At 38.4% G+C, this 144,179-nt stretch overlaps 5 protein-coding genes across 9 annotated transcripts; all 5 read right to left on the minus strand.

The window, feature by feature from the left end:
* Positions 1-31,063: 31,063 nt before the first annotated feature.
* Positions 31,064-41,341, minus strand: ppp1r3cb (protein phosphatase 1, regulatory subunit 3Cb). Of its 2 annotated transcripts, none has more exons than XM_022668845.2 (2): positions 41,263-41,341; positions 31,064-32,065 (listed from the first exon to the last, which is right to left on the minus strand). In XM_022668845.2, the coding sequence occupies exon 2, from the start codon at positions 32,035-32,037 to the stop codon at positions 31,126-31,128; it is 912 nt and encodes a 303-aa protein (XP_022524566.2). In that variant the 5' UTR covers positions 32,038-32,065; positions 41,263-41,341; the 3' UTR covers positions 31,064-31,125. The 2 variants fall into 2 exon arrangements, with proteins under 2 accessions (XP_022524566.2, XP_007251204.3); XM_007251142.4 differs by lacking the exon at positions 41,263-41,341 and adding an exon at positions 33,923-34,147.
* Positions 41,342-45,657: 4,316 nt separating this feature from the next.
* On the minus strand, positions 45,658-75,980 carry mpp3b (MAGUK p55 scaffold protein 3b). Of its 3 annotated transcripts, XM_022668847.2 has the most exons (20): positions 75,822-75,980; positions 68,088-68,209; positions 67,808-67,926; positions 64,356-64,433; positions 63,271-63,351; positions 61,517-61,654; positions 61,091-61,172; positions 59,793-59,878; positions 58,615-58,689; positions 58,234-58,430; positions 56,751-56,815; positions 56,195-56,215; positions 54,943-54,984; positions 53,240-53,305; positions 51,924-52,085; positions 51,132-51,212; positions 50,847-50,940; positions 50,561-50,669; positions 48,981-49,109; positions 45,658-48,231 (listed from the first exon to the last, which is right to left on the minus strand). In XM_022668847.2, exons 2-20 carry the CDS (start codon positions 68,122-68,124, stop codon positions 48,052-48,054), a joined length of 1,842 nt encoding a protein of 613 aa, XP_022524568.1. In that variant the 5' UTR covers positions 68,125-68,209; positions 75,822-75,980; the 3' UTR covers positions 45,658-48,051. The 3 variants fall into 3 exon arrangements, with proteins under 3 accessions (XP_022524568.1, XP_022524569.1, XP_022524570.1); XM_022668848.2 differs by lacking the exon at positions 53,240-53,305 and having other exon boundaries at positions 75,822-75,979; XM_022668849.2 differs by lacking the exons at positions 53,240-53,305; positions 54,943-54,984 and having other exon boundaries at positions 75,822-75,979.
* Positions 75,981-90,243: 14,263 nt separating this feature from the next.
* Positions 90,244-100,847, minus strand: LOC103038367 (mucin-13). 2 transcript variants are annotated; one of them, XM_049465017.1, is made up of 14 exons: positions 100,695-100,847; positions 97,999-98,067; positions 97,324-97,863; positions 95,598-95,630; positions 94,750-94,869; positions 94,553-94,659; positions 94,366-94,436; positions 93,690-93,811; positions 93,472-93,600; positions 93,315-93,360; positions 93,161-93,198; positions 92,792-92,879; positions 92,490-92,682; positions 90,244-92,248 (listed from the first exon to the last, which is right to left on the minus strand). In XM_049465017.1, exons 1-14 carry the CDS (start codon positions 100,762-100,764, stop codon positions 91,796-91,798), a joined length of 2,079 nt encoding a protein of 692 aa, XP_049320974.1. In that variant the 5' UTR covers positions 100,765-100,847; the 3' UTR covers positions 90,244-91,795. The 2 variants fall into 2 exon arrangements, with proteins under 2 accessions (XP_049320974.1, XP_007251369.3); XM_007251307.4 differs by having other exon boundaries at positions 97,324-98,067.
* Positions 100,848-105,303: 4,456 nt separating this feature from the next.
* LOC125781348 (serine/threonine-protein kinase WNK2-like) lies at positions 105,304-107,337 on the minus strand. Its single transcript, XM_049465188.1, has one exon. It carries the CDS (start codon positions 107,242-107,244, stop codon positions 105,364-105,366), a length of 1,881 nt encoding a protein of 626 aa, XP_049321145.1. The 5' UTR covers positions 107,245-107,337; the 3' UTR covers positions 105,304-105,363.
* Positions 107,338-121,512: 14,175 nt separating this feature from the next.
* Positions 121,513-135,071, minus strand: LOC111192416 (uncharacterized). The gene is made up of 20 exons (XM_049465057.1): positions 135,003-135,071; positions 134,307-134,430; positions 134,067-134,216; positions 133,491-133,640; positions 133,251-133,400; positions 132,795-133,064; positions 131,787-131,936; positions 131,091-131,240; positions 130,851-131,000; positions 127,968-130,616; positions 127,729-127,848; positions 127,445-127,551; positions 127,215-127,285; positions 125,279-125,403; positions 125,046-125,174; positions 124,883-124,928; positions 123,469-123,506; positions 123,234-123,324; positions 122,929-123,121; positions 121,513-122,786 (listed from the first exon to the last, which is right to left on the minus strand). Exons 1-20 carry the CDS (start codon positions 135,069-135,071, stop codon positions 122,661-122,663), a joined length of 5,058 nt encoding a protein of 1,685 aa, XP_049321014.1. The 3' UTR covers positions 121,513-122,660.
* Positions 135,072-144,179: the final 9,108 nt, after the last annotated feature.

A 144,179-nucleotide genomic window follows, 5' to 3' on the forward strand; every position in this document is an offset into this window, starting at 1 on the left:
CCTGTGGGCTTTATGAAGCCATAAACATGAACAGCAGTGATTGAATTTTGCTAATCCATATGTCAGTGGAAAAGGTCTGGGATTGAGAGCCACTGACTCCCAGCGGCGATCTTCCCCCTATAGACTACGTAACATGAGAGCATGGGGTTATGTAATCACATGGTATATCACAATACATATTGCATATGGAATATTTCTAACGGTTGGTCGTGTTTGTGTTTTTACTAGTGCTGTCAGGAGATTAAAAACTTTCTTATTAATGACATGCTCTGTGATTAATTAATCTACATTAATTGCATTATGGTGCATTAATCATCAAATTATTTTAAACTGTACAATTCAGTTGTATTTCAGCTAAGAAGCAAATGCATGAATGTATAACTGGATTCTATACATGGGTAAAGGTGAGAGGATCAATACAAATCCAAAAAGTGCAAAGCAAAAAAAATCACAGAATGAGTAAGGCAAAACAAGGTCAAACACTATAAAGGCAACCAAGAAATACAAACACCCAGTATGCTCTGAACACAAGGTAAATACTTCACAATAAGAGGTTAAAACAAGCAAGTATACAGTACATACACAGGTAAAACAGGTGTGACTGATTAGTACTCAGGTGAAGACAAACAATAACCTGCGTCATAAATAGCTGCTGTAAATATCAACATGGAGTTGAAGTATAAAGCATGTTCAGAGACTTAAAAGTGCATAGACTTATATTTTGGTGCACCTTTTATTCACATAAGACATGCCAGAAGAAGATCCCCAGGAGATACAGGAAGTATGTCTTAAAAAGAAACTACACGCTAAGACATTTTATATCTGAAATATTTTGCTCTGTAATAATTAAATAGCCTTGATTAAAAATAAGGTGCAAATATTAACATAGTTTTAATATTTTACCAAATTTTGCTCAACTTTGTAAAACTTAGTCCAAATAAAAGAAAAACACTGGATGTTCTTTATTGTTTTATCATCATTTTAATATGATTAATCAGCAATATTTTAACATGTTATTTGTTCTGTGATTAATTAACTGTAAAGTAACATTATAGCAGAGCACTGGTTTTCACTGCTCTCAGGACTGAAGCAACCAAACTTCTTAGATATGAACTTTATCAGTGGCTGTTTCACACACTGTTATTTTGTCTGTTCTCAAAACAGTTATAAAATTAGACAAGCTTAGCAGCTTGTTTTTAAAATTCTAAATCATAAATACAATAACATTTTGTAGCAGCCCAATGTGTGCATTTGTTCCGTTTGCTTACCCATAAGCCTTTGCAGCACCCTGTAATGGCTGCAAACTGTTTATGCAGCTGTAATTAACCTTTGTTTGTGCTTATTTTGTACATAACTGAGCTGTTTAGCTTACTGTTTTCATAACCAGCATGTTTGGGTTGACTGTTTACTTTTCCTTCTATGGAGAATAGAGCCAACCACCCCCTCTTCCCACACACACAAGAGCACAAACACACACACGCACACACAATTGGTAGTTGCACCTTCTTCTTTGCAAATGTCACAATATATAAATTATTTACAGCTATAGTTACATAGTGTTGAGTTTCCAGTGTTAGATGATCTGCCATCCAGCTGGACTATGTTGTTATAGTTAGTCAAATTTAGGCAGGTTGGAAAACAAAATAAAGCTCACCAGAAAAGGGTCTTAAAACTTAAAATGAGTGTATTTTAACAATGCTGTGGGTTGTTGTTGATGATCTTTGAACATATTTAGATTATCATGAAAAGCAAATGTTGATGTAAAAGTAGTTATGAGATAGTTGTGAGGTAGAATGAGATAGTTGTGAGGTAGAATGTGATAGTTGTGAGGTAGAATGTGATAGTTGTGAGGTAGAATGTGGACGTAGCATGGATTGGTTAATTCTATAGTATAAAAGCACGCTGCATATCTTGTTGGTCAAGAGGTATTTTGTTACAATAACAATTTAAGATAAAATAACAGTACGTGTATATGGTACTTTCGACATTTTAGTGTTTAGATTTTTTATTATAAATCTTTCACTTCCTTCCACGGTCAGTAAACACTATGTAATCTTGAGCAGTAGTTAGTGAGATAATAAGTGACCTACTTCCAACAGTTTTTTTTCCTGTTATGGGAATTTCACACAATACATACTGTAGTGTTTTCTGAGAGTTTTAGTATATATACTAAAACAACAGAACCCTAGAAGATGCATACTATCAAAGTGCAAAAACCATGAATCTTGGAAAGTGCTGTCTTATCCTAATCTCAATCAAAAAGATGTATTATCTATTGATTATAGATTTCTCAGAAAAGAATACAAATATATTATTACCTTCTTTATATACAAACTAGGGGTGGGCAATATGGCCCTAAAATAATTTCACGATATTTTTTGTTATTTTTGCGATAGCGAAGAAAGAAAGAAAGAAAGAAAGAAAAAAGAAAAAACTTTAAGAATACACTACTGCAGCATTATTGCATACACTGTGATAAGGCACACTTCTAACTGAACATAATATTATCAGATTTGTAACAGAACTCACTCATCCAGAATGTCATGATACTAATAATGCATATTAGTATCATGTATCCATATATCCAGGATTAAAGTAAAATAAATGATACTTGACAGATATAATCTGTCTCTTGAATATATATATAATGAGAAATGAGAACAGTGTGATTTTTTTCTTTTGCATAAAACAGCTAAATAAATAGTACACTGGTGTGATAATTAGGGGTGGGTGATATGTATGGAGTGAATTTTGTGCCAAAAGTTTTACGTAAAAAAATAAAATCCACAATCAAAATTTTAAGAATCAAAAGTAAAACATGTATGTTGCAAATTCAAAAGAGAAAAAATATATATCAAATATATATATTTAAATATACTTGGTTATTTTATTATTCTTTGCACTTATTTGAAAATTATTTTAGTTTGGATTTTGCCAGTCTTTGCTTTCATTTTTGGATTTTTTTGGATTTTCTGTGGATTTTTGTGGATTTTGCTGCTAAAGACTTTTGCTTCTGGAATCTCTCCTTTGCTTCTGCTTCATTTTTTTGGTTCTGATTTTTGGCACACTTTTCACGGGTGGGCGGGGCTTAGAAGAAGGCGTTCCCCTTTAATCTCTATTGGTCACCTACCCTGAACCCTCGTCTGAGACAGACCACGCCCACCCCGCCAGCTTCAAGCGCTCTTCCAAACATGGCGGAGCGAACGGGGTTCAGCTCACAGCAGCACCAGCAGGTACTTTTCCAATTAAATTTCATACAGACGTTATGTTTAATGTTATATTTCTTTTTTAAGTAAGTGTTTAACTCTATTAAGATGCTCATGTTAGCGGGGTGTGCTAAATATCCATGCTTAAATTATACTAGTTAGTTAGTGAACACTAACCTACCTAGTCAGTGAGTTAGCTAGTTTACCTAGGTCATCTGGTCAGTGAGTTAGTGGGTTAGCTAAGCTAGTTAGGTTACCTAGTCAGTGAGTTAGCTAGTTAACCTTAACCAGCACTTACTTGGCTTTACCCTGGGGCATAATAACTAGCTTAGCTAACCCACTAACTCACTGACCAGATGACCTAGGTTAAGTAGCTAGCTAACTCACTGACCAGATGACCTAGGTTAAGTAGCTAGCTAACTCGCTGACCAGAAAACCTAGGTTAACTAGCTAACTCACTGACTAGGTAACCTAACTAGCTTAGCTAACCCACTAACTCACTGACCAGATGACCTAGGTAAACTAGCTAACTCACTGACTAGGTAGGTTAGTGTTCACTAACTAACTAGTATAATTTAAGCATGGATATTTAGCACACCCCGCTAACATGAGCATCTTAATAGAGTTAAACACTTACTTAAAAAAGAAATATAACATTAAACATAACGTCTGTATGAAATTTAATTGGAAAAGTACCTGCTGGTGCTGCTGTGAGCTGATCCCCGTTCGCTCCGCCATGTTTGGAAGAGCGCTTGAAGCTGGCGGGGTGGGCGTGGTCTGTCTCAGACGAGGGTTCAGGGTAGGTGAGATTAAAGGGTAACGCCTTCTTCTAAACCCCGCCCACCCGTGAAAAGTGTGCCAAAAATCAGAACCAAAAAAATGAAGCAGAAGCAAAGGAGAGATTCCAGAAGCAAAAGTCTTTAGCAGCAAAATCCACAAAAATCCACAGAAAATAAAAAAAAATCCAAAAATGAAAGCAAAGACTGGCAAAATCCAAACTAAAATAATTTTCAAATAAGTGCAAAGAATAATAAAATAACCAAGTATATTTAAATATATATATTTGATATATATTTTTTCTCTTTTGAATTTGCAACATACATGTTTTACTTTTGATTCTTAAAATTTTGATTGTGGATTTTATTTTTTTACGTAAAACTTTTGGCACAAAATTCACTCCATATGATATGGCACAATATTTCAGGGTATAATATTGTTCACGATATTGAACAATGTTGGCACTTTTTTTGCATATGATGCAATATGGCACACCACTAATAACAACCACAGTAATAAGCATCACCATTGGACTCTGGATCAGTGGAAAGGTATTCTGTGGAGTGAGGAATCATGCCCTATCCAGCAGTCTGGTGGACGAGTCTGGATTTGGCAAACACCGGGAGAACATTACCTGTAAAGTTTGGTAGAGGAGGGATCATGCTATGGGCTTTTTTCTAGGGGCAGGTCTCTTAGTTTCAGTAATGGGATATTTTAATGCTTTAGCAGAGCATACTTATGCCCCAGTGCACAAAAAAGTGCTTAAAAAGTTCAATAAAGGCATGGTTGGGTGAATCTGGTGTGGAATAATTTAACCAGCCTGCATAGAGCCCTATCCTTAACACCAATAAACATGAACTGTTTGGGATAGACAGTTACACAGTGCTTGTGAGTCAGGACCTTTTAACCAGTATTAGTGTCTGACCTCATAAATGCTCTTTTGGACTTTGAACAGACACACTCCAAAATCCTGCAGAAAGCTACAGCTGCCTTGGTCACACATTTTGTTAAGACAAACTCTCACTTTATAGAAACATTCATAATCATTTCCACTTATTATCTTTTCTACTTATTAGCAATTGACGGCCAGAGGAATGATACAAATAAAATAAGTATCATAATGGTAAAAATAACTCATCAGATATAAACAGGTAAAACCTTTTTAACCAATCAGGTTGTGTGATGTTTCATCCCAGAGTTTAGAACGTCATATGTTCATATCTCCTGTAGGCTTTATGGAGCTGCAGAAGTAAACAACACTGGATTGACTTTCTCTAATCCATATGACCGTGGAAAAGGCCTGGGATTGTGACGCACTCGGACCACGTGTCTGAGCCTGTGCTGGATCACCAGGCCTATAGCAGCCCTGCTAATGACAGTGATATCCGGCGTTACAAGAGCAGGACTCATGCAGGCTGTGTTAATCCCACTCGGTGTCCCACTTTACCCCCCCAAACCACTCCACCCCACCTGGTGCTCTCACTGCTATCAGAATACAATCCTTCTGTAAACAACAGGCCTGAGGACACTGACCAGCTGTCTTACCACACTAGAACTGCTACACTTATCTTGGTAGGTTTGAATTTATGTTCATTCACAGCAACCTGTGCCAGCAGCAGAACCAGTGTGTAGTTTAAATCAATTTTCTATTAAACATAGAAGGATTACACAGATGTGAATGGCCCACAGCAATAAGAATATCATTTAAGTCTATGTTAAATCTGTTAAGCTGGGTTGAAAGTTATTGTTTTTAAGATATATCACATATATTAGACCCTTTAATTTTACATTAGCGAATTTTCACATTATTATACATTTGGGTCCATTGTGTTTTTGGACACTAAAACAGAAAGTTGACCACCACACTTTCAAGGAAAAGTTTAGATGGGATTAAGGTTTAGACTGTCAGCTTTAATGACTGCATGATCTGGGACTAATGAACATTGCCAATCGCTGAATGCCCCTTTAAGAATGCTACTTTTCCAGCCTCTTACTGCAACAGCATTTGTAGCATTAAACTCAACACACGAACACACCAAAAAAAAAAGAACAGAAAAAGTATAAAACGGTCACTGTGGTGGAAACCTCAACAGTATGTCTTCAGTAGCTTAAGTTTAAATACAAATTTGTGATATATTCCTTTGTAGGAATAACTTTCAAGAAACACAGTTTGAGCTGAAGAATCATGCTGCACCATAAGAGCATCCATTAAGTTTGTACTTTGATGAACAAAATGTAACTTTACAGTACCTTTTTTCCTGACAGTGAATATAAAGAGAAAGTACAGATCCATAATATTAAGAACTCATCCTTCTACTTCTATCAGTAATCACATAATCAATATACAAACCCCAGTGGCTCTGCCATGTAAACATGCTATAACACACCCACCACCATGTTTGACAGATAGTATGGTATGAGTGGAATGGTATGATTTATTTTCACATCCTTCTGGTACAAAGTAATCTTGTTTAAATTTGTCAAAAGATATAATTTCCAACCTATGGCAACATTTTTAGATTTTCTTCTTAAGTTTAATCTCATCATTTAGTGCCACGCAAAGTAAATCCACTGTATTTACATTCACAAAAGGGGTCTGTAGAATTGATACACAGACTATGATACAACTACCTCCTTTAGTGTTACAGGCTTGATGAGTTCCAAGCATTTTGCCGATTTAATTAGTGCATTCCTTCATTTAAAGAATGTACATAATTGTTTATTTGGCCATGCTTTGTCCCACATACTGAGCATTCCCACAATTACAAAATCAGTAACTGGAATCTACTAGAGACTCCTTGTCTCCTTAATGTGTCATACAACAAAGAGGAACCAGGCCTCAGTTAACACTTCTTAATAATCCATTGTGCAATTACTTTTGAGTCTGTGTGATTGTGTTAATAAAACATCCATGTATCTATCTTCTATTTCACCTCTTCTTGTTTTAGGTTGTTATGGGTCTAAAGCCTACCAGAATCACTGGGAGTAGAGTAGAGTCTGACACAAGTCACAAATTTGATGATTTTATTCCAGCGATGCGTGCAATGTCTGAATTATATACTTATGACAAATACACATGACAAAAATGTATCACCTAATATTTAAAATAATACAGCAGATTTTGTTAATATTCTTATTATTAGCAGCAGTAATATTATTATTATGTATTGGCATGTCAATTCTTTTGTATTTACATTTTCTTTACTCTTTTTAAAAAACTCAGTAGCGTTGGGTCTGGTGTTTTATAATTTTCTTTGATGGTGTCCTTTTATTAACAGAATGTAACTTTATGTTTAATAGAGATTTTTGGTAGTAGTTAATATAAATGTTAGATAACCCAAAACCTCCCAGTCTGTTAGCAGGACAAGACATTACCCAAAAACAGTATATTGTTATTGTTGCTTTGCTATTGTTGTTCTAAATTCAGCACCCCGCCAGGAAAAGCACCTCCTCTCGGAAGCACACCTCCACGTCTTCTTGGCTTTAACTTTACTTAGAAAATGGAAATAGCCAAGACACTTTTCTAAGCTACACTGTCACCTGCAGCCTCTACCGAGAGGGAGTGCTCTTCCTGACGGGGGTGCTGAATTCGGCACCATAGAAGCGAAGAGAATAGTGTGTGAGGATAGTGCCAGTACAACTGCCAGTATGTGTGTGTGCCAGTGTGTGTGTGAACAACAGATGATGAGAAATGGCTGACACTGTTCAAACACACTTCAGCAGTCAGCACCGTGGGAAGAGTGACATGCCTGCTCATGTTCATCACCTCAGCATTTCCCCTGCCATTAACACTTCAGACAAATTAGTGCTGAGATCAGTGCCTCTCCCTATTCAAGTCACAAAGCATTCCACTGCAATTGCTTACATTATTTACCAATTAGTCAATACGCTGTGAACCTGAGAACTCTGTGCCAAAAAAATTATCATTAATACATGCATAGCTGAACACCTATCCGGCTCACGCTAGAGTTTGATGACATTCTACTCAAACATCCATGTAAGTGTATGACCCTGAAAGCCTTAAGGCCTGATCACTTGACTGTTTGTTTGCCTGGTTTTCCTTATCTGATCGTTTTGATCCTGGAATCACATTTGGCAGTTGGCTTGTGTTGCTCTGAGATTCAGTGGATCATAAGCACAAATGTCCTTAGATGTTTTAGATAACTATGTTATTTCTCTGTAAAAGCCTTTAATCTCATAATTCATGGAAGAACTCATGATGATTGAAAAAGAAAAGCCTTTTCTGCAGCACACTGTAAATAAAAAGCAAGCAGGAGCATCTTTTGTTGAAGTAACTCAAAGTCATTAAAGACTTTCTACAAAATTGTGGAGCATTGCTGTAAGGATTTGATGTCATTCAGTAGCGAGAACATTAGTAAGGTCAAGATGTCAGATAACCACCACCCCACTTCACCCCAAGCTACTGGACTGAGCACTATTCATCATCATTTAAAAGAACACAGTTCCACTGCTTCTGGCTTTATACCCATATAGGCGAATTATAAAATGACAACCAGTACAGGAGTCCAGTTAAGTGCTTTAGTAAATTGAAGTCCTACAATTCTTACAGTGTCTACTTGCTTACTGTTATGTCTGCAGTACGTAAAAGATAAATCCATTACACAAGATAATATAGCACATACAACACAATAACCTTTAAAGCCAGAGGTCATAAACAATATATTATACAGAAAAACCAACAGCTAGTCAATCCCTGTACCTGTTACACTAAAGGCATAAATCTTAAATCTAAATCTGTCAGTAGTTTTCTTGCTCTACAAATTAAATTAATATTTTACAAAACATAAACTGAATTTTAACTTTAAGGTTATACATCAGTGTAGTGATTCGGTTCATAAACATTTGATAGACCCTTAAAAAGTCTTACATTCATTTACACCTTTGGGAAAAAGGGACCTCTTAAAAATGATGAGTTTCTTTGATTTTACCAAATTAAAAACATTTGAAATATAATCAAGAGAAAGATGGATTATCACAAGCCATCAAACCAAGCTGAACTGCTTAGATTTTGGCATAAAGTTATCCAAAAGCAGTGTGTAAGACTGGTGGAGGAGAACATGACAAGATGCATGAAACCTGTGATTAAAAACCAGGGTTATTCCACCAAATATATTTCTGAACTCTGAAGAATAACACATATATGATTCCTCACTACTAAAGCTGTAGGTGGAGAAATGACCTGTCCCAAACAGCGTGTTCTTGTAGAACTCTCGCCCAATAGCCCTGCGTGTTGTTGATGTCACCAGAGTGTAGACATTTTAAAAGAACAGCAGCGTGCTGGAATGCATTCATTAGAAGTGATCTTCACAAACACTTGGACATCTAGTGTACATTAATAAAAGTAGACAGTAGATTATTGTAAGTATATTATATGACTTTGCTATTTTTTCTAGATAATTTGTTTATAAGAAAAATTAGGACACAGCCTAAGGTCTTTTTGTGCTTTTCGCGATATATATTTTAGTATTATTAAGTAGTAATACACCCCAAACACTTCTATTTTAGAAACATTATACTAATAGTGAGCATGACCTACCTTTGCTCTCAGAACAGCTTCTTTGTGGCACACATTCCACAATATACTGGAAACACACCTTTGAGATTCTGGTCCAGATTTTTCAGGAGCACACTGATGCTGAGAATCTGAACAAGGGCAAAATTTAAAGATGACATGGTTATGACAATAGAGGAACATGACCAAAAGCATGTTCTACTATGACTTATGTACAAATAAAAGTACAAAAATACTGTTACTGTAATATAGGATAACTTTATGGTAACTTTACATGAGACAAAGGATTAACTGACATTTACCAAAACCTTTTAAGGGCTTTTCTTACATTTGTTAAATATCCTAAAACATCTACATCAGATTCATTAGGTGTTTTTTAAACTCTAAATTATTCATAGTTCTTGCCTTACAATGAACTGTCTTTGGGAATTCTCAAAAGCCCAAATAAGAAAAGAGTTATGAATGTCAGAATCTTGCGTAAAAATGTGTAAAAAGAAGACATTTACTCTGAAAAACAGTTGGTGAATAAGGCCCAATTTTCTTAACATTAATTGTTAATGTTCTATTTTTGTTCTATAATTAAAAGTTGGATCACTTATAATTTACATTGTTCATGCAATGTAAAGAAAACATGCTGATTTTAGTAGAGTATTATACAATAATATTATTATGCTATAACTTTCTAAGATAAGTATCATTTGTAAGCTGTCCTAGCACTCAAGATACTTGTTTGGCATGACTGAATTGCTCTATTCACTGGTCGCCTCGCCTCATTATTATTTTTATCATAGGGTGCTTATGTGAATTATGTTTGACATTTAAAGGCAGTTGCCACTATGCTCATGACCTCTCCTATGAGCCAGGGAATGAACATGCCTGTGAGGAGGTTAAATCTGCTGAGGAACGGCATGGCAAAGCACAGTCTAGCCAGAGAGTTGCTGATGCAAGGCTGAAGATGCTGAATAAACTGGCCGACAGTGTGAAGGTCATTGTATTGACCAGTGAGGCTATAATGGACTTCACTGTAATTCGCCAGGTCAGAGCAGACAACAGTATGTGCTAATGCAGGCTGTGTGACCCTAATTATAGCAGCGGCTGAGAAGTGTTGAAAAGTGCTGAGTAAAGATTGCCCTCATAGAAGCCAAGTGTGTTATCCACTTCTGAGAAGGTTCACATATCCAACATAACTTTTTATTTTTGAAGAAATGTCAACCTTCTTGTGTTGTGCCAGTTCATATTTCAAATTAACTGGTTCAAATTTCAGTTTATACTAATTTAAAAATGGACTAGTTCATGTTCATGTTAAAAATATTGAAGTTCACAGTTGCCAATATGGACATTCATTTGTTTTTATTTTGTTCTGTATCTCCTTTGAAGGCACATGCCTGTATGGCTGCAAACCAGTCACCAAGCTGATGAACCAATGCCTTTCAACTTTACTCAAAAGCTGAAGATCTCCCACAATGTAGTCTAGTACAAGTTTTTTCACTTGACCTTAGTCAAGTGACTTAGTCAAGTGACTTAGTTTTCACCACATTTGGATAACACCCATATAAACTGGACCTCTGCATTTAACCCATTCATGCAATAAAAACACAAATACACACAAGTGGTATGTGTAACGTTAAGCGTTATGGGTCTTGCTTAAAGTCACTAGTTATGTCCCAAAAGTTAGTGTTGTAGCAGTTCAAAGTTAAGTTCATACTCATTTTAAATAAACCAGTTTAAGATTTAGCTCATACTCATTTAAAATAAACCAGTTTAGAGTTTAGCTCATACTCATTTGAAATAAACCAGTTGAAAAAGGAGTTAAATTTAGTTCATACTAGTTTAAATGAATTAATTGTTTAGTTTAGAGTTCAGTTTATTCTAGTTTAAAATTACCTAGTACAGAGTTCACTTAATACTAGTTTAAATTAAATAGTTCCGACTTCACTTAATACTAGTTTAAGTTAACTAGTTCCGAATTCAGTTAATGCTAGTTTAAAATAACCAGTTCAGAGATCAGGTCATACCCATTTGAATGAACCAGTTTAAAGTTTAGTTCATACTTGTTTAAATGAGCCAGTTCAGAGTTCAGTTCATACTCATTTGAATTAACCAGTTCAGAGTTCATTTCATACTCATTTGAAACGAACCTAGTTTAAATGAACTAGTTTACGTTCATTAAAAAAATGTTCATCTAATTCACTTGTACCTGCTTTCTTGTGGGCACATATCTGGATGGCTGCAAACCAGTCAACAAGCTGCTTTCAGGCTTAAGGTCCCCCACAATGTAGTCTTCTCGTCTACGTGTTGTTGGGGAAACAGCGGCAGCAGGTCCATTTAAAAAACTGTGAGCTACTTTCGAGTGAATACGAGGCTGAAGTTGGTTTGATATTCGCAGCTCCAGATTCGTTTGGCTCGATATTCGCAGCCTCGTATTCCCCGGCTGAAGTTGGTTTGATATTCGCAGCTGCCGCTTCACTGAAGCACCGTGAACTAAAGGGAGCGTTCACAAACACCCGCTGTTTATATTAAACACCTCACAGATCAACACTGAAGGAGATAGAATGAAGAAAAGCAGTACATCTGTTTATTAACAATGTAAATATACAATATATTATTAAATATAATTTTGTATATTGTAAAATATTTATTTTAATTACTGAATTTATAATTATATATTACAATAAATAATTAAATATATATTTAATAAAATTATATTTTAAAAGCCATTGCGCTCAAATAATATGAGGCAGATGTTCAAGTGTGATTTTGAAGAACTTTTTCATGTTGGGCCAGAACAAATACACATGATCTGAAGAGTACTAGTCTTCTACTTTAAGAAAAACCTGGAATTAGCCTGGCCCGAGCTGATTTTATACTTTAAAATGAACTGGCAAACTTTGAAAGACTTTTTCATCTTGGGCCAGAACACATACACATCAGATGAAGAGAACTACTCTCCCACTTTGAGGAAAACCTGGAATTAGCCTGGCCCGAGCTGATTTTATACTTTAAAATGAACTGGCAACATAGCATACCAATCCATAATGCACAATTTTTTTATGTAAAGCTGATGTTCCAGTGTGATTTTGAAGGACTTTTTCATCTTGGGCCAGACCAAATACACATGATCTGAAGAGTACTAGTCTTCTACTTTAAGAAAAACCTGGAATTAGCCTGGCCCAAGCTGATTTTATACTTTAAAATGAACTGGCAACATAGCATACCAATCCATAATGCACAATTTATTTTATGTAAAGCTGATGTTCTAGTGTGATTTTGAAGGACTTTTTCATCTTGGGCCAGACCAAATACACATGATCTGAAGAGTACTAGTCTTCTACTTTAAGGAAAACCTGGAATTAGCCTGGCCCAAGCTGATTTTATACTTTAAAATGAACTGGCAACATGGCATACCGATCCATAAGGCACAAAAAAGTTTAATTTAAAGCTGATGTTCTAGTGTGATTTTAAAGGACTTTTTAATCTTGGGCAAGAACAAATACACATGATCTGAAAAGTACTAGTCTTCTACTTTAAGGAAAACCTGGAATTAGCCTGGCCCGAGCTGATTTTATACTTTAAAATGAACTGGCAACATAGCATACCGATCCATAATGCACAATTTTTTTTATGTAAAGCTGATGTTCCAGTGTGATTTTGAAGGACTTTTTCATATTGGGCCAGAACAAATACACATGATCTAAAGAGTACTAGCCTTCTACTTTAGGGAAAACCTGGAATTAGCCTGGCCCAAGCTGATTTTATACTTTAAAATTAACTGGCAACATGGCCTACCGATCCATAATGCACAAAAAAATGAATATAAAGCTGATGTTCTAGTGTGATTTTGAAGGACTTTTTAATCATGGGCCAGACCAAATACACATGATCTGAAGAGTACTAGTCTTCTACTTTAAGGAAAACCTGGAAATAGCCTGGCCCAAGCTGATTTTATACTTTAAAATGAACTGGCAACATGGAATACCGATCCATAATGCACAATTGTTTTTATGTAAAGCTGATGTTCTAGTGTGATTTTGAAGGACTTTTTCATATTGGGCCAGACCAAATACACATGATCTAAAGAGTACTAGCCTTCTACTTTAGGGAAAGCCTGGAATTAGCCTGGCCCAAGCTGATTTTATACTTTAAAATTAACTGGCAACATGGCCTACCGATCCATAATGCACAAAAAAATTGAATATAAAGCTGATGTTCTAGTGTGATTTTGAAGGACTTTTTAATCTTGGGCCAGACCAAATACACATGATCTAAAGAGTACTAGTCTTCTACTTTAAGGAAAACCTGGAATTAGCCTGGCCCGAGCTGATTTTATACTTTAAAATTAACTGGCAACATGGCCTACCGATCCATAATGCACAAAAAATTGAATATAAAGCTGATGTTCTAGTGTGATTTTGAAGGACTTTTTAATCTTGGGCCAGAACAAATACACATGATCTGAAGAGAACTAGTCTTCTACTTTAAGAGAAACCTGGAATTAGCCTGGCCCAAGCTGATTTTATACTTTTAAAATGAACTGGCAACATGGAATACCGATCCATAATGCACAATTGTTTTTATGTAAAGCTGATGTTCTAGTGTGATTTTGAAGGACTTTTTCATATTGGGCCAGACCAAATACACATGATCTAAAGAGTACTAGCCTTCTACTTTAGGGAAAGCCTGGAATTAGCCTGGCCCAAGCTGATTTTATACTTTAAAATTAACTGGCAACATGGCCTACCGATCCATAATGCACAAAAAAATTGAATATAAAGCTGATGTTCTAGTGTGATTTTGAAGGACTTTTTAATCTTGGGCCAGACCAAATACACATGATCTAAAGAGTACTAGTCTTCTACTTTAAGGAAAACCTGGAATTAGCCTGGCCCGAACTGATTTTATACTTTAAAATTAACTGGCAACATGGCCTACCGATCCATAATGCACAATTGTTTTTATGTAAAGCTGATGTTCTAGTGTGATTTTGAAGGACTTTTTAATCTTGGGCCAGAACAAATACACATGATCTGAAGAGAACTAGTCTTCTACTTTAAGAAAAACCTGGAATTAGCCTGGCCCGAGCTGATTTTATACTTTAAAATTAACTGGCAACATGGCATACCGATCCATAAGGCACAAAAAAGTTTAATTTAAAGCTGATGTTCTAGTGTGATTTTGAAGGACTTTTTAATCTTGGGCCAGAACAAATACACATGATCTGAAGAGTACTAGTCTTCTACTTTAAGGAAAACCTGGAATTAGCCTGGCTCAAGCTGATTTTATACTTTAAAATGAACTGGCAACATAGCATACCAATCCATAATGCACAATTTTTTTTATGTAAAGCTGATGTTCTAGTGTGATTTTGAAGGACTTTTTAATCTTGGGCCAGAACAAATACACATGATCTGAAGAGAACTAGTCTTCTACTTTAAGAAAAACCTGGAATTAGCCTGGCCCGAGCTGATTTTATACTTTAAAATTAACTGGCAACATGGCATACCGATCCATAAGGCACAAAAAAGTTTAATTTAAAGCTGATGTTCTAGTGTGATTTTGAAGGACTTTTTAATCTTGGGCCAGAACAAATACACATGATCTAAAGAGAACTAGTCTTCTACTTTAAGGAAAACCTGGAATTAGCCTGGCCCAAGCTGATTTTATACTTTAAAATGAACTGGCAACATAGCATACCGATCCATAATGCACAATTTTTTTTATGTAAAGCTGATGTTCTAGTGTGATTTTGAAGGACTTTTTAATCTTGGGCCAGACCAAATACACATGATCTGAAGAGTACTAGTCTTCTACTTTAAGGAAAGCCTGGAATTAGCCTGGCCCAAGCTGATTTTGTACTTTAAAATGAACTGGCAACATGGCCTACCGATCCATAATGCACAAAAAAATTGAATATAAAGCTGATGTTCTAGTGTGATTTTGAAGGACTTTTTAATCTTGGGCCAGACCAAATACACATGATCTGAAGAGTACTAGTCTTCTTCTTTAAGGAAAACCTGGAAATAGCCTGGCCCAAGCTGATTTTATACTTTAAAATGAACTGGCAACATGGAATACCGATCCATAATGCACAATTTTTTATGTAAAGCTGATGTTCCAGTGTGATTTTTAAGGACTTTTTCATCTTGGGCCAGGCCAAATACACATGATCTGAAGAGTAGTAGTCTTCTACTTTAAGGAAAACCTGGAAATAGCCTGGCCCAAGCTGATTTTATACTTTAAAATGGGTATCGGTATTCCATGTTGCCAGTTAAGTTTAAAGTATAAAATCAGCTTGGTACAGGCTAATTCCAGGTTTCTCTTACAGTAGAAGACTAGTACTCTTTAGATCATGTCTATTTGGTCTGGCCCAAGATGGAAAAAGTCCTTCAAAATCACACTAGAACATCAGCTTTACATAAAAAAAAAATTGTGCATTATGGCTCGTTATACCATGTAGCCAGTTCATTTTAAAGTATAAAATCAGCTTGGGCCAGGCTAATTCCAGGTTTTCCTTAAAGTAGAAGGCTAGTACTTTTTTTGTGCATTATGGATCGGTAGGCCATGTTGCCAGTTCATTTTAAAGTATAAAATCAGCTTGGGCCAGGCTAATTCCAGGTTTTCCTTAAAGTAGAAGGCTAGTACTCTTTAGATCATGTGTATTTGGTCTGGCCCAATATGAAAAAGTCCTTCAAAATCACACTGGAACATCAGCTTTACATAAAAGAAATTGTGCATTATGGATCGGTATGCTATGTTGCCAGTTCATTTTAAAGTATAAAATCAGCTCGGGCCAGGCTAATTCCAGGTTTTTCTTAAAGAAGAAGACTAGTACTCTTCAGATCATGTGTATTTGGTCTGGCCCAAGATTAAAAAGTCCTTCAAAATCACACTAGAACATAAGCTTTACATAAAAAAAAATTGTGCATTATGGATTGGTATGCTAGCTTGCCAGTTCATTTTAAAGTATAAAATCAGCTCGGGCCAGGCTAATTCCAGGTTTTTCTTAAAGAAGAAGACTAGTACTCTTCAGATCATGTGTATTAGGTCTGGCCCAAGATTAAAAAGTCCTTCAAAATCACACTAGAACATCAGCTTTACATAAAAACAATTGTGCATTATAGATCGGTATTCCATGTTGCCAGTTAATTTTAAAGTATAAAATCAGCTTGGTACAGGCTAATTCCAGGTTTCTCTTAAAGTAGAAGACTAGTACTCTTTAGATCATGTCTATTTGGTCTGGCCCAAGATGAAAAAGTCCTTAAAAATCACACTGGAACATCAGCTTTACATAAAGAAAAATTGTGCATTATGGATCGGTATTCCATATTGCCAGTTCATTTTAAAGTATAAAATCAGCTTGGGCCAGGCTAATTCCAGGTTTTACTTAAAGTAGAAGACTAGTACTCTTCAGATCATGTGTATTTGGTCTGGCCCAAGATTAAAAAGTCCTTCAAAATCACACTAGAACATCAGCTTTAAATTAAACTTTTTTGTGCCTTATGGATCGGTATGCCATGTTGCCAGTTAATTTTAAAGTATAAAATCAGCTTGGGCCAGGCTAATTCCAGGCTTTCCCTAAAGTAGAAGACTAGTACTCTTTAGATCATGTGTATTTGGTCTGGCCCAATATGAAAAAGTCCTTCAAAATCACACTAGAACATCAGCTTTATATTCAATTTTTTTGTGCATTATGGATCGGTAGGCCATGTTGCCAGTTCATTTTAAAGTATAAAATCAGCTCGGGCCAGGCTAATTCCAGGTTTTCCTTAAAGAAGAAGACTAGTACTCTTCAGATCATGTGTATTTGTTCTGGCCCAAGATGAAAAAGTCCTTCAAAATCACACTGGAACATCAGCTTTACATAAAAAAATTGTGCTTTATAGATCGGTATTCCATGTTGCCAGTTCATTTTAAAGTATAAAATCAGCTTGGGCCAGGCTAATTCCAGGTTTTTCTTAAAGTAGAAGACTAGTACTCTTCAGATCATGTGTATTTGGTCTGGCCCAAGATTAAAAAGTCCTTCAAAATCACACTAGAACATCAGCTTTAAATTAAACTTTTTTCTGCCTTATGGATCGGTATGCCATGTTGCCAGTTAATTTTAAAGTATAAAATCAGCTTGGGCCAGGCTATTTCCAGGCTTTCCCTAAAGTAGAAGACTAGTACTCTTTAGATAATGTGTATTTGGTCTGGCCCAATATGAAAATTCCTTCAAAATCACACTAGAACATTAGCTTTATATTCAATTTTTTTGTGCATTATGGATCGGTAGGCCATGTTGCCAGTTCATTTTAAAGTATAAAATCAGCTTGGGCCATGCTAATTCCAGGTTTTTCTTAAAGTAGAAGACTAGTACTCTTCAGATCATGTGTATTTGGTCTGGCCCAAGAAGAAAAAGCCCTTCAAAATCACACTGAAACATCAGCTTTACATAAAGAAAAATTGTGCATTATGGATCGGTATTCCATATTGCCAGTTCATTTTAAAGTATAAAATCAGCTCGGGCCAGGCTATTTCCAGGTGTTCCTTAAAGTAGAAGACTAGTTCTCTTCAGATCATGTGTATTTGTTCTGGCCCAAGATTAAAAAGTCCTTCAAAATCACACTAGAACATCAGCTTTATATTCAATTTCTTTGTGCATTATGGATCGTTATTACATGTTGCCAGTTCATTTTAAAATATAAAATCAGCTTGGGCCAGGCTAATTCCAGGTTTTACTTAAAGTAGAAGACTAGTACTCTTCAGATCATGTGTATTTGGTCTGGCCCAAGATTAAAAAGTCCTTCAAAATCACACTAGAACATCAGCTTTAAATTAAACTTTTTTGTGCCTTATGGATCGGTATGCCATGTTGCCAGTTAATTTTAAATTATAAAATCAGCTTGGGCCAGGCTAATTCCAGGCTTTCCCTAAAGTAGAAGACTAGTACTCTTTAGATCATGTGTATTTGGTCTGGCCCAATATGAAAAAGTCCTTCAAAATCACACTGGAACATCAGCTTTACATAAAAAAAATTGTGCATTATGGATCGGTATGCTATGTTGCCAGTTAATTTTAAAGTATAAAATCAGCTCGGGCCAGGCTAATTCCAGGTTTTCCTTAAAGTAGAAGACTAGTTCTCTTCAGATCATGTGTATTTGTTCTGGCCCAAGATTAAAAAGTCCTTCAAAATCACACTAGAACTTCAGCTTTAAATTAAACTTTTTTTCTGCCTTATGGATCGGTATGCCATGTTGCCAGTTAATTTTAAAGTATAAAATCAGCTTGGGCCAGGCTATTTCCAGGCTTTCCCTAAAGTAGAAGACTAGTACTCTTTAGATAATGTGTATTTGGTCTGGCCCAATATGAAAATTCCTTCAAAATCACACTAGAACATTAGCTTTATATTCAATTTTTTTGTGCATTATGGATCGGTAGGCCATGTTGCCAGTTCATTTTAAAGTATAAAATCAGCTTGGGCCATGCTAATTCCAGGTTTTTCTTAAAGTAGAAGACTAGTACTCTTCAGATCATGTGTATTTGGTCTGGCCCAAGAAGAAAAAGCCCTTCAAAATCACACTGAAACATCAGCTTTACATAAAGAAAAATTGTGCATTATGGATCGGTATTCCATATTGCCAGTTCATTTTAAAGTATAAAATCAGCTCGGGCCAGGCTATTTCCAGGTGTTCCTTAAAGTAGAAGACTAGTTCTCTTCAGATCATGTGTATTTGTTCTGGCCCAAGATTAAAAAGTCCTTCAAAATCACACTAGAACATCAGCTTTATATTCAATTTCTTTGTGCATTATGGATCGTTATTACATGTTGCCAGTTCATTTTAAAATATAAAATCAGCTTGGGCCAGGCTAATTCCAGGTTTTACTTAAAGTAGAAGACTAGTACTCTTCAGATCATGTGTATTTGGTCTGGCCCAAGATTAAAAAGTCCTTCAAAATCACACTAGAACATCAGCTTTAAATTAAACTTTTTTGTGCCTTATGGATCGGTATGCCATGTTGCCAGTTAATTTTAAAGTATAAAATCAGCTTGGGCCAGGCTAATTCCAGGCTTTCCCTAAAGTAGAAGACTAGTACTCTTTAGATCATGTGTATTTGGTCTGGCCCAATATGAAAAAGTCCTTCAAAATCACACTGGAACATCAGCTTTACATAAAAAAAATTGTGCCTTATGGATCGGTATGCTATGTTGCCAGTTCATTTTAAAGTATAAAATCAGCTTGGGCCAGGCTAATTCCAGGTTTTCCTTAAAGTAGAAGACTAGTACTCTTCAGATCATGTGTATTTGTTCTGGCCCAAGATTAAAAAGTCCTTCAAAATCACACTAGAACATCAGCTTTATATTCAATTTCTTTGTGCATTATGGATCGTTATTACATGTTGCCAGTTCATTTTAAAATATAAAATCAGCTTGGGCCAGGCTAATTCCAGGTTTTACTTAAAGTAGAAGACTAGTACTCTTCAGATCATGTGTATTTGGTCTGGCCCAAGATTAAAAAGTCCTTCAAAATCACACTAGAACATCAGCTTTAAATTAAACTTTTTTGTGCCTTATGGATCGGTATGCCATGTTGCCAGTTAATTTTAAAGTATAAAATCAGCTTGGGCCAGGCTAATTCCAGGCTTTCCCTAAAGTAGAAGACTAGTACTCTTTAGATCATGTGTATTTGGTCTGGCCCAATATGAAAAAGTCCTTCAAAATCACACTGGAACATCAGCTTTACATAAAAAAAATTGTGCATTATGGATCGGTATGCTATGTTGCCAGTTAATTTTAAAGTATAAAATCAGCTCGGGCCAGGCTAATTCCAGGTTTTCCTTAAAGTAGAAGACTAGTTCTCTTCAGATCATGTGTATTTGTTCTGGCCCAAGATTAAAAAGTCCTTCAAAATCACACTAGAACATCAGCTTTAAATTAAACTTTTTTCTGCCTTATGGATCGGTATGCCATGTTGCCAGTTAATTTTAAAGTATAAAATCAGCTTGGGCCAGGCTATTTCCAGGTTTTTCTTAAAGTAGAAGACTAGTACTCTTCAGATCATGTGTATTTGGTCTGGCCCAAGATGAAAAAGTCCTTCAAAATCACACTAGAACATCAGCTTTACATAAAAAAAAATTGTGCATTATGGATTGGTATGCTATGTTGCCAGTTCATTTTAAAGTATAAAATCAGCTTGCGCCAGGCTATTTCCAGCTTTTTCTTAAAGTAGAAGACTAGTACTCTTCAGATCATGTGTATTTGGTCTGGCCCAAGATGAAAAAGTCCTTCAAAATCACACTAGAACATCAGCTTTACATAAAAAAATTGTGCTTTATGGATCGGTATTCCATGTTGCCAGTTCATTTTAAAGTATAAAATCAGCTTGGGCCAGGCTATTTCCAGCTTTTTCTTAAAGTAGAAGACTAGTACTCTTCAGATCATGTGTATTTGGTCTGGCCCAAGATGAAAAAGTCCTTCAAAATCACACTAGAACATCAGCTTTACATAAAAAAATTGTGCTTTATGGATCGGTATTCCATGTTGCCAGTTCATTTTAAAGTATAAAATCAGCTTGGGCCAGGCTATTTCCAGCTTTTTCTTAAAGTAGAAGACTACTACTCTTCAGATCATGTGTATTTGGCCTGGCCCAAGATGAAAAAGTCCTTCAAAATCACACTAGAACATCAGCTTTACATAAAAAAATTGTGCATTATGGATTGGTATGCTATGTTGCCAGTTCATTTTAAAGTATAAAATCAGCTCGGGCCAGGCTAATTCCAGGTTTTCCTCAAAGTGGGAGAGTAGTTCTCTTCATCTGATGTGTATGTGTTCTGGCCCAAGATGAAAAAGTCTTTCAAAGTTTGCCAGTTCATTTTAAAGTATAAAATCAGCTCGGGCCAGGCTAATTCCAGGTTTTTCTTAAAGTAGAAGACTAGTACTCTTCAGATCATGTGTATTTGTTCTGGCCCAACATGAAAAAGTTCTTCAAAATCACACTTGAACATCTGCCTCATATTTTTTGAGCGCAATGGCTTTTAAAATATAATTTTATTAAATATATATTTAATTATTTATTGTAATATATAATTATAAATTCAGTAATTAAAATAAATATTTTACAATATACAAAATTATATTTAATAATATATTGTATATTTACATTGTTAATAAACAGATGTACTGCTTTTCTTCATTCTATCTCCTTCAGTGTTGATCTGTGAGGTGTTTAATATAAACAGCGGGTGTTTGTGAACGCTCCCTTTAGTTCACGGTGGTTCAGTGAAGCGGCAGCTGCGAATATCAAACCAACTTCAGCCGGGGAATACGAGGCTGCGAATATCGAGCCAAACGAATCTGGAGCTGCGAATATCAAACCAACTTCAGCCTCGTCGAGTGAATGAAGAGTGTGGTTATTGTTGTTGCACTAATACTAAAGTCGTTTTCTTGGGTCCATCAGTAGTAAAAACGTGTTCCACAAGCCCGCCTGCTTCGATACTTCTCAATGTTTTTAATTCGACGCACACCTGGCTGACTTCCGGACGCGTGTTTTCAATCCAGCTGAACGCAGTCTGCCTGTAGTGCTCAAAAACGGATTTAAACGCTCAAATTACCGCTAGCGCTAGCCATGCTTGGCCAGAGAATCTCTAATAGAGGGAGAATACTCACTTAACAATCTCCTCTGGGTTTGGTCGACCACTAGGGGGCGCTCCCAAGAGAGTCTAAAATTAATGCGTTTATATGGAGCAATTGAGTTTATTAATGTTTGATAATTTTTATATTGAAATTTCTACTTATTTCTCCAACACAGAACAATATCAAATGTTTCAGTACCGCAGACTTATATTTTTAAACCTTTTAGACTCCAGTTACAAGTCTTTTAATCAGGTTCTGACTGTAAATTTTAGCATCAGCTCATACTACCAGTCAGCTAGAGGTTAGATAGGGCCCAAAAACTCCGACCCGACCCTGTCCGAGCCCGACCCAACCCGAACCTCAGTGTTTTCTGTCGTATTTTGCGACTAGCGCAAGCTAGCAAAAACTAACGCCAAGGACCGCGAGGTGCTCTGCCACTGTTGTGCCGAATCTGACTCCCCTCTTATAAATAAATTAAACACGAAAATGAGAGTATTCTCATCAGTAATCAGTAATTTCAGTTCGTTTTAGTTAGTTTTTAACACACAATACAGTTCCAGTTAAGTTTTTTCTTTTATTTACCGTTTTTATTAGATTCAGTTAACAAAAATGTTGTATCACTTTCAGTTTTCGTTATTTCGTTCTTTTCGTTAACAATAATAATTGGTTACTTTGCAACATTGTCATTATCACACCAGAGCTATATATAAAATAAAAATATAATTAAAAAACAGATGCCTACATCTTGGACTACTTGGTCTGGTCGGGTTCGGGCAGAGAATCTAAGCTCTACAGTCAGCTAACAGAAGCGGTAATGTTAATGCATTCCTTTTGGACTCATTCATTCTCTCTTTCTAGCGATTTGCTGTCATTTTTAGATATATTGACGGTGATTATGACATGCGCTATGCCATAAACGTGAGCTTTAGCGTCCAGGGTGTGAAAATGAACAACGCTTACATTCACATTCATTATTTGTAAAACTGAGTCATCAATTTCAGCTGTCCCAAAAAAATATGAACGTGTTCGCTGGATTAGGGTCGATTGTCATATTATACTCAACAACTGGCGTGTTGTATGGCGTCACATCAATGTTAAAAGTCGGGGGCACAAAAATACCAGGTGAAAAATAATACCTTTGTGTTTTAACATTATGTGCGTGTAAATTAACTTCTCATAAGTGCAAATGTGCTTTCCAGCGCTGTTTGCTCGGGTTCAGTGCCTGGAGCGACACGCTCTCCGGAGGCTCATTCCATGGTGCTAAACTCGGGCAAATAGCGCCGGAGAGCGGGTTTGGATTTTAGCATAGCTAGCTAACTCCCCTACTGTCCTTCTTTCTCCGCCACTGGAGATATCAGCCAATAGCCTTCGCTATGGGAGGTGACACTGACACCCAGAGCGCAAAAAAACTCACAAAACTCACTTGAGCAAAAAGAGCCGCTGCAGGCAATTCGCATAGCGCCTGGGGACAACAGTGAATTCGAGAGGAAAGAAAACACCTGAGAGGAGAAAAATGAAGCTTGGGAGAGATATTTTGTTTAACGTGCACACGATTCCTTTTTTCTTGCTCGTTTCACATTTGCGCTGGCGAGAAATACATCTACAAACATAAATTATTAAAACATGCATGTTCATCTTTCACCTGGTATTTTTGCAACCCTGAATTTTGCCATTGAAGTGACACCATAGTGTTGACACATGCAGTTAGGGCTGATTGTCGTATTATACTCAACAACTGGAGTGTTGACACATGCAGCTAGGGCTGATTATTGTATTGTACTCAACAATTGTGGTGTTGACACACGCCACTCCGGCCAATTGTTGTATAATACTCTATAACCAGGGTGTTAGCCCCTTTGGCCTAGGCTGATTTTAGCATTATACTTGGCAACTTGGTGGTCCGCACAGGCTGATTGTCATATATTATTATATGCCACAACTGGAGTGTTTCGCGTGCAGTTCAGGTCAGTTGTCATATTTTACTCGGCATCTGAACTGTTTGCACATGCAGCACATGCAAGCACAGGCGCTGGGTCACTGATGTGGGATTAGATCTCCCACTGGAGGGACATTGGTCTTTTTGCTGCAGTGAAGCACAGCTGCTCAAATTAGGCAGAGGTTGAAACAGGGATTTAGAAGTGTTTGGTAGAGTGGAAATGACTATGCTTATTACAAAACTGGACCTGACAAAGCAAGTTTTATTGGAATGTAATCACACATCCCTATGGAAGCATTTGGTATTGATACATCTAGTAGTTTTAAAGGGGTGCCCACAAATATTTGGACATATATGGTACATATTATATTATACCGTACCGGTACTGCACTGTCGTGTCTTGTCTTTTGTATTTATTGTATTTGTTGTAGTGTTATATGTAGTTTTATGTTGCACTATCGTCACTCTTGCACTTTATGTTGTCTATTGTTTGCTGTTCTATGTTGCACCGTGGTTCTGGAGGAACATCATTTCACTACACTGCGTACCTGTACTCAGATGTAATGACAATTAAAGCCTCTTGACATAATAAATGAGGGCAGTAGATTATTGTAAGCAAAATACAGAACAATTCAGTCAATTTTTATTAAGAGTTAAGGCAGGGCAGCCTTTAATGTTTCTGTTGTTTTATATATTTTTTAGCAGGATTATTATACAACTAATATACAACTACCAAAGTTCTTAGTCTTTATTAGAACATAATACTAATAATGGGTAGAGCCTCCATTTGGCATGGATTCCAGAAGATTCCTTGAGGTTCTTGTCCATGTTGACGTGATTGCGTCGCAATTTTTTTTTTTGGGAGTGTGCAGCAAATTTCCTGTTGTGTCACATCCCAGTGGTATTGTATCAGATTCAGACCAAAAGTATGTTCTATTTACTGATTTAAAATGATTTTTCCTTAAACAGAACAAGCTTTTATTGGAATGTTTTCACACATCCGTGTGAAAGCATTTATTATTAATATGTTTGGCAGGTCAAATTCACACATAAAGTATTTAAAATGCAACAAAGTGTAAACGCACTCAAAACACATTTATAAGATGCAAATCTGATTGTTCAATCCACTTTAGGAGGTGGCGTGAGACGCATTTGAGCCACAAGGTATAGCAGTGTAAACACATCCTTTATAGTGCATCATAAAGAATGTACAAGAATGTTTAATACATTTTTACATCTTGTTTTTATTTTTATATAATAAAAAAATATCTTAATCTGGCCTCTGTCTTGTCTCAGTCTTATCCACTCCCGGTCTTGACTTAGACTTGACAGCTAAAAATCTTGGTCTGAACTCAGACTTGGCTGTAGCTGTCTTGAATACAACATTTAGCAATATTTAAATTACATTGTATAAATCAAAATTAAGAAAAACTGATTTATTCTGTAAAGTATGGCATAAAAAATCATGCAAATGTTTTATAAGTCTTTTCTGACCAGGTTTTTTGACTTTGTAATTAATGTACCCTTAAAACGGGATATTCTCTATTGTTACAAGGAAATATTTTTTTCTATCAGTGTATTTTTGTAATACAATTTAGTTTCATTCATAAACTGACTATGGTCAAACAGTTATATACTCAAGTTTACATGACCTTAAAAAGAAAGGTCTCCAAAATATTTTGAAGCAGCTCTGTAAATTAACATGCTGCACTTTCTCTCGTTTTATCTCAAGAATAAAGCCTTTATTATCCAAAATTATATCTGGCAGACAGTTGCTACCAGCAATATAATAGCAGGAATTTTAATCAGCGTTCTGTCTGCCAGTGTGTCATGTTTAATCAGACAGAGGCAGTCATAGAGCAGTGTTTTTATTAAAGATTTACAATATGAGAATGTGGGAGAATTCATTAGTTTAAACTGGTCAGATCCAGGTGCTGTTTGTTGGAACAGTCTAGAGTCTAGAGCCGGAGTTACTGGAGGGTCATATTTATCATTTTTGATTTAGATAAGACACAGTCTTGAAATAAGGGTTTGGCATTTTTGACCAAGGGACTATACCAAAATGGCAAATAATTTTCATAGCTTGTATCTTTTAGAATGTAAAATATTATTAAAAAGTGAAAGTTCAGGGGAACTATGGAGGTCAGGATGAGATTTAGAAGGCCCTGTTTACACCTGATCACTTAATTTGAGTAAATCTAGCATTTAAATTTGAATAGTCAAATGCATTTTTCCAATTCTGAAATCTGATCGAACTTTCAAAGGATGCTGAATTCTGCAAACAAGTGCAGTTATATCTGTTTATTAAAGCAGAATAAAACTTTGGTTTAGGGTTGTGATGTTGCCATGTGACAGTATTGGCAATACTGTGTGGTTGGATTCCACAACTTATCATTGCAAATGTTAAACCACCTGTTTAAAACTGAAGTAAAAAAGATGGTGGCCTCTACAACAGAATAAACATCATAAAAATATGCCTCAAAACCTCCATCTAAACCATTTGAAGTGAGACAAACTGTAGCTTGGAAGCCTGGAATGGCCCTCACAATCCCCTGACTTAAACAACATAGAAAACTTGTGTACAAGTTTTTAAAATTTAAACAAATGTTGCATGCAAAAAGACCCAATTTGTAGTAAATTATATTTACTACAATCAAGGACAACAAAACAGAACTATCATTTGGCCAAGGGTGCTGGCATCACTTTATACAACTTTAAATCAGGTCTACAGGTTTACAACATCACATGATCTTACTGAGTTGTCAAATATTTTGGAGGTAAACAGCAGCATGAGGATTGTTTATAGGACAACAGAGGATTTTCTATTGTAGTTTGTGAGGCCAGCAAGGAAGTGTGCTTACTTAACACTGAGTGGATGAAACTTCCTGTTTGACCAACACACAACACGTCCACACGCTATCAAATGCTGAAGTGAAATTCTGATTAAATGGAACACCTTAACAAATGCCTGAGATAAAGCAGAAGTAGACCAATAACAAAAAATACTTTGTATTGTTGATTTATTGTACAATATATGAATATGAACTCAATAATTGTTGGCACTAAAAAGATTACCCACTAAGTTTCTTTTGTTCTACCTTTAAATATTCTTTAGAATTTAAACTTCACTTTTGGCAATAAATCAGTGATATAAAATGGTTTTAACGTGACAGTAATATTGTTTATCATTGACACAGAAACCAGTGGGATGGGGGACTGTCTTCCACCCAATATCAGAAACAGGTACATATATAGTATATAATAGTATATATAGTATATTATATAGTATATAATAAATAGTAATCCAGCAAAGCTGCCAATACACTGAAATAAAAACAGCTTGCATATAACGTCTTGTTATAGTTACATACTGGGAAGTTTTTGTTAGCTAACATTTATATTAGCTCTCTGAAACATAACATTACCAACGTAGATCATGGATCCTGCCTAATGCTCAGCTCCTGGAGAGGGTATAAAATTTTGCTTTTATACATTTGTTTATTTGTTTTATGTTATATATGCATATAAAGCGAACATTGCACTGATCATATAATTTCAGAATTCAGTTACATCAGTTACATGTCATATAATGTAACATGATTAGTTTGTAAATTGATTTATCTGTAAATGGATGTATCTAAGAATTGACTAAGGTACAAAAGATCAGGTTTCTTTCTTTATTTGCTTTGTTTTACTGTTATTCCACAAATGTTAAGTCTAAGTCACTGTACATACAGTGATTAGTTACAATGGATTCAGCGTATAGCTAATATTTTATGTGGTATTTTAAGGGTTTTGAATTATAGAATATGTTCCAAATCGTGTCTTAAGATCATCAACTTATAGACTCCTCCAGATCCCCCGTATGAAACTCAAAAAGAGTGGAGAAGCGGCTTTCTGGTTTTATGCAACAAAAATCTGGAACACCGATAAATATTCGTCAAGCAACGTCTGTTATTATTTATTAGAAAAAGCTAAAAGCATATCTTTTTACATTAGCTTTTAATTAGATTGTTATTTATTCATTATATAAATTGTATTATTGTATTATTTTTTTGTTGAAAGGTGCAATATAAATAAAGTTTATTATTATTATTGTTATTAAACCCCCTCCCACGCCCTTGTCATTTATCACAATTATTTCTGGAATAATATAGCCCAAATAAAAAAAGCTATCATGACAGGCCTAAATGTAAGCCCTGACTTTACATGGATCTCAAAAGTTCACCTTAAACATAATTTGTGCTGTTAAAACATCTCCTAAAATAAACCATCCCACTGTCTGATTATTTCATGTTCAGTGGTCTGTAATGAAAAAGAGGCTGAGGGGTGTTTTTTTTCCCTTTTTTTGGTTTCCCCATTTTCAGTTAGAAAGGCCTCCCAGCCCCCACACTCGTCTCTCTTATTCATTCCTAGTTTTAAATCACTGCCTCACTGGCTTCTCTAAATGCTGAGCACTGGGTCAGTCCTATTGGGTATCCCAAATCATGTAAACACAACCAACTCAACCATGAGGCTTGCCTTAATTAGGCCACAGTCCAGCCTGGAGACAACACCACTACTTATGGTTTACTCTGACTCTGTCAATACTGGCTTTGCCAAAAGGGCACTTAATTACTATACACAGATAAAAGCCTGTTTTAAGAAATGTAATGCGATGATATGCTGAGCATGTGAATGGCTGCATGTAGCAGTCACACGCTTAAACACACTGATTTACCCATTTGGAGCAGCCACCATAAAATTTAAAGTGTTTTTGAGCATAGAGCATTTCAGCCAAAGCTGTAGGAGTGTCCCAAGTCCAGCCCTGGAGCCAAATGCTGAAAAAAAAAAACAACAGGTTGACAGATATTGTTTGGCTTGCAGCATCACTTTAAAGAATACATTATTATAGGCTAATATAAGAAGCAAGTAGTTTTCCTGACTGAAAAGAAATTTACAGAAGAGCATTTAGTGTAAAGAAGCATAATCACAGTGAGTTTCGTTGTACAGTTGATATGGTAAAATTAAATATTTTGAATACAATGTTTAGAATAATTCATGAATATTTTTTAGAAAAGGAGACCAGCTCTTTAATATTTTGTCTTTTATTAATATAGTCCAATCTTGGACACCCCTTCTCTTGATGGTAGGGATATTGGCAAAAACTTACATTGGCAATAAGTGACGATTATCACAATGTATAGCGATACTGTAAGCTGGGAGATATATTGGTGATTGTTTAAATTAAATTTTAGGAAATCATATTTATAAACATTTAAGTGAAATATAACAGTGGGCACTAACGCCACAGTAAAACAATGCTATCGTGATCAGTGATCGGGACTTAAACACCACACTAACGGAACCACTGTCTGACATCATTACTTTATTTATTTTTTTTTTTTTGAAAATCAGTACAGAACTGCACAACAGAATATAACAATATTGTTATTAGATGCTTTTAGCTTTCTTTCAAAGGCAGTTTAAATGCAGTAATTAAGACAGGAGAGTTTTGTTGTAGAAACATTAGGTTTTATTTCTAAAGGAACACAGAAAACCATAGATAACCTTCAGACAGACAACCTTCCAGGCTTTAAAACAAACATACAAAAACCCAACATATCAGGTGTGAACTGTAGTTTAAACAGCCTTTTTATACATTCAACATACATATTCCATCTCTGACATAAAAAGCAGCTAGCAGTAGTCCAACCATTTCCAAATCACATAATTTACATCCAACAGTTTTTTTCCTCTTTTTCTATTGGACGACAGTGCAGCAAACAAGCATGAGAAAGGCAAGAACAAAAGCTCATTCAACACACCGCTCTGCAGACTTCTGTATGGCTAAACTTAACTTACAATCACTCTCATTAAATAACATTCAACATCCCTCATTTCATCCTAAGTGCCAGTAGGGGTTTTCACATGCCATGGGCCTAGGCCTATGCAACAGTGGAGCGAAACACTGACAAAATAAAACACAGCAGCAAACATGGAGGAGAGGCAGCAAATAAACAGGACAGTGTATGTACAAAGTAGCTTTACAAAACAAAACTGAAAAGATGTAGGAAAAATGTGCATAAAAACAGAAATGACAGGTAATGGCCAGCAGTATCTCATATGGGTTTATGATAATGCATCAGTTTCAAATATTGCTTCTGCTGGAAAGTGGGTCATCAATTGGTACCACAAAATATCTCAACTTCAATATGAAGCAACTTCCTGTCATACCAAATCATTTCCCACTTTCACATTCTTCGCTTTAAAGGCATCTTACACAGTGCAAAGTACCCCCTCCAAGTGAGCATTCACAATCACATTCCACAAGCAGGAGATGAACATCCCCTTATATTAATGCACAGTGTTCTGAGAGTAGCCATAGGGTGAAACTCGACTAATCCGGGCAATGTTGCTACACTGATTTTCAAGTTAACAAAAATAAGCATGAAAACAGAGAAGAAAAAAAGAAGGAAACAATTGCACAAAAGTCTCATTTTAAGAGAAGAAATTTGCCCTTGCAACAGATGGTGTTATTTGTTTATTTATTTTAGTAATTTATTCTCTTTCGAACAGCTAATGCCATTTAATCACAAACAATCTGACTAACAATCAGAGAATCACGAAGGAAGGCAATCTACGTTATAACAGTTACAGTTTCAAATCTAAGTGCTTTAGTGCACAGCATAGTTAGGAGCAATTATACCATTAAACCATTTATGTTTAGTTGAGCACCTGGCTATGTAACTTCTCACAATGGGTGTTAAAATCCTTATTTATTTATTCATTTTTTTAACATTACCTAAAAAAGATAAACAATTTTGAAATATGCAAATGAATCAGATCAGCAATACAGCCAATGGGTGTACAAATATTTTGAAGGGCTGAGGGTTCAATTTGAGTGACAAAACAATGTTTTTCAATGTTTTTTAACCTTCAATTTCTAGACTATTATTGCTATATAACCGACAACTCTGAGAGGGACCCAGGGACCCAATTTTTATTTAGCATTTACCCTTTTTATGGTTTTACCCATAGAACTTCCTGTGGCTTCAATGGAACTGCATGGGGCACCCTAATGGCCTCACCAATAGGGAGTGGTGTTCTCAATGTGACCCCAGCTTTGCCACTCTGGAAAAAAGCCACTGGATGTCCTTGGGCTCCCAAACTGATCAAACTCCGTCTCCGGTCGCGTGCCAGGGCTCTTGATTTCGGATGGCGCTGGAGCAGCATGGCCATTATGGTCGCCATCGCTGTCCTCATTAATCAACCTGTAATTCTTCCCATCATTATTATCCCAGTACGTCTGGTCGTGGGTTTTGTAGGATATGCAAAAATCCACATGCTTTTCAGGGGGCACCAAACTCGGAAGGTCGATGGTGAAGGAGAAGGTGTCAATGTCTGTGCAACCATAAACATTGTTCATGTAGGCACAAGGAACGTCCGTGTAACTTTTCCACGAGTCGAACGTTATCCGCACATCAACGGCCTTCTCAAAACTCACATTGCTGACTTTCACTGTGCCTGTGAGAGTACGGTCTTGGATCACACAGTTCTCCAGACACACAGAGTTCTTTTTGAGACGGTTTCGGAAGTCCAGGTAGTCTGCAGCAGGCTGGGGGAAGTCTAAAACAAAACTCTTCTCCTTCTCCACCTTCATACCCCCGATGGCGTTCTCCAAGTCTGCCAGCTCGAACTGCAAGTCAGACATGGCGTCTTCTTCAAACTCCTTAAAGACGTGGATGGCCGTAAGGGACATGCCCTTGGAGTCGGCGAATACCACCTTCTTCTTGGCTTTCCCCTTTGGACTCTTCCATCCTCGGTTTGTGGCCTCCACCTTGGGTTTGGAGCTGATGCATGGCCGTAGTGGTTTGTACTGGTTGACCAGGTTCCTGGACTTGCAGTCCTCGTATGAACCAAGGAAGCTGCGGAGGGGTGGGGAGTGTGCCAGGCAGATCCTCATGGCCACATCCACAGGCATGATTGGAGATGGCATCGGTCTGGGGTTCAAGATGTGCAAAACTCTGTTGCGGGGCAGAAAAAGAAAAAGTGTGAATCAGTAATTAAGTCTACCCAGACAAAAGACTGTACATCTACTCGTTAAGTGATTAATATAAATGGATTTGAGGTTTTAGAGCAGGCTATTTTAAGGGAAAGCAAACAGTGCATGCATATTAGCCTGAGTGTACAATACATGTGAAGGTTATCTGAGATCTATTTTGGCCAGGTCAGTGACCTATGGATGCTAGAGTGTAAAATTTTAATAAAACTGACAAATGACAAAGAATAATTTCAGTCAGAAATAAGAACAAAATAGTGCTTTAGAGATGCTACAGCAACACTGTTCTGCTGTCTTTCTGGCAGTGCACAAGGATCAAAAATATTTTGGGATACAATTTTAAAGATTTGAGAGAAGACCCAAAAAAAGACCCAAAAAGACCCAATCTATACCAGAAAATCAGAATTGGATAAAAGCGTTGTTGTTAACCTCCCAGTAGAAAGAATAACATATCTGTTAAAAGATAAATACAATATCTTAGGGACCATTTATAAACTACATAAAAAGATTGGTATTTTTCCTATGCAGTTTCTCTTAAATTTAAAGTTAAATGCACCAATAGCATTAGCAAAGAGCAAAGGGAATTTAAAAGATGTTTTGTTTTAATGGCCATTACCATTACATATTTTCCTTATAATTAGGACATCACATTATTTACGTTACCAACTTATCGATCATTATACAATATATGAACGTAGCCTTAATTATTTATGCCGACCTTAATATTATCTATTGTTTTTTTAAACAGCAAAGAGATGCTTTAAATCTGAATTAATGTAATAGAGCTGGTGTGTCAACCTTAAAAACAGTGATTACATTTTTTATATTAAATGAAAAGCTTACTACTCTTTAGAATAAATGTAATAAATAAGTGATTATGGTACTATACATCACTGCATAAAATGACAAAATACTTTTGTTCATTGAAATATCATCCAAAAATAGTTATGCAGCAAAACTATTTGTTTGTAATGTATGTTTGCATTACAATAACTGCTGGATTCAGTAATACAAAAATACAAGCATGCTGTAATAGATTCCTAATGTAAATTCAACCATTTAGCTTGATATGGGGTTGTAACTTTATATAGAACTAAAAAAATTAAGAAACCACTTCAATTTAAGAAACCACTCCAGTTTCTGAATCAGTTTCTCTGATTCTGCTATTTATAGGTATATGTTTGAATAAATTGAACATTGGTGTTTTATTCTATAAACTACGGACAACATTTCTAACAAATTCCAAAATATATATAGTCATTTAGAGCATTTATTTGCAGAAAATAAGCTGAAAAAATTGCTGAAATAACAAAAAACTGCATAGCATTCATATCTTAAGTAATCCAATGAAAACAAGTTCATATTTATTTGGTGGAATAACCTGTTCTTATGCATCTTAACCACCACCAGTCTTACACACTGCTTTTGGATAACTTTATGCTACTCCTGGTGCAAAAATTCAAGCAGTTCAGCTTGGTTTGATGGCTTGTGATCATCAATCTTCCTCTTAATTATATTTTCAAAGGTTTTCAATGTAGTAAAATAAAAAAAATTATAATTTTTAAGTTGTCTCTTGTTTTCTTTCTAGAGATGTATATGGAACACTGTCTTTATTGTTTTTGAAGTAAATCAAAAAATATATTACTAAAAGGGTAAAATCAGTCAGAATGCACACAGACACATTTAAAGCTGGAGAAACGCGTTAAATAATAATTCAGAGCAGTTTACACACATTAAAAAGAGTTGTTGTCTTATTCCCACTAATCTAACGTTACTGCTCCCAAACACACTCCTGCAGCTCTGTGACGCACTAAACTCTCACCTGGTGCAATTCATTCGTAAACGCGGTGAACACCGAAAGCGACGAAAACCACAACAAAATCCGCTTCAGCAAACAGTTCGGTTTTCGTAGGAACTAAAACAGCACTTTTCTCGTTCCTCTCGCGGTGTTTCCAGCCATGCCTGAACGATGAACAGCCCGTCTCCGTCGGCACGCCCCCCACAGTCCTGTTGCAAAGAAAGAGCCGAGTGACTTTCAACTCCTGCTCCAGTCCTTTAGGACCGCTCCGCTACTGTGAGCCCACGCCTCGACCAATCAGAGCGGGAGAAGCAAACAGACCGACCAATCAGCAGCCAGAAGAGGATCATTCGTCGGCCGCGTGCAAGAATGGCAAGCCAAAAGGGGGCGGAGCCAAAGCCGCAGGCTCCATGTCTGCTCTGAAGGGGAGAGAAACCGAAGGGGGATGAGGGACTTCATTGAGCTGTTTTAAACGATTAAAGATTAATCTAAATTAAGCCTGTTCGGTCCATAACTGTTCATAAATGTATGCTGAATTATTAGTAACGAAGTTGAGTAGGTCATACGTAGCGTTTTAACGTGAAATTGACGATACCACTAACTTTGTTTTCCTGGGGAAATCCTGTAGAAATCTATCCCAAAGCTAAAGTTGCTTGATTTTTTAGTAGCCAGTTTTATTATGGAGGACGAAAAATGACAAAAGTATAAATACATTTTGTATTTTTTCAGTTATATATTTATTTATTTATTTATACTTATGTCATTTTTCGTCCTCCATATCTTATGCTTAATTATGGTAAATGTGAAAACAGCAGATTAACAAGTACTTTCTAGTGCTTGACCAGTAAAGGTCAAACATAAATATGTATAATGTCTTACAGTGCCTTCAGTGTTTACTAAACTGCATGCCAAGTGAAATAACAAAATAACTCCCAATATTTGCTACATAGATAATATGCTAGAAACTAGAGGTGTGCCAAAAAATCGATTCACATAAGAATCTTGATTCTCATTTACTACGATTCAGAATCGATTTAAAATGTCCCAAAATCGATTCTGAGGGGCGGGTTTTAGACTGATTTTGGGCTGGGTATTTTTGTTGGACCTGGCAACCCTGGGGATAGCGCTTGTCCCTTTGGAGATCTTCCAGACACACACAGAGCGTAGGTGTTTGAGAATCACCGGTAAGATGGCAGAACAAGCACTATATTACCTTAGATTAACGTGTAGTTTCAATGTTTTATGGCAGAATGCTTCATAACAAGCATAAAAAAGATCGCTAGTAGTTAGTTTCAGTAACTGTTAGCTAGCTAACTAGCTAACTTTCCAGTTCCACCTTAAATAACGCTACAGGTGGCAGCGGGCTGCAGCATTTAAGGCGGAACGGAAAAATAACAATAAGCTAATCAGAGCTAATTTCAGCTCCTCATCACAGAGGAATTAAGGAATGGACAATATGAATTAATTTCTCCACCTCCTGCCCCCTTTCTGAAGAAATACAACCACCTTAAATTAACTAGTTAATCAGCAGCTGCTCCTGAACTTTAGCGCTCCACTGCTATCATCACATCAGCCCAGCAGCGTCACCTACACACCACCGCTAGTAGCCTGGTAATAAAGCAGTGTTATTTATTTATGTATTTATTGTTCATTAACGTCATTGTGATATCCCAGTGATTCCTCTGTCACTGAGGACCCACATTCCTGCACATTTTATTGTTTTTGTAACACATTACTTGCTCCAGGACCAGTGTATATTATGGAGGGTTTTTTTTCAATACGATTCATAAGCCAGAAGCAGAAATATTTATAATTCAAATCGTTTTGAATCAAAAATCGATTTTGAATCGAATCGTGGCCCCCAAAATCGGAATCGAATCGAATCGTGAGATAGTAATCGATTCCCACCCCTACTAGAAACATGCTGATCTGCCATCCCTAATCTTCACACATTTAGCACACTAAAATTGTAAGTCTGGAGTTGTAATTGTATGGGTTAAAATGCTGACACAGTTAAAATCTAGCAGGGTCTAATGTATTAAGAAAGTCAAGACGGCTAGACCTGTGCTATAATCTTATAATCTTTAAAGATTATACCACACAAGTCCAGTCACCTTGGCTTACTACTATAATACTAATCACTGAAGAGCGTAATGCACCACAGACTTCAGGCATAGTAGTTGCTATTGCTAAAAAAGCAAACATGTTGTAGATAAATTCAATTAAGGAAAAAATGATATATATTAGATTTTTTTTCCCCAAGCAATTTCTTCACATGCTGTAATGTTATTCTTATTCACTTATTTAAAATTAAGGGGGCTTCATCATAGATGTCTCTGGATACTCTTTTGCAAGTTAAACAGGTTAAAAGAAAAAGTTATATGACAACGTGCACATTAATTCTACCGTTCAAACAATCACACCAGCAAACTTCACCAGATGACTTAAAAGGTGTTTGGTAGTTGAAAAGTTAAAGAGATGTTTGTGTTATATAATCAGGTTAAAGAAGTTAACTTTCGATGCCATTTCAGTGTGCAGGAGTATTAACATGCTTGTATTCGCATTTCAAGTTATTAAAAACCTCGTAATTCTGAGAATCATGGACATATGGCACTTGGAGTTTTTTTTGGTTACCACAGAGTGTGCTAACAATAAATTAATTATGGCATATTTAGGTACCAATTCCACCAAAGTGGGCAATAGTAATACAGATAGGATATGAGCCTATTCATTTATAATAAAAACAGCATAGAGAACCTTCTTCTTGTAACTGACTAATTGCAGTAGGACATGTAGTAAGATACATATATATAGCTGCAATAGTACATGGGTCCCTGTAGAATATGAGCTGAGTCAGGATGCATCATACATACCAGGATGTAGAAGACATCCAAATCAATCGTAAGTGTATGTGAAAGATTACTCAAAGCATTTGAGTCAGTCTGATGGTAAAGGAACGTCACAGTTTTGTTTTTATGGACAGGAAGTGACATATTATATTCTTGTATAGCTTGTTTTTTTATGCTTTCTCAGTACATGTATGGCTTTTTGTTTACTTCTTTAAATACTCATAACCAATAATAGCCTGTGTAAAAGGCCAATATTATTAAATCTACATTTATTAGAGTATTAGAGTTGTATTACTTGTTTTAATTCTGTTACTAAATAATCAAACATTGTGTTATCTGATTATCTGATTACATTTGAGTTAAAAAGGAAATGGGGAAGATCTTACTTTCTGCCTAATCATTTTAGTCTTACTTTGAAGATAAGTTTATTCAGTTTAAATACCTTTTAATTCTATTATTCTGAAAAGAAGGTTTGTAGTAGTCTATATTCTAACTTTTTAAGTTTATGTGAACAAAATATGTTAAAGATGATGTCTGTAAGTTTTGGGATTGAGGGCCCTCTTTAGTGAGATTGGGTAACTGCACAGAGCATGCGAAAGAATCATTTTAAACTGGGTGGTAACAGGTGTAACACGTTCTCCTTTCAAAGCGAATGAATCTGATTCCAGGTTATGTTTAATCAGAGAGAGAGAGAGAGAGAGAGAGAGAGCACTCAGTCTGAAACTTCACTTTAACTACACACTTAGTTTTTACTACGAGTGAATGAGCTACTGAGCTTTGAGTTTGCCCTTCTGGAGTCTCCATTGCTCCATCATTTGCTTGTGTTCAGTAAAACTAATCCGGATCCTCTTTTAAAGGCTGTACTTGTGACGTAAATATGTAAAGACGCGTGGCATGGCCAGAAGAACTCCTGCGAAAAGCGACTAAAACCCCAGTTTTTAGAATTAATATATTAAGCTTAGCAGGCATGGACGTTTCAGCACACTGGTACCATTAAACACAATATTATGTCCCTTTTTCACTTGCAAATGCTCCAGCTTTCAGTTTAGAAACAAAATAATACAGACTGCAATTTTAACTTCATGTGAACAGGCCTTAATCGTTGCTGCCCACATGCTTCTTATCCTCATATATCTAGCAATATATTCACTAGACGACAGTTCAAAATGAAATGTTTTGACAACAAACATGGCAATGGTGGAGAAAGTTGTGAACATGTACTAACTACATAAAGACTATAAAGGCAGTGGTGTAAATGCCGTAAAATAATTTTTCACATTTTTTAAAATAAAGTTTCTTCTTCTTCTTCTTCTTCTTCATCGTGTCCATAGGGCAGTGGCCAAGCCTAAACTATTGGCTACACTGTTTCCTACAATTTCCAGTGCTACTGCCCTGTTCTGTCTGTATTGGTAAGAGGTAATTTACATATTTCACCAAAATTAGATCTATGCGATAGATGGTTTTGAATTTATCACATAACACTTTACTCATACCATCTTCAGTCCAGAAGGTCACCAGAAGGTCATCAGATCAATCCTCTGGAACAGCTGGCAGCGGGGGAATAATGGAACAGTACTTTTGCATTCACACTTAATATTCACACCTAATTCCCAACTGCTCCCTGGGTGCTGGGCTACTGTTCCTTTGTGTGAGTGTGTGTGCGCACATGCGTGTGTGAATGTGCTCACTGCTCCTAGTAACTAGGTTAACTAGTTAAACCCTATACGTAGGACTGGACTTTTGGAGTTCTGGTTAAGGCCCATTCACACAGAGTTTAACACTTTAAAATGCCTTGTGCCGTATACGGGCTACAGGTGTAGGTGATACAAAATACTTCTTTTTGCTGTAAAATAACATATTTACATACTAAAAATTTCAGGGCTTTGAAATCTCCTACAGGACACATGGAGAAGCTGCCTGTTCACTCTCTACTTCACTTTATAATTCCAGATCAGAAACAAGAATCAAACCCACATTCTGCATGTTTGTAACATGAACTGTTTGATTTGTATTCAGAAAAATATTGATTTTAAAATTAATTCAGGAAAGAGACTATTTTATTATTTTATTAATTCCATTTTTACATTGGCAGATTTACTTTTTTTTTTATATTTTTCAGATTTGACAAAAATCCTGGCCTGTTCAATCCTCTATCAGAATAATAGAAATAAATCTATATATCAGAATGATAGAAATAAAAGGCCTTTAAACTCAATAAACCTACCTCCAAAGTAAGGCTAAAACAATCTGTATTGTTAAAAGTCCAGTCATTTATTTAGAATTCAAAAGATTAAATGCAGAGGCGAAAGTACTGCTGTGCAAAAAGCTGTAAAGAATGCTTTAAAATGATAAGCTGTCATGTTCTGATTCACTAGCAGTCTTCTGTTTTCTTGTCATGCTGCTAGCAGAGCTTGGATGACCTCCTTAAGGTCAAGACCACCCCAGCGGCTAAGTGTTAACATCACACACTCTGACACTGCATGCCTCAGGAGTCAGACATGGTTCGGAAAATGTGTTCTGGTCTGTGCTCGAATACGCCTCGTTTATCAGCCAGCCGCAAAAAAAAGGGAAGACATTTTGACAAGCAGAAGTTGTTCACACAGTGGTGCAATAAATGCCTTCCATAAACTCTGCAGGTTGTTTGTCTTATTGTTGTGCAGAATACTGTGATACTCAAACACAGTAATAGATCTTCACAAGAGATTAAGCAAGCAGCTCCGGGAAAAGGCATTCGTTTAACAAAGCAACATTTTATTCTACAGCTATTAAAGCTTAGTAATTTACAGGATTATTAATATACATGAGTTTTAAATTAGTGCTACATAATACTGTACATGCTACTGTATAAATACATGCACTTTCCTTTACTAATTAAAGTATTGAAATGAAAAAAATAATGACACCTAATTAATATAGTAAAAGTGACAAAAAAATAATATTAAGTAAAGAAGAAGGAAAAACTTGTCATGTCATTCTTACTCTTGTGTGACTGCTTTTTACTGAAACACATTTGCATCTATCAGTACCTCCTGGTAAACCAGCAGGTCATGGTTTGTAGGTCTTCATCAGAGTGCAACAATTTGCAAAACAGTGTGACCACATTCATTATTTCAACATGAGCCCTGATGCATAAGTGTAAAGCACTGACCCTGAGCTGACCCTTTTAGCTTCTGTGTCTAATACCGCTTATTCAGTATTAATCATGTGGAAAATGATCTGGTCAATTATCAGTTTGTAGACCATGAATTTTGTATTATATTATACTATATTATGTAAATATTTTATAAACTGTATTCTCCTACATTTGCTTGTACTTTAGATGTTTGTCTTGAGGTCCATACATTTATGTATATTTAAGTTCTGAAAACTGACCCTTCCAGTGTCTAATACTGCTTATTCTGAATTAATCATGTGGAAAAATATCTGGTCAATTATCAGTTTGTAGACTATGCATTTTGTATTATACTAAATTAGATATTTTATATACTGTATTCTCCTACATTTCTTGTATGCTAGATGTTTGTCTTGAGGTCCACACATTTATGTACATTTATGTTCTAAAATGGTCATAATAATTGTTTTTGCCTTCCAACCTTTTGTTGCTCCTCAGAATTGAATTATGTTACTGCATCTTTAAAGGTGATATGTTTGTATGTATGAATATTTATGAGCAAGAGCTGAAATCCTATCGTTTCTCCCTGTCCACTCCTCCTCCGGACTAAAGCAGCATTATACCAGATCACCGGAGCACTTTTTGACACAAAAAAACAGCTCACATGGCATTCATTCAAACTAGAGACCACAACTAGACATTTTAAAATAATTAAAAAAATGATGGAATGAGACCTTTAAGGCTGATATGACATAACCCATCCCTGTTCATATATGGACTTTATTGAACCTGGAAATGAACACTCCAGTTTTTGAACCTATTTACATATTAATTAAAAAAAAAAATTATGTTAATAAAGTAAGGGATTTTTTTCCCATGATAGAGGCCCTTTAAATACGTGAATCAGGGACTACCTGCCTGTTCAGTTTACAGCAGTTTTGTGTTGAAGTTATAAGGAGTGTTTTAGCTCAGACTAAATCAGTATTAGGGGCACAGCAACAAAAACACTATGTGTAGTTATAAGTGATAAAGAGCGATTGATCATGAAAATATACTGTAACAATATAGTAGCCTATGGTTATTTCTGTTACATAAGACCACAACTAAAAATAAAAATACTTGAATGTTACCAATGTTAATGCTTTTAATCTTTTAATGTCTTCTCTTGATTGGCAGTTTGGAATGGCAGGCATAGAAAGATAGATAGATCTCTGTTGCTGCTAAGCTACATTAGCTTTTAGAGTTAAACTCCCTAGCCAGGTGATTAGAGTTTAGATTAATCCTTATACACTGATCTGCTTAGAAGTGGCTTCAGAGATTTTGAAGAATTGCTAATGAGGATAACAATCATAAAACATTAGCAACAGCTAACAGTGCTAAAAACAAATAACATATTGCTTTACCTTTTAGGAAGCCTCTACATCCACTCTGCTGATGATGGTTCATTAGTGTCTCTCAGAGTTTTGTGCACGTACACACAGAGAGAGAGAGAGAGAGAGAGAGAGAGAGATACCAAAACTACAATCCACAAAGCTCTCTTAGTTCCGCAGCCTTGCAAAACAGGAAGTTTACTGTCAGTTAAGCTGCTCTGTGCATTTGTCTGATATTGAGCCCTGCTATTGTACACCTCCTGCCAGCGCAGTTAAAAAAGGGATATAATTTTTATAATGCTGAAAAATGCTATAAGTATGTATAATTAAACCTTTTTTTGAATTTGATTAACACCTAAAAAAGATTCCACCATATTTGTTCTTAGTTTCTTCATAGTTTCTTCTTCATCATGTCCATATGGCAGTGCTTGTGTTTTAACTCACTACTTCTCAGCCCCAGTTCAGTTGCAATGCTGCAAATTTTCCAACTGCCGTCACTGCAGCATCACTACGCAGCCAGTTCACTTGAAGGAAAGCACCAGATCCCCAATAAATCAGCTAATAGACGCCTGTGCTGACCAACATCACAATGGAAGTCATGAGAGGAAATAGTGCCATCTACACACCCAGAGAGAGAGCCTGACAAAAACATGGGCCATAGTGTTCTGTATCTGTAGCTAATGTTAAGCATAAGGAGCTTAACAATGAGCTGTATGAAGCTATCACAAAAGCTGACATTCAATATCAATTAATTCCACCGAACGGGCAAAGGGTATAAAACCTTCCCAGGCCTTTAACATTAACAGAAATGCATGACACAACAGCAAACATACAGAGCCATGGGAGAAATCCAATAGCCATTTTATAGCCATCAACTATAGGAATATCACTTCACATCCAAGGATGCCCATGATTCCCACTCTTTACCAAGAAATAGAGGAGTGGTGGATTGTTTTAGGACAAAATTGATAAATTTACGAATTTATATATTTGGTCATATGAATCAGGGTTTCATCTGCCGTAAGAAAGGTGAAGCTTATTAACAATTATACCACAGTTAGTTCCAACCCTGCAATGTGATTGTCTGAGAGGCAACGATGCAGCGCTTACAAACCAAACAGCGCAGCTACAAACAGAGCAGCAACAGAACTATTTTAACTCGTGTTTATAACTAAATAGATCATATTGTTTTGTCCTCTTTAACTCAAAATCTTTCAGTGATAATGGAACTGTGGTATAACTGCAATGATACACTCGAGGTTCGTGCTATAACATGTAATATTGCAGTGCATAGCAGTGCCACTATTACATATTATAGCACTTCCTCTTGTGTATTACTGCTTAAATTAATATTGCCCACCCTGGCCAACCACTCTAGAGGTCCTGGAATGGTCTGGGATGGCCCTCACTCTCTTCAGATTTAAATGTCATAGAAAATCTAGAGAACTAGAACAAAACCTATCGCTATCAGGAAAAATTATTTTCCTGTTAAAATAATTGTTGTATATTTCTATTCCATACAATTCTTTACACATTACCATAATACATTTTAATGTAATATATAAAGAGTGATTTAGCAAAGAAAAATAAATAGATAAATATATATTTATATGCTGAGTTCCAGACCATCAGCATGTCAGGCCATAACAGGCCTGCACTTACTGTGTGCACCATGGGACAGCGTCCAGGTTGTGCATTGTTTTCACGCTGTGAGGTTATGGATGCTTTCCTGAGTGCCGAGCAGAACAATACAGGGTGGGAGTGTGTTTCAGTTCATATCAATATAGTTGTTTACCAGAGGAGTGTGTGTATAACGCAAGATGGAGCTTGCCTGGAGTCTGGCACTGGTGATTTTCCTCCTCAAACAGCCTGCAGCTACTGATATATCAATCTAGAAATGCACTGAAAAATACAAGAGGTATTTAGAGCAGCTTTTTGAGGCAGAGTTTGCATGGTAGTGCAGGTCTGAGTGCAGGGAAGACACCAGATCTATAAGTGTGTTATTGTCATTTGAAGGCCTCTGCTGCAACACTCGAAAAAGCTGGCCTTCCAGCTGCTGTGGTTCCTGACTCATGCTCTAAAGATTGACTTTAAAAGGTAGTCAGCTTGTGCTGTAAGTGGGGCATCTATCATTTGCTGTTTGTCACATTGTTAGCCACATAATTCATCTCAAACCCAGAGTTGGCCTGGTTTTCGTGTACAAAAAGGAACAGATTTTTACAGGGATAGTAAAGGCACACGGTAATATCCTGGTTGGAATTTGTTACTGCAAGTAGCTAAGCGCATACTTCCCACCTCTCCTGTGTTTTCTTGGTGGATTCTTTTTAATTTTGATAATGGCTCGCTACTGGCCACAATATCCTGGGAATTGGACTCGCTTGTGCATTTTTGTTTTGTTTGATTGGTCTTTGTGGTCAGTAGACTTGTTTGTGTGCCCATTGGGTGGGATTTGCATCCTGATTGGCCTGTCTTTGTGCTCAGTAGACCTATCAGTGTGCTGTGTTGGAGTTTTTGCATGGTGGGGTGTCTGTAAGCAGAAAAAGATGACATGATTTCCAAATAGTAACAGATTATAGTTTAATTTTTTTATCCATGTATTGTAAGCAAAATTACTGCTTTGTTTCTAGTTACTCTTATTTCTATAGTTTTCAGGTTTTAAAATAACAAAATAGTTTTGAATACCCTGCATGGTCAGTATTTAGTAATAGTACCCTAAACTAATATTTTGATGAGGATATAGAAAGGCTTTTTTGATAAATATGACTCTTCCATGAAGCTCTGCTACACGTTTTCAAGACTTCTGCAATTAAACAACAATTGTTTTCTAAAAGTTTTCTTGGTCTTACAAATCCAACTTCACTAATTTCCATTTCTTAATTACATAACTGTTATCTGTTTATCTGTTTGTATGCATGTTCTGCTTTTTCAAATATTTTAATTTTTAGAGTGCTGCTGATTGCTGGGAGAGTGGTTCAGAAGGTTAAGGTGTTTATAAAGCTTGAAAGATGCATGATCCGATCTTTCCTTACATATGTGACAAGGAAGTGGATTCTCTCATTTATTTGGCACCCACTATCAGACATTTCTCAAACTCATGATACTTACTGATTGCTCATGATAAATGATAATTGCCATGAGCACTCTGGCCACTTCACCCACATGTGTATTTATAAAATGTGTGAAAATGAGAGGCCAACCTTTTCTTTCTTTAGTTTATTTTAAAATAACCTTTAATTGAATTAATTTGTTCGACTGGCTACCTTAGTTATAAAACTGAAGCTTTACTTAACATAAAATGTGAAAACACTAAGTAATGAAACATTTTGTATTATACCATATTTAGTTGGTGGCTCTTCACTGTAGTTTTCTGATTAATATTTGGTTTATTATTGTTTTTCCTGTTGCTAAAATATAAATCATTTAAACCTACTGATTATTTAAATAAATAAAAAAAATTAATTGAACTACACATATTCCCTAACCTGAGCAGAAATGAAAAAGCTCATTTTAAATTTTTGTTCATGGCCTCGTGGGGAATTCAGGAGTTGCTCACTACATAGCTCTCATGTCTCATCTCATCTCATGGGATCTGAATGACTAAGCATGGACAGGCAGAGCTAATTTTAACACTGCCATCTCCAATTGCTTTGGCACCTTTCCAGCATTTTCACCATCCAGGAGATTGTGCAAGTCATTGCACAGTCTTCCCAGTCTTGCACTTGTGCATAACCCCTACATCCCTCCCCCCGATCCTTCAAACTAAACTGGAGGCTTCTCACCCTGTGCCACCTGTTAAGAAACTGAAAGAGAACAGGTTGAACACATTCAGCAGAATGCTCTCTGTGTAGATGTGCATACAGGGCGGCTTTTGGTTGGCATTTTCTGGGCAGCCTGAGGTACTGACCTGAGGTAGACCCAGCCCTGGCCAGCTGACAGGGTGGATGAAGTGTGGGCAGTGTTGCATGATTTGACAATATTTGCACAGCTATTGCAAGGATAAGGTTGCATTTAAAAATAACTTTAGAGGAATGAACCGACCCTTTAATATCAGCCAGTCAAAAAAGCATCTGTCAGAATGATAATACTCATAATCAATACTATTTTTTTTTTACATATATATTTTTTTAATTTTAACTAATTTTCTCCCCAATTAACAAGGCCTATTACCCAACCCTCTCATTAGGACTTCCCCTTTCACTAGTGATGCCCCAACACCAGGAGGGTGAAGACTAGCACATACCTTCTTTGATACATGTGAAGTCAGACACCACCTCTTTTCAAACTGCTGCTGATGCAATATTTATGAAAGGGTCTTTTTGTGGACTAAACCTAGATTTGGATTAAATATAATATCTGTATTCTTTCACCATTAGTTTTCACCATAATTCAGTTCTGGGAAACCAGACAATAAAATAACTTCACAAAACGTTTAAAATCCATACATTTTATTATATTTCTAGACCTCTTACACACTAATATAAAAATAAAAGAACTCCATTGTCATAATCATAACTATGTTTTAGCTCACTTGGTCAAAAAAAGAGGAAATAGTCACAAAAACTGGGTCTTATTTTGGAATGACACAATGCACAGTGCATTAAAAACATACTACATTCTAAAGGTTACATAGTCGCAACATACCAGAGCATCACATGACCTTAACATTTATGACATGCCTCATCCCTGATTTCTGTAAGTTGACTGCTATACCATTTTCCTAATAAACTGGAATACTGTTTGTAATAAATGTTTGCGTGACTCATCATTTCAGTTATTATACAGTATAACAGAAGATTACAAATAGGATAACAAAGCAATAAAAAAACAGAGAATTAGTTAACTTACATAGTATTAAACCCTGGACTTAACTGCAAATACAGTATGTAGAGTACAACACCATCATTTACATTCAGATTAATAAAAACAGCCACCACTGAAGGACGACACACACACGCACACACACACACACACACACACACACACACACACACACACACACACACACGATATGAGCAGGGACCAACAGGCTTTCAGTGATATGCAGTGAACAGTCATGGTTTCAGTGAGTGTGTGAGTCTTAGTCTAGGATGAACACATAAAGCTCTCAGTCAAGGTTAATAGTTGTATCTTTAAGGATTCAAATAGTACAGGTGGTAATTCATGCAAGTCCTAGCAACCAAGACGTTCCAAAAGTTTAATTTCACTACAGGAAATCAGTGTGTGCTTAACTGTAAAAAGTCAAATACTTTCTGTTTCTTTATCTCAGATACAACAATGATACTGAAGTCTATGGTGCTACCATGTTTACTCCAATACTGCATTGCCCCTGTACTGTTTTATGTTTATTTCTGCTCATCCAAACCTGATTTAGCTCAGGAAATTGAAGATAAACAGAAACAAGACTAAAGGTACCAAACACTGCAAAATACTGATTGGCAAGGGGGAACATATCAAACATCTCTAATTACTCTAGTTTCATATATAATTTTGCTAATTTTAAGATTTTACCAAATTGAAAACCTCTGGAATATAATCAAGAGAAAGATGGATGTTTGAATTTTTGCACCAGGAGTGGCATAAAGTTATCCAAAAGCAGTGTGTAAGACTGCTGGAGGAGAACCTGCAAAGATGCATGAAAACTGTGATTAAAAACCTTTTTATTCCATTGATTTCTAAACTCTTAAAACTGTATGAATATAAACTTGTTTTCTTTGCATAATTTGAGGTCTGAAAGCTCTGCATCTTTTTTTGTTATTTCAGCTGTTTCTCATGTTCCGAAAATAAATGCTCTAAATTACAATTATTTCATTTGTAATTTGGGAGAAATGTTGTCTGTAGTTTATAGAATAAAACAACAATGTTCATTTTACTCAAACATGTACCTATAAATAGCAAAATCAGAGAAACTATTTCAGAAACAGATCTTGTGAAGAAAACCTGATTTTAAAAAATGAATGAATTCCATTGATACATAATTTTCTTAATTAAAAAATATATATAAATATATTGAAACGTATTTATACATTTCATAATTAAAATATAATGTCATATAATAATATCTACTTAAGAACGTGACAGGTTCCTGGATATAACTATTAAATTAAATAAACAAAGACACATTGTCAGTGATGTGAAGCACCAAAAGCACTGATAGCTTGGTGTACTGATAGCTCCCCCTTGTGGAGAATATTCTGCTTGTTAAAAGGCTGTGATTATGTAAATGAGTCACTAGTCTAAAACTGCCAGTTGTTCTTTACATTTTATGCAAAGTTTTGATAAATGGATGAACAGAAATAAAATCTTGTTAGACTGATTCTATTGAAAGTTAAGAAGGTAAAGTTTCTGTTTTGGAGATACATGTTTTTTTGCATGACCTAAGATAGATTCACTTGCCAAGATGTAATTTGTGCAGTGTAGTTCAATTCAGAAAGCCTTTGTCAACACCTAATTTTTGTGTTTGTGTTTTTGTGTTTTGTGTCAAGTCATCAGCAACACATTAATTTCTCACATGAACACATACATAGACATATATTTGCTGGGGTGGGCCAATGACATCACGCACTGATCATTACATGAAGATAGCTGATGCTGATAGGGCTTGTCTATTCACTAGAGGTAGGCGTAATGTTACAATCATTTATGAGCGTGATGATACAGAAATGAAAGTGTCACTGATACAGTAGAATAGCCATTGGTGCACTGTTTGCCAGGTTCATCTCATAAACCCATGGAACATTCCTGGGTTTCTTGGGGTTTCTTTTGGTGAACTCAGAAATTCAGCAGTTTATGGATTTATGAGGATGGTCTGAATGGAGCAGAGAGTCAGGGCCGGACCCAGCTGACCGGCACCCACTGTGGTTCCCTCTCCAGTCGCTCCAGAATGTGCCTGAGCTCCACACAGGCACTGGCAGAGTCCTCCTTCACCAGGATCCAGTCCACCAGGTGGCTGTACTGCTGCTCCATCTGCTCTGCTGAGTGACGCATCTCTGCCAGGTCTTCATCCTTTATATACACAAACATAGTAAGAGAAAAGGAGAGAGAGAGAGAGAGAGAGATCAGTCAAATTATAAACAAAGGCTAAAGAGATTTTAATCTACTTTTAGCATATTTTTTGCTCTTAAAATCCTTTTCATTTTCCCAAAAATCATCAGTGCGCCTTATGTATGAATTTTACCAGTCAGGTTGTGAGGAGCAGTAAGGTGGTTCAGCGTTATTAAGGTGTTTCAGTAAAGTTTCTCCAGCACCAAGGCTGGAGCAGTATTAGCATTAGCTGCTTACTGCAGTGCTAGCTCTTTCGCCATTCAGAGGCAAGTGTATCAGACTTTAGTCTGCGTGTTTACAGTGTTAAAACAAACTACGTGGGACAAACTGTTAGATGATAGCACCCTGGCTTACCCGAGCATATGTGGTTCCTCAGTGTAGCGCTACTAAGCACGGCTAGAACTACTGTGAACCGCGGCTAGCGCTGCTGCTAACCGTGCAGTTAAAAATACTAGAATTCTAAGCTTACTGTAAATAAGCGCTTTACTCACCCAAATAAACAGTTTTCAGGAGAGAAATCTATAGTCTAAAAAAACACTAGCATATAATAGCCTAAATGATATTAAATGACAATAAATTAGAGTTAAATGGCACAAAGCCAAAGTCTCTGAATAATATGTTATTCTAAATGACATAGTATTAAAATGTGCACAGCTGTCTGTTGTCAGTTCCAAACAATTTCTGTGTATGTAATATGAATATGCTCTTACCGTTAAATGGCCATTATCACCTCCTTCTGGCGATGCAGCCCTGCTGCGATGCCGGCGACCCTCAGGCAAATACGGCTTAACAAATATAACATACGGCTTAAACTCTGCTGTACGCAAGACCTTCAGAGCCTGATGAAGGAAATAGGATAAGAATATTGTGATAAAATATTTACTGTGGTATAATGAGCACACACAGACGCAAAACACACACGCGCACACGCGCACACACACACACACACAAAACTCAATACATTCAAAATACAACCTTTTCTATTCAAGGTTCTATCACTGTGGACAATTCTGATTACACATTACTCAGTTCTTTAGAATGGAGTATTTCACACCAAGACACTCTAAATTTTAAACCTTTTTTTTTTCAATATTTTTTTTTCTGATTTTTCCCCATTTCCTCCCAATTTGGATATCCAATTGTCCCACCCCTTCACCGGTGACGCCTGTGACCCTTGGAGGATGCGGACGAGCACACGCCTCCTCCGACACGTGTGAAGTCAATCACCCCTTTTTTCGAGCTGCTGCGGATGAACCATTGCCTGAGCAGCTAGCGCGCTCGGAGGAAAGCACAGCGGCCAGGTTCCGATTCATCCACTCACAGACGCCTCGTGCCGCCCAGCGCCACCTTAAGTGTGATGGGGAGAGAGCGCCATCTACCCACCCCAGAGGGAGCAGAGCCAATTTTGCTCCCTCTAAGCACCGGCAGCTTGATGGCAAAGCTGCATGAGCGGGGGTTTAAATTTTAAATCTAAAATAAACTCTTTATTTAAATCTAAAATATAAATGAACCTCTAGACCCTTAATAAACACTGAGTGTTAAACAGGGGTTAAAATGTATATTTTTTAGTTTTTGGTTGGAGTTTTTTAATGCATTGATGGAAATATTCTGCCCATAAATACTTTTGTTGATTTGGGAAATTGGAAGTAGAAAGAGCCTGATAAATATTTGTTTGGGTAAATATATGTTTTGAGATCTGTTAAAAAAATATAACGAAGTGCTGGTGTGCTCCCAAGCCTCCCTTACTAGATAGCTGTATAGATCAAATGAATGAAATATATAGTGTGGAAAAAAAATCTTTCTCACTTATTTTACAAATCAATACATTGGTATTCAAGTCTGTAAAAATGTGTTACTAATGTAACACACATGGAAATACCAAACAGGTAAGTATTGTTTGTTTATATATCTATGTGCTTTCCCCCTCTAGATTATTTCTTAAATTGCTCATTTGTTTTTCATCGTACTTGTTTGTTTGTTTTATAAATGTAAGAAAAAAATTACTAAAAGACAAAATTGACCCAGAACATGGGTATATGTGGATATTTGATCGTCTCTCAAAATAAATAATTAAAAAAAATTAAAATAAAAATTGAGAAAATTTTGGTTGAATTATTCTTTAACATGGATCTTGCCACCACCATTGGATTTAAATAACATTTACTCCAATATTGTAAAAAAGGGAAATGAAAAGTCTCCAAACGTGTTAAAGGTTTGTTTGAAATATGAAGCCTAATGCTTTAGGAGGAATTCAAACTGCTTGTTGTTCTTTCAAGTAATAAATTCTCACCTCAGGCTGTACATCTACCAGACACATTTTGTTTCTGCTTAATACACTCCGAATAGACTCCAGACTGGTCCCATACTGGTTCTCTTTATATTCCCCATACTCAATGAACCTGAAACAGCCGGCAGATGTAATCTGTGTTAAATTCTAAACATGATAAATCAGTCTCTGTACTTTTTTACTGTATTTACTCCCATCATTCATTGTGTTCTACTGGGTTTTCACGTTAACGGACCAAAGATGGAAGAAATCTTAAAAAAAGTCTCATAAGTTCCTCAGGAGAACCTACTTGTTGCTCTGAATGTCTGCTTCGAACGCTTGCTTGGAGATGAAATGATATTCCACTCCCTCTTTTTCATGGCTCTTCCTGGGCCGGGTGGTGTCTGTCAGAATGTATTTTCACAGTGAGCCTCAAAGAGACTTCACACATGGGCTTTACGTCTTAACACTGCACTCCACATGAAAGACATTCCTGATAAGTTCATGAATTATAGCAATGAGGATAAACCTCTGCTCCGCTGCTGAATGGAGAATCGCTCTCTGATCAGTACATGTGCAGTAAATGTAGACTCACGTGGAACAGCTACTCCATAGCGATGAGGACTTTCTGCAATCACCTTTTGCTTCAGTTCATTGATCCGAGCCCCCAGAGACCCTGAGGGGACAAAAAACAGCAAAACAACTCAATTTCATTCTATATCAAGTGATTCTAGGTGCTCATTCTGTAAAACTCAGTTTTAGGTACTTGCTGGGGCTTCCAAACAGAGATAGACTGTACTCATTTAATTAAATTGAAGTATTTAGTTATGGAAAAATATATACATAAAATGTGTCAGCATTTCACTACAGTATACTTAAATCTTGAGCATGATGGGGGTACAACTACCAGTCCTGCACCAAAAAAAAAAATAAAATAGTTGCAGGCAGATTAATTTCACATATATATTTTGGTATAAATGTGAAAAAGTGAAAGGCTAAATAGGAAGAGATATGTACAGTACTCTTTTGACCTCAGAGAAATAGTTATTTTTTTATATATAATAATTCAAATAAGTTATATAATAATAATAAACAATAATACAAAATGCATGTATGTTTATAATCTTATGTTTGAGTGTAATAACGTTTGAGTTTTGTGTTGATGGATGTTAGACTAAATATATATTTTAAGTGGCACAAAAGGGGCTTCTCCTATGGCAGCTCCAAAATAAAATACCAGGTCATTACATAATAACAAGCTGATAATAAACACTACCATAGTAACATCACTTCATCACATTCTGTTATTAAAAATACTTCACACTATTAATATTTATATACAGTACTGACACAGAATAAGATTAAGGCCATCTGTCTTCATTCTCACCGATTAGCACCACCAGTCTGGGTTTCTCTGAAGGTTTCTGCTGATAGCGTGTCACCTCCTTGTAGGTGAGAAACTCAGGTTCTCCGTGCTCTGCAGAGCGAGACTCTCCAGGTGAGCTCTGCCTGTCTTTACGGCTCATCCGAAAACTCCTCCTGAGACCAGCTGAAATTCATTTTGAGAAACTGTGGTGAAGGCTCTTAATTTGGACTGTTTGGCAAAACTAAAGACACTTACAAGGGAGTCACAGAATATAAGGGAAACAAGATCAAATGTGAAGTTTAGGAATCAGAGGAATGTGAACATCTGGGCCCAGTTTCTCAAAAACATCACAGTTAATGTACAGGACCTCATTCACCAATATCTTCTTAAGATTTATTATTTATTTATTTATAATTTGCTTTTGAGGAAAATATTAACATAAAAGTATCACTGTAAGATACATGATGTGTTTTTAAACTGAAGAATGCTATACTTTGCAACTCTCATATTCTCATATATACCTATATACCCAATTTTACTCATAATATAACATAGAACACATATTAGATTTTAAAAGTAAGATATTTTACCATTTAATGCAAAATTTAGAACTTGATGACAGCAATGCATCTCAAAGACAGGACATTAAAAGGCTGGAAAAGTAAAGCAGGCTGCAAGTAAGTTATATTTACTGAGTATGAAAAAGGGCATTTTTGAGAGGCAGAGTCTCTCAGAAGCAAAGTTCAGCAGAGGTTCACCAATCTGTAAAAAATATCCCTGTATACAAGGGACAAGGCTGTTTGTCAATATACTGTAGGATGCTGGTGATCTTTGGGCCCTCAGGTCCTTACTGCATTTAGACAGAAAGGAGTCTGGATATAAAAGAAATCCTAAGACTTTGGGAATATGACAGTTGCAAAGTAAAGCATTATGTGTGCTAATGTGAATAAAATATGGGTCTATGACTTTTGCTAATCACTGCATTCTGTGTTTTGTTTTATTTATTTTCATTTTACACAGATTCACAACCTTTTTGAGCTTGTAAACAAGTGACACATAAGAAAACATTGGTGAATCTCTGAATCTTTGTGACAACATCATATGTGGGTTTAAATAAGATTGTTGGTCAATAAGTCTAATTATCTTTGTACTATGAGGATTTTGGGAAACCCAACACAGTTAAATGAGGAAGTAGCACTACTCTATATGACCTCTACTCTTCACACAAGTATCACACTCTTGCTGGCTTCAAAAAAATTATTTACTAAAAAACAAAGCTGTCCAGACATCAGAAACACCACTCAGTCTTCCACACATGAAGAAATGGGGAGTGGTACCTGAATAGAATTCCCAGGAAAAGGCCTGGCCACAGGAGGGCACCACCGCCTTACACTTTGGAGAAACTACAACTAGTGTTAGACCATCACACATCCAGCAGGGTGTCATTTAGGACCAGCGTCATAAGCTAGCAGCAGCCATATCACTCAGAAAGCCAAGCTTCTCCTAACTAAAGCAGCAAGCTCTCTAAAACACAAAGCGCAGCAGAACCCGGACACAAGGCTTCCTCAGCACACTCTGAACACTAACACTGAACACCAAAAGCCAAACAGCGAGGCGTCCACAGTCACACAGTGGCACGGTGCGCAGGATCTGCAGGTTCTACAGGCCAGGCTGGAAGCATGTGCTGCAGTGTGGACCAGTGTGCAAAGAGGCATATGGCAATTAGGCCTCTAAGTACAAAAAGCATTCACCTTATTCACACACCAAACGTGTATTTTCTCAAAAATACTGCAGAGTTTTCCTACTTATTTCCTATCTGCCAAGTCTTTAGCAATAGATTAAATACCATAGAAAAGTCCTGCGCATAGTGACACATAATCAGTGTATTCATTTATTTAATTTAAAGTTAAGCAAGACACTAGTAATCCAACATATTAAGAAATGTAATGATGAAATTAGAAATTAATACAATTATTGCACAAGTTTACAAACTCCAGACTAATATATATATATATATATATATATATATATATTTTTGTGACATATGTAATGTATATATATATATATATATATATATATATATATATATATATATATATATATATATGGGATCCATTATGTGTCTATAGTCTGTGTTGAATCCTTCAGTTAAATATTCATATACTAATGATAGATTAATTGTTATTTTTATAATCAGTATTAAATTAGTCCTTTATTTGTTAAAGTCTTTAAGCTATATTCATATTACAAGTCTCATTAATTAATTAAATATATATCTTGATGGTTCATATCTTCTTTCATAAATGTATTTGAATATTACAAAAATTAAAAAACAATTATACCGTTTTTATACATTTTTAAATGGATTTAATAAATATTTCTAAATTCCGAAAAAAACATTTAATATAATGTGCCATTATATTTGCTTGTCACAAATTATTTACTATTTAAATTATTTATTATTTAATTGTGTATTAGAATGTTTTAAGGATGTGAAATTATATATACTGTATGTTTAATACTTCTTAAATGAAAAGTATTTTTGAAAGGGGGGTGTTTTGGCATAATTGTTGCAAACTACCGTATAGTACAGATATGACAGATAGGGATTCAGTTGAAAATACTAGGAGGATTAATTGAGCTCTTTTAATGTATAACCACATATCAACCATTTTTACCTACTGAGAGAAATTTGTTATTTTCATTATTATATTATTATTATAATAAGTGCCTTCATGCATAAAGAAATAGAAATCTAGATAAAGAACATTTTAGATTTTAAATATAAACAGATAAATGCTTGATATACGGTTGTTTATTGGAGGAGCTCAATTAGGGTATTTAGTCAGTCTTTCTCGTATCTGCTGACTGACTAAAAAAACATGTTACCACCCTGCATGTGAAGCAGTGGCAACTGTGTGAATAAAATGAATATAAAATATATTAGTATTGCTTCACTATCACACCACAAAGCTTCACTAATTGCCAAAGCCACATCCAGCACGCGTGTGTGTGTGTGTGTTGAGGTGCTTTGCCTCACCTACATGCTGTCCACTGCCACTGCCCTCACAGTCACAGTCCTCTGCAGGAAAAGGAGGAGGAGAGGAAGAGGAATAAAAGAGGGAGGGTCAGTGAGGAGGCGAGGAGAATGTGTACAAAGGAAAATAAGCAATTTCATGGCTGTTTTAGGGTCACGCTGTGGGATGGGAGAGTCTCGGCTCAGAGACGGCAGGAGCAGCAAACATTAATTTTCAGACACACGGCCTGCCAGTCAAACATCTGGAGAAAGCTAGCTTTAAAAAAGGAATTTTTACCCATTATGTTTTTTTAATTTTTGGTGTATTTACCAAAATCAGTATTTAAAGGCCCATCCTGTTTTGGGAACTATTGTGAATGGAAATGGCTAACCTATTTAAGGATAATAGGCAAATATTTGTATGCAAATGTTCCTTACAAGAATAACATTTAAATGTGGCATATGTATGTATAACTCTGAAATATTGTAATTTAGAGCATTTATTTGCAGAAAATGAGAAATAACAAAATGATGCAGATCTCTTAGACCTTAAATGATGTGAAGAAAACAAGTTCATATACTTAAAGTTTTAAGAGTTCAGATATCAATATTTGGTAGAATAACCCTGGTTTTTAATCACAGTTTTCAAGCATCTTGGCATGCTTTCCTCCAGCAGTCTTACACACTGCTTTTGGATAACTTTATGCCACTACTGCAGCAAAAATTTAAGCAGTTCAGCTTGGTTTGATGGCTTGTGATCATCCATCTTCCTCTTGATTATATTCCAGGGGTTTTCAATTTGGTAAAAAAAAAACTCACCATTTTTATATAAATCTTTATATAAATAACAATATTTACATAAATCATAAGTTTTATATAAATCTTTTCATATTTTTGCTTAATTAATAGGTTTCATGATATTTGGATATTTTCTAATCTAATTTCTTAAAATGTTTTCTTTAACAAGTATGTAAAAATCTTGATTTGTTTTTATGTTATTCTTTTCCACCATCTTTATAACTTCACTGAAAAGCAACTGGAAAAATGTATCATGGTCTCCACAAACAGTGTATTTTAGAAACAAGCAGTTTCTTGAGTAATAGATACACAGTCGGTTTCCCAAGGTTTGAGATATTTCCATTTATTTCCATTTCCATTTTTAAACCTAAAGAAAGACTTAAACAGCAAGATTTTTAGTGTAAATTAGTATACCAGTATACTGTATCTGTAAATCTCACCCCTTCTATTGTTTTTTTTTTTTTTTCATATCACGTACCTTTATCACAGGCTTGATCATCTGTGGCAGTGTGGCAGAATGGGAAAACAAACAGCACAACTGAAGATTTTTTTTTACTGCACAAGACTGAAAGCATTATATTTATTGTGTGCAAAATGAATGTGGTCGTAATCAGATTAGCTGATGCATACATTCTGTACATATGCGTTTGTTGTGTTTGTATTCCTGCGTCCATATTTTAAATGAAACAAAAAGCACATGAGAAAAATGGCACGCTTAGTCTGGGCCGGATAACAGATGCTTGAAAAAGGAGGGGTGAAAGTGGTCAGAGGATGGACAGACGGGGATTAATCTGAGACTGTTTGGCTTCCTTCTCATTTGGCAGCAGCAGGAAATCTGCCATATTCCTAAAGCCCTGTCTGCACTCTGGACCGGACTGAGCATGCTGCTGTCAGATTAGAGGAAGTGGAAAAGATTTACACAAAACTGTCGCCGCCGCTGTTGAGACTAAAAGCTCATGAATGGACAGATAACATTTTATGGCAGTGAAGTTGTCAGTCATTTATTTCTGTTTAGTGGGAGGTAGATGACTTACAGGGTGGTGATCTTGGAGATTTAGGACTCTGATAGGTGCCCATTTTCATCCTGTGTGCCAGCCGCCTGCACAAAGAGATTGGGGGAAAACAATAGGTCAATTGTAAAATTGGTCTTTTGAGTTTTACTGTTTCACTGTCTTTCAGTGTTGAATTCTTTAGTTAAACAGTTAATTGTTTTCTTGACATTATTAAACAGTTAAAGTGTTTTTTATTTGATTGCTTGGTGTTATTTTTGAATTAACACAATAGTACTGCAAAGGTCTAATTCTTACAACGTTACCCTCATTCAGTTTATTTCATCCAGTGTTAAACATTTATTATACCTGGATCACTGTTTTAATTGCTAATAATATGTACTGTGGTATTTACATCAATTTTAGACAAACTAAAACTAAAACTAATAACCCACAAAAAAGAGATACTGTTCATATATTTCATTAAGTACACTGAATAAGTGTAATTAAGTACACTGAATAAGTGTAATTAAGTACACTGAATAAGTAAACTTTTACATTTAATAACGACTTGCCGATTCCCCTTAAGCAGCAATTAGCTTTAATTACCTGTAGCTTCAAATAAGAACTGCACAGTATTGAAAAAAAAAAAGTTTGTACCATTACTCTCTTCAAACATCTATCAAACCTTGTGAGATGCCTAGGATACACAATCATCTTTAGGTCATTTGCACTTGAGGTTCTAGATGTTTTGATACTCCTTTCTTGTTACTGTTGTCTCAGTCATAGTACAGTGCCCAGGTCCAGTGGAAGAGAAACAGTCCAAGTCCATGGTGCTTCCTCCACCTTGCTTTACAATTTTGTGCTACAAATTATATAGAATATGTTCTTAGAAGCACTATGGAAGATCTGGGTGGCTATGTTATAATGTTTTTTGGACAGCAGCAGCATACTTGTGTAAAATGTACTTTAACGTTCCCTTTAAAATGCCTGTTCATATTATTTTGTTTCTAAACTGAAACCAGAAGCATTTCTGAGTGGAGAAGGGATAAAATATTGTGTTTAATGGTGCCAGTGTGCTGGAACGACCATCCCTGCTAAGCCTAATATATTCATCCTAAAAACTGGGGTGTCGAGTCGCTTTTTGCCTCTAAAAGAGGATCTGGCTCAGTTTTACTGAACGTGAGCGGCTGGTGGAGCAATGAAGACTTCAGAAGGGGAAATTCAGACCTCAGTAGCTCATTCACCCATAGTAAAGCCAAAGAAACGAAGGAGTGAAATTTCTGACTGAGCGCGCTCTCTCTCTCTCTCTCTCTGACTGAACATAACCTGGAATCGGATTTATTCGCTCTGCAAGGAGACCGCATTACACCCGCCCAGTTTAAAACCATTCTTCCGCATGCTCAATTTAATTACCCATTCTCACCAGAGAGGGCCCTCTATCCCAAAACTTACAGACATCAGCTTTAAACAACAGGCTACATTTGGAAAGTCCAAAAACAAAGCCTGCATAGTAGTCATCTCTTACCTCTCCTGGAAATGTCTGGAGGGTATAAGTCCGGCCCTCAGGTTACTGTCCCCCACGCGTTTAGCCTGCCACCATGTGGCGTCATCCTGACTGACTACCTGCAGGATGTCACCTTTCTGGAAGGGAAGTCCTGCCTCCTGACAGGGTGTGGCCTTGTCCTCAAAAGGGGTGTAGTCAAATAGAGCCCTTAAATAGACCTTGTGAATGAATCAGATATGATATCAGTCTCAAAAGTCTTAAGCAGAATTTTTCATCAAAACAGGGAAAGTAAAAACTGAGGGCAAAAGAAGACTCTTTGAGGAAGAATTTTAATTAAACTCCATGTTTGTTGACCTTGTGGAACTAGTGGAATTGGTTGCAGAGTGTAAACATGTCATTCACCGTATTCTCCTTGAGCTTGTCCTCCTCCTTAATGGCGGGGATTATCTTCAGAGTGATGGAGCCCTGAGACTGAGACTGCAGCCAAAGATAAAAACAGACGCCCCTCTTTATGTTAAAGCAATTGCTTGAATAATTTAGACTGTTTTCTTTTAACTTTCAGATTACAGGCCAAGTAGCCTAAATAGCTTTTTGAACTTATCTTACTTTCATGTGTCAAGCACTCTTGCTTATATAGTTTCTAACATTGTATGGCATACAGTAATCTGTAAAATTTAACAAAAATATGCTGCACAGCAAAAAAACTGTTGGCATTTCAAGCATGTACAATATTTTGATTGTAGATACTTGGACTACTACTAAAAAGCAAACTTGAACAATAAAGTTGACAAAGTAGTATTTTGTTAAATGTCCCACATTTCTGGTTTATAATATTCAATTAAATGTGTACAAGCACAAACCACATAGTTTTAATAGGACTGCAGTCAAAATCTAAATATTACCCTGCTGTATCCATTTAAAACCACCCCTGATGTGTTACTCTTTATTTTTTATAGCAGAATTCAATGAATTACTGCAGGCTGATAACAAGATACTTAGTATTCAATCATCACAAATCTTTGTAACAGTTAAAAATATGAATAATCATGAATAAACAGATAATAGTATTTAATAAATGTTTTTTAACCCTTTCAGACCTGAATTATCTCCAGTAATAGAAAAAATATTTCATATTGACCTTTTTATTTCATAAACTATCCCTAAACAGTAAAACATGATTAAAATTGTTCTAAATCACATTTAATGAATAAACAATAGCTGTTACTTTGCCTCAGTTGCTCTTGTACTACTGTTTTTTTTTTCAATGCAGTGGGCGGGGCCAAGCTACTGTTTCATTGGTTTATAAACAGCTTTCAAATAGTGTTATGTGCAACAAACCATTTAAAAATAAAGAAAATACATGATGTCCATTGTAATGGATGCAAGGTCTGAAAGGGTTCCATTAAAAATTTAATATTTAGCACTATAAATAATACAAATAAATAGTTGTTTATCCATTTGATAGACTATGCAATGCCATCCATTTCGTACATAATACTGTAATGCTCTAAAATACATCATGTGATTCAGTCAATGTACGTAATGCAGTTATTAAGCAGCCAAGAGCAAATAATACACACCAAAATCTGGCTGATCTCATCGGGTCGCTTGTGAATGATGAGATTTCCGTTGACTTCCCTGAGCTCGTCCCCCACGTGCACCAGACCTGCGGGCACATTTAGTCTGACATAACCACTGCAATACACACTCACTACACACACACACACAACAAAGTCCAGACTGGACTCGACATTTAACATTCAAAGAGCAATCAGCCATCTGGTGGAAAGAACGCCGGCTGCAATATGAATGAGGGATTTCTTATTAAGCTTGAGCTGCACTCAAACTCATGAACTACATGAACAAGAACAAGAACTGCAAGACTATGTTATTTCATAATGATCACATGATGACGCTGCCGACTTACTTCCATATACTGTACACTGTACTGTTAATGTAATCTGAAAGGGCAGGGCTGGGGCATAATCTGGAGGATTGTGGTCAATATTTGGCTTGTGGCCACTATGTGCTCCATCTGTCACTGGGAAAGTTGTGCTCTGCTTTAGCATGTTCATTTTATTCAGGTCCTGTTTTGATTGCCTGTGGTCGGTACAGTGAGAATGTAGAAATGTTCATTTTTCTAGTTTGTATTATTTAGTCATTATTTTGACCAGTTAATAATGTTACTATATATCCGTCTCTTTTTTTCTTGTTTATAGTCTTTATTAGACATTTTAAAACAAGAGGCACAAAGTTTTAATAAGACAACAATATTAAATATTAATCCTTCTGTTATGCAAAGGGTCAGATTGACTGAAATTTAAAAATAAAAGTAATAAAATATTATTTTATTTAAATTTGAACCATTTTCTGCTTACCTAATAAGTATGCTGAACATGTGAATACTGTTTACCCAAATAATGAGAAATCGTGCCTCACGCTCTGGAATACTCAACAGAATCCTTGAGGGCAAATTCTAGCTTCATAGTTTTAAAGATATTCAGTCAGTTTCATTTTACATGGACTGCAGATAATTGCACTACTGAATTTTTGCACCTTTTCCGTTTATATTTAATTTGTTTATTTCTTGCTTTATTGTATATTTTCTACTTTTATCTTCATGCTGCATACTTGGCAAGGAGCAAAGAAAGAATTTCCTTGTACGAGGAAATTTGTTTCTTACTGTGCACATTACAATAAACTCTTTGAATCTTGAATCTTTAAAATTACACAAGGTGCAGTTTTTAATAAGAGCAATACTCTGATTGGCTATGATTATGGGCCCTGGTCTTTATATTTTAGGATGGGGTGGTGCTAAATGATGTTTACAAAAATGAAGAGATAGTAATGTATTGAGGTGTAGAAGATATTTACTCACCACTGCGGTCGGCAGCACCACCCCTCATAATCCTGGCAACCACCACTGCCCCGGTTACCTCATCCCTGCGTATTGTTGCCCCCTGAACAGCCAAAGCTCAAATCAGGTCACATATCATCACATTAATATCTCAGTGTGCTAGTTGTTGGTGTATCGAGTGAGAACACTACCCAACATAGTCAGACTTGTACGATAACACTACAGCAATATATAGACCCAGTTCATAATAATGAACTGCTTTTATTTATTGATATTATTACTGTATGACCGTGTGTGGATGTATTATTATTATTATTACACACAGTAATAAGTGCTTTTACTGTACTCTCTGAGTGAATATAAGCACTGTACTGTATAAATCACAGACAGTCAGTGGTTGAGCACTGAGTGTGATGTAATGCAGGTTCTGAAGGGCGCTGGTCTAACCAGTGGCTCCTTGTTCTTCACCAGACGGACAATCTTGACTGACTCCTCCTCCAGCTCGTCTTCCAGGTCGTCTGGCAGCGGGGGTAACACTGGGTCAAAGTTCTTCTGTGCCACCGTGTCATGGACTGTTAGCACAGCCTGGTGAGACATGGACACACACCCACACATACACACATAGGTCCACACACATAGACCCACACACATACACACACACACATAGACCCACACACATACACAGGGGGGATGGGTTCAAATGGAGGCTCAGAATCAAATCTGACATGCTTGGCTGTTGCCAAGGACGAGAGAGAGAGAGAGGGAAAGAGGGACAGAAATAGGAAGAGAGAGAAACAAGATGAAATATAGATATAGGAAAAGAGGAAAGAGAGGAAAACAATAGAACAAGAGATGATGAGGAAAGAATGAAAATGAGAAAAGAGAGATGGGGAGGAAGAGATTAGGAAAAATGGAGAGGAAGGGAAAGAGAGAGAGACAGATAGAGAGATGGGGAGAGAGATTAGGGTAAGGAGACAAAATAGAAAGATAGGATATGAGAAGGACAGAAGGAGATAGAGAGAGAAAAGGAGGCAAAGAAAGAGAGTGAGAACTGGAAAATAAGAGAATGGAAAAGAGATTTTAGGGAGAGAGATTTAAGGAGAAAAATTGAACATGAGAAAGAGAGAAGCAGAAGATATGAATAGGAAAGAGAGGGAAAGAAAGAGATAGAGAAATGTAAAATTATTTAGAGAGAGGGAGAGAAAGAGATAGAGAGGGAAATTTCATAGAGAGGGATGGAGAGAGGATAGTGTGAAAAGAGAGACAAAGGTACAAAGAGGTAAGAGAGAAGATATATAATATAAGAGAGAAGGTAGATATAGAGAAGCGAAAGAGAAATTGGGATAAGAAGGAAGAAAAAAGAGAGAAAGGAAAGGCAGCAGAGAGAATGGGAAAAGGTAGGGTGACAAATGAATAGAAATGAATAGGGACAGAAAAAGGAGAAAGGTTAGGTTAGGGTTGAAGAAGACAGTAAAGGGAGAAGAGAAAAAGAAGTAGAGTTTTAAAAGGATATAACAAGAAAGAGAGGGATATAGATAACTAGAAAAGGATAGATTAGGGTAGAAAGAGAAAGAGGTGGAGAGAGAGAAGGTGGGGAGAAAGGAAGAGTGACAAATAGAAAGAAACGAAATAAGAAACATAAAAGGAAGCTACCGAAAAAGGAAGAGAGTCATAGAGATAAAAAGGGAATAAAAAAGGAGGGTTAGGGTAGAGAGAAAGATATGGAGAGAGACAGAAAAAGGAGAAAAGGAGAGGAGAGAGTGAGGTTAGGGTAGAAGGAGACAGAAAAAAGGGAGAAGAGAAAAAGAAGTAGAGATATAAAGGAATATAAAGAGAAAGAAATAAGGATATGGATAACCAGAAAAAAGAGATAAGGATAGAAAAAGAGAGAGAGATGGAGAGAGAGAGTATACTGAACAATAAAAAACAATTAATAGGCCTCAGACATGGTAAAGATCAGTCTAATTAGCAGCTCATAAACGTGTCTTACGATGGATTCCTTCATACCACCTGCTATAAAACTAAACTGAATCAGGTTTAATCACTTTAATCTATTTAATTACAGGGATTTTACAGGATTCTTTTAATTACAGTAATTATACAGGAATGTCTGAGTGTTGGCAGTAAAATCTCTGTAATTTATAGCACACAACTACAATAAAAAGAGTATAAACACTATATGTGTGTGTGTGTTTGTGTACCTTTACATGTGGAGTGGTCAGAAGCATAAGCAACTCTTTCTCATCTCCTTCCAGTAGTCCAGTTTGCAGCTCTTCAGCCACCTGTCAATCACATCCACAAAACACTGGCTATAGTCATTCAACCTCAACTAGCCAAGTAGCCAAACAGCATGGTAATTATCAATCAAAATCTGAATTTCTGAAAAATCTTTTTCAAACCGATCCTCAGAATACATTACCCTGATTAAAAGAACACAGGATCAGCTCAAGCTGATTGTCGAGCTGAAATCTGACCAGCATATGTTATGTTTTCACTGGAGTTTGATGGTTTAGCTGGTCCACAAGCACAATCAACTTGACAAAGCTAGACAACCAGTAAGGCCAAGCCTGACCACATTGGTTGACTAACATTACCAACCTGGATGACCACAGGCCATGACCAGCTTTTCAATCAAAGATCAGCTTAGACCACATGAATAAACAGTATGCCTCTTACACCCAGGGTTGCCAGGTCCAAAAAAAAAACAACAACACACCCTTCAGAAGCTTAAACTAGCCCAAAATATATGTCTGTCAAACGTTTGAAGCAAATGGCAGAATAACTATGAGTGTACGACTTAGTACTTTGATTATAAGAGATTTATTATCAGTATTGCTATTTTCCTTAAAGTCATTAATAATTTTGTAACATTAGTGTATTATTAGTTATTATAGAACAGCTTTATATTTCATTTAAGAACATTTAATAGTAACATAATTAGCAAAAAGACTGTCTTTTCTGTTCTTGCCCCTCCTGAACTCTCTTTGCGCCTCTTTAATTTCTGGTTACATTGTGATTTCTCTCTTCCTGTCTCTCCTTGTCATGCTGTCCTTTATGTCGTTATGATCCCCTGGTTCTTACTGATGTAATCGTTCTAATAGTTGTAATTGGCGGCTGCGGTAATTTTTAAAAGTAGCCAAAAAAATGCTCCCCGCCACTCCTGAAATTTCACCCGCGACTGGATTTTCAAACAAGCCCACTTTGGCAGGAAAACTGCAAACCTGGCAACTCTGCTTACATCTCAGGCTCAATGCTCATAATATAATGCTTCAGAAAATACACTTACATCTTCTGCCAAGCAGGCGGCGCTGTGGAGAACTGGGGTTGGGCTCTGGTGCTCGTACTGCCTGAGGCGCTCATGAATCTGTGATAAAAGAAATGTACAAAAAATGCCTTACAAAAAACATTGACTTAAGGTTACAACACAAGTACTTAAAAGAGGCACAATTTTACAAACGTGGACTCCAGACTTACCAGTAGTAGCTAACAACTTACTTACAACCAAACTACACTTAGCTAGCTAAATATACTGCTATGCTAGCCTGCTACGCAGGGGCGTAGCAGCAAATTCTGGGCCCTGTACACTGGAACATGAGAGAAAAAAAAAATGGATTTCTCATGGGCCCCTTTCTCTACTCAGGCCCTGGATAGTCAGGTCCACTTTCTCCCCCCGCCCCCCACCACGCCCATGTGGAATGCTACAGACAAGCAGCTCTCCAGCCAGAAGGTTGATGAACAAACTTGCAGAACAGTAGATCTCAAAGCAAGATGAAAGGAGAAAAAAAAAAACAGCCCAAGTGGGTTCGAAAACGGGTGGGAAACGAAAACGGGTGTGAAATGAAAAGATGTGGGAAATGAAAACGGGTGTGAAATGAAAAGAGGTGGGAAACAAAAAGAGGTGTGAAATGAAAAGAGGTGTGAAATGAAAAGAGGTGTGAAACGAAAACGGGTGGGAAATAAAACGAAAAGGGGTGGGAACTGAAAAGGGGTGGGAAATGAAAAGAGGTGGGAAATGAAAAGAGGTGAGAAACAAAAACGGTTGGGAAACGAAAACGGGTGGGAAACGAAAAGAGGTGGGAAATGAAAAGAGGTGGGAAACGAAAACGGGTGGGAAATGAAAAGAGGAAGCACGAGGGAGGAGGAGCCAAAATTGGGTGGGAAACCAAATTGGGTGTGAAACAAACACGGGTGGAAAATAAAAACGGGTGGGAAACGAAAAATAAAAAAACTGGATTTCTCATCGGCCCCTTTCTCTACTCAGGCCCTAGATAGTCAGGTCCACTTTTCCCCCCACTACCACGCCCATGCTGCTACGCCAACGTGTTGAAAATACCACACTCAGCTATAGCTATACTTAATTTTTTTTTTTTGCTGTTGTGCTACTTCCAGTTAATTGCTTAGACGCTGGATCCAACACAGTTTACAAACACAAGACAAACACAAGTAACAGATACTGAAGGCAGCATTCCTCCGACATAGAGCCACTCTCAACAGGAAAGAAATGGTTAGCTTGCTCTCAAATTTGTAAGAGTGTGGCCAGGCAGCTCTACCCCAATATATAGTATAAACTAGAATTTAACATATAGGGGAAGGTAGGCTAGGAGGAATGACTACAAACTGATGGTGAGTAAATATATAAATGTAAATAGATGGTCCCAGGAGTCAATGGGAAAGGTGTTGAATAGTGTGTCCATTTTTAGTTGGTTTGACTTAATCAGCTGAAGTGATTTCTGTAGTATTTGAGTTATGTAAACTTATTCAAGTAGAGCAGTTAAATTTTACAGTGCAGTGGTAAAAAAAAACAACTAACCAGTATTGGTAAGCTTAAAGCCCCACTAGGTAGGATTTCCTTGATTTTTGATCTTTTTTTTAAAGAAGTGAAATTACATTACATTACATTACATTACATTACATTTCATTTGGCAGACGCTTTTGTCCAAAGCGACTTACAATAATGAAGTACAAAAGTAATAGGAATTTAGATTTTTTAGATAGGGCTTAAAGGAGGTTGAAGGGAAATAAAGGGATAGAGAAGTGAAGGAGGGGAAGAAGGAAATGGGGTTAGAAGTAGTTAGTGTGTTGGAGGTGTTAAGAGAGTAAGTGCTCTTTGAAGAGCTCTGTCTTCAGGAGTTTCTTAAAGAAAGTGAGAGATTCTCCTGATCTGGTAGTGGAAGGTAGTTTGTTCCACCATTGGGGAACTCTGTATGAGAACAGTCTGGATTGCTTTGTGTGAGTGTTTGGCAAAGCGAGGCGACGTTCATTGGAGGAGCGCAGCGGCCGGGAGGTAGCGTAAGCCTTCAGGAGTGAGTGCAGGTAGGAAGGAGCCTGTTCTGTCATCACCTTGTAGGCGATTGTAAGAGCTTTGAATTTGATGCGAGCATCAACTGGTAGCCAGTGGAGCTCAATGAGCAGCGGGGTGACGTGCCCGTTTTGGTTGGTTGAAGACCAGACGTGCTGCTGCATTCTGGGTCATTTGGAGTGGTTTTACTACGCAGGCCGGGAGGCCAGTTAGTACGGCATTGCAGTAGTCGAGGCGTGAGATGACGACTGCTTGTACCAGGAGTTGGGTGGCCTGTTGCGTCAGAAACTGTCTAATTTTCCTGATGTTATAAAGCGCGAAGCGGCAGGATCGAGCAACCGAGGCCACATGGTGCGTGAAGGAGAGTTGGTCATCAACCATAACACCCAGGTTCCTAGCAACCTTTGTCGGTGAGAGAGAGAGAGAGTCGATGCTTATAGAGAGGTTGTGTTGAAAAGATGGTTTTGCTGGTATAACCAGAAGTTCAGTCTTTGAGAGATTTAATTGAAGGTGATGCTCCTTCATCCAAGAGGATATGTCAGAGAGACACGACGATATCCGTGCAGAGATTGAGTTATCTTTAGGTGAGAATGATAGGTATAGCTGGGTGTCATCAGCAAAGCAATGGTAGGAAAAGCCATGTGAGTGGATAACCTGACCAAGAGAGGCAGTGTATATTGAGAAGAGAAGGGGACCCAGTACCGAACCCTGGGGAACCCCAGTGGATAGGGAATTACAGCTTGAAACTCACTGCAGCGCTCCATTGAGGTGTTATAGTAGGAATGGCGGTGCTGTTGTGTCTGTGCCGGGCTCCTCTGAGCTCAAACCAGACTCTGTAAGTTTTCTGAGGCGGCCGCGACAAACGCTAGCGAGAACTGCGACCTGCTTTCCAACCTTTAGTTGGAAAAGTTCTACAAGGACTACTGGTTCATTCTTTACAAACTAGCATAAAAACACTCTGCCAGAAGCTGAAAAGAGACCGAATATGTCTGTGAAAGCCAGAAAGTGAGAAAGAGAAACGAATTGGCCTGAAACATTTATTACACTCTGCAACTGTAGGGGGAGCCCACGAGCACAAAATCCCAATCCTACCTAGAGGGGCTTTAAAATGACCACCTACATATGGTAGCTATTTTAAAAACGGCCAATAAATATGAACATTTCATGTGATGATTTTGTTGTTATATTGTACACACTCTATATTCTATTTCATGTTTCTTCAACCCTGGTAATGAAAAGCAAGTCTCCAGCACAGTTTAGCACCTCACCTGCTCATCCATCCCTGATTTAACTCATCTATTAATTGCTGTAAATTGCTTTATGTGGAAATTACTGTGCTGAACATCCCTCCAGGACTGCATTTGAAGAACCCGGAAGACCTCAGTCTAAGAGTACCTTCCTTTTATAGAAACTGGAGAGCAGGCTTAGCCCATACTCACTCTCATTAGATAACTGAGGCTCCTCTCACTGAAGACCTCTCGAAGGAAGACCAGATCCTCTTTGTGGTTGGCGTCTGGGTGTAGCTGAGATGTTAGCAGGGCTAGCATCTCGTGTAGGCCTAGACACAGGGCAGAAACATAGTGGCACATCACTCCCGCCTACTGTTCAACATATTTATTTAGAAACAGAGTATGAACATCATTATAAATGATATCCACAGACAAGCTGAGCAGTAAGGAGAGGGGCCTGACTGCAGCAGGACTAGCATGAAGCTCTTACCTGTGCTGGCTGATAGGACAGGCATGGCTTCTCTCATTAGAGCACAAGATGGGCAGGAAATCGGACAGCAGGTCTCTCTTTCTTCTTTTAGCCTCGCTCATAGAAATGACTCATCTGAAACCCTGCCAGCCAACAACAAAAAAAAAAACATATATTACTAATTGAGTACATTGTATTTTTAGATTAAAGGTATTTTACGCCCAGTAATAAGAGTGAAACAACAGAACATTTATTGTGAAAGAAAATATAAGCATAATTTTTGTTTTACTTTTCTTACATTATAAGAAAGAATTTTTAAACCTTTAAAGAAATCACACTTGAATTCATAATGACACCAGTATGAGCCCCCAACAAAAGAGTCTGTGTACTCATTAGGTTGGAGTTCATTTAATTTGGCAATAGTTTGGAAAGTACAAAACCCAGCAATTCCTCACTTTAAAAAATAATTTGTTTCCTTAATTTTGGAAACAAATCTCTGCTTAACTGAAGTAATTATTTTTCAGGCAACTTTTTACTTATACTCCTTTATTTTAAAAATAGCCTTGTTACTTCTAATTTATTTCAGCTTTTCATCATTAAACAACCCTATCCAGAAAAATCAGTTTAGAGTAAATTTGATTATGGTTGGATGAAGAGTACAACCATATACTGATCCATTACCCTATTGGTTTATACACAATATTGGTCCATCTCACCTGCACATCATGTCACACTCCAGCAGGAACATAGTAAACGTAGGTAGCCTAGTATGAAGATGATCCATGCAGAGACTCAAGAGAATCTGAGCGAAATGTGGCTAAAACCATTACTTTTACACTTTAGGTAGTTTTGAAACCATACTTTTGACACCTTTAAAAAATCAGCAAACAGTTGTTTGGTATTTGAAAATGACCAACAGAGGATGACTATCCCTGTCTGGTGTGAGGAAGAAAAAAACCTGAGCTGTTTGTGAAACTGAATTAATCTGTTTACAGAATTCTAAGAAGTTGCTAATCCAGCTCTACAGGAAGCCTTCCTTTCTAAAAGCCACATGCTATTCTTATGGTCAGCATGAATGTTGACGACGCAAAGTGTGAAGTCAGGAGAAACGTGATCAGTTGAAAACACTCCCAAAAGGATGCCTTCCAACTCCCCACGGCTTTAATAATCAATACTTCATCACTGCTTTTCTTTACAGCTCTTCTCAAGAGGCCGTTTCCTGGTTCAAGCGACCATAGAAGGGCCGATGTTTTCTGAACTGTACTGCAACTCACACACAATCATTCAGTGGTTTCATCTAAAGGACCTTAATGCACTCTTCTTTATCGCGCAATAATTGCTCTGCTATATTGACTTGGTTAATCTACTGGAAAAGCACATAGAAAGCAAGTGCACAATGACGCTGCTTTGCTAGTCACAGGAAACACAGAAAAACACAGTAATGAAAAGCTGATGACTGACCTTTTATGTGTAGATACATTTTTGACCCACCATGAAAAGCTTATGTAGTCTTGGTTACTTGCTGTAAACAGCTGCCTGTGTGTAGAACTTCTTTTGCACTTTAGGCCAATTAAACAGCAGGGTGTAAATTAAAGGGGAGGGGTGTAAGTGTGAGAGTGAGACCCCTCAAAGACTTTAACCTTCCACTGCTGAAAATGAACATCGAAAAGGGTCATTTTAAGTCATTAAAAAATACTTTCACTATAGCAGAGCCTTTTAATTTGTTTAAGAGTCAGTATATATTTTAAAAATAAGAATAAGCACAACAACAAATGATGAAGAATTGTAAAATACCATAGACCAACACTAAATCCAAGTATTTTTCACACTATAAGGCACACCAGATTATAAATAATCAATAAACGTCTATTTTCTGGTCTATTTTCATACATAAAGTGCACTGGATTATAAAGCGCCTTATGTGACACTAGTAAGGAAAAGTTTTCTTCTAATTCAGCAGGTATTGCCGCTGGGTGGCGAGACCTGTAATGCTAAGTTAAGTAAACAAAACTGTAATTTGAAAATATATAAATATTTTAAAGTCAAACGAGTGCTGGATGTTAATCTACACAGATTTCTCTCCTGAAAACTGTTTATTTAGCTGAGTAAAGCGCTTCTGTTTATTTATATTAAGATTATATTTTCAGATGTTCACTAAAACAATAGCAGCTAACTGCTAGTGCTAGCTGCCCGACAGCGCTACACTGAGGAACGCTGAGTGTTTTGGTAAGCCAGCGCGATATTAGATAGCAGTTCTTCCCACACAGCTTGTTGACTCTTGACTCCAGTCTGATATACTCACCTCTGATCAGCAAAAGAGCTAGTGCTTAGCGGCTAATGCCAATACTCCTCCAGCAGTGCTAGCTGAGGTTAGCAGCAAGCTACAGACTGATAATACTCAACTCTGAATAGCAAAAGAGCTAGCGATTAGCGTGGTTAGCTAGTAATGCTAATACTGCTGGAGAACTAAACTGAAACTCCTGTATAATGTTGTACTTCAGCAGAGCGTCTTTACTGCTCCTTACAAACCTGACTGGTAAAATTCATACATAAGGTGCACCAGATTATAAGGTGCAATGATGATTTTTGGGAACATTACAGGATTTTAAGTGCGCCTTATAGTGTGCCAAATACAGATAATAAGAACACAAGTACAGTTTACCCAGAGCTTTATCTGGAATATGTTTAAGTGAAATCTTCCCATCAAGTTGTCAGAAAAGCTCAAGCATTTTTAGAAGTGAATACATCTTTATTAATGTTTTTGTTCAGCTCACTTTGGCTGACATTCTTCTCAAAACGACTGAAGACATCAATCTCTTAATAATACATCATGGCTTTACTGTCAGAGAAAGAGCAGTTGTGTGGCTTATAAAAAATAAACAAAACCTAAAATGCTGAGGTTCAGTATCCAAGAATCTGGCATTTCTTTGACAGTATATTTCTCTCTCTCTCTCTCTTTGTCATAACCACACTGTTAGAGAAGAGCGTACATTTGTACTGCTGCTTGTTCAGCTTTTTTTTCCCAGCTGGACTAAATGGAACCAAATGCAGACACCCCCTTTTCACTAAATGCTAATCCATATTGATTTCCTCTGAAAACTGCAAAGACTCTTTCTCGCTCTCACTCTCTCTGTCTGTCTCTCACTCTAATTACAAAAGTGTGATGGAGAGATTGCACTGGTGAGCTGTTCTTCAGACTGTTACAGCAGGAGGTTTCTCATATGGCATATGCTAAGGTGTGGTCAGATTCTTTAGTGTTTCATCTGCTCAGTCAAATAGCATGCACATATATTTCTACTGTTATCCCCTAAACTGTTAAAGCATATTGGCTTCTAAACCATTAGATCAGACCACAAGAATGTATGGCTTTGTTTCATCAGTGAATCTGATCTGTCTGGAAAATCATGAAAATATGGGAGCTGTTTCATACCGAAAACTTGACTCTGTGAATAGCTTTGAAAATTCATGTGTTTAACCTTGTGAGCACAATGCTAATTTCTATAGCACCTATATGGAATGCACACTGGTATGTTTATTCAAGTTCCCCCTGCTTCTGAGAAAAGATATTCTTAATATCACTGTCGTTTACAACAAAGAGATCATACATTATAGCATTATTATTCTGCTGCTTAAATCTTTCTTCAGAAATAAAGACCTCATTCATTGAGATATCAATATATGTAATATATAAGTGGAGTTATGTGTCATAACTAAGTTTTGGGAGTGATCCACGCCCTCACTCCTCCCACTTCCATCCCTATTTAAACCGTCACTTCCTCTCTACCTACTCATTGAACAAACCTCGCACCCACCTCCTCCCCATCTTCCTCCTTCTTTAATTTTATTCTCTTCTAATGTTTCTCCTCATGAGAGGGGGGGCTTCGGCTTCACGCTTTACAGCGAAGCTGCCCCGAACTCCATCCCAAATACTCTGAGTTCGCTCCCCCTCTTTCTTCTTCTCTGCCCAGTCAAGGGCGTGGGTCAATACTAGCAAATAGCACTAGTTTACTAAAGATATGAGTCTTACTATGAACTCAACCATTTCTCATTCAGAACCGAGAGCCTTTTTAGTGCTGATGATATGGATTACTATATTCTTTGTGATTTTTAAATATATTGCTTGGAACAGCTGAGGTTAAGTGAAGGAGAATGACAGAGGGTTAATGAATAATCTAATAATAAACCTGAAGATACAAACAGAGGTCACTATGGGAACACTATGCGTATGATTTTTTTTTCGCTATGCCAAATTATTTCTGTTAAAGAATTAAATATTTAATTCATTCATTGCACAATTTGTGTTAATTGAACAATTTTAGGAGAAACATCTTCGGCCCAGTTGATCATGCCATTCTATCAAATTTCAGGAAAAGCTGGTAAAGCTCTTGCATATTGAGTTGGGTCCTCAAGCTGGTTATATTTTGTGCTTCATTTTAGTCAGGCTGTGCAACCAGTCAGAATTCACTATATTGCCAAAGGTATTCGCTCAACCAGCCAGATCATTAAAATCAGGTTATAATCACTTAAATGGCAACAGTTATATAAAACCAAGCACTTAGTCATGCAGACTGCTTCTACAAACATTAGTAAAAGAACAGGTCACTCTCAGGAGTTAAGTACATTACTTGTGAAATTTCCTCACCACTAAATATTCCACAGTCAACTGTCAGTGTTGTCAGTTGTCAGTAGATTTAACTGGGAACAAAAGCAACTTAGCAACAAAGTGGTAGGCCATATAAAATGACAGAGCGACCTCAGCAGATGCTGAGTCGCATAGTGTGAGGAGGTCACCAAGAGGCCTCCAAACTTCATGTGGTCTTCAGATTAGCACAAGAACACTGTGTTGAGAGCTTCATCGAATGGTATTCCATGACCGAGCAGCTCCATCTAAGCCTTATATTAGCAAACGTAATGCATTAACTAAACCCACAAACTAAGAAAACACCTTATGCTGGCCACAGGTGGTCAACCAGCTAAGCCATGTTCTGTTTTACCCCTTATGCTTTATGATTTCCCTAAGGATTGCTATTCAGTAACTACATAAAACAATGCAAACTGGCATTATAATAGCCAGGAACAACTGGCTAAAACTTTAGTCTAGCTATTCTTTCCTGTTTAAAATGAAAAATGCCATATAAATACAAATTACTAAATGACATTGTGTTGTCCCATCTCACTCCACAGGTACCCTGAGCATCATTCCGGTCTCCTCCCAGGCTGGATGACTAACCGGTGGCTGGGAGCTGATCGTCAGGCCCTGCTGGACCACAAGGTCACCCTGCCATCACTCAGCCACCATCTGTCCCCTCCACCAGCAAACCCTTCTCTGGGCTCATTAGCACTGAAAGCTCCATCTCTCCTTTTACGTTTGTGTGCCTCCAACTGCATATTAACATACGTACATAGATGTCAGGGGAATAAACATTATCAAGCTCAGTTTCTTCTCTTCACATCTGATAACTGCGTTTACGCCTCTGTTTGAACAGACCACATCCCGGAGGGAAGAAAACTGAACCACAGATCAACATTCGAAGATATTTGTCCATATAATAACCACATCTTATTAGCTTAATAAAGCCTGTAAAACACACTACACAGGTAAAAGAGGCGATATGCAGACACACACACTGTCATGACAATCTGAAAATCAAACGCATGGAGGGCAATAAAGCGAGAAGGCTTGACAGGGTGTTAAAGAGAAAGGAAAAAAAGGGGAAAATGTAAGCATTGTGATTATGAAACCTTTTTTCCTTATATATCATTGCATGTGTAGGCCTACATACTGAGGTTAAAATGCTATAAAAAGGATTGAAAAAATACTGTTGCATTTTTCAATCTTATCCGCTGCATCTGTAGTATACAATCAGTCACTGGCAGTAGATTTACTAGACATTATGCACAATGACATGCCAAAAGTTATAGGATATAAACTTATAAGATAACACCTCACAGGTAATACCTAATTAATTTGCTAGCAAAATTTCCAATTGATATACCATATACTATTTCAGCAAATTGATTAGGTGTTACCTGTGAGGTGTAAATCTTATAAGGCAGAACAGTGATCAGTGTTCTTGTGACATGCTGACATAAATTATAGGCTTCGAGCCATTATGACAGCGGGTGCCAAATTAATGGGACATTCCATTTCAGAATATATCACAGTTCTCTATGATACTTCATGGCATCTGTGTTACTAAAGATATAAAAAAACTATTATGTACCTATTAATGTCATTTTTGTAGAATTTAACAACCAATATTCTTTACTGCAGGTTTACCCTATTCGATTGATTAGCGCCACCATGTTAAGTAAAAAAGCACTTCCAATAATACCAAGTCAAACGGAGGGGTCAGTCTTAAAAGCCTTTATGTATCAATAAAAAATATAAATTTGGAGCCACATATCGATGACGTATCACAAACTAAAACAATAAAATATATCACAATACTAATATATTGTCCCACCCATTATCAGACAGCTACCATTGCCTTTTTTGCAGTGGTATCATGAACAAGAATTTGCACCCCTACAGAATGAAACCATATCACTTTTGCAATCAATCCAGTTTTTCTTTGGATCCGACAATGGTTGAGTTTGAGTATAGAGCCCTCGTGATGAGTGCTTTGTTCCTGCTTTTGCTGTTGCAATGACTTGGGAAGCCATCCCATTTAACATTTGGTTACCTTTAGTATTTATACTAGGGATACTAAAAGTGAAGGACCTCCTGCAGCCACATGTTTTGATTTCCATGGCAGAGCTTCCAACTGGTGTTTCTTAGCAGGATAATGTTTATCCACACAGAGCAAGGGCTTCCCAGGAAGGTCTTTGCCAGATTGCAAGACAGAGGCCACTTGTTGACCTGCGCTGTCAATCGTCAATGTTGAGCATTTATTGTTGAGAAGCAGGATCTGCAGGACCAACTGCAACATGTGTGGTCAAATGTATGAATGAATGAATAAATGAAGATACACTTATATAGCGGGCATTACAGCACTTACCCAGGACAGAGTGCCAATCCATATCTGGGCACACAGTCATACATCATTTTTTATACACACACAATCATATACAATACACATACCTATACATACATATACATGAGAATGGGCTCTCAGCATTTTGTATCCAGGAAATATGTAGCTTAACAAGGTACTAGAGCCTTGTTTCAATTGAACAGTTTTCTGTTTACCCGAGGAAACGTATCTTTTCGCTATAATACTGAAAGTACACATATATATATATATATTAATAATCGTCACAAATATGAAGTTTCATTCAATTCCAACAACTCAGTTTGTTTTTGTTTCAACCCAGTAGCTTCTGTTCATTTACCAAGAGCACAGAAACACATCAGAATGACAGTTTGTGGTAATTGACTGACTGCCACTGATTAATCAGATAGAGGTTAGACTGGAATCCACTGGATTATTCCTTTAAGTGAATCCCAAAGGTAGGTGAGGTAGGATTCGGTGGAAGGCTGAGGGAACCCCAAGCCTCTCTCTACTGTATCTCAGCAGCCTGTGGTGGGGTGTGTGTGTGTGTCAGGCTTGCTGTGCTTCGTCAGTAGGCATGCCCACCATAAAAAACACAACCTCACTGGATCCTCACATCCCTCACACACCAGCCCAGTCTTACCTTCCCTCCCCTCACCCTCTTCCACTGCTGCTGCTGCTGCTGTTCACTATGTCTGCACAGCGGATTACACACCCAAACACACACAAGAGCAGACATAAAGCCCCCCGGATCACTTACCTTGTGCTGCCTGTGTGTGTGTGTGTGTGAGAGTGGGGTGTTTCCTCCTCTGATGGAAGCTCCCTGTATAGCGATGCCTGCCACGCTGGTCCTGATTCTGTGTGTGAGAGTGTATGTGTGTGTCGTGGATGCCTATTCTACTGCTGATGCGACTCCCTTTCCCCTCCCTCTCCCCCCACCAATCTTTAGCCTTCCTTTCATCCGTCTCTCTCTCTCTCTCTCTCTCTCTCTCTCTCTCTCTCTCTCTCTCTCTCTCTCTCTCTCTATCTCTCTCTCTCTCTCACTCTCACCATCCCCCGTGGTCTCGTGCTCTCTCTCTCCCCGGACTCTCACTGCTATTTCTATTTCTCTCTCCAACAGTCTCTTCCTATTTTCTATCCCTATTCCTTCTTTTCAGTCTGTAATTCTCTCTCATTCTTTTTATCTCTCTTCCTTATTTCTGTGTTCTTTCATTCTCTCTTTCTCACTCTTTCTCCCACTCTCTCGTTGTCTCTCTATCAATCTATTTCTGACTCAAAACCCAACCATTCTCTCTCCATGTTATTTCTTTCTTTTTGTCTCTTTAATTCTCTCTTGCTTTTTGACCCTTTCTCTTGTATAATTTCTTTTATCTTTCTCCTGCCATATTACTTACATATCTTTCTTGTTTCTGTGTGCTATTCTTCCTCTTATTTCTCTTTAACAATCTCCTTCCTCTTCTTTTACTTTCCCTGATTTGTCTCTATTTTTCTTTCTTTCAGTGAATGTATTGATGTATGAACACAATGCACAGAAAGTTCACTTTCTCATATTTTCATGTTTCACATTTTGCCCTCACTCTAGAGCCCCTCTCTTGACCCTGGACAGACGATGTCCTGCCGTCTGTTCTTATTAAGGTCCAGCTCAGGAGCAGGGCTGATTCAGGGAGACGTCTGGACTGGACGTGAGGAAAAGAGCATCAGTCTGTCACTCTGTTGTGTTAGAGTGAGACAGCGAGACTGTGGGGCGTCTCTTATGTGTGACGTGTTTGTCTGGAAAGAGTGTGTGTGTGTGTGTGTGTGTGTGTGTGTGTGTGTGTGTGTGTGTGTGTGTGTGTGTGTGTGAATGTGTGTATTTATTCACTATCTCTGGCCTTTTGTTCATCCTTGTCTTGAGGCATTTCATTAACAAGTACCATAATCTGTGCTGTGTTCTGAAAATAATGAAATGTCAGCACCATGATTGGATAATATTACAGCCCCATAAAAATGAACCACACAAGCAAAAGCTTTTAACTGCTATACCAGGGCTGGACTGGGAACTAAATTCAGACATGGACTTTTTTTCTTGAATAGTAGTTTGATCCCTTGCAGATTTTGTAAGTTTACCCTCTTACAAGACATGAACAGTTATTTGTGGTAGGTTTATTTTAACAGTGAGTGACAGAATATTAACACAAATTTAGAAAAAAAAAACAGATAAAAAGCTATATATTAATTTGTATTGGATTCCGGGAAAAAAATTCAATCCTCAAGCAAAAAGTGATTTTTTTTCCAAACATGATAAGTTGATGCCAAAGAGCTCAATTATGTTCTCATCTGACCACATCTTGTTCTCTCAGACCTTCTCTAAATCATTCAAATGTTCGCTGGTAAATTTCAGACAGTACATCAGCCTTTGAACAAAAGACACTGATTCTGTGACAAAGGTATTTTATTATACAGATTAAGACTGCTTTTTTTTAATGAGACAGGACAAATTTGTGTGCCTCATGGCAACATGGAACAAATGCATGGAAATATGGAACAAATACATTCACATTTCACCTAATCAAATAAAAATAATTTGTAACTTTTACTTTTTGTTGATATCTTACTGTCTATCTCTGTTAAAATAAACATACCATAAAAACTATAGACTGTCTTTGTAAGAGGGTGAATTCAACAGTCAAAAAATCAGCAGATGATCCAATAATGATTTTTTTCTACTGTAATGGAACTGTTTTAATTACTTAAAACAAAAACTCCAACCAAATAGTGCATAGTGCATAGTTTGTCTAATTGAAATACATTTATATTCAGGGATACTTTGGATAACTCCACGTTTAACATGCAATTTGTTTATTAAAGGTAGTAAGGAAACAAAGCAAAAAAATAACATGTTGCATAGTTGCATAGTGAACCAACTGGCAAACTTCATACTGCTTGTCATACACAGGACTGGGTTGTAATAGGTAACATGTAACAGTGTGAAGAAATCAGGATACATCAGAGGTGTTAAGTAACGAAGTACAAATACTTTTGTTACATAACTTAAGTAGAAATTTGGGTTATCTATACTTTACTGGAGTAATTATTTTACAATCAACTTTTTACTTTTACTCCTTACATTTTCACACCATTGTCTGAACTTTTTACTCCTTTCATTTTTACACCATTATCTGAACTTTTTTCTCTTTACATTTTAAAAAGACATTATTACTCATATTTTATTTCAGATTGTTTTTTTAATTCCAGCTTCTCTTTATTCAATCTAAAAACCCTATCCAGATAAATCTCTACATCCGAAAAGAGTACATTTGATTGTGGTTGGAGGAGTATAAACATATATCATTCCAACACCCTATTGGTTTGTACACAATCCATCACACCTGCACTAGTATGAAGATGATCTGTGCAGAAACTCAACAGAGCTTAAGCGAAATGTCCCAACTAAGCTTTTTTAATAAATTTGCATTGCACTAAAATAAAATTGTTTGATTTTACCAAACCTCTAGAATATAATCAAGAGGAAGATGGATGGTCACAAGCCATCAAATCAAGCTGAACTGGACCAGGAGTGGCATGAAGTTATCCAAAAGCAGTGTGTAAGACTAGTGGAGGAGAACATGCCTAGATGCATGAAAACTGTGATTAAAAAACAGGGATATTTCACCAAATATTGATTTTTGTACTCTTAAAACTTTATGGATATGAAATTTATTTTGCATTATTTGATGTCTAAACGCTAATTTGTTTTTTTAGCCATTTCTCATTTTCTGCAAATAAATGCTCTAAATTGCAATATTTTTATTTAGAATTTGTGAGAAATGTTGTCTGTAATTTATAGAATAAAACAACAATGTTCATTTTACTCAAACATAGCAAAATCAGAGAAACTGATTCAGAGTGGTCTCTTATTTTTTCCAGAGCTATATATAAGACTGAAAGAAGGAGCCTAGAATTTTTCAATATTAACATTTTAATGTAACATTATATTAATTATGGCTTTTAGAAAAAATGTGTTTTGGGCATAGGGCAGTGTACTATAGGCCCTAAGCTTTTGTCCTGAATGGAATTTTTCCCTTAGATTACTTTTACTTTTATATTTAAGTAGTTCTAATACCAGTACTTTTACACTTTTACTTGAGTAAAAAGAATTATATTAAACCTTAGTATCTACTTCTACCTTAATAAGTGAATGTCAATACTTTTCACACCTTCGGGTTAAATAAATCCATTAGTTACAGTGAAAAATAATGAATCATTAGTCAATAATTAGATTACAGTTACATTTTACTAGTAATGATTATATTACAGTTTTTAAAAATAACTTATATTATTACCTTGTTTTTTCTTGAGTGAGCGGGTAAGCTGCTGTTATTTTGCTTTAAGAGACTCGCGCGGTGTAAAACAGCGCCCCCGCTGAGGAAACTGGAGCTTGCTTTTCTGCTTGTAAAATGATTTCACTGATAGAAATCTCAAAATAGCTTCATTTTAAGTAAAATAAAATATCACAGTCCAGTGTGAACTAGTCCTTACAGCAGTAAATGTCCACTCAGTTTCAAATAGCTCCACTACAATTTATAGAAACACTGAAAGGTAAGAAATTTTATACATGTAGTTAAATGAGTTAGCACTAGCCAGCTAGTTAACCAGCTAGCTAGGTTAGCTAGCTAGTTTGTTAACGTTAGTTAACTAGTTACGGCTGGGCACTGTTTTAACGTTAACGTTATATCTTTCTTTCTTTCGTTCTTTCTGTTGTTAAACGAGTGTACAGGTAACGTTAAATCTGTTCTCACTAACATGAGAAAACCTTAAATACTTTGATGTTTTTAGTTATGTTTGGTATACAACCTAAAATGTTTGGTATACAACCTAAAATAACATAAACATAAAACATACAGCATATACCAGCAAACTAGACGGAAAATGTTGACTTTTTAGTTTAAAAACAGCTCAAAGCTGCTTATTTCAGTCATATGTCTAGGTTAAACATCTTTCACCTCATTACAGTAAATGTAATGGATACCAGTGATTGACCAATACAAGTAATGTTATAGCTAATTCAGCCAAAATACTTTTACTTTTGGCTTTTCATATTAATTTGAGAAAAAAAATATATATATATATATTAAACAAATATTTTTTTGGGTTATTACACCTTACCATAACTTATTTGTATGTATGTATTTATTTTATTTTTAGCATACTGTTACAAGGCATATCTAGGTCCAATACAGTGAACCATACAAGTGGGTATAAATAAAAATATGTATATGAGCAAGAATATGTAAAGAAATATTGGTTAATTGTATTCATACTACATCCTTACATACTTGTTGTAAACTTACTCAGGCAAACTTACTGTAGATTACTTTTGTTAAAGCCGTTATGATGATTTGTACTTTATTTAAAAAGACAATAATCCAAAGTAACCAGATTGCATATAAAAACAGTACAAATAGTAAACATTGTGATTATGTTACAATTACAGTTTTAAACAGGTAATTGGTAAAATAACACTAACAATGGTTATCAGTGCATTAATGCTAGCTACCTTTTAAGGGGTACACTGGAATAATTTCACCACGTCAGTCTATTGCACCATTATATATATTATTAGCACAGGTTCATGTATCATGTAGTTTCTCTGCACTTAGAAAAGATCAGAAAAGAAGCACTCACTCAGACACTCATAACAAAATCTATAAATATGCTAAATCAGATGTCCATTAGTAAATACTACAGAGACTTTTAAGACAAAACTGAGCATTTGTACCGAGTGTGCCCAACAGAGGGAGACATTGTGATAGAATCCCATTCTTAAACCCATACAATTGCATCAACTGTGTTCTTTAGTTTACTCTGCTTGTTTGATGTATTTTTCCAGTCACGTGGAGTACACATTTGGAGTTTACATTTGGGGGAGCGAATGTGCTCTGTGATTGCATCTTACACCACTTATACTGCTTTAAACCATGTCTCAAACACTATATAGTGTTCGTCCTGTTATATACAGTGGTGTGAAATAGTTTTCATGATTTTCCCTTCAGTTAAATATTTTATATAGCAGACAAACACAGTGACGTTTGAGAAATAAAATGAAATTTATAGGATTTACAGAAAATGTACAATATGTTTTTTTAACAAGAGAATTTGGGCACCCCAACAAAAAAATCAATATTTGATAGATCTTCCTTTTGTGAAAAAAAAACAGCCTTTAGACACTTCATATTGTTTCCAATGAAAGTCTGGCCTCTGGTTGAAGGTATTTTAGAGACCATTCTTATTTACAAAACAGGTCCAGTTCAGTCAGGTTTGATGTTTCCAAGCATAGACAGCCCGCTTTATATCACACCGCAGTTTTTAAAAAAAAATAATTTTTATATTTAGTTTCATTTGTATCCAACAAATAAGGATATATGTTTAAAACCGTCATTATAAATATCTGCTGTGTGATAAAAACAAAACAATTTAAGACACTTTCTTTTCTTAAATTTTGTTTGGTTAAATGAATTTGTGTTATTTGGTTAAATAAAAAATGTTATTCTGCTCTGCCACTCCCTCTCTTCATTCCCTCCAACTGTACTCACACCAACTGACGCAGTACACTCAAACTAGCAGGCTTCAGAGTTTACTACCCACATATGCTGCCGCTAGCAATCTATCTTCATGTCTATGTTTATAGTCCACTGCAGCGGACTGTCTCACACACCCACCTACACACACACACATTCTCTTACTCTTTAATGATTCTTAAGCTTCACAGCTGTTCTATATTAAGCTCACTCACAGCATACACTGCGTTGGAGAACATATTGGCAGGGTCCACTTCACTGTCAGGCTGAGAGGGATCCACCTCTTATGGCAGAGCGAGTGGGGCGGGATGAGTCAAACAGATAATAATAGGCTAATGCTTAGACATACATTATTTGGACTGGCATACTAGGGTTATGAAATAAATTTCTCTCTCTCTTTCTCGTTTTACAGTTTAAATTCAAGTTAGCTTTTTAGCATGGGTGTATCAAGTAGGATATTCAGAGTGTATGCAGGCATGCATGAAAATAAAAACATAGAAGTATTTTAGTAATTACTGTCCTTTAATTTTTTTCAAACCCTTGGGAGAAGGATTTAAGAAATTCTAATACCAATTAATGTATTTTTTGATTAAATAATTGTACGTATTGTACATAGTATTTGGTTTGACTAGTTTTGGTTTAACACTGAAGTTTAGAGAGCACATAAAGCATACCTCCTAACAGTGTCCACTAAAATGGACGACTAAGCCAGTTCAGCCTCTACAGACTGATATTGTATTGCTTGTGTCTAAAGGGTCGAAGACAAAACACAAACACTGACGCGCACACTGACATGGTGATATTATGGAATTTGAGTGCTCCCATGATTTTTGCACTGCATTAAATTTATATTTAGTTAATTAGAAAGGACCTTTATTTGGAGGTTAGTTAATCAAAGTTTGTGGAGTTAATGTTTTAGTAAGGTTGTTCTGGTGTTTTTGGTCTATTTATAGTTTTTAGGACTCATTGTCATGATGTAAATTAGGCGAAGTATCATGTCCAGTTGGCCACCAACATCAATAGATGTTAACTTCAGGTTGAATGTTGGTAATGACGTCAGATGACAAAAAAATTACATCATCATAACCTCTAATACTATCACGTGCTGATCAGTTATTAATCTCAGTGTTGCTGAGCTCTACTAAAGCATGAGTAGACTGATAAATCACTGTGCTGATGATCAGTTATTATCTTAGAATTACTAAACTCTGCTAAAGCATGAATAGACTGATAATTTACTGTACTGATCAGTTATTTATCTCAGTGTTACTAAACTCTACTAAAGCATGGGCAGAGTAATAAGTCACTGTGCTGATGATCAGTTATTATCCCAGTGTTACTGAACTCTACTAAAGCTCAGTGTTAAAGTCCAAACAGTTTAAACATCCATATATACAGCTATGAAGTGGGGCAAGACTGGATTAAATAATTGGGATTATTAGTGACAGGAATGGATCATTAGTGTATTAGTACATAACAGTTCTACACAGAGATATATTAGACAATAAATCACACATCCAAATCACAGGTGTAAGTTTTTAAGCATCAGGTATGCTCCATTTTCAATAATAGAGTAGACTTTAACATTTCTTCTTTCTCTTTTACAGGTTCTACTCCCCTTCCCTCCTAAAAGGATGAACTATCCCAGGTTAGTACAAGTTATAAAGCCACATCTTTAGTAAATCATCAGTAAACCAAAAGTTAATGACCCTAATAAATCAAATCATGGTTATAAAAATTGGTTAACAAGTGAAAACATTTATCTTATCTATATCGCTATAAAACTGTGATTGTGAAAAACATGCATAGAAGAGGGTTCATGTCCCTTGTCCTATAACATTACATAAAATATGAGTACGTTAATGAGGAAACTTTACTTCAAGGATCAAAGTTTTAGTATGCAGTTAATGAACACCTAAATGAGTCACTCTGTCCTGAGGTGACCAATTTTACAGTCTCCATTTGTACGTTTCTACACCCTGGGTTGGACAGAGAGCTGAACATTCTGTAAGCAGGAGCACTCCCAATGAGCACAGTGACCTGAAAAAGATGACTCTTATTCATTTAATTTATGGAACGTTTAGCTTTAAGATTGGTTCAAGTTGAACTAAATTTAAAAAACATCCATTGGTTTATTATGCGTTACACAAATACATGACAACATTAAAAGCCAAATAATGACCACTACACATATCACACACCCCTATACACACACAAAATACAATAAATATAAGACATATTTAACCCAAGAGTGTAGCCCATCATATACAAGTCTAAAACTGATAATAAATATGTTTAGAACCTTAAATTATACATCTAATCTTTAACCATATATTAAAGAGTAAATACAAAACTGAGTAAAGATCAACTGCTCAATTCCTAATGCTAATTGCTGTAATGATTAATTGCTAAAGCATAGACCAGAATTAAACACAAATCAGAAGGGAAAGTACTGGCTTATTTTTACCCACACAGCAAAAAGACAAGTGTTAAAATAAGTCCCACAGAGCGGATTTTTACTTTTTATCTCCACACTCTTTGGAGTTAAATCAACACTTTCAAAATAGTTAAACATTTAAGACTAGCGTTCCAGAGTTCCTTATTTAACTAAGATGACTAATCATTACACAATTAGGGAAATTTAGCTTGTGTTTTGTGGTTTCTTAATACAAAGCTCTGCTTCCTGCTTCCCTTCTGCAAGCCTATTTTGCCATTACATGGGAAATTTAATCCAGCACAGTGTTACTGCATTGCAATTCTCAGTGCAGTTCCAACACTTTGTCACATTTTACAGTACAGAAGGTTGTAACTTGTACTTATAGCTGACAACAATTTGGTCAGGCTAGCAACATTATGTTTTGTGTAATGAAAAAACTGGAGAGCTGAAATGTAACAAAAAAAGCTACTTTTGTAATGATTCTCCATGGAATCTAACCCTAGTCCTAATGCTAACTCTAACATAATTTCCAATTGAGGTAAAATATCCACCATAAAGTGAAGTAAAATTTACATAGAATTGGCAAAGCAATTGACATTGCTACCAGTCAACCAATTCCGTCCAGTCAGATAAATGTATGTTTTTGTTTTATATGGACTCATTCTCAACTGATGCTCATTTAAAGGTTGTGTATACCTAGTAAATTCAACTTCAACTAAATTTTAAACTACAACTTCACTCCGTTTGAGTGCTTGTCGGACGTAATGATGCAGATCTGTAGGTTATTATTAATCATTAAAACTACTTAATTGGAAACAGTATTTCCAAGCAACACTCAATTTAGCATATGTTGATGTGCTTTTTTTGGGGCTAATAAAAATATACTGGCAATCCTCTTATTCTTTTTTTGGTATTAAAAAAATACCCAAGTAAAGTCAAGACTACACACTGATGGCAAGATAATGGTGATGACACACAAACATTATGCAAATAAATGATGACAGGAACCAACAGTTATATTAAAGCGGGTTAAAATCAATACAATTTAAGTACACTTAAATTGTAGAAATTAAGTAAACATATCTCACGCATGATATTACATATAATACATATGTTAATCATGGTTTAATTTTTCAGGACAATCTGTTTCCCAAATTCTCAAAAGTAAAATTAACTTAGAAACTTTTACACTGACTAAAATGTTATTTTTTTGATGCATGTATTTGTTTTCTGTTTGCATACATTGACAAAGCGTTTCTGGATACATCTAAAATGAGTTTGCTGCCTCAAAGGTCTCTGTCTGCAAATAGGAGGAGTTTACAACCTCTCTTCAGGGTCATCTCATTAAGACAAACCCAGAAACTAGATAAAACCACGACCTTTGCTCTAAAAGTTGATCTTATTATTGGGAAACCTGCAGTGAATTATAGACTTATAGCAATACTGCTTCAATCACTTTAGTCAAAGTTTCCTCTCATAAGCCTGATCTGAGATCAGATTTGAACATGACCTGAGATCAGGCCATAAAAGCTATTCCTGGACCATTGCACACATCATAAACTTAAAACGTACAAGTGGTTTACAGGAATGGAACAATAAAAACTCTATGATGGCCCTTAAGCTGCTCATAAGAACCGCCTTGTAGGGGTAGAATCTCCAGAGCACTGCACAGCTTAATTTAGGGTGTGTCTTTGGTAGGGGTGGGCGATATTGCTCTAATATAATATCACAATATTTCATGGTGTTTTCACAATAATGATACTTTTAGCGATATGACAAAACACAGAGTAAAAAAAAATATTTCAAGAACACACTACTGCAACAAAATGAAGATGAAACATGATATGGCACACCCCTAACTGAGATATAAAACATACAAGAATTTTATCAGATATTTAACAGAAGTCAGTGATCCAGAATTTCATGATACTAATAATGCACTCCAAATATCTCCATATCTCCAGGACTGAAGTAAAATGAAAGATACTGGAAATATATAATCTGTCTCTACTAGATATATATTGGGAAATGAGAAAACTGTAATTTTTTCTTTTGCTAAAAATATTTTAAAAAAAGTAGTACCCTGATGTGATAATTAGGGGTGGGTGATATTTCAAGGTAAAATATCGTTTACGATATTCAGAAATTTTGGCAATATTATTGTGTACGATCCAATATGGCACACCCCAAAACGTGCAAAAGGCATGCAATTGTCTTAATTAGTCATGGGTGAGTCTTGGGCCAGTCAGCCAGTTAGGGTTACACTTGCCATTCCCTTTAAGAGCTCGGTGTGCTCTGACTTAAATCAACACTTTCAAAATAGTTAAACATTTAAGACTAGCGTTCCAGAGTTCCTTATTTAACTAAGATGACTAATCATTACACAATTAGGGAAATTTTGCTTGTGTTTTGTGGTTTCTTAATACAAAGCTCTGCTTCCTGCTTCCCTTCTGCAAGCCTATTTTGCCATTACATGGGAAATTTAATCCAGCACAGTGTTACTGCATTGCAATTCTCAGTGCAGTTCCAACACTTTGTCACATTTTACAGTACAGAAGGTTGTAACTTGTACTTATAGCTGACAACAATTTGGTCAGGCTAGCAACATTATGTTTTGTGTAATGAAAAAACTGGAGAGCTGAAATGTAACAAAAAAAGCTACTTTTGTAATGATTCTCCATGGAATCTAACCCTAGTCCTAATGCTAACTCCAACATAATTTCCAATTGAGGTAAAATATCCACCATAAAGTGAAGTAAAATTTACATAGAATTGGCAAAGCAATTGACATTGCTACCAGTCAACCAATTCCGTCCAGTCAGATAAATGTATGTTTTTGTTTTATATGGACTCATTCTCAACTGATGCACATTTAAAGGTTGTGTATACCTAGTAAATTCAACTTCAACTAAATTTTAAACTACAACTTCACTCCGTTTGAGTGCTTGTCGGACGTAATGATGCAGATCTGTAGGTTATTATTAATCATTAAAACTACTTAATTGGAAACAGTATTTCCAAGCAACACTCAATTTAGCATATGTTGATGTGCTTTTTTTGGGGCTAATAAAAATATACTGGCAATCCTCTTATTCTTTTTTTGGTATTAAACAAATACCCAAGTAAAGTCAAGACTACACACTGATGGCAAGATAATGGTGATGACACACACCCATTATGCAAATAAATGATGACAGGAACCAACAGTTATATCAAAGCGGGTTAAAATCAATACAATTTAAGTACACTTAAATTGTAGAAATTAAGTAAACATATCTCACGCATGATATTACATATAATACATATGTTAATCATGGTTTAATTTTTCAGGACAATCTGTTTCCCAAATTCTCAAAAGTAAAATTAACTTAGAAACTTTTACACTGACTAAAATGTTATTTTTTTGATGCATGTATTTGTTTTCTGTTTGCATACATTGACAAAGCGTTTCTGGATACATCTAAAATGAGTTTGCTGCCTCAAAGGTCTCTGTCTGCAAATAAGAGGAGTTTACAACCTCTCTTCAGGGTCATCTCATTAAGACAAACCCAGAAACTAGATAAAACCACGACCTTTGCTCTAAAAGTTGATCTTATTATTGGGAAACCTGCAGTGAATTATAGACTTATAGCAATACTGCTTCAATCACTTTAGTCAAAGTTTCCTCTCATAAGCCTGATCTGAGATCAGATTTGAACATGACCTGAGATCAGGCCATAAAAGCTATTCCTGGACCATTGCACACATCATAAACTTAAAACGTATACTGGAAATATACAATCTGTCTCTACTAGATATATATTGGGAAATGAGAAAACTGTAATTTTTTCTTTTGCTAAAAATATTTTAAAAAAAGTAGTACCCTGATGTGATAATTAGGGGTGGGTGATATTTCAAGGTAAAATATCGTTTACGATATTCAGAAATTTTGGCAATATTATTGTGTACGATCCAATATGGCACACCCCTAGTCTTTGGTGTTGTAAGGATGCCAAAAATATGCCTTGCACACCTCAAAACGTGCAAAAGGCATGCAATTGTCTTAATTAGTCATGGGTGAGTCTTGGGCCAGTCAGCCAGTTAGGGTTACACTTGCCATTCCCTTTAAGAGCTCGGTGTGCTCTGACTTTGGTGCACTGGTACTTTAACAACACAACGCTTCTGCATTGAAAAGATAGCGATAAACATCTGACAGTTGGCTTTAGTCTAGGTCTGAATCAGTCAGTGGTTCACCTGTGTTTTTGTTGCCAAGATAGTAATTTGCCAGAAATGTACCTGAACACGCCTCACTTCCAGACCACCACGGCAATCAGCATAAATTCATTCACAATCGTCATTGCTAAACGACACAAGCGTAAGGTGTGAAAATAAATTGTTGTCTTGTTCCGGATGTGAGATAGGGCCCCATGTCTCCATCATCCATGTCTTTATGAACCTTGCTTTGTGCACTAGTGAACAGTCATGTTGGAACAGTAAAGGGCTGTCCCTAAACTATTCCTGCAAAGTTGTCCAAAACCTCATGGTGCACTGAAGTATTAAGAGTTAATTTCACTAGAACTGAGAGGCAGAACTGAGCGCTTTAGTGTCAGCCAATCACCCCAAACATGAGGAACACAGAAAAACAACAATAATTGTCCATTTAATCACAAATTTAAATGGCCTTTTAAAAGGTAAATAAGAGCTTTTTTTCTGGAATTAAAAGAGTGATTTTGGCTGTAACTGAAAATATTTTGTGCAAAACTGTGCTAAACTGGGGTGCACAGTTTTTGTCAGGCTGTCAGCATTAACAAGCACGTGCCCGAACAAGCGGAGGCCATGCAGTTAACTCATGTTAACTGATGTTCCCATGTTAACCCCCTCCCCCTTACACTTCTCAGGCAGCAGCCTGTCACTCACACAGACACTTCTTGTGTCAAAAATCAACATCATCAACATGACACACGTCCTGCGATGCCACTATAGTTCATGCACACATTGTAATGATGATGCTTAAACAATATATAGTGCAGCCCTCTAGAGAAGTAAACTATTTAAAATAATAATTTAGCTTAATTAGGAAACACTGCAGACATTACAAAAACACACACACAAAGAAAACTGAATATAAAATATACAAAAAATTGACGTGAATGATAAACATTCCTCTTTATTTGTTATAAAAAGCTCATTCAGTATTAATCTAAGGATTAAAAAAAGTATATTATTACACATTGTTTCCATGAAATTAAAATAACTTTGCTGCAGACACATACTGAATGTATTTTTGATATTTACCCACATCACATAATAATTTAATAGTTCTTCCCTATATTATTTCTTACTTAATGTCTCTTAGTATCATGACTCCAAATGTTTTTTGGATTGTTGATTTCATCCTTCGATAGCATGACACACTTAGGGGTGACACATCCCAGTATTTTATCTGATATCATGATAAGAGTTATTTATTATATACAAAGTGTTGACTAGAAGAGAGATTATAGCGCAGGTCATTTCCAGCTCATTCTCGCAGTTGATGACCTAGTTTCTTTCATAGGTTTATCATAAACAATGCCGAATTTTACGTCACTCAGTACATTCAGTTTTACTGTCTGGACAGATTAAACAGAAAAAAATGTTGCTTATCATTAGTGGATTGACACTGCTGTGCTGCAAAATTAATAAAAAAAAAATCTTATTGTTAGGATTCAAATCAGTCTGTGGCCCTTTTGTGTTTTTTGTTGCCAAGACAGCAATACATCAGAAATGTATCTAAACACGCCTCACATCCAGACCACCACGTCCACCAGCGTAAAAATATACACAAGCGCCTTTGCTATTTAAGTGGTGCCGTCACAAGGCGTGAAAATAGACTGTTCACGGCGTGTAAGAGAGCAAGGAGCAAACTGGTGTGTAAGATATTTCTTTAAATCTCTTGAGGTTGCCCAAACTTGGCATTACTTTCATTGCTACAGTTTTTTACAGGCTGCTCCCAGTGGTTTTTACAGTATGTTTAATGCAAAATGTTGCTTTGGAAAATAACCATAATATGACAAGAATTGACTGTTGTTTTAAATGTTGTGATTTCACAAAAAAAAGGGGAAAACTTGTAACACCCCATGTAAGAACAGCAGCAGGGGTGGCAGAAAACAAATAGAAAAATGCAGTGCACTCTCGATGTGAGAAAAAAAAAACATTTTACATCTGTATTTCTTTAGGTATTCATAATTTATTCACACTTAAACTCATCTCATCCAAAAACAAACTGGAGTATAAAATGTAGGTTTACATTTGACACTCCTCCACCTTTCACACATTTAATACAGCTTTCATGTCATGTTACAATGGGTTTTATTGTTCAGTCAAGGAAAGTGAGAACCCACTAAAATCCTGTCTAGATCCAGTCTAGGCAACATTAAATCATAACATCGTATAAAGACATTTAAAAAGACAAATAAAGACATACTGCCTGTCACAAATTTCTTTTGCACTGAATTATCACAGAAATTCTATGAAAAAATGTCATCTAATGTATCTCAACCTGTGTACTAGGCTTCAGTCTATATTCTGACAATCTTCCTTACAAATTGTAAGTGACAATTTTTTCCCAGTTCACATTTTTTTTCTGACAAAACAACATAGAACTGATTATACAATATATTAAATACATTCACACATAAAAAAGTGCATTCCCTCTTTCCCACTTATGTGCTCACCTGTACATACGTACCAGAAATGTCTGACAACCCTTGCTGTGATACTAATTTCTTTCAGACAAACAGTTTAACAATGTTAATCTTCACTCATTTATTTGTTTTCGTATAATAATAATAATAATAATAATAAACAATATATAGATACGTGTATATATATATATATATATATATATATATATATATATATATATATATATATATATATATATATATGACCAGCCATTGTTTATACGTATAGGTAATGTAATATGTAAAACAATATTCTTTAGAAATGGCATCAGCACATCTTTGAAAAACAACTCCCTGAATTAGCTCCTTGACTGCGATACCTATTACTCCACCCATCTTCTCAACATCCTGTTGCTGTCCGTTTGGCTAAAACAAGAAGGAGGCACTGTATTTCTTTGGGCAAAAAAAACATGCTACACTGCCAAAAATCTCTGCAATAATAAAGGTGGTAAAACCAATATTCACATTGAAAGTGCTTTTCCAAAATGGAGTGAAATTTTACTTGCAAAAGGGATGAAGTTAGCACAGAATTAGTTATGTTGCAGGTATGCAAACATAACAGCTTAATTCACTGAACTGTTTGAGAGACAGCTGTTTTGTAATTAGTAGAAAAGTAAAGCATGAGATGAGCCTCGTTCTGAGAAATATATGTATTACTTGTCAGCTGCAGCTAAGTGTGCTGACCTGCTACCAAGGGAAGTGACTGATAAATTTATTGAAACTAATTACTGTACAGCAACTACTCTTTTCTGTTGTCATAGTAGAAACTGGGTACAAGCCAGGTTCTACATGTTTATAGATTTACAGTTGCACTGTCAAGAAAACAAATGTCATAATGGGCAGCAGTGCATGTCATAGTGAGATGCTAACAACATTACGTTCTGCAGTCTCTAGAGTTCGATGCCACCCTGGACAAACGTTACTGCTTTACCTAAAGAGTTTTTAAAGTGTGTGTTTGTGTGTGTGTGCATGAAGAGCATGGTAATATGAGAAGTATGAGCATCAATATACTTGTAAAACTTTTCATCTTCTGAAACTAATATCTGCGGGGCATATCTTCATATGGCTCATAGTAGGGATTCTTTGAGCCTGTAGTGCTACTACTCGCTGCCCTGGACCCGTACCCATAAGCATTCCCATTCCCATTTCCAGGGCCACTACTCGCTGCCCTGGACCCGTACCCATAAGCACTCCCATTCCCATTTCCAGGGCCACTACTCGCTGCCCTGGACCCGTACCCATAAGCACTCCCATTCCCATTTCCAGGGCCACTACTCGCTGCCCTGGACCCGTACCCATAAGCACTCCCATTCCCATTTCCAGGGCCACTACTCGCTGCCTTGGACCCGTACCCATAAGCACTCTCATTCCCATTTCCATTCCCATACACACTCCTATTGACATTTCCAAATTCTTTTTCATTCCTGGATGAATGGTGGCTCCTATATCTTCCAGTATCTTCACTGTTGGAATAATTGTATTTTTCCATCTGTAAAAGAAAATGTAAAGCTAAAGTACATTTCTTTGGCCAACACCAAATAAAATGTAAGAGTTGGCTGAATACTGAACATTTTTACTAAATGCATGTTTAATTTTTTTTTTTTACAACTGTATTAATTAAATAAATGTATTTTGTCTTGCTTTTTGGAGAGAAAGGCAATTTCAGTTGCTGAATAGTTGATGCATCCCTTATTCTGAGAACTGTGAAATTCAGTTATGACTGTTCTTACCGGTATTTTCTCTGGTTGGCCTTTGGTCACCAGAGCATAAGTGTCTCCACTGTCTGCTGGTTCCAGATTGGCTGGTTGCCAGCCAGAACCTGCGTTTGCCCGTGGCACTCTGGGAACTCCTGCAGGTTTGCGAAACTCCATATCGGTAAAGTCAATACCGTCATCTGAAGAGGTGCTGTCTTTCTGTGTGTTTCTAAAAGGACATGCATGACATCTCAGTATCAATATAACAAAGTACCGCAGAAGAAATGGTGTATTATATATATATATATTTTTTTTGTGTTGTGTAGATCCTGGCTCACCTGCTACTCAAAACTATAACAGCCACAAAACTGGCAACTAACAGTACGCCCAGGACAGTGGCAACAATGACCACAATCAAGAGATAGTCTGTAAAGAGAGAAGATAATGGTTAATCCAAAGATCTGTGAAACTATATATGTTTGAGCAAACACAGTGTTCAGTCCTCAAAATGTACAACTTCATCATACCTCATGTTACAACTATATACACTGATGATGAAATGTCATAGGACGTGGGACTAGTATAATGTCTCATGACTTTTGCCAAGTCCTATGGAAGCTAAAGAGTGCTGAGGAATATACGTCTGGTCCTGCCTGTGCCTCTGAGGTGTTTAATAGGTTTTTATTAGTGACGTTAACGTTACTTACTCTCATCACAGTTGAAACCAGAGTAACCAAAAGGACAACTGGAAAAAAACAAGTTCCATTAATGATAAATGTTGTGCCAAAAACACCAGTAATATTTAAAGTGCAAAATATTCACGCAGTTCTCATACGTAGAAGTTCATTAGCAAATACTCACGCTTCACAGGTATCTGAGTTTACTGCTTTCTCACCACTGCGACAGGCTACACAGGAAAAGCCACAAATTGCATGAATTCAGGTTTTTCATGACATTATAAGAGTATGGACTCAATGCAGTTACAGACAGACTCACACCAGCATGAGAACAAACTTACCGATGCACTCCTGGTCCGTTACCACCGACTTTATAAATCCAGGCTTGCAAGTGCATGTGGAAAGCCCATTTTTAAAGGAACACTCTGTGGAATCCACCCCGCAGTATCCCGTAGAGCATAGGTCCTTCACTGAAGATTAACCAAATGAGTAAGAATTAAAAACAGGATGTACTTTTACCAAGATATAATATTAATTAGAGCGAAAACTAGATACATACAATCAACAGTGACAACTTTGTTGTTAATAGTTACGGTGTTTAATGCCTCCGTTACATTCTCAGTGGAGACATCTGATGCAACATCAAAGAAGTTCTGCACATCTGCGATCACGCTGCCTTGTCTGTGTGAGAACACAATGGAACAATGATGTTAAGAACTCAACATTTACTCAGTTAAAAGCAAGCTTTAATTTTATTTCGATATTACTGCCTTTATTTTTTTTTATGCTGAATATTTAAACTTTTTTTTTTATATTCCTGCACCATTTTCTCACTATTTTCTAACTAACAAATGTTTATTGTTAATTAAAAGTGTGTGGTTGCATTAGTTATATACCAGTTATTAACATAAGAGAGGATAATCAGATCATTCTTTATTAATCCCACAGTGTGGACATTTGCATATATACATGCAATGCAGTAATAAGTAGGCCTGTCACAATAATTTTTAGTACAATAAATGGAAATAACCTCAATCACTTATGCTGAACTCAATATTGCCCATTGTTTTTACTTAAAAAGAGACTCTTAATGTAAACTGCAGATATGTTAAATATGTGCTTTGTTTGTGTTTTTTTCCATTTTATTTGTTTACTTTATTTGAACCTTTTTTTTTTAAATGGTGTTAACGTTAAGAATGAATAATTAATAATATTGAATAATGAATAATACTCACCTAAGACTTAGAACTATTGATCCAATATACCCCAATGACTCGAATTCTGGTTTCTTAAAGGATTCACTGATCTGTTAATATGAAGAAATTACAGAAACTTATATTACTTTATTTTAACTGATGAATTCTGACACTGAATTCTGAAAAACCTTGAAATGGTTCTATAGATCGAATATAAAGATCTTACCCCTTTAATGATTTCATCAGCTGTTTTTTTAAATGCTTCTGAAGTAGGGTTCTTCATATCTTCTGTAAATTCTTCTTCAATTCTTAAATCGCTGGGGAAAGTTCTTGCTGGTATTGATAAAACAAGAGAATTGTGAATAAAGGGATGATTGCACACAGCTCTATTATCTTTATAAAAGAAAAGCAGCCCTGATTTACCATGAGAACAGGTATTCAGATCTTCACTGTAGAACAGTCCTGGTCTACAAAGACAGATGCGAGTGTTTAAGCGCTCCTGACAGGTGCTTTCTAGAGGACAGGGGTTCAGTACACAGGGACCTGCAGAATATTTCGGTGTTTAGAAAAAATACAATACTTCAGATTATAAAACTGGTGTTTTGCTATAATGGAGTGATGCAGTGGGGGGGACTCATTATAATGCTTGGGCATAGTTCAGCACGGTTTTAAAAAGGTTCTGAAGCCTGTCCCCCCCCGCGATAAGTTGAGTAATAGGGATTAGTGAGGTGACGGGATGGAGGTGGGTGCGAGGTTGATAGTTACAAAGGTGAGGTGCAACTGGGAGGTATATATATATATAGGACTAAGGGTGAGGAGCTCAGGTAATTGAGGTGTGGTCCATATCCCAATTTTTTGTTAATACTTAACAACACCTAATAAAAAGAGCAGTAATTTCTAGGGTCCCTAAAAAGATTCTGTTAGCTCTTACAGCTGATATAGGAGTTAAAATTAAATCAGAGGAGTGTAATCACCCATCACACCCATCTACTGTCTCTAGACTGCTCCAGACAGAGTTACTGCTTTAAAGTACCAGAGTTTCATTTCTTTTTTTAAAAAATTCACTTGAATATGAACACATTTAACCATGCAGATGTATAATTTAGGGTGGAATAACTATAATGGTAAGAAACCCAGTTGTAGCACTTGCATTTAACTCCTTCACTATTTAAAGTGGGACTAAAGAATCAAATAAGAATTAGTTTCATTAATTTGAATTGAGCATATAGGGCAGCACAGCTTTGGTCTCAGGTGTTCAGTTTGTGCCATACCTGGTTCTGCAGTGGTTGTAGTCATAGTTGTAGCTTCAGGGTGGACAATACAGTTTCATCAGCAAAATAAGAAGAGAAAAAGAAACAGAAAAAAGGGTACAGACAGTTATGTTAACATGGCTAATGATCAATGATGTGTAGGAGTGCATTATGTTGCAGGGTTCAGTAAAATCCAGTTTAGGTATAGTGGTATGTCAGTGATAATGGTTTAATATAGTAAGACATTTTGATTTACACTATTTAATTCATCAGTGCTTATGTTGAAAAAGCATTGTTTTATGTAGATCCACAAATATTCAAAGAACATGGCTTAAAACATTGATGGGAAATCTCCTGTAGATGGATACACATGGTCTATTATAAAATAGAATTTAAAAGATTAAACTGTTAAAATGTAAAAATGTCATATGTCTGTTCAAATATGACTTATAATATTCCAGCAAGGAAATCCCACAATACAGTGATTTAATGTATTATGCACAAATCAATAGTGTTGCGAGATGACATCTGATAACGTCTGATTATCACATATATTTCATAATGCTAATATAAGGGGCTTTTGTCCCCAATTTGAAATGTGATCAGGGATTTTTTTTTATGTAATCTTAAGGAAACTACAAAAATTTGGACCACCACTTTGACATTTACATATAGAACAAATAGTTGTCAATTCAGTTTAAGAGCCCTTCAGTAACTTCAGGAAACATTTTGTACTACTTTTACGAAATTGACATAAGCTGTTCATACATAATGAGGCCCTATCTTACAGCCTGGGCAAAGCATGTTGCGATGCTCATTACTATCTTACCCCCCGCCAACAGTCTGTACTCAGGTTATTTTCGTCTAATGTTTGTTTGATCATCATCATCATCATTTAAAAAAAAAAAAGAAATCTGTATCAAGTGAATGTGCCACTGGATATTTAGAATATTGAAAATCTGGTCTAAATTGAGTAAATACACTATATGTTTATGTAGAGTGCTTCTGCCTCTAAAAATCAAAAAGAGAAACATTAAACTACCTATAAAAAAAGCAAAAGTAGATGTAATCATAATGCATAATCATTTTAATTACTTTTAATGCTAGTATTACTGACTTGTGTGACTCATTCTGAAACAATAGAAAAGAAAAGCAAATTATTTCTGGCAATATGAACTGTGAGATGTGGAAAAAAAGCAATTTTAGCTCATTGTCTCAATAGAATATGCCTGCATTTAAACTCTGCCAGTACTGCATTATGGGTCTATTTCCAGTGCTCAGTTTTGGTGACAACAAAAAGGTTGTGGTTTTGGAAAAACCAAAAGAAATTCTGTTCAATTGAAAATTAGTTTTCTGTGGTTTCTAGGTAGATACTGGTAAAAAAACATCTCTCATTATTTGGGATCTTACACGCAGAGCTGAAGGGCAAGGTGTCAGATTAACCACGTTCATAATTAGGATGTAAAGGCAGAAGTGACATCACATTTTGATGTACAGTTGGTTGGACCAATTTAATGACAAAAAAATATCACTGGTCTTTTTAAAGCCACACGTTTTGAATTTGGTCAAATCATTTTAGGCAATAAAAATGCTCCTATTCTCTTTATAACCAACCTACTGTACTTCTCAATAAAGCATGTGATGGTGGTATCTTTTATTAATTCCATAAATTAGCTTAAAGAATATTTCTTTTGAAATCTTCTGTTATTAAGGTTTAAAACAACATTAATGTGTAAAGTAATAGTACCTGTTGTAGGAGTATTTGCAGTGGTAGTAGGGGTTGCAGTGGTTGCAGTGGTTACAGTGGTTTCCGTGGTTGCAGGGGTTTCAGTGGTTGCAGGGGTTTCAGTGGTTTCCGTGGTTGCAGTGGTTGCCGGGGTTTCAGTGGTTGCAGGGGTTTCAGTGGTTGCAGGGGTTTCAGTGGTTGCAGGGGTTGCAGGGGTTGCAGGGGTTTCAGTGGTTGCAGTGGTTGCAGTGGTTGCAGGGGTTTCCGTGGTTGCAGTGGTTGCAGGGGTTTCAGTGGTTTCCGTGGTTGCAGTTGTTGCAGTGGTTGCAGTTGTTGCAGGGGTTTCAGTGGTTGCAGTGGTTGCAGGGGTTTCAGTGGTTGCAGGGGTTTCAGTGGTTTCCGTGGTTGCAGGGGTTGCAGTGGTTGCAGGGGTTTCAGTGGTTGCAGAGGTTGCAGGGGTTTCAGTGGTTGCAGGGGTTTCAGTGGTTTCCGTGGTTGCAGGGGTTGCAGTGGTTGCAGGGGTTTCAGTGGTTGCAGAGGTTGCAGGGGTTTCAGTGGTTGCAGTGGTTGCAGGGGTTTCAGTGGTTGCAGTGGTTGCAGGGGTTTCAGTGGTTGCAGGGGTTTCAGTGGTTGCAGTGGTTGCAGGGGTTTCAGTGGTTGCAGGGGTTTCAGTGGTTGCAGTGGTTGCAGGGGTTTCAGTGGTTGCAGGGGTTTCAGTGGTTGCAGTGGTTGCAGTAGTAGTAGGGGTAGTTGTGGTCGGTGGGGCTTTAGGAGAACAAAAAAGGAAATATATTAATATCAGAATTTCCTGTTTTGGAGACAAAAGAGTTCAGCGCAGTATTATTAGCTAAAAGTATATTTAATATTAGACTCTTATGTGAACAACACACGTAACTTGTGTTGTTACACTGCTTGGTACATTTTCTGCTGTAAAACTGTCCTTATCATGTCATAAATTTTATTTTCTGACGAGAAACAATAACCAGGGTCTGACTAATCCTGAACAAGAACTTTGGAATGTCATAAAATATTAAATGACGCATCTTTCATGCTATAAAACAGTGATCATTGATATTATATGAAAATAACACAACTTAAGGTTAACAAGAACTGAATTAATCAGCAGGATGTTAATGTTGACAACGACTTTTAAAGATTAAGTTCACAAATTATAAGTATTTGGGGAAAACTAGTAAATCAGTAAATTAAATAACAGAAAATAGTTCTGGTATCCGTTTGGTCACTCCTAGTCTGGGTACAAGCTGCGAAACAGATGAGCATGGAGGCATAGAGATTTCGTATGGCATTCTGCGGCACATTTAACTACAGATATTACAGCTGGGCCTGTGGATTTTAACACACTAATAGGTTGCTAGCATTCCAACTGCTCCCATAAATGCTTGATTGGCAAGAAATCTCCCACCAGGCAGGCCATGAAAAAGTTGCAATCTATCAGATTTTCAAATCTATGCTGTGTGTGGGTCATACCTGTCAATTTTTAGATTTAAAAATAAGGGATATTTTCCTCTGTCTGCTTAAAGTCGTCCCACCAGCCCAACGAAGGTTCAGTATCCCTTACATTTTAAGACAGGTATTTTTAAGCAGCTATCAGACAAATCTCATCACAGTTTACATGATTAGCCTACCGTTACCTTTCTTTTAGAAAAATCGCTGTATATCCAGATCTGTTTTAACATCAGCTGCTCCAACTAGCTGCCTGAACTCACAGCGACGAGGGGCTTCCCCACACTGACCCCCTTCTTTGCAAGCTGATTGGCTGTTTCTCCTGAAAGGCGGGACTTTCTCTTTGATCCGGCTCCACGATTGGTTAGGAGACACAGAGCGGTCAGTGCCCTGTCTCTATATCTTTTTATTTTAATATAATACGGGAAAATACTAAAACGCGAGGACGGCGGGAAAGAGGAGTAAAATCCGGTAGTTTCCCGGCCAACACGGGAGACTTGACAGGTATGGTGTGGGTGAGCATTATTCTGCTGACAAATGTCAGTTGGAAGTCCTGACATAAGAGGCAACACATGACCGCAGCATGTCCATTACATTTTACTGAGCTGTTGCTGTCCGTTGTGTTACTGCTAGGCTGACTCCCAAGATCATCACACCAGTGGTTGTGGCAGTGTGTCAGGATTAAAGCAGTATTAAATCACTGACTCCAAGACCTCCATATTTAAACTTAACCATTGATTGTCTCCCAAACAGAACCTGGATTTGTAGGTTTCTTACACCACTGAAAAGAGAGGCTAGCTTTTGCTCTCCACACACATCACTGAGTCCCCTTCCTTGGACAACTTTCGTAACATACAGATCACTACTAGGAAAACAACTCACAAGACATCTTGTGTTGGAGATGCTAGAGTCTAGACATCTAGACATCACAATTTGTTAATGTTCTTCAGATTCTTCATCTTGCCCTTTTTCCTACATTCAACTCTTTAAGAACTGACTGTTCATTTGCTGTGTATCCCACTTCTTCATGTCATTGTAACAAGACATTTATTTATATATATATTTTGTTATCATTAGGAGTAGTATATAATTTATGCAATTTCTAAATAAATAAAAAAGAACAGATATATTAATTATGCACTAATCCTACCTGTGGTTTTGATGTGGTTTTTAATGGTTGATCTAAGTGTATGAAAACACAGACAAAACTTCTTGATAGATGAACCATCAAAAAATGCTCCTTAATGACCTGGAATGAAATCTGTTTACATTGCCACTAAAATTACAAAGGGCGTTTACTTCTTTTATAGAGTTGTCATTTTGGAGATACAAGCATTTAATGTAACACTGACAGAATATATATCTGTATTTAGACAGAATGTTGTTGTAGTGTGTTGTAATCCTGTTGATTGTAGATAGATTTTGTTGGACCTCTGTGGAGTTAAGAGAATTGTTTAAAATACCTTTTTTTAATAGAGTTTTGTTGAAATACTGTTAAATAATGTTTAGCCTTTTTCTGAATTATGACTCTCACAATGATTAAATTATTGACTTATTGTCAAAAATAAGACTATGACCTCAATATTGACAGTGGTTTTATCATATTTGTTTTATATAAAAAATTATTTCAATTCCAATGAATTGCTCTTTAAAAGGATTTAATTGCTGATGTGATTATATTAACATTATATCAGTAAAATAAAGCGGCCTTAAAATTACAACAGTTTATCAGGCAATATATTGTCAACACAAAATAGTTACTGCGACCGATTTTTAATTATAGTTGTTAGATGGTTGTAAATTAGAATAACATAATTTTTTTACATCAGTGCGTACACTCACGATGGCCCTGAAATCTACATCATTTTAATTCTATATAACTAAATTGTGAATGACTGAAATGTAACTCAGGAATAATTGGTTATTACCTGTAGAATTCTGTGCCACTGCTGCTACTGCTAAGAACCAGAGGATAAAGAGCTGCTTCATCAGTGCCATTATGGTAGTCCTTTGTTTTTAAAAGTTGACAAAGAAATGATGGGAGGAAGAACACCAGCATGAGCTTTTTCTCTATAATGGCTCAGGTGCTGGACACCATTCAGGTTTTAACACTTTAAACCCCACCCATTTTCTGCCCTCACTGGTTGAGGACATGAACTGCCAGAGCCTTTTGCAGTAGGCAGGACTTGACTTGTTTTAGAAAAGAAATGTAAAATCTCTTTTTACTTCAATGTTTGTTATTTTACGTATTTTAACAACTTATATTCCGTATTTATTAAACTAGCACACCCTATATATATACACTGCTGCATTGCCAGTTTTATAAGTGATTTTCAAAGAAATAAGATAATTTCACTGAGGAGGTTTTCATCAAGATAAACAGGAATTGGAATTAAAAATAATTTTCCATGACCCCAGTTTGATAAGCTAATTACCACAACATTTTATTTTTATCCATTTATTGTGCTTTATGATGGATTCATAAAGATTCTCTTTAAAACTTATTTTTTTATTATTTTTTTCCTCTTGAATTTAAAAAGCAGCTAGGTGACATGATAATTTACTCTGACCACACTGTCTCAGAAAACAGTGTAGTGTAGAGGTCTCTGTAATCTTATAGACTTTAATTCTTTATATTGTAGTGCACGCTGCAAATCTTCTGAGCTCATCTGGTGTACCACCAGGCCTATAATAAAAAGAACTGAAATAATCAACATCAAATTCTAATATCACTAGAATATTTTATGAATAAAATTCTACAGTACTACAGTTAATTTTATAGACAATTCTTTATCTAGTTCATTTACAACTTTTACTTAAATTAGTTTAAAAAATCTAGGATATTACATTAGCTGACTAATATTAAAGTAACATTGTGCAACAACTTTTTGGAAAAATAATGCTTTAAAGTCATTGACAATGTTTCTGTTATTGCCACTGCTACTGCGCTTTACTGTAAAATCAAAGACCGTTCATGAGGACTGTGTCACATAAGCCATGTGTAAAAAAAAATTATGTGTAATCTGACTCTGCCAGTCCACATGCTTATTTAACTTTAGATATCAGTTCTTTATCTCACAAAGGCATTTGAGTTTACCAAAACTGATTTGACAATTATTTACCAGGGTTGTCTGCTTATCCTAAGCAAAATATGTTTTTTTATTTCCCAGGTAAGCAATGTTAACGGTTTCAGCTAACAACAATGAGCAGTACTTTACTTTTTTTAGTATTTAAAAACCACAGAAACATGGCCAGAGATAATAACATACAAATAAATAGAAGTGCTAAAGTGAATTGTACTACTGATTTTACTACTGTTCATGTGCAGTTCCATCTTGGATTCTGTACTTGTCTTCTTTACTTTTATCACTCATTTACACAGCTCTGACCCAAAAAACAGGGCTTTATAGATCAGTGACTTGTGAATGGAAAAATACAGAAATACCCTGCCTTAATTGCAGAACAATTTATTTAAATTGTTGTATTTTAAATATATCTTCTTAGAAATTATGAGAGAAATGTAGTACTAAAATTGACTTTTGAGTTTCGTCAGTTGTTTATTGTGTTATGTTATGAGAGTGTAAACGTTTAGTTTTTTAATGACTGAAACACCAATATTGTTAGTTTATTTTCATAAAAACATCAAACTATTTAAATGTGTCTGAGAATTCCCTGTTCACCCTGTCATCTTTCTGAATACTTTTTCTGCTATTGCCTATTTTCTCATGTTTTGTTTAAAAATACATTAGCTTCCAATCTTTTTAAATTACCTTGATATTTTGTTATGACAGGGCGGATAACTTTACTTCTATTTAAAGAAAATATGAGAAATATTTGGTAAACTTTTACAAAATCAAAATGTGATATCTCGGATATGAAAGTTTGTGTTTAAACCTGTCCACCCTGTCATAGTAAAATATCAAGGCAATTAAAAACAAATATAAACTAATGTATCTTTCAAACAAGATTGAAACAAGATCTCTATAAACAATTCAACATGTCAGCAACTATAGGGTAACCACAATTTCATCAAATGCAGATTTGCATTAATATTTTCCACCCTGTCATTGACCATCCTGATGTGTATCTTGCCATGCCATGCTGGACGCATGTATTACAACCTTAGTGCAACACTGCCCTCTGCTGCGCATACTGTCAACATATTTTCAAAGACTAGTCTAGCTTTGCTGGGCTGTGTGGCACTTGTCACTTAAATGTCTACAGAAAAAAATATAAAAGCCCAGTTGCGAAGGGTGATTACTGTCTGTGACCACAGGATGTCCAGCTTTTACCAAAAACAATATCAATATCAATAATACAAGACAACACGTACAACTTTTTGGATGTTTCATTATAGATGCCTCATAAATGCTTAACTAACATTTAATTGAATATCTATGAAATGCAACTGAATGCAGAGCTGAATGTAAATTATTCTCTTTGACATCTAACCCTACACATAACCCTAACCATAGCCTTAAACTAACCCTAACCCTAACCTTAACCTAAACCTTTAACTTAATCCACAGATAGGGTTAAAGGTCTCATTCCAACGTTTTAAAATTCATTTTAAACAATTTAGTAGTGGTCTCTAATATGAATGAATGCCATGTGAGCCGTTTTTTTTATAAAAAAGAAAAGTGGTCAGGTGTTTCTATTTAGCCCTGCTTTAGATCACTGAATTAGTGGTCTCTGAAGAAAGACGATTTTGGCTCTTTCTCATTAATATTTATACATGTAAATATATCACCTCAAATTGACAAACAGCACTGCAGCACAGAAAGCCTACCAGCCTCCCCCTAGAGTCAATTTTACAGCTCTAAAACTCAAAGGACAACATGTTTTCAGAGATACAGCCTTAGTTACTCTTAAGTGCTAGGTAAAGTTAGCCCTTAATCTTCACTTAACGTCAGACTCGAGCAGCCCCGCTGCCGAGAAACGTTATCAAAGCTGGGAGCCGAGCCCGGCGCTCTCTCTCTTTGCCGAGCCCCGCTTTCTCTATCCCTGCGGCCGAGAAAGAATATCAATGGCTGGAGCCGAGCCCAGACTACCCACCCCGGCTGCGCTCACTCTCCCCACAGCCGAGAAACGTTATCAACGACGTGAGCTAAGCCTCGACTTTCCGACCCGGCAGCGCTCTCTTCCTCGTGGCTGAGAAACGTCATCAATACCGCGAGCCAAGCCTAGACAACCCCAGTAGATACTAAACACTTACCTTAGCCAAGGTAGGCGAGACCATGAAGTCATTGGTTGACGTCGACATTTTACATCTCTCTAAACAACTTGTTTTTCTAAGCTTTCTTTTACGAGCTACTGCAGACAGTGGAGGCTGAGAAACAGTTTCATATGCAGAATGCATATACAATTCAGAGAAACCTATAGTATTGCACAAAGAACAAGAAAAAGTGGATTTTAGCGGAATGAGATCTTTAAGTTCAGGTTAGAGTTAGGGTTATGGTTACATTTAATAATTAGTGTCCAGCTGTGTGTAATAGACAGTGACTTTTACCTTTTAAATAACAGCTACATTTTCACATAATGTAGCTTTTAGAAACCATGTGAGTCATTGTGGTATTGTGGTAAAGGTATGCTAATAATAGTGATAATATAGTCTAATTTTCACCATTGTGATCTAGATGTAATGTATCCATTTGTATTCATTGTCTAGCCATATACATCTAAAAAACACAAAATCTTCCAAAGACAACATTTACTTAGTATTATTATATGTCTAATATATTACATATGTGAAGTCTGCGCACCAATTGCAGCTATAAAAGCTTCAACTCTTCTAGGAAGGCTTTCCACAAGGTTAAGGAGTGTGTTTATGGGAAATTATGACCATTCTTCCAGAAATGTATTTGTGAGGTTGAATGAGAAGTCGGGTGCCATATCGTATCGTACACAATAACATAGACAAAATGTTTTATATTGTGAACGATATTATACCCTGAAATATTTTGCCATTGCATTAACCCCTAATTATCACATCAGGGTACTAGTTTTTTGCTGTTTTGATTTTGTTGCAGTAGTATATTCTTGAAATATTTTTTTTATATCGTAAAAAAAAAACATGAAATATGATTCTATTATTTTAGGGCCATATCGCCAACCACGAATGAGGAAACCAGACTTGCAGTCTATGCTCTTATTTATATTAAATGTTCTATCTGAATGAGGTCAGGACTCTTCCACACCATGCCTCCATCATCTGTGTCGTTATTGACCTTGTTTTGTGCACTGGTGCACAGTCATATTGAAACAGGAAGGGGCCATCTCCAAACTGTTTCTGCAAAGTTGGGAGCATAACATTTTCCAGCTGGAATTAAGGGGCCAAGTGCAACTAAGTGCCACTTTTAAAGCCATACTTTTTGAATTTGGTCAAATCATTTAAGCAATAAAATGTTGCTATTTTTTTATTACCAACCAACTTCTCAATAAAGCATGTGATGGTGGTATCTTTTATTAATTCCAAACCATAAAGCTTAATAAATATTTCTTTTGAAATCTTCTGTTATTAAGGTTTAAAAAAAACATAAGTGTGTAAAGTAATAGTACCTGTTGTAGGAGTATTTGCAGTGGTGGTAGTAGTGGTTGTCACAGTAGCAGAAGAAGTAGTTGTGGGCTTGTCAGTAGTAGTAGTGGTTGTAGTGGTTGTAGGGGTTTCAGTAGTTGTAGTGGTTTCAGTGGTTGTAGTAGTTGTAGGGGTTTCAGTGGTTGTAGTGGTTGTAAGGGTTTCAGTGGTTGTAGTGGTTGTAGGGGTTTCAGTAGTTGTAGTGGTTGTAGGGGTTTCAGTAGTTGTAGTAGTTGTAGGGGTTTCAGTGGTTGTAGTAGTCGTAGGGGTTTCAGTAGTTGTAGTGGTTGTAGGGGTTTCAGTGGTTGTAGGGGTTTCAGTAGTTGTAGTGGTTGTAGGGGTTTCAGTGGTTGTAGGGGTTTCTGTAGTTGTAGTAGTTGTAGGGGTTTCAGTGGTTGTAGTAGTTGTAGGGGTTTCAGTGGTTGTAGTGGTTGTAGGGGTTTCAGTGGTTGTAGTAGTTGTAGGGGTTTCAGTGGTTGTAGTAGTTGTAGGGGTTTCAGTAGTTGTAGTGGTTGTAGGGGTTTCAGTGGTTGTAGTAGTTGTAGGGGTTTCAGTGGTTGTAGTAGTTGTAGGGGTTTCAGTGGTTGTAGTAGTTGTAGGGGTTTCAGTAGTTGTAGTAGTTGTAGGGGTTTCAGTGGTTGTAGTAGTTGTGGGGGTTTCAGTAGTTGTAGTAGTTGTGGGGGTTTCAGTAGTTGTAGTAGTTGTGGGGGTTTCAGTGGTTGTAGTGGTTGTAGGGGTTTCAGTAGTTGTAGTGGTTGTATGGGTTTCAGTAGTTGTAGTAGTTGTAGGGGTTTCAGTGGTTGTAGTGGTTGTAGGGGTTTCAGTGGTTGTAGTGGTTGTAGGGGTTTCAGTGGTTGTAGTAGTTGTAGGGGTTTCAGTGGTTGTAGTGGTTGTAGGGGTTTCAGTGGTTGTAGTGGTTGTAGGGGTTTCAGTAGTTGTAGTAGTTGTAGGGGTTTCAGTGGTTGTAGTAGTTGTAGGGGTTTCAGTAGTTGTAGTGGTTGTAGGGGTTGTAGTAGTTGTAGGGGTTTCAGTGGTTGTAGTAGTTGTAGGGATTTCAGTGGTCGTAGTGGTTGTAGGGGTTTCAGTAGTTGTAGTAGTTGTAGGGGTTTCAGTAGTTGTAGTGGTTGTAGGGGTTTCAATGGTTGTAGTAGTTGTAGGGATTTCAGTGGTTGTAGTAGTTGTAGGGGTTTCAGTAGTTGTAGTAGTTGTAGGGGTTTCAGTGGTTGTAGGGGTTTCAGTAGTTGCAGTGGTTGTAGGGGTTTCAGTAGTTGAAGTGGTTGTAGGGGTTTCAGTAGTTGTAGTGGTTGTAGGGGTTTCAGTAGTTGTAGTGGTTGTAGGGGTTTCAGTAGTTGTAGTGGTTGTAGGGGTTTCAGTAGTTGTAGTGGTTGTAGGGGTTTCAGTGGTTGTAGTGGTTGTAGGGGTTTCAGTAGTTGTAGTGGTTGCAGGGGTTTCAGTAGTTGTAGTGGTTGTAGGGGTTTCAGTAGTTGTAGGGGTTTCAGTAGTTGTAGTGGTTGTAGGGGTTTCAGTAGTTGTAGTGGTTGTAGGGGTTTCAGTAGTTGTAGTGGTTGTAGGGGTTGTAGTAGTTGTAGGGGTTTCAGTGGTTGTAGTGGTTGTAGGGGTTTCAGTGGTTGTAGTGGTTGTAGGGGTTTCAGTAGTTGTAGTGGTTGTAGGGGTTTCAGTGGTTGTAGTGGTTGTAGGGGTTTCAGTAGTTGTAGTGGTTGCAGGGGTTTCAGTAGTTGTAGTGGTTGTAGGGGTTTCAGTAGTTGTAGGGGTTTCAGTAGTTGTAGTGGTTGTAGGGGTTTCAGTAGTTGTAGTGGTTGTAGGGGTTTCAGTAGTTGTAGTGGTTGTAGGGGTTGTAGTAGTTGTAGGGGTTTCAGTGGTTGTAGTGGTTGTAGGGTTTTCATTGGTTGTAGTGGTTGTAGGGGTTTCAGTAGTTGTAGTGGTTGTAGGGGTTTCAGTAGTTGTAGTGGTTGTAGGGGTTTCAGTAGTTGTAGTAGTTGTAGGGGTTTCAGTGGTTGTAGTGGTTGTAGGGGTTTCAGTAGTTGTAGTAGTTGTAGGGGTTTCAGTGGTTGTAGTGGTTGTAGGGGTTTCAGTAGTTGTAGTGGTTGTAGGGGTTTCAGTAGTTGTAGTAGTTGTAGGGGTTTCAGTAGTTGTAGTGGTTGTAGGGGTTTCAGTAGTTGTAGTGGTTGTAGGGGTTTCAGTAGTTGTAGTGGTTGTAGGGGTTTCAGTGGTTGTAGTGGTTGTAGGGGTTTCAGTGGTTGTAGTGGTTGAAGTAGTAGTAGGGGTAGTTGGGCTCGGTGGCTCTTTAGGAGAACAAAAAAGGAAATATATTAATATCAGAATTTCCTGTTTTGGAGACAAAGGAGTACAGTGCAGTATTTTTAACTGTCCTTATCATGTCATATATTTTATTTTATGACGAGAAACAAAAACCGGGGTATAAGAACTTTGGAATGTCATAAAATATTAAATGACGTATCTTTCATGCTATAAAACAGTGATCATTGATATTATATGAACTCAACTTAAGGTTAAGGAGAACTGGATTAATCAGTAAGTAATTTATTAAATTATTTAATCAGTAATTAAATAACAGAAAATAGTTCTGGTATCCATTTGGTCACTCCTAGTCTGGGTACAAGCTGCGAAACAGATGAGCATGGAGGCATAGAGATTTCGTATGGCATTCTGCGGCACATTTACCTACAGATATTACAGCTGGACCTGTGGATTTTAACACACTAACAGGTTGCTAGCATTCCAACTGCTCCCATAAATGCTTGATTGGCGAGAAAGAAAGTGTTGCAATCTATCAGATATCTATCACCTATAGTTGCTTGCAAATGTGTTCATACCCCTTGAACTTTTTCACATTTTGTCACATTACAACCACAAACTAAAATGTATTTTATATATTAAACACAAATAAATCAACACAAAGTAACACATGATTGTGAAATGAAAGTAATACTATGTTTTCAAATTATAAAAAAGAAAAATCTGAAAAGTATTCAGCCTTTATTCTGAGCCCCCTAAATAAAATTCAGTGCAGTCAATTGCCTTCAAAAGTCACTAAATAAGTTAATAGAGTCCAGCTGTGTGTAATGTAGTCTCAGTAAAAATAAACCTGTTTGGTGAAGGCCTTATGGGTTTGTTAGAGAACACTAGTGAACAAACAGCATCACGAAGACCAAGGAACTCACCAGACAACTCAGAAATAAAGTTGTGGAGAAGTTTAAAGCAGGGATTGGTTCTAAAAACGTATCCCAAGCTTTAAAAGCATCACAAGGAACATTGTTCAAATTATCAACCAAAAACTTAAACTGCAAACCTACCAAGGCATGACTGTCCACCCAATCGAACAAGGAGAGCACTAGTCAGAAAAGCAGCCAAGAGGCCCATGGTCACTCTGGAGGAGCTGCAGAAATCCACAGCTCAGGGGGGAGAATCTGTCGACAGGACAACTATAAAGACTCGAACTGGGAAGGAGATTCAAGACAATAACTCTAAACCCTACAGCCAGAGTTAGAGTGGAATGGTTTAGATCAGAGAATATTCATGTGTTAGAATGGCCCAGTCAAAGTCCTGACCTAAACACCACTAAGCTTCTGTGGCAAGACATGTAAATTAATGTTAACTGATGCTCCCCATCCAATCTGTCTAAGCTTGAGCTGTTTTGTAAAGAAGAATAGGCAAAAATCTCAGTCTCTAGATTTGCAAAGCTGGTAGAGATATACCGAAAAAGAGGTGGCACTATGAATTATTTATATAGGGGGGCTGAATACACATCACACTTTTCAGATTTTTATTTTATTATTTTTTCTAATCTATGTAATATATAATATATTCGTTTCACTTCAAAATTATGTGCTATTTTGTGTTGGTTTATCACGTAAAATCTCAATTCAATACATTTAAGCTTGTAGGTGGAAATGTGACAAAATGTGAAAATGTTTAAGGGGTGTTGCTGTCCATTGTGTCACTGCTAGGCTGACTACCAATCATCACACCAGCGGTTGTGGCAGTGTGTCAGGATTAAAGCAGTATTAAATTACTCATTCCAAGGCCTCCATGCTTAAGCAATAATACACGAGAGGGAGTGCTATAACATGTAATATTGGCACTGCTTTGATACCTCCAGTGTATTATTGTGATTATACCACAGTTCTATTATCACGGTTTATTAAAAGATTTTGAGTTAAGCAGGACGAGAAAATCTAATGAGTTTCTTTGTAAACACTCCGCGTGTTTAATGCCATTATTGGCCATTTCACTCAAAATTGTAGAAATCTAAGCGAACTGTAAATAAACGGAAGCGCTTTCCTCCCCCAAAAACAGTTTTCAGGAGAGAAATCTGTGCAGATTAAAGTCCAGTGTTTGTTTGACTGAAAGAAAATGTTTTTTTATTTTTTTTTAAGAATTAAAGTTTTGTTTACTGCAGCCCCGCCCCCCCCCCCCAGCGGCAAGACCTACAGCATTACAAGAGTCCACCTTACATTCAGCTTAAAATATCCTATTTATCCTATTTATTTAACTGGAACATATATACACTAAAGCTTTTATTTTAATAATATCAACTCTTAACCTGATATTGTTTGCATATAATGTGTAATAATGCGTATTTTTAAATCAATGAGCTTGTTTGTTTGCCTGAGTCGCCTATTGGAGACATGGCGTTTCTTTACTTTGCCAATGGGATCCAGCTTCCCCCAGTGGTGAATAATGACATTGCATTTGGTTTGTAAACGCTGCATCGTTGCTAGGTTACTTGGCGGAGTAATACATGGAGAGCTTCGGTTACAGTGCATTACCAGCTGATAACAGCACTCACAGAACACCTCTCAGCCAATCACATTGCGGGGTCGGAACTAACTGTGGTATGATTAAACTCAAACATTGCTTGTCTCCCAAACAGAACCTGTATTTGTTTATCTTTTGAATTATGACTCTTACATTGATTACGTTATTGACTTATTTTCAAAAATAAGACCATGACCTTAATATTGCCCTGACTTTGGTTAAAAAACAGCAGTTTTATTATATTTGTTTTATATTTAAAAAAATTCAATTCCAATGCATGAATTGCTCTTTAAAAGGATCTAATTGCGGATGTGATTATATTAACATTATATCAGTTAAATAAAACAGCCTTAAAATTGCATTACAACATTGTTTATCAGGCAATATATTGTTAAAACTAAATAGTTACCACAACAGCATTGCGGAGAGAAAACTTAAAACAATCATAGTTGTTAGATTGTGATAAATTAGAATGACAGTTTTTTTTACATCAGTGCGTACACTCACGATGGCCCTGAAATCTACAAAAATTTAATTCGAAATAATTAAATTGTGAATGACTGAAACATTACTCAGGAATAATTGGTTATTACCTGTAGAATCCAGTACCACTGCTGCTACTGCTAAGAACCAGAGGATAAAGAGCTGCTTCATCAGTGCCATTATGGTAGTCCTTATAGGGAGGAAGAAAACCAGCATGAGCTTTTTCTCTATAATGGCTCAGGTGCTGGACACCATTCAGGTTTTAACACTTTAAACCCCACCCATTTTTGCCCTCACTGGTTAAGGACATGAACTGCCAGAAACGGCCTTTTGCAGTAGGCAGGACTTGACTTGTTTTAGAAAAGAAATGTAAAATCTCTTTTAACTTCAATGTTTATTATAGTACCCCCCATATATATATATATATATATATATATATATATATATATATATATATATATATATATATATATATATATATATATATATACACACACACACAGTACAGGCCAAAAGTTTGGACATACCTTCTCATTCAGTGTGTTTTATCTTTGTTTTCATGACTATAAACATTGTAGATTCTCACTGAAGGTGAGCTATGAATGAACACATGTGGAGCTATGTATATATATATGAATATATATGGAGTTATATATAAATGAAAGAAAATTCTGTAGTTCAGATGATGCATTGCCAGTTTTACAAGTGATTTTCAAAGAAATAAGATTATTTCACTGAGGAGGTTTTCGCCAAGATAAAGAGGAATTGGAATTGAAAATAGTTTTCCATGACCCCACTTTTATTAGCTAATTACCACAACATTTTATTTTTATCCATTTGTTGTGCTTCATGATGTTGAGAAAAGGAGGACATTTTCACGTAAAATCGTATTTTTTCTTAAGTTATCTTCCTCTTAAACAGAAGAACACTGTGTCTGAATTTGGAATCAGCTTCCTGACATGATGCTTCGTTCTGTGTAATGCTAGATGCACCTGTAATCTTATAGACTTTAATTCTTTATATTGTAGTTAGTGTTGGGCGGTATGGCTAAAAATGCATAGCACAGCATTTCTCAAGATTCTGATGGTTTCACAGTATATCACTGTATTTTTATTATTTTTGTAAGACTGGGGTTTAATATAGGTTTGTGAAAAACTGTACTGTTAGAAGTACATATAATATTAAACACTAAGGCTTTAATTTAAGGTTTTTATTGCAATTGGGTTTACTTTGTCCCAAAACTACACAATATATAAAGAAATCAGACTTCATTAGCAGAAAAACATCTGAAGAATGTAAACAGTAAGCCTTAAAAAGAGATACACCAACAAAGCTTCTTTTACAAAATATAAAAAAATATTTTAAATAGTTCCATAAACACTATAAATGGACATAAAACTTGTTTAAGTATTCAAAGAGATATTTCTCAAAAGCCACAAGACACAAGTTTAATATAAATGTACTATCTGTTATTCCTGAAGCCATTAGAGGATTACAGCATTTAAATCAGGCAAAATTTTCAAACAGTCAGAAACAGAAGCAGGAGCTGCTCTGATTTCTCTCCAGGCAGGAAGGAGCTAGACCAGTGTTTAAATTAATTTACAACTTTAATTTACATTCGTTTTAAAAAATCTAAAATATTAAATTAGCTGACTAATATTAAAGTAACATTGTGCAACAACTTTACTTAAAAATAATGCTTTAAAATCAGTGACAATGTTTCTGCTATTGCCACTGCTACTGACTTTGTCACCCAAGCCCAATGTAAAAATCATCATAATCTGAATCTGCCAGCGAATCAGAAACCATGGCTGACAGGAGAGGTCCACAAGCTCCTGAAGGCTAGAAATGCAGCCTTCAGAACAGGTGACCAGGCAGGCCTGAGGTCAGCCAGGGCCAACCTGTCCCGCGGGATCAGGAAAGCTAAGAGGCTGTACTCAAAGAAGATTTCCCAACACTTCAGTGACAGCAGAGACACACAGAACCTGTGGCAGGGTATCCAGTCTATCACAGGCTATAAACCACATCCACAGACCTGCGACAGCGACACATCTCTGCTGAACGACCTGAATGGGTTCTTCGCAAGGTTCGAGCCACTCAACAACACACCCGCCCAGAAATCTATCCTTCCTCCTGGTGACCAGGTGCTGACGCTGTCCCCAGACAGTGTGAGGAGAGCATTCAGCAGGATCAATGCTCGGAAAGCTCCTGGGCCTGACAACATTCCTGGCCGTGTGCTGAGAGACTGTGCCTGGGAACTCGCAGAGGTTTATACTGACATTTATAACCCCTCTCTGAGTCAGGCGGTGGTTCCCACATGCTTCAAAGCCACCACCATCATCCCTTTCCCAAAGAAGGCATCGCCATCCTGTTTCAATGACTATCGTCCAGTTGCACTCACCCCCATCCTCATGAAGTGCTTCGAACGACTAGTCATGCATCACATCAAGTCTTTGCTCCCCCCTCCCTGGACCCCTACCAGTTTGCTTATCGGCCAAATCGCTCGACCGATGATGCCATCTCCACTGTTCTCCACTCAGCCCTCACACACCTGGACAAGAAGAACACCTACGTCAGAATGCTGTTTGTTGACTTCAGCTCAGCATTCAACACAATCGTCCCCCAACAGCTCATACACAAACTGGTCAGTCTGAGGCTGAGCACTTCACTGTGCAACTGGCTGTTAGACTTCCTGACTGGAAGACCACAGGCAGTGCGGGTTGGCAGCAGCACATCCAGCATCACCACACTGAACACAGGGGCTCCCCAAGGATGTGTGCTGAGCCCCCTTCTGTTCACTCTGCTGACCCACGATTGCACACCAGCACACACCTCCAACCTCTTCGTCAAGTTTGCGGATGACACGACGGTGGTGGGTCTCATCAGCAACAACGATGAGTCACACTACAGGAGCGAGGTGAGCCATCTGGCCTCCTGGTGCAAACACAACAATCTCTCTCTGAACACAGAGAAGACCAAGGAGATTGTTGTGGACTTCAGGAGAACTCACACACTGCACACTCCTCTGTTCATCAACGGAACTGCTGTGGAGAGGGTGAGCGGCACCAAGTTCCTGGGTGTGCACGTCACAGAGGACCTCTCCTGGAGCACCAACTCAGCGTCACTGACCAGGAAGGCAAATCAGCGTCTCTACTTTCTCCGCAAGCTGAGAAGAGCTGGAGCCCCCACCCCCATCATGACCACCTTCTACAGAGGGGCCATCGAGAGCATACTGACCAGCTGTTTCACCGTGTGGTACGGGGCCTGCACAGCATCCTGCCGCAGGACCCTCCAGCGCATTGTGAGAGCAGCTGAGAAGATTGTTGGCACCTCTCTCACTGCCCTTCAGGACTTGTACAGCTCCCGCCTCACACGGAAAGCCCTCCGTCTGGCAGGAGATCCCTCCCACCCACTACACAGCTTCTTCAGCCTGCTGCCATCAGGGAGGAGACTGCGGAGTCTCGGGGCGAGGACCAGCAGACTGCGAGACAGCCCCATCCATCAGGCTGTGAGGATGCTGAACTCTCTTCCTGCTCTACCCCCATCCCAATCCTGCCCCCAGCACACACTCACTCAGCATCCTGACCCCCCCACTAATAAAGTACTGAAACTCTGCACTACAATGCACAAAGTACTGGTCCCTTCCAAACGGACTTGCACTACACAACACCTGCACTACTGATATACTTGCACTGTCAATACGCACTTTAATTCCACTTAATTAAACTGTGAACTTTAAGGACTTACGCACCCATTCACTTTACCAGCCTTAAGCTATATACCATATACCGTATTTGCACTACTGTTATTTACTATTTTTACTGTCATTCCATCTCAATCACCATCAATATTGCACTATTGTCTTACGTATGTTTATTTTGTCTTGCTGTATTGAACATATAGTGTCTCCCACTCTTTTATATTATAATTATATATCTATTTTTACTTATTTACTTATATTTATATATCTATTCCTCCCCCACACCACTGCACCTGGTTTTTGTCTCATGTATGTCTATTTGTGTCCCTGCTGTATTGTACACATAGTGTCTCCCATTCTCCTTTATTATATCTATTATCTGTACTTGCTGTAAAATTGGGAAGGAGAGTAACGTAATTTCAATTCTCTGTATGTCCTGTACATATGCAGTATTGACAATAAAACTTCTTGACTTGACTTGACTTGACTTCTTATTTCACTTCAAATATTCTTTATCTCACAAAGACTGTTGGGATTTTTAAAACGAGTTTGACAATATTTACCAGGGTTGTCTGCTAAATCTAAGCAAAATATGTTCTTTTTATTTCCCAGGTTAGCACTGTTAGCAATTTTAGCTGACAACAATGAGCAGTACTTTTTGCAGCATTTGAAAACCACAGAAACATGTCCAGAGATAGAAGTTTAATAACACAAGAAATAAATAGAAATGCTAAACTATATTATACTGCTGATTTTACCACTGTTTATGTGTAGTGCAGCCATCTTGGATTCTTTACTCTTCTTAGTTCTTTACTTTTATAACTTTAAAATCAATCCAGTAACAGAAATTGTTAATACAGTTATTTACACAGCAGGTTTCCTTTCGATTATTCAGTTTGCCACAAGGTCATAACTAACTGGTAGAGCTGGGCGATATGGCCCAAAATAAAAATCTTAATTTTTTTTTTTTATTATTCGATTTTCGATTTTAATCGATTTTTTTCCCCCTACTAAAAATCAAACTACAGATGATAAAGAAATGGTTAAAAAAAGTTTTAATTTTGTTTTCATCTAAATTTTCTCTTTATGGTTAAAGTGCAACCAGACACAACCAATTGTAAAAACTATTGTTAACAGTGAGAACATCTAGTAACTTTTAGAAAGCTTTTACCAACATAGTTTAGGTACTGACACAATGCACCCTCGAAATTAAAAAACTAAACAAATAAACACACCCTCAAAAACAAACAGAAATTAATAAAATGGTGCCCTTTTTGATAAAACATTTTGATAAAATATGCATACATTACTATTTTGTAACATATGCATATTTCTATTTCCATGGCACATCATTCACTTAATCAATGTCATTGCACCTTGCACTTTGCTCTGTTAATTATTTAATGACCATTAGCAACATCTATTGCACCGCTCAGTTTACAGATAGATCTTTATCTTGTATAGCAAGTTTTTTATAGCCCTACAGAGCAGAAGCAGAACTTCTCCCACTTCGCTGCTTCTGTTTAAGCTGTAGAGATAAATTTGTTGTGCTGCTTCCTTTAGAACAGGGGTGTCCAAACTACGGCCCACGGGCCATTTTTAGAAATAGAATGAAAGTTGGCCCGCAGTTAAGCAGCTTTTTATAATGTGAGATTCAAAGTTTGAACGCTAGGTGTCAGAAACGGGCCAAAGAGTCTAAAAGCGGAGAGGGTGCACATTTCAAGCGCAGAAGAACGGGGCAAAAGAGTCTAATAGCGGAGAGGGTGCGCATTTCTAGCGCAGAAGAACGGGGCAAAAGAGTCTAAAAGCGGAGAGGGTGCGCATTTCTAGCGCAGAAAAACAGGCCAAAGAGTCTGAAAGCGGAGAGGGTGCGCATTTCTAGTGCAGAAAAACGGGCCAAAGAGTCTAAAAGCGGAGAGGGTGCGCATTTCTAGTGCAGAAAAACGGGCCAAAGAGTCTAAAAGCGGAGAGGGTGCGCATTTCTAGCGCAGAAAAATGGGCCAAAGAGTCTAAAAGCGGAGAGGGTGCGCATTTCTAGTGCAGAAAATCGGGCCAAAAAGTCTAAAAGCGGAGAGGGTGCACATTTCTAGCGCAGAAGAACGGGGCAAAAGAGTCTAAAAGCGGAGAGGGTGCGCATTTCTAGCGCAGAAAAACGGGCCAAAGAGTCTAAAAGCGGAGAGGGTGCGCATTTCTAGTGCAGAAAAACGGGCCAAAAAGTCTGAAAGCGGAGAGGGTGCGCATTTCTAGTGCAAAAAATCGGGCCAAAGAGTCTAAAAGCGGAGAGGGTGCGCATTTCTAGTGCAGAAAATCGGGCCAAAGAGTCTAAAAGCGGAGAGGGTGCGCATTTCTAGTGCAGAAAAACGGGCCAAAGAGTCTAAAAGCGGAGAGGGTGCGCATTTCGAGTGCAGAAAATCGGGCCAAAAAGTCTGAAAGCGGAGAGGGTGCGCATTTCTAGTGCAGAAAAACGGGCCAAAGAGTCTAAAAGCAGAGAGTGTGCGCATTTTTTAGCGCTGAAAAACGTGCCAGAGTCTACAAGTTGCCGTAATTAAGGAGTTTAATATTAAGAGACATCATGAAATTAAACATCAATTTGAAAAATCTTAGTTTAAACAACACTGTCAAAGATAAAGATAGTAAGTCAAGTAAAATGGTGTGTAAATGAAATATCAGAAAAATGTATTATTTAAAGTGGTGTATTTTATTATTTGTTTTATTATGGAGTGTGGCCCGTGACTTCAAATATATTTCTCCTTCTGGCCCCCAACAAAAAAAGTTTGGACACCCCTGCTTTAGAAGCAAGCGGTTTTAAACACACCTTACAGCGAGGACCTGTTTGGTCCTCGTCCGATGCCGCAAAACTGAACCAACTCCAGATCACGGAGCTAGTTGCTCTTAAGCTCTGCCATTGTGTGTGTGTGTTGTGGGGGACGGAGGGAGGGGCGGGGGGTGGTGGGGTGCACGCTGGAAGGAGGGGCTAAGCTCACTCTGAACTACGGGAGCCCACAGGGGAGCGTCGGTGGTGGAAATTAAATCGATTTTCATAAAAACACATCGTTCTTAACTGTAAATTCAAATTAATTGATCAAATCGATCAATCGCCCAGCTCTAATAACAGGTATATAAATAATTAATCAGGGGATCTTTTTCATTTCTCCACACCAGATTGTGCAGATTTCAAGATAGAAGAAATAAGATTGTGAGTGATAATAACAACAGTACATAATATATACTGAGATAAGGACTGTGTTGATGCTGTTTGGTGAAATTCTAAGCCTTTTCTTTAGAAAGTAACTGTATGAAAGCTTGGAAGCTGTAGCTACTTAACGAGCTAGTTTCATTTGAGCTTAAACAGTACTGGTTGTGTTGCGTGGTCAGGTTAATAATGCTTGTAGACAAGCTAAACCAAAACATACTTTATGCTGGTCAAATATTTGGTTGGTCAACCGGCTTGATTTTTTTTTTTTAACAAGATGGTTAGTGGCTGGAGTTATAAAAGTATTAGAATATATTTGTATAATATTTATTTATAATTTTAATTATACTTTCTGCACTGGAGTTAGTATTAGTATAACATACCTTTTGCTGCCTGTAGCATAGTTGTTTAAATTTTATACACTGTGTAACAATACGTTATTCATAATTTAAAAGAACACATTATTACAAATATCAAGGCTGTTAACGTTTTTCTACATTTTTGTAGATTTTATACAATTATATTTGATGTCTGATAAAATAATCATCTTTTAAACAATTAATCATTGTTAAAAAGAAAGGATTTTTCAATCGGTGACTTGTGGACGGAAACAAACAGAAATACCCAGCATTCATTGTAAAACAACAATATTAAGTTGTTTGTCACGTCCTGGTCTTGTCTCATGTCTCTGTGTGTTATTGTCACGTGACCTGTGCTCCTCTGTGTCTCTTGTCAGTAGTTTTCCACCACGTGTTTCTCATTTGTAGCTCCGCCCCTTCCCCAGGTGTTTCCTATTCTAGTGTGTTTCCTGTTTGGTTAAATAGATCCCCTGTGCCACTTGTCCCTCGTCGGTCTTTGCACTAACTTCTGTTGTTTTGTCGTTCTCGTGTTCTCCAGCTTTGCCCTCGTTTTCCTAGCCTTAGCCCTTGTCCTCCTAGCCTTAGCCCTTGTCCTTTGTTCCTTGTTTATCTTATTGTTTATTTCTAGTTCCCTGTTTATTTCCATTGTTTTCTCCCCTGCCCTGCTTAGTTTAGTTTTCCTTGTCTTGTTTAGCTTCTTGTTTATTTCCCAGTATATACCCTGCTTTGTGCTTATTTCTAGTTTAGCTCCTTGTATATATTCCCTGTTTGTTTATCTTTATTATTATCTCTAGTTTGTTTATGTTCTCTAGTCTCCCTCGTTTGTTTTTGGTTTACTTATTATTCAGTGTTCTTTGTTATTTGTCTATCTTTGTTATTTATTTATATAAATATTTTTTAAATTAATCGTTTCGCCCTTACCTGCACTTGCGTCCGCTTTCCTCGTCTCCCTGCCTGGGTCATACCGTGACATTGTTGTATTTTAAATAATTTCTTCTTAGAAATGATGAGAGAAATGTTGCAGTAATAAAATTGTCTTTTGTCTTTTGTTGTCAATTGTTTATTGTGTTATTTGATAAGGGCGTTATAGTTTAGTTTTTCAATGTATGATTTATATAAAAACATCAAGCTATTTAAAATTGTCTGAGAATTACCTGTCCATCCTATCATCTTTATGCATTCCATTTCCTGCTAATGCCTATTTTAATTACCTTAATATTTTACTATGACAGGGCGGACAGCTTCAGAAGAAAGTATATATCTGAAGAAAGTATGAGAAATATTAGATAAAATTAGACAAAATCAGTCCTTTGAAAATAAAACATTTTGTGATGTCTCTGATATGAAAGTTTATGTTTAAACCTGTCCACCCTGTCATAGTAAAATATAAACGCAATTAATAACAAATATAAACTAATTATCCTTGAAACAGAGCAAGATCTCCATAAAAAATGTCTGCAACTATAGGGTAACCAAAATTTTATTAAATGCAGATTTGCATGAATATTTTCCACCCTGTCATTGTCCATACTGATGTGTATCTTGCCATGCCACGCTGGACGCATGTATTATAACCTTAGTGCAACACTCTCTGCTGCGCATACTGTCAACATATTTCCAAAGACTAGTCTAGCTCTGCTGGACTGTGTGGCCCTTGTCACTTACATATCTACAGAAAAAATATATAAAAGGATGATTCCTGTCTGTGACCACAGGATGTCCAGCTTTTACCAAAAACTAATCAATAATACAAGACAACACAGACAACTTTTTAAATGTTTCATTATAGATGCCTCATAAATGCTTAACTAACATTTAATTGAATATCTATGAAATGCAACTGAATGCTGAGCTGAATAACTCTAACCATAGCCTTAAGCTAAGCCTGACCCTAAACTTAACCTAAGCCTTTACATTTAATAGTTAGTGTTCAGTTGTGTGTAATAGACGGTGAGTTGAACATGGACATTGAGTGCAGCTCATCTCCCCATGAGTATGTAAAGGAAAAGGGTGAAAAGGTAAGGGTGTCAGAAATTATATAAATGCAATCCAAAACATGTTTAGCCGTACAAATGAACCCTCTTTAAAATCTTATTCATATAATATAAATATACTACTCATTTCTTACCTCACTTCATTTTTAAAAAGCAAAACCAGAACCACTGTTTATTTTATATACGACAACTTACAGTTGTTGTTCTGTAGTGAATGCTGGATATTTTTGTTTATTTCTGTCTACAATTCCCCAATCAATAAATCCTCTTTTTTGGGTGGCAGAGCAAGAACACATCTTGGAACTTTAAACATTCTAGGCAAATGCATTCTTCAAAAATAGTAATGCAAAATGGGTAGTGAAACACAACAAGCTCTATTTTAGCATTCTATAGGTGAGCCATCAACTACACACCATGCAGCTTGATTTAGGGCGTGTTAGTGTGTCTTTGCTATGGTATTGAGAGCAAAAGTACTCCTTGCTTGGCTCAAAATGCACAAAAGGCATGTAATAATTTTCTTAATTAATTTTGGGTGTGGTGTAGGCGTAACATGAAATAAACCAATCAACGTTACACCGTTACACTTGTAATTCTCTTTAATATGGCCAATTTATTATTGTATCCAATTATGGCCAATTATTTATTATATCTACTAGAGTCTACTGTCCAGTGTCATTCATTTTACTTTAATCCTGGATATATGGAGATATATGGAGTGCATTATTAATATCTCAGTTAGGGATGTGCCATATCATATTGTATGCAATAATAAAATTTAATTTACATTTTGCTGCAGTAGTGTATTCCTGATACACTTGCAATTTCTCCTGTAATTCATATCAAGTGTGTTCTATCTGGATGAGGTCAGGAATCTGTATAGGCCAGTTCAGTTCTTCCACACCATGTCGCCGTCATCCGTGTTTTTTATTGACCTTATTTGTGCACTGGTGCACAGTCAGGTTGAAACAGGAAGGGCCATCTCCAAACTGTTCCTGCAATGATAGAAGCCTAAAAATTGTCCAAAATCTCTTGAAATGATGAAGCTGGAACTAAGGGACCAATTGCAAATAATGAAAAATAACCCCACACCCAACTGTACACTTGGCACAATGCATAAAGACAAGTACCATTCTCCTGGCCATTGCTAAACCCAAACTCATCTATCTTTTGTAATGGAAGGCTTGGTTGCAGCTGCTCGACCAAGGAAACCCATTCCATGAAGCTTTCTACGCGCTTTTCTTTAGCTAATCTGAAGCCACATGAAATTTGGAGCCCTGTAGCGATTGACTCTGCAGAAAACTGGCAACCTCTTCATACCATACCTCTCAGAATCTGCTGATTGGTGAGTGAATACTTCTGTCAATATAGTGTCTATTCTCAAAAAATAATAATTTTAAGATCATGATTATTATATGATGATGATATAGCTACAGATGAAAGCAACTGCCAAAATGGTAACATCAGTATTCCCAAACATATTGCACTGAAAGTATGAAAGTATCAAGCATAGCTAAAAACAACCAAGACAGCAGACTGACTTAGAATCGAGTAATTGTTTATTCACTTTGTCTAATGTATCAAACTTTACTACCAAACATGAGTGTTTTTCTTTTGTTAAAAATGTATTAAGGAGCACACATCTGTATTCTTTAATTTTCATAATTTTATTTAAACTTAAGCTCACCTCTTCCACAGAATTCCTCAGACTTTGATACATATTACAATGCCTACATCATGTTACAGTGTCTCATACGAATGCACAGATATCTTGATCATTGTTTTACCTGAGATCCAGTCTAGGCAACGTTCAGTTTTATCTAAAAATAGCATATAAATAAACAAAGTAATAAATAAATAAATAGAACTGTGTTGCTCAGACATGCTCAACAGGTTAAACACTCACATGAAATCTTATTTTTACTGCTGAAAGTTTGACATTCATTCTATCACTTTTTGGTCAATTTAAAATTTAACCAGTAATAGACAATGCATTACAATTCTGTACATGTGTCTTACAATATTTAACATCAATAATTTACAAATATACACACAGTCTTTTTGTTCTATATATGTGCACATACCTTTAAGACTAGGGGTAAAGCTTGATTTAGGGCATGTCGGTGTGTCTTTGCAATCGTGTGGATGCAAACAATATGCCTGAACTAATTATCGTAATTAATCATGGGTGTGTTTTGGGCGTAACGTGAAATAAACCAATCAGCATGTCACTTGCCATTCCCTTTAAGAGCCAGGTGCACTCTGTGCTTCTCAGCAGAGGAAACTGACCTGCGCCTTTTCGCTTTGAAGGTGCACGAGCGGGTCATTTACGGGAACAGCAATGTTATTTAATTTAGTATGCTGTTTATTGTTCTGTCTATTATTGGGTTTGCTTGTTATTCTGTTTATTATTGGGTTTGCGTGCTGCAGCGTGTCCTTGTGTGTGTGTGTGTGTGTGTAAAGAACGGGAGTGTATGCGCATTGAGCATGCGGGGGGCACTTGAGTTGCCAAGATAGCAGTGAATGTCTGACAACTAACTATGGAGTTTAAATTAGACAGTGGCGCACATCAGTGTAGAGATATTAAGCATCTTTGGTACTTAAACAATGCAGGCGCAAGGTATGAAAAAATAGCAATGAGCATCGCGACACGCCTTGTGCCTATTAAGCACAGTTTCATTGACTTCTTTTTTTTTTAGAATTTAATATAAAAGGGCCTCAATTTTTTTCAGCATGTTAACATTTTGGCCCACCTGTTTCCTATTTAGCATTAAATGCAGCATTAAATGCAGCATTAATATTGGAGATTTCTGCCGTCATCAGGAATAAATTGTGGGTTACTTGTGCCCCTGGATCCATTACTCACTGGGCTGGCCCTAGACTGATTTCTGTCAACATTCAAATTCCCGTCTCTGTCCATCTGTAAAAAAAAAGAAGAAAAAAAAATAGCAATAAGTAAAAAACTTAATCAAAGTGTAAAAAAAAAATAATAATAATTAAATACTATTGGTAATAATAATAATAATAATAATAGTAATACTCAGACAGTAATATCTTCTTACCTGTATTATTACTGGCTCATTTTTGTTCACCAGAGCATTTGTGCTTCCACTGTTTGCTGTTTCCAGATTGGCTGATTGCCAGCTAAAATCGAGGTTGGCCCATGTGATTCTGGGAATTCTTGGCGGTTTATTGGACTCCATATCACCGAACACTCTCAGCTCATCTAAAGATAAGCTGCCTTTCTTTTTCCATCTGTAAGGTTACATAATTTATCTCATTATGTCTCAATGTAACCTTTTAGATGTTTTACGTACAATAATGTAATATAAATCTTAAATACTGCAGTTAACATAGGCAGACCCACCTTAAACTCTGCATAACTATAACAGTCACCAGACCAGCGAGCAACAGTATTCCCAGTACAGTGGAGACAATGACCACAGCCAAGAGATATGCTGTGAATCGAGAAGATCAGACGGGTTATCAATTATGATAACCCGCATAAGTATTTTTATATTTTGCATCAACCATTGCATATTCATATTCAGATAAGTTCTAAAAATTTAAGAGGTTTCAATAATGATGTTAACATTACTTACACTCATTACAGTTGAAACCGGAATAACCAAAAGGACATCTGAAAAAAAAACAAGTTCCAAAGCTACATTATATTTACTACAAAACACCAATAATGTTCAAAGCGTTCAGTTCAATATCTTAAATATTTTTTACTTAAATATTTACACTTTGGTAAAAAATTGAAGGGTACCTACATTCATTATTTAATTCCACATTCCGAAGCTGCATTTATTGAGCATAATTGATGTATTTATAAATATCTTTGTGCCGGTACTCGAAACATAAAATACATTTTCATCAGTAAAATTATGTTTTATTTATTTTCGCATTGAACATGTCTAAGTTATTATGTTTATAACTCTATCAATAGGACGAGTGTTTCTAATACATAATGTGTCTAATGAATGTTGCTCAAAAGGTTTAAAATAATTTCTGAATTGAAAACGTGTTACCACTTCAGTTTGAGGGCCTTAAAATCATTCATTTAATTAATATATTAATTTTTTATAAACAGTTGTCTGTCTTACAAATGGTGTTATAAATGAAGCAAAGGACCATCACTTAAGCATAAGTCACTTGAGTATCCAATTCCGTGGAACCATTGAACTAAAAAACATACTTCTTAACAGGAGAGCACTGACCTGGTGACACTGCTGAGAGAGACTTCATAGATATGTTTCAAGAGAAGGATTCACATTTCCTCCCCAATTTACACGGCCAATTACCCAACCCGTTTATTAGGACTCCCCCTATCACTAATGATGCCCCAACACCAGGAGGGTGAAGACTAGCACATGCCTCCTCCGATACATGTGAAGTCAGCCACCGCCTCTTTTTGAACTGCTGTTGATGCAGCATTGCCAGGTAGCATCACAGCGCTGCACTCGGAGAAAATCGCAGCGACTCGCTTTTACATCAGCTCAGAGACGCCTTGTGCTGTGACATCATCTATTGGACTGATGTGGGGAGTGAGCGCCATCTACCCACCCAGAGAGAGCAAGGCCAATTGTGCTCTCTCAGGGCTCCGGTAGCTGTTGGCAGGCTACATAACCAAGATTCGAACCGGCGATCTCCTGATCATAGTGGCAGTGCTTAGTCTGTTGGACCTCCCGGAGTCCAGGAGTATAATATTTAAAACATATACATGTTAATACATTGTCAACACTACCTGACTTTATAAAATGTCTTATGTCGTGAGTACTGGCATTAGCTATTTCTAAATATTGCTTTTAGATAACTTATTTTGCATTGGATATGTATGTCTTATGAAACCTCTATGTAGGTTATGTCATATTCTCACAGTTCATATGTACAAAGTAAATTTTCCAGTGAACATTGAAAGTATTGAAGTAACACTGTGAGTGTCAAAATTCTAATACTTCCAGTGTTACAGTTGCAAATTCACTGTATGTAGGTATACAAGCAAGTACTCACGGTTCACAGTAGTCTGAGTTGACTGCTTTCTCACCACTCAGACAGGCTACAGAGAGAAAGCCAAAATTATACCAATAAAAGATTTTCGTGCCATTATAAATGTGAGGAGCCATATCACAATGCACTTACAAGCCAATTTACACCAGCATAAAAACAAGCTTACCAAAGCAGGCCCGGTCCGTTGCTGGCAACCTTATATATCCAGCTTTACATGTGCAGGAGGTAAGGCCATTTCTGGAGGAGCAATCTGTGGAATTCGCCTCACAATATCCTATAGAGCATGTGTCCCTTACTGAAGATGGATCAAATGGAAGAGAATTAAAGTTTGATGTACTTTTACCAAGAAAAGCTTTTAGATGGAATGAATGTTAATTAGAGCAAAAGAAAAGTACATACATTCGACAATTTCTGCGTTGCTGCCGTTAAAAGTTACATTGCTTAATGCCTCTTTTACTGACTCACTGGAGACATCTGATGCAACTTCAAAAAAGTTCTGCACGTCTGCGATTACACTGCCTTGCCTGAAGAAGAACACAACAGAACAGTGACGTGAAAGAAGTCATGTGTACATTAATTCAAAAGCACGCTTTTATTGTCAGCTACATTAAAATCTTAGGGTTGCAGCACAATGTTTAAACTGGCTTTGAGTGATTTTATGCAGTTTATGTTCTCAAAAACACAAAGTAAATACCACTTTTGTTTTGCCTTATGTTTAACGTTTTAGACTTCTTGTAGCCATTCTAGACTGTAGTCCTTTACTATTGGCCAGTCTCTGGATTTTTTTATTTATTTGCTAGACTTTGTTTTTTTACAATTTGTTCAAAGCAGCATTATGCAAAAAAATTGCTTCCCCTAAAATCAAATCAGATCAAATCAAATTATGATGTGTAATTCACTTTTACACTTTTCATATTGCAATGCAAGAGTTAGTATTCAACATATTTCAATATACTACGATACTGTAAGCAATAGATTGCAATGAAAAGTTGCCATAGAATAAAAAACACTATCATTTGCATAAATCTGAGTAAAAAAAATTAACTAATAGATTTAAATGAAAACTGAAAAATGTCAATGATATGCTTAATGGCCTAAATTAATTTCAGTTTTCAGTGTAGTTTTCATTGATAAAATCATGTGGTGCTAGTTGTGTGTTCTACTGTTATCACTTTAAGTAAACAGCACTTTATGTCTTTATAATTGTAACAGGACATGCTCATCCACATCTCAGAAGCTTGCCCTAAGGACACAGATTCTATGGCATGATCAGCCACACCGCCAGAACTATTGGCTTATTGTTTGAATGATCTCCACTGCTCCCTTTCTGCAAAATCTGCAGGAATATTTAAGATTATCACACGGCACGACTAGGAACCTCTAAAAACCTCTACTGCTGAAACGTACGGCATGTTACATTGCATACAACTGCTGTATGTGTAGCTTATTGCCCATATCAGTAAAGTTTTTTTTTTTTTATCATTTACACTTCCTGATTGCCTTTATCTTTACTTGTGCTATCTGACACTTTCTTCTGTGTCCAACTATTTTTTTGATGATGAGTTTCATAGATAAAAAAAAATCACTGCAGTTAATTTCACTGGACTTTAACTGTCAGGAGACATATACAGCTCTAAAAAAATCTAAAAAAAAATCTCTGATTTTGCTATTTACAGGTATATGTTTCAGTAAAATGAACATTTTATTGTCATTTAGAGCATTTATTTGAAGAAAATGAGAAATGGCTGAAGTAAAAAAAAGATGCAGAATTTTTAGACCATAAATAATGCAAAGAAAACAAGTTCATATTCATAAAGTTTTAAGAGTTTAAAAATCAATATTTGGTGGAGTAACCCTGGTTTTTAATCACAGTTTTCATGCATCTCAGCATGTTCCTCTCCACCAGTCTTACACACTGCTTTTGGATAACTTTATGCCACTCTTGGTTCATCTTGGTTTGATGGCTTCTGATTCAACACAAGGTTCTTATAAAATGTAATAAATAAGGGCGTTGCTAAAATATGTAGTCTCTGTGGTTCAAAGTCTCATATTTATGAGGACTTTACTAAGATTTAAAGGATATGCATTGAAGTATGTATTGCCTTTTTGCTGTAAATACATTTTTACAAAAATACAAGGTAAAAGAAAATGATAATAATAATTAGAAGAAGTTTTCATGTTTTACAGGTTTTCTAGAATGTACAGGAACCCAGTATAAGGATCCATGTGGTGTCCCAACCCTTGTAAAGAACCGATCCAGAACAAAGTTCCAGCGCAGAACTGGTAAAGTGTTCACAGAGCAGACAGAAAAGTAACACACGTAAGTAATACTCACCTAAGACTTAAAACTGTAGATCCAACATATCCCATTAAATGGAATTCTGGTTTACTAAAAGTTTTCCGGATCTGTAAACATGTAGACATTACAGAAATGTGTGCTAACTGATAATTTTAGATTTTGAAGCTGTAGCAGATGGTAAATAAACAATGCAGATTATTCAGAAAAAAAGACAATAAAATGTTTAAACATTTTCATATTTCACATGTCAAATACAAAGGTCTTACCCCATCAATAATTTCATCTGCCGTTTCTCTAAATACTTTTGAAGTCTTGTCCAACATATCGACTTTAAATTCTGCCTCAAATCTTAAATCGCTGGGGAAAGTCTTTGCTAGAATCACAAAACAAGAGGATTGTGGAAATCTGTCACTACTATTACCTGTAAATTAAATCTATACATATACAAGTACTTATTTTTTCTTTATAGTACAGAGTCCTAAGCTAAACAATTTGTGTGAATGTGAATGCACATTTTGGAAAGTATAAAAGGGACGCAGCCCTGATTTACCAAGAGAACAGGTTTTCAGCTCTTCACTGTAGAACAGCCCCGGCCTACACAAACAGGTGTGGTTGCCAAAGCGCTCCTCACAGGTGCTTTCTGGAGGACAAGGGTTCAAGTCACAGGGACCTGCTGGATATAATAACATTTAGAAAACAGAAACTGTTTAAGTGTGAAATACTGCTATTTATAAACACACCAGTAGTGTTACTGCTCTGACAGCTACAGTTGTTAATTTTCCACTGTACCTGGTTTTGTAGTGGTTATAGCCACAATAGTTGTGGTGGTGGTGGTGGTGGTGGTGGTGACAGGATTTGTCTCAGTGGTAATAACAGCGCTTGGATCAGTAGTGGTGGCCAAACTAGGCTCAGTCGTGGTGACAGCACTTTGTTCAGTGGTAGTGAAAACACTTGGTTCAGTGGTGGTGGCCACAATAGGCTCAGTTGTGGTGTCAGCACTAGGCTCTGTGGTGCTGTCTATGCTATGCTCAGTTGTGATAACAGCATTTGGTTCAGTGGTGGTCAAATCACTCGGTTCAGGGGTGGTCGTCAGAATAGACTCAGTCGTAGTGACATCACTTGGTTCAGTGGTGGTAACAGCACTTTGTTCAGTGGTGGTGGCCACAATAGTCTCAGTGGTGGAGACAGCACTAGGATCAGTTGTGGAGACAGCACTTGGTTCAATAGTGGTAGCCAAACTAGGTTCAGTCGTAGTGACTCCACTTGTTTCAGTGGTAGGGACAGCGCTAGGCTCAAGGGTGGAGGAAACACCTGGATCAGTTGTGGTGGCCACAATAGGCTCAGTGCTTGGTTCTGTGGTGGTGGCCATGATAGGCTCAGTTGGAATGACAACATTAGGCTCTGTAGTGGTGACAGTGCTAGGCTCAGTGAAGGTAACAGCACTGGGCTCAGTGGGGGAGACATCACTCAGTTCAGTGGTGGTGGCCACAATAGGCTCAGTCGTAGTAATAGCACTTGGTTCAGTGGTGGTCACGTCACTTGGTTCACTGGTGGTGACCAGCATAGGTTCTGTGGTGGTTACAGCAATTGGTTCTGTAGTGGTCACAACGCTAGTCTCTGTGGTGGAGACATCAATTGATACAGTTGTGGTGACAGCGCTAGGCTCAGTGCTGCTAACAGCACTTGGTTCAGTAGTGGTGTCACCGGTAGGCACAGTTGTGGTGACACCACTTGGTTCAGTGGTGGTGTCACCACTAAGCTCTGTGGTGGTGTCTACACTAGGCTCAGCTGTGGTAACAGCACTTGGTTCAGTGGTGGTGACCACAATAGGTTCTGTGGTAGTTACAGCGCTAGGTTCAGTGGTAGTAACAATACCGGGGTCAGTGGTGGAGACATCACTTGATTCAGTGGTGGTGACAGCACTGGGCTCAGTAGTGGAGACAGCACTTTGTTCAGTGGTAGTGACCACAATAGGTTCTGTTGTGGTTACAGCACTTGGTTCAGTGGTAGTTCCAGCACTAGGCTCAGTGGTGGACACATCACTTGATTCAGTGGTGGTGACAGTGCTAGGCTCTGAGCTGCTAACAGCACTTGGTTCAGTGGTAACAGCGCTGGGATCAGTGGTGGAGACATCACTCGGTTCAGTGCTGGTGGCCACAGTAGGCTCAGTCATAGTGACAGCACTTGGTTCAGTGGTGGAGACATCACTTGGTTCATTGGTGGTGACCACAATAGGTTCTGTGGTGGTTACAGCACTTGGATCTGTGGTGGTTACAGCACTAGGCTCTGTGGTGGAGACATCACTCGATTCAGTGGTGGTGACAGCGCTAGGCTCAGTGCTGGTAACAGCACTTGCTTCAGTGGTGGTGACTGCAATAGGCTCTGTAGTAGTGTCACTGCTAAGCTCTGTGGTGGTGTCTTCACTAGGCTTAGTTGTGGTTACAGCACTAGGCTCAGTGGTGGTTACAGCACTGGGCTCAGTAGTGGAGACATCACTTGGTTCAGTGGTGGTGACCAAAATAGGTTCTGTGGTGGTTACAGCGCTAGGTTCAGTGGTAGTAACATCACTGGGCTCAGTGGTGGTTACAGCACTTGATTCAGTGGTGGTGGCCACAATAGGTTCTGTGGTGGTTACAGCACTTGGATCTGTGGTGGTTACAGCACTTGGCTCTGTGGTGGAGACATCACTTGATTCAGTGGTAGTGACTGCAATCGGCTCTGTAGTGCTGTCAGCACCTGGCTCTGTGGTGGTGTCTTCACTAGTCTCAGTTATGGTAACAGCACTGGGCTCAGTGGTGGAGACATCACTTGTTTCAGTGCTGGTGGCCACAATAGGCTCAGTCGTAGTGACATCACTTGGTTCAGTTGTGGTCACGCCACTTGGTTCTGTGGTGGTTTCAGCACTTGTTTCAGTTGTGGTTACAGCGCTAGGCTCAGTGGTGGAGACATCACTTGATTCAGTGGTGGTGTCAGCACCAGAGTCAGTCGTGGTAACAGCACTGGGCTCAGTGGTGGTGACTGCAATAGGCTCTGTAGTGGTGTCACCGCTAAGCTCTGTGGTGGTGTCTATGCTAGGCTCAGGTGTGGTAACAGCGTTGGACTCAGTGGTGGTTACCACAATAGGTTCTGTGGTGGTTACAGCGCTAGGTTCAGTGGTAGTAACAGCACTGGGCTCAGTAGTGGAGACGTCACTTGGTTCAGTGGTGGTGACCAAAATAGGTTCTGTGGTGGTTACAGCGCTAGGTTCAGTGGTAGTAACATCACTGGGCTCAGTGGTGGAGACATCACTTGGTTCAGTTGTGGAGACATCACTTGGTTCAGTTGTGGTGAACACAATAGGTTCTGTGGTGGTTACAGCGCTAGGTTCAGTGGTGCTTACAGCGCTAGGCTCAGTGGTGGTTACAGCACTTGATTGAGTGGTGGTGGCCACAATAGGTTCTGTGGTGGTTACAGCACTTGGATCTGTGGTGGTTACAGCACTTGGCTCTGTGGTGGAGACATCACTTGATTCAGTGGTGGTTACAGCACTAGGCTCAGTGGTGGAGACATCATTTGACTCAGAGGTGGTGACAGCGCTAGGCTCAGTGGTGGTGACAGTGCTAGGCTCAGTGGTGGTAACAGCACTTGATTCAGTGGTAGTGACTGCAATCGGCTCTGTAGTGCTGTCAGCACCTGGCTCTGTGGTGGTGTCTTGACTAGTCTCAGTTGTGGTAACAGCACTGGGCTCAGTGGTGGAGACATCACTTGTTTCAGTGCTGGTGGCCACAATAGGCTCAGTCGTAGTGACATCACTTGGTTCAGTTGTGGTCACGCCACTTGGTTCTGTGGTGGTTTCAGCACTTGTTTCAGTTGTGGTTACAGCGCTAGGCTCAGTGGTGGAGACATCACTTGATTCAGTGGTGGTGTCAGCACCAGAGTCAGTCGTGGTAACAGCACTGGGCTCAGTGGTGGTGACTGCAATAGGCTCTGTAGTGGTGTCACCGCTAAGCTCTGTGGTGGTGTCTATGCTAGGCTCAGGTGTGGTAACAGCGTTGGACTCAGTGGTGGTTACCACAATAGGTTCTGTGGTGGTTACAGCGCTAGGTTCAGTGGTAGTAACAGCACTGGGCTCAGTAGTGGAGACGTCACTTGGTTCAGTGGTGGTGACCAAAATAGGTTCTGTGGTGGTTACAGCGCTAGGTTCAGTGGTAGTAACATCACTGGGCTCAGTGGTGGAGACATCACTTGGTTCAGTTGTGGAGACATCACTTGGTACAGTTGTGGTGAACACAATAGGTTCTGTGGTGGTTACAGCGCTAGGTTCAGTGGTGCTTACAGCGCTAGGCTCAGTGGTGGTTACAGCACTTGATTGAGTGGTGGTGGCCACAATAGGTTCTGTGGTGGTTACAGCACTTGGATCTGTGGTGGTTACAGCACTTGGCTCTGTGGTGGAGACATCACTTGATTCAGTGGTGGTTACAGCACTAGGCTCAGTGGTGGAGACATCATTTGACTCAGAGGTGGTGACAGCGCTAGGCTCAGTGGTGGTGACAGTGCTAGGCTCAGTGGTGGTAACAGCACTTGATTCAGTGGTAGTGACTGCAATCGGCTCTGTAGTGCTGTCAGCACCTGGCTCTGTGGTGGTGTCTTGACTAGTCTCAGTTGTGGTAACAGCACTGGGCTCAGTGGTGGAGACATCACTTGTTTCAGTGCTGGTGGCCACAATAGGCTCAGTCGTAGTGACATCACTTGGTTCAGTTGTGGTCACGCCACTTGGTTCTGTGGTGGTTTCAGCACTTGTTTCAGTTGTGGTTACAGCGCTAGGCTCAGTGGTGGAGACATCACTTGATTCAGTGGTGGTGTCAGCACCAGAGTCAGTCGTGGTAACAGCACTGGGCTCAGTGGTGGTGACTGCAATAGGCTCTGTGGTGGTTACAGCGCTAGGTTCAGTGGTGCTTACAGCGCTAGGCTCAGTGGTGGTTACAGCACTTGATTCAGTGGTGGTGGCCACAATAGCTTCTGTGGTGGTTACAGCACTTGGCTCTGTGGTGGAGACATCACTTGATTCAGTGGTGGTGACAGCGCTAGGCTCAGTGCTGGTAACAGCACTTGCTTCAGTGGTGGTGACTGCAATAGGCTCTTTAGTAGTGTCACTGCTAAGCTCTGTGGTGGTGTCTTCGCTAGGCTTAGTTGTGGTTACAGCACTAGGCTCAGTGGTGGTTACAGCACTGGGCTCAGTAGTGGAGACATCACTTGGTTCAGTGGTGGTGACCAAAATAGGTTCTGTGGTGGTTACAGCGCTAGGTTCAGTGGTAGTAACATCACTGGGTTCAGTGGTGGAGACATCACTTGGTTCAGTTGTGGAGACATCACTTGGTTCAGTTGTGGAGACATCACTTGGTTCAGTTGTGGTGAACACAATACGTTCTGTGGTGGTTACAGCGCTAGGTTCAGTGGTGCTTACAGCGCTAGGCTCAGTGGTGGTTACAGCACTTGATTCAGTGGTGGTGGCCACAATAGGTTCTGTGGTGGTTACAGCACTTGGATCTGTGGTGGTTACAGCACTTGGCTCTGTGGTGGAGACATCACTTAATTCAGTGGTGGTGACAGCGCTAGGCTCAGTGCTGGTAACAGCACTTGCTTCAGTGGTGGTGACTGCAATGGACTCTGTAGTAGTGTCACTGCTAAGCTCTGTGGTGGTGTCTTCGCTAGGCTTAGTTGTGGTTACAGCACTAGGCTCAAAGGTGGTGACCACAATAGATTCTGTAGTGGTTTCAGCACTTGGTTCAGTGGTGGTTACAGCACTAGGCTCAGTGGTGGAGAAATCACTTGACTCAGTGGTGGTGACAACGCTAGGCTGAGTTGTGGTCACAGCGCTTGGCTCAAAGGTGGTGACCACAATAAATTCTGTTGTGGTTTCAGCACTTGGTTCAGTGGTGGTTACAGCACTAGGCTCAGTGGTGGAGAGATCACTTGACTCAGAGGTGGTGACAGCGCTAGGCTCAGTGGTGGTGACAGTGCTAGGCTCAGTGGTGGTAACAGCACTTGATTCAGTGGTAGTGACTGCAATCGGCTCTGTAGTGCTGTCAGCACCTGGCTCTGAGGTGGTGTCTTCACTAGTCTCAGTTATGGTAACAGCACTGGGCTCAGTGGTGGAGACATCACTTGTTTCAGTGCTGGTGGCCACAATAGGCTCAGTCGTAGTGACATCACTTGGTTCAGTTGTGGTCACGCCACTTGGTTCTGTGGTGGTTTCAGCACTTGTTTCAGTTGTGGTTACAGCGCTAGGCTCAGTGGTGGAGACATCACTTGATTCAGTGGTGGTGTCAGCACCAGAGTCAGTCGTGGTAACAGCACTGGGCTCAGTGGTGGTGACTGCAATAGGCTCTGTAGTGGTGTCACCGCTAAGCTCTGTGGTGGTGTCTATGCTAGGCTCAGGTGTGGTAACAGCGTTGGACTCAGTGGTGGTTACCACAATAGGTTCTGTGGTGGTTACAGCGCTAGGTTCAGTGGTAGTAACAGCACTGGGCTCAGTAGTGGAGACGTCACTTGGTTCAGTGGTGGTGACCAAAATAGGTTCTGTGGTGGTTACAGCGCTAGGTTCAGTGGTAGTAACATCACTGGGCTCAGTGGTGGAGACATCACTTGGTTCAGTTGTGGAGACATCACTTGGTTCAGTTGTGGTGAACACAATAGGTTCTGTGGTGGTTACAGCGCTAGGTTCAGTGGTGCTTACAGCGCTAGGCTCAGTGGTGGTTACAGCACTTGATTGAGTGGTGGTGGCCACAATAGGTTCTGTGGTGGTTACAGCACTTGGATCTGTGGTGGTTACAGCACTTGGCTCTGTGGTGGAGACATCACTTGATTCAGTGGTAGTGACTGCAATCGGCTCTGTAGTGCTGTCAGCACCTGGCTCTGTGGTGGTGTCTTCACTAGTCTCAGTTATGGTAACAGCACTGGGCTCAGTGGTGGAGACATCACTTGTTTCAGTGCTGGTGGCCACAATAGGCTCAGTCGTAGTGACATCACTTGGTTCAGTTGTGGTCACGCCACTTGGTTCTGTGGTGGTTTCAGCACTTGTTTCAGTTGTGGTTACAGCGCTAGGCTCAGTGGTGGAGACATCACTTGATTCAGTGGTGGTGTCAGCACCAGAGTCAGTCGTGGTAACAGCACTGGGCTCAGTGGTGGTGACTGCAATAGGCTCTGTAGTGGTGTCACCGCTAAGCTCTGTGGTGGTGTCTATGCTAGGCTCAGGTGTGGTAACAGCGTTGGACTCAGTGGTGGTTACCACAATAGGTTCTGTGGTGGTTACAGCGCTAGGTTCAGTGGTAGTAACAGCACTGGGCTCAGTAGTGGAGACGTCACTTGGTTCAGTGGTGGTGACCAAAATAGGTTCTGTGGTGGTTACAGCGCTAGGTTCAGTGGTAGTAACATCACTGGGCTCAGTGGTGGAGACATCACTTGGTTCAGTTGTGGAGACATCACTTGGTACAGTTGTGGTGAACACAATAGGTTCTGTGGTGGTTACAGCGCTAGGTTCAGTGGTGCTTACAGCGCTAGGCTCAGTGGTGGTTACAGCACTTGATTGAGTGGTGGTGGCCACAATAGGTTCTGTGGTGGTTACAGCACTTGGATCTGTGGTGGTTACAGCACTTGGCTCTGTGGTGGAGACATCACTTGATTCAGTGGTGGGTACAGCACTAGGCTCAGTGGTGGAGACATCATTTGACTCAGAGGTGGTGACAGCGCTAGGCTCAGTGGTGGTGACAGTGCTAGGCTCAGTGGTGGTAACAGCACTTGATTCAGTGGTAGTGACTGCAATCGGCTCTGTAGTGCTGTCAGCACCTGGCTCTGTGGTGGTGTCTTGACTAGTCTCAGTTGTGGTAACAGCACTGGGCTCAGTGGTGGAGACATCACTTGTTTCAGTGCTGGTGGCCACAATAGGCTCAGTCGTAGTGACATCACTTGGTTCAGTTGTGGTCACGCCACTTGGTTCTGTGGTGGTTTCAGCACTTGTTTCAGTTGTGGTTACAGCGCTAGGCTCAGTGGTGGAGACATCACTTGATTCAGTGGTGGTGTCAGCACCAGAGTCAGTCGTGGTAACAGCACTGGGCTCAGTGGTGGTGACTGCAATAGGCTCTGTGGTGGTTACAGCGCTAGGTTCAGTGGTGCTTACAGCGCTAGGCTCAGTGGTGGTTACAGCACTTGATTCAGTGGTGGAGACATCACTTGATTCAGTGGTGGTGACAGCGCTAGGCTCAGTGCTGGTAACAGCACTTGCTTCAGTGGTGGTGACTGCAATAGGCTCTTTAGTAGTGTCACTGCTAAGCTCTGTGGTGGTGTCTTCGCTAGGCTTAGTTGTGGTTACAGCACTAGGCTCAGTGGTGGTTACAGCACTGGGCTCAGTAGTGGAGACATCACTTGGTTCAGTGGTGGTGACCAAAATAGGTTCTGTGGTGGTTACAGCGCTAGGTTCAGTGGTAGTAACATCACTGGGCTCAGTGGTGGAGACATCACTTGGTTCAGTTGTGGAGACATCACTTGGTTCAGTTGTGGTGAACACAATAGGTTCTGTGGTGGTTACAGCACTTGGATCTGTGGTGGTTACAGCACTTGGCTCTGTGGTGGAGACATCACTTGATTCAGTGGTGGTGACAGCGCTAGGCTCAGTGCTGGTAACAGCACTTGCTTCAGTGGTGGTGACTGCAATAGGCTCTGTAGTAGTGTCACTGCTAAGCTCTGTGGTGGTGTCTTCGCTAGGCTTAGTTGTGGTTACAGCACTAGGCTCAGTGGTGGTTACAGCACTGGGCTCAGTAGTGGAGACATCACTTGGTACAGTGGTGGTGACCAAAATAGGTTCTGTGGTGGTTACAGCGCTAGGTTCAGTGGTAGTAACATCACTGGGCTCAGTGGTGGAGACATCACTTGGTTCAGTTGTGGAGACATCACTTGGTTCAGTTGTGGAGACATCACTTGGTTCAGTTGTGGTGAACACAATAGGTTCTGTGGTGCTTACAGCGCTAGGTTCAGTGGTGCTTACAGCGCTAGGCTCAGTGGTGGTTACAGCACTTGATTCAGTGGTGGTGGCCACAATAGGTTCTGTGGTGGTTACAGCACTTGGATTTGTGGTGGTTACAGCACTTGGCTCTGTGGTGGAGACATCACTTGATTCAGTGGTGGTGACAGCGCTAGGCTCAGTGCTGGTAACAGCACTTGCTTCAGTGGTGGTGACTGCAATGGACTCTGTAGTAGTGTCACTGCTAAGCTCTGTGGTGGTGTCTTCGCTAGGCTTAGTTGTGGTTACAGCACTAGGCTCAAAGGTGGTGACCACAATAGATTCTGTAGTGGTTTCAGCACTTGGTTCAGTGGTGGTTACAGCACTAGGCTCAGTGGTGGAGAAATCACTTGACTCAGTGGTGGTGACAACGCTAGGCTGAGTTGTGGTCACAGCGCTTGGCTCAAAGGTGGTGACCACAATAAATTCTGTTGTGGTTTCAGCACTTGGTTCAGTGGTGGTTACAGCACCTGGCTCAGTGGTGGAGAGATCACTTGACTCAGAGGTGGTGACAGCGCTAGGCTCAGTGGTGGTGACAGTGCTAGGCTCAGTGGTGGTAACAGCATTTGATTCAGTGGTAGTGACTGCAATCGGCTCTGTAGTGCTGTCAGCACCTGGCTCTGTGGTGGTGTCTTCACTAGTCTCAGTTATGGTAACAGCACTGGGCTCAGTGGTGGAGACATCACTTGTTTCAGTGCTGGTGGCCACAATAGGCTCAGTCGTAGTGACATCACTTGGTTCAGTTGTGGTCACGCCACTTGGTTCTGTGGTGGTTTCAGCACTTGTTTCAGTTGTGGTTACAGCGCTAGGCTCAGTGGTGGAGACATCACTTGATTCAGTGGTGGTGTCAGCACCAGAGTCAGTCGTGGTAACAGCACTGGGCTCAGTGGTGGTGACTGCAATAGGCTCTGTAGTGGTGTCACCGCTAAGCTCTGTGGTGGTGTCTATGCTAGGCTCAGGTGTGGTAACAGCGTTGGACTCAGTGGTGGTTACCACAATAGGTTCTGTGGTGGTTACAGCACTAGGTTCAGTGGTAGTAACAGCACTGGGCTCAGTAGTGGAGACGTCACTTGGTTCAGTGGTGGTGACCAAAATAGGTTCTGTGGTGGTTACAGCGCTAGGTTCAGTGGTAGTAACATCACTGGGCTCAGTGGTGGAGACATCACTTGGTTCAGTTGTGGAGACATCACTTGGTTCAGTTGTGGTGAACACAATAGGTTCTGTGGTGGTTACAGCGCTAGGTTCAGTGGTGCTTACAGCGCTAGGCTCAGTGGTGGTTACAGCACTTGATTCAGTGGTGGTGGCCACAATAGGTTCTGTGGTGGTTACAGCACTTGGCTCTGTGGTGGAGACATCACTTGATTCAGTGGTGGTTACAGCACTAGGCTCAGTGGTGGAGACATCATTTGACTCAGAGGTGGTGACAGCGCTAGGCTCTGTGGTGGTGACAGTGCTAGGCTCAGTGGTGGTAACAGCATTTGATTCAGTGGTAGTGACTGCAATCGGCTCTGTAGTGCTGTCAGCACCTGGCTCTGTGGTGGTGTCTTCACTAGTCTCAGTTGTGGTAACAGCACTGGGCTCAGTGGTGGAGACATCACTTGTTTCAGTGCTGGTGGCCACAATAGGCTCAGTCGTAGTGACATCACTTGGTTCAGTTGTGGTCACGCCACTTGGTTCTGTGGTGGTTTCAGCACTTGTTTCAGTTGTGGTTACAGCGCTAGGCTCAGTGGTGGAGACATCACTTGATTCAGTGGTGGTGTCAGCACCAGAGTCAGTCGTGGTAACAGCACTGGGCTCAGTGGTGGTGACTGCAATAGGCTCTGTAGTGGTGTCACCGCTAAGCTCTGTGGTGGTGTCTATGCTAGGCTCAGGTGTGGTAACAGCGTTGGACTCAGTGGTGGTTACCACAATAGGTTCTGTGGTGGTTACAGCGCTAGGTTCAGTGGTAGTAACAGCACTGGGCTCAGTAGTGGAGACATCACTTGGTTCAGTGGTGGTGACCAAAATAGGTTCTGTGGTGGTTACAGCGCTAGGTTCAGTGGTAGTAACATCACTGGGCTCAGTGGTGGAGACATCACTTGGTTCAGTTGTGGAGACATCACTTGGTTCAGTTGTGGTGAACACAATAGGTTCTGTGGTGGTTACAGCGCTAGGTTCAGTGGTGCTTACAGCGCTAGGCTCAGTGGTGGTTACAGCACTTGGATCTGTGGTGGTTACAGCACTTGGCTCTTTGGTGGAGACATCACTTGATTCAGTGGTGGTGACAGCGCTAGGCTCAGTGTTGGTAACAGCACTTGCTTCAGTGGTGGTGACTGCAATAGGCTCTGTAGTAGTGTCACTGCTAAGCTCTGTGGTGGTGTCTTCGCTAGGCTTAGTTGTGGTTACAGCACTAGGCTCAGTGGTGGTTACAGCACTGGGCTCAGTAGTGGAGACATCACTTGGTTCAGTGGTGGTGACCAAAATAGGTTCTGTGGTGGTTACAGCACTAGGTTCAGTGGTAGTAACATCACTGGGCTCAGTGGTGGAGACATCACTTGGTTCAGTTGTGGAGACATCACTTGGTTCAGTTGTGGTGAACACAATAGGTTCTGTGGTGGTTACAGCGCTAGGTTCAGTGGTGCTTACAGCGCTAGGCTCAGTGGTGGTTACAGCACTTGATTTAGTGGTGGTGGCCACAATAGGTTCTGTGGTGGTTACAGCACTTGGATCTGTGGTGGTTACAGCACTTGGCTCTGTGGTGGAGACATCACTTGATTCAGTGGTAGTGACTGCAATCGGCTCTGTAGTGCTGTCAGCACCTGGCTCTGTGGTGGTGTCTTCACTAGTCTCAGTTATGGTAACAGCACTGGGCTCAGTGGTGGAGACATCACTTGTTTCAGTGCTGGTGGCCACAATAGGCTCAGTCGTAGTGACATCACTTGGTTCAGTTGTGGTCACGCCACTTGGTTCTGTGGTGGTTTCAGCACTTGTTTCAGTTGTGGTTACAGCGCTAGGCTCAGTGGTGGAGACATCACTTGATTCAGTGGTGGTGTCAGCACCAGAGTCAGTCGTGGTAACAGCACTGGGCTCAGTGGTGGTGACTGCAATAGGCTCTGTAGTGGTGTCACCGCTAAGCTCTGTGGTGGTGTCTATGCTAGGCTCAGGTGTGGTAACAGCGTTGGACTCAGTGGTGGTTACCACAATAGGTTCTGTGGTGGTTACAGCGCTAGGTTCAGTGGTAGTAACAGCACTGGGCTCAGTAGTGGAGACGTCACTTGGTTCAGTGGTGGTGACCAAAATAGGTTCTGTGGTGGTTACAGCGCTAGGTTCAGTGGTAGTAACATCACTGGGCTCAGTGGTGGAGACATCACTTGGTTCAGTTGTGGAAACATCACTTGGTTCAGTTGTGGTGAACACAATAGGTTCTGTGGTGGTTACAGCGCTAGGTTCAGTGGTGCTTACAGCGCTAGGCTCAGTGGTGGTTACAGCACTTGATTGAGTGGTGGTGGCCACAATAGGTTCTGTGGTGGTTACAGCACTTGGATCTGTGGTGGTTACAGCACTTGGCTCTGTGGTGGAGACATCACTTGATTCAGTGGTGGTTACAGCACTAGGCTCAGTGGTGGAGACATCATTTGACTCAGAGGTGGTGACAGCGCTAGGCTCAGTGGTGGTGACAGTGCTAGGCTCAGTGGTGGTAACAGCACTTGATTCAGTGGTAGTGACTGCAATCGGCTCTGTAGTGCTGTCAGCACCTGGCTCTGTGGTGGTGTCTTGACTAGTCTCAGTTGTGGTAACAGCACTGGGCTCAGTGGTGGAGACATCACTTGTTTCAGTGCTGGTGGCCACAATAGGCTCAGTCGTAGTGACATCACTTGGTTCAGTTGTGGTCACGCCACTTGGTTCTGTGGTGGTTTCAGCACTTGTTTCAGTTGTGGTTACAGCGCTAGGCTCAGTGGTGGAGACATCACTTGATTCAGTGGTGGTGTCAGCACCAGAGTCAGTCGTGGTAACAGCACTGGGCTCAGTGGTGGTGACTGCAATAGGCTCTGTGGTGGTTACAGCGCTAGGTTCAGTGGTGCTTACAGCGCTAGGCTCAGTGGTGGTTACAGCACTTGATTCAGTGGTGGTGGCCACAATAGGTTCTGTGGTGGTTACAGCACTTGGCTCTGTGGTGGAGACATCACTTGATTCAGTGGTGGTTACAGCACTAGGCTCAGTGGTGGAGACATCATTTGACTCAGAGGTGGTGACAGCGCTAGGCTCTGTGGTGGTGACAGTGCTAGGCTCAGTGGTGGTAACAGCATTTGATTCAGTGGTAGTGACTGCAATCGGCTCTGTAGTGCTGTCAGCACCTGGCTCTGTGGTGGTGTCTTCACTAGTCTCAGTTGTGGTAACAGCACTGGGCTCAGTGGTGGAGACATCACTTGTTTCAGTGCTGGTGGCCACAATAGGCTCAGTCGTAGTGACATCACTTGGTTCAGTTGTGGTCACGCCACTTGGTTCTGTGGTGGTTTCAGCACTTGTTTCAGTTGTGGTTACAGCGCTAGGCTCAGTGGTGGAGACATCACTTGATTCAGTGGTGGTGTCAGCACCAGAGTCAGTCGTGGTAACAGCACTGGGCTCAGTGGTGGTGACTGCAATAGGCTCTGTAGTGGTGTCACCGCTAAGCTCTGTGGTGGTGTCTATGCTAGGCTCAGGTGTGGTAACAGTGTTGGACTCAGTGGTGGTTACCACAATAGGTTCTGTGGTGGTTACAGCGCTAGGTTCAGTGGTAGTAACAGCACTGGGCTCAGTAGTGGAGACATCACTTGGTTCAGTGGTGGTGACCAAAATAGGTTCTGTGGTGGTTACAGCGCTAGGTTCAGTGGTAGTAACATCACTGGGCTCAGTGGTGGAGACATCACTTGGTTCAGTTGTGGAGACATCACTTGGTTCAGTTGTGGTGAACACAATAGGTTCTGTGGTGGTTACAGCGCTAGGTTCAGTGGTGCTTACAGCGCTAGGCTCAGTGGTGGTTACAGCACTTGGATCTGTGGTGGTTACAGCACTTGGCTCTTTGGTGGAGACATCACTTGATTCAGTGGTGGTGACAGCGCTAGGCTCAGTGCTGGTAACAGCACTTGCTTCAGTGGTGGTGACTGCAATAGGCTCTGTAGTAGTGTCACTGCTAAGCTCTGTGGTGGTGTCTTCGCTAGGCTTAGTTGTGGTTACAGCACTAGGCTCAGTGGTGGTTACAGCACTGGGCTCAGTAGTGGAGACATCACTTGGTTCAGTGGTGGTGACCAAAATAGGTTCTGTGGTGGTTACAGCACTAGGTTCAGTGGTAGTAACATCACTGGGCTCAGTGGTGGAGACATCACTTGGTTCAGTTGTGGAGACATCACTTGGTTCAGTTGTGGTGAACACAATAGGTTCTGTGGTGGTTACAGCGCTAGGTTCAGTGGTGCTTACAGCGCTAGGCTCAGTGGTGGTTACAGCACTTGATTGAGTGGTGGTGGCCACAATAGGTTCTGTGGTGGTTACAGCACTTGGATCTGTGGTGGTTACAGCACTTGGCTCTGTGGTGGAGACATCACTTGATTCAGTGGTAGTGACTGCAATCGGCTCTGTAGTGCTGTCAGCACCTGGCTCTGTGGTGGTGTCTTCACTAGTCTCAGTTATGGTAACAGCACTGGGCTCAGTGGTGGAGACATCACTTGTTTCAGTGCTGGTGGCCACAATAGGCTCAGTCGTAGTGACATCACTTGGTTCAGTTGTGGTCACGCCACTTGGTTCTGTGGTGGTTTCAGCACTTGTTTCAGTTGTGGTTACAGCGCTAGGCTCAGTGGTGGAGACATCACTTGATTCAGTGGTGGTGTCAGCACCAGAGTCAGTCGTGGTAACAGCACTGGGCTCAGTGGTGGTGACTGCAATAGGCTCTGTAGTGGTGTCACCGCTAAGCTCTGTGGTGGTGTCTATGCTAGGCTCAGGTGTGGTAACAGCGTTGGACTCAGTGGTGGTTACCACAATAGGTTCTGTGGTGGTTACAGCGCTAGGTTCAGTGGTAGTAACAGCACTGGGCTCAGTAGTGGAGACGTCACTTGGTTCAGTGGTGGTGACCAAAATAGGTTCTGTGGTGGTTACAGCGCTAGGTTCAGTGGTAGTAACATCACTGGGCTCAGTGGTGGAGACATCACTTGGTTCAGTTGTGGAGACATCACTTGGTTCAGTTGTGGTGAACACAATAGGTTCTGTGGTGGTTACAGCGCTAGGTTCAGTGGTGCTTACAGCGCTAGGCTCAGTGGTGGTTACAGCACTTGATTGAGTGGTGGTGGCCACAATAGGTTCTGTGGTGGTTACAGCACTTGGATCTGTGGTGGTTACAGCACTTGGCTCTGTGGTGGAGACATCACTTGATTCAGTGGTGGTTACAGCACTAGGCTCAGTGGTGGAGACATCATTTGACTCAGAGGTGGTGACAGCGCTAGGCTCTGTGGTGGTGACAGTGCTAGGCTCAGTGGTGGTAACAGCACTTGATTCAGTGGTAGTGACTGCAATCGGCTCTGTAGTGCTGTCAGCACCTGGCTCTGTGGTGGTGTCTTGACTAGTCTCAGTTGTGGTAACAGCACTGGGCTCAGTGGTGGAGACATCACTTGTTTCAGTGCTGGTGGCCACAATAGGCTCAGTCGTAGTGACATCACTTGGTTCAGTTGTGGTCACGCCACTTGGTTCTGTGGTGGTTTCAGCACTTGTTTCAGTTGTGGTTACAGCGCTAGGCTCAGTGGTGGAGACATCACTTGATTCAGTGGTGGTGTCAGCACCAGAGTCAGTCGTGGTAACAGCACTGGGCTCAGTGGTGGTGACTGCAATAGGCTCTGTAGTGGTGTCACCGCTAAGCTCTGTGGTGGTGTCTATGCTAGGCTCAGGTGTGGTAACAGCGTTGGACTCAGTGGTGGTTACCACAATAGGTTCTGTGGTGGTTACAGCGCTAGGTTCAGTGGTAGTAACAGCACTGGGCTCAGTAGTGGAGACATCACTTGGTTCAGTGGTGGTGACCAAAATAGGTTCTGTGGTGGTTACAGCGCTAGGTTCAGTGGTAGTAACATCACTGGGCTCAGTGGTGGAGACATCACTTGGTTCAGTTGTGGAGACATCACTTGGTTCAGTTGTGGTGAACACAATAGGTTCTGTGGTGGTTACAGCGCTAGGTTCAGTGGTGCTTACAGCGCTAGGCTCAGTGGTGGTTACAGCACTTGGCTCTTTGGTGGAGACATCACTTGATTCAGTGGTGGTGACAGCGCTAGGCTCAGTGCTGGTAACAGCACTTGCTTCAGTGGTGGTGACTGCAATAGGCTCTGTAGTAGTGTCACTGCTAAGCTCTGTGGTGGTGTCTTCGCTAGGCTTAGTTGTGGTTACAGCACTAGGCTCAGTGGTGGTTACAGCACTGGGCTCAGTAGTGGAGACATCACTTGGTTCAGTGGTGGTGACCAAAATAGGTTCTGTGGTGGTTACAGCACTAGGTTCAGTGGTAGTAACATCACTGGGCTCAGTGGTGGAGACATCACTTGGTTCAGTTGTGGAGACATCACTTGGTTCAGTTGTGGTGAACACAATAGGTTCTGTGGTGGTTACAGCGCTAGGTTCAGTGGTGCTTACAGCGCTAGGCTCAGTGGTGGTTACAGCACTTGATTGAGTGGTGGTGGCCACAATAGGTTCTGTGGTGGTTACAGCACTTGGATCTGTGGTGGTTACAGCACTTGGCTCTGTGGTGGAGACATCACTTGATTCAGTGGTAGTGACTGCAATCGGCTCTGTAGTGCTGTCAGCACCTGGCTCTGTGGTGGTGTCTTCACTAGTCTCAGTTATGGTAACAGCACTGGGCTCAGTGGTGGAGACATCACTTGTTTCAGTGCTGGTGGCCACAATAGGCTCAGTCGTAGTGACATCACTTGGTTCAGTTGTGGTCACGCCACTTGGTTCTGTGGTGGTTTCAGCACTTGTTTCAG

This window comes from Astyanax mexicanus, chromosome 15 (genome assembly GCF_023375975.1).
Source record: "Astyanax mexicanus isolate ESR-SI-001 chromosome 15, AstMex3_surface, whole genome shotgun sequence".
NCBI classification, from domain to species: domain Eukaryota; kingdom Metazoa; phylum Chordata; class Actinopteri; order Characiformes; family Acestrorhamphidae; genus Astyanax; species Astyanax mexicanus.

Excerpts from the sequence above, each read along its gene's own strand:
- mpp3b (XM_022668847.2), bottom strand. The coding sequence starts at position 68,124 with ATGAGAGAAGCCATGCCTGTCCTATCAGCCAGCACAG. Across the intron at positions 67,927-68,087 it reads TGTCCTATCAGCCAGCACAG|GCCTACACGAGATGCTAGCC; the intron begins GTAAGAGCTTCA and ends CCCTGTGTCTAG. Across the intron at positions 50,670-50,846 it reads GCAGACATTCAGAGCAACAA|GTTCATTGAGTATGGGGAAT; the intron begins GTAGGTTCTCCT and ends CGGCTGTTTCAG.
- LOC103038367 (XM_007251307.4), bottom strand. The coding sequence starts at position 100,764 with ATGGCACTGATGAAGCAGCTCTTTATCCTCTGGTTCTTAGCAGTAGCA. Across the intron at positions 93,601-93,689 it reads CAAAGTTGTCACTGTTGATT|TGAAGGACCTATGCTCTACG; the intron begins GTATGTATCTAG and ends GTTAATCTTCAG. Across the intron at positions 92,880-93,160 it reads TGGTTTCAACTGTGATGAGA|ACTATCTCTTGATTGTGGTC; the intron begins GTAAGTAACGTT and ends CTCTCTTTACAG.
- LOC125781348 (XM_049465188.1), bottom strand. The coding sequence starts at position 107,244 with ATGAAAACCCTACAACCACTACAACCACTGAAACCCCTACAACTACTA.
- LOC111192416 (XM_049465057.1), bottom strand. The coding sequence starts at position 135,071 with ATGTCTCCACCACTGAGCCCAGTGCTGTTACCACAACTGAGACTAGTC. Across the intron at positions 124,929-125,045 it reads AACGGACCGGGCCTGCTTTG|CCTGTCTGAGTGGTGAGAAA; the intron begins GTAAGCTTGTTT and ends TTCTCTCTGTAG. Across the intron at positions 123,325-123,468 it reads CGGTTTCAACTGTAATGAGT|CATATCTCTTGGCTGTGGTC; the intron begins GTAAGTAATGTT and ends CTCGATTCACAG.